Source organism: Ahaetulla prasina, chromosome 2 (assembly GCF_028640845.1).
Source record: "Ahaetulla prasina isolate Xishuangbanna chromosome 2, ASM2864084v1, whole genome shotgun sequence".
Classification (NCBI taxonomy): Eukaryota; Metazoa; Chordata; class Lepidosauria; order Squamata; family Colubridae; genus Ahaetulla; species Ahaetulla prasina.
The window spans coordinates 173,096,524-173,240,702 of NC_080540.1; the positions used below are offsets into that span (position 1 = coordinate 173,096,524).

The 144,179-nt window shown below is 41.1% G+C and overlaps 2 protein-coding genes and 1 long non-coding RNA gene across 3 annotated transcripts; 2 read left to right on the forward strand and 1 right to left on the reverse strand.

Moving 5' to 3' along the window:
* Positions 1 to 2,012: 2,012 nt before the first annotated feature.
* LOC131191641 (uncharacterized) lies at positions 2,013 to 7,221 on the forward strand. The gene is made up of 3 exons (XR_009153548.1): positions 2,013 to 2,204; positions 5,684 to 5,883; positions 7,097 to 7,221. It is a non-coding gene; the product is annotated as an uncharacterized LOC131191641 (long non-coding RNA).
* Positions 7,222 to 9,547: 2,326 nt separating this feature from the next.
* On the forward strand, positions 9,548 to 120,085 carry SYN1 (synapsin I). Its single transcript, XM_058171572.1, has 13 exons — positions 9,548 to 9,915; positions 46,294 to 46,355; positions 50,788 to 50,814; positions 51,895 to 51,904; positions 52,935 to 53,142; positions 54,097 to 54,186; positions 105,611 to 105,673; positions 110,417 to 110,559; positions 111,190 to 111,264; positions 111,476 to 111,578; positions 113,715 to 113,834; positions 116,240 to 116,406; positions 117,852 to 120,085. The coding sequence occupies exons 1-13, from the start codon at positions 9,554 to 9,556 to the stop codon at positions 117,985 to 117,987; spliced, it is 1,566 nt and encodes a 521-aa protein (XP_058027555.1). The 5' UTR covers positions 9,548 to 9,553; the 3' UTR covers positions 117,988 to 120,085.
* Positions 56,554 to 66,213, reverse strand: TIMP1 (TIMP metallopeptidase inhibitor 1). Its single transcript, XM_058171574.1, has 6 exons — positions 66,056 to 66,213; positions 65,249 to 65,417; positions 61,252 to 61,349; positions 60,494 to 60,611; positions 58,044 to 58,165; positions 56,554 to 56,858 (listed from the first exon to the last, which is right to left on the reverse strand). Exons 2-6 carry the CDS (start codon positions 65,373 to 65,375, stop codon positions 56,649 to 56,651), a joined length of 675 nt encoding a protein of 224 aa, XP_058027557.1. The 5' UTR covers positions 65,376 to 65,417; positions 66,056 to 66,213; the 3' UTR covers positions 56,554 to 56,648.
* Positions 120,086 to 144,179: the final 24,094 nt, after the last annotated feature.

Consider the following 144,179-nt stretch of genomic DNA (forward strand, 5'->3'; position numbering starts at 1 on the left):
ACCCTGACGAGAAGGCAACTGAACAATATTGATAGGTATATAATTATTGATATACGTTTCTACATAGTTTTTTGCAGTGGTGAAATGTAAAATTGGTTACTACCGGTTCTGTGGGCGTGGCTTAGTGGGGGGAGGTAATGTGACTGGGTGGGCGTGGCCAACTTTTTAAAAAAAACTTTTAAAGGCATTTTTTCTACAACTTCTTTGGCCGAAGAGGTTGCAGAAAAAATGTTTTTAAAAGGCTCTGCCGATTCCAGCTGAATTGCCTGATTGTCAGAGGCTTTTTTTTTTTAATTTTTAAAAGCATTTATTTGGCCGAAGAAAAAATGCTTTTAAAAGTTAAAAAAAAATCCCTCTGATGATCGCGTGGCTCAGCTGGGCATGGGGGGGAGGGTAGGGATTTTTGCTACTGGTTCTCCGAACCACCTGCCGCCATTGCTACCGGATTGGGCAATCCGTCCGAACCGGGAGCATTTCACCCCAGGTTGTTTGCCTTAAATTGAGGCCATCTAGCAATTAAGTAATCTCAAATTACTATATTGCGTATGAACATTCTTCTGCAAGTGTAATGCAGGGCAAACCTGTGGCGTGTATTTGTATTCATTCATGAATTCATTTTTCTGGGTGTGTGGAATAAAACTTCCCCGCAAGGGCCAGGTTTCCACAGCATGTTGAATTTAAAAAAAGCCTACTACCCATGAAAAGCATGAGCCAACATGCTGGCTGATCTGGTTTGCCTGGATGAAAAATGTGATGAGTCACATCAATGCCCATGCAAACCCTGTCTTTCTTGAATGATTATTTCTGGGTCCTGGACGAGTTGGTACTACATGTCAGGAAGGGGGCTGGAACTGCTAGAGGGCAGGGTGGAGGGTGGAGCACGTTTGGCCTTAGGAGTGGAGGGTTTTTGGATCCAACCTGCAGCCTTAATCTCACCAAGCACCCACATTTTGATACTGTGTGTCCTCTCTACTTGTCCCCCCCCATGTCTTCCATGCAATATTCATGAGTTTTTAATGACCAGTGGTGAAATCCAAATTTCTTTTACTACCGGTTCTATGGGCGTGGCTTGGCGGGCGTGGCAGGGAAAGATACTGCAAAATCTTCATTCCCACCCCACTCCAGGGAAAGGATACTGCAAAATCTCCATTCCCATCCCACTCCTGGGGGAAGGATATTGCAAAATCTCCAATCCCACCCCACTCTGGGGCCAGCCAGAGGTGGTATTTGCCAGTTCTCTGAACTACTCACAATTTCCACAACCGGTTCTTCAGAACCTGCTGGATTTCACCCCTGTTAATTAAACAATAACAACAAGAGGTTTAATAAGAGAAAGTTCCCCATTATACATCTCGGCTGAGAAGAGCTGCTTGATTTGTTTTCAGAAAAACTTGGGGACCGTTCAAGAAGATAGAATATTTGGGGAAAAGTGTATATTTTGGAATATCTTTGTTTGACCTTTTGAAGATGAGAAGGTCACACCTGATAGATTGCATACTCAGGTTCCCCAATGTGGTGCCTCCAGAGGTGAAGTTGGAACAAAATCAAGTCAGGAAAAGCTGCGTTTCAATATTTCATGTGGTTTCCCCAATGATTCTCCCAGTGGTTAAATATGGAGCTCCCAGAATTCCTGGAAACCGAAGTCCCAATACGCCTGGAGAGGATTGTTTTGGTGAAGAGCTGGTGCAAAAAGAGAGAGAGAGAGAGAGAGAGAGAGAGAGAGAGAGAGAAGATTTTGCCCTGTCCTTTGTTCAATCAGATGAAATTAGGACATCAGCGACATCTAGTGTCATCCATAAACAAGATTCGGCTTCTATTTATTATTAGGTTGTTGATGGAAAATGCGCTTGCCAGCTTTTCTCATCCATCCCTTGGGTAACAGAAGTCACCGGGAGCATTTAACTAGCCACGGCTTTTTTCTTATTTCCTTTCATCTGCCCCTTTCTCTCTCATGCCTTGAAAAGGAAAGGAGGCTTAGAGAATGGGATTTCCAGTTTCTTTCAGAATGGTTGCCATGGTGATGCCTGAGCAGACAATACTCCCTCCGTCTCCATTCCGCGCACTCATCCACCCGCCCACTGCAGTCTCAGCAACCTGTATGTTTGCTAAGGCGCCTGTCCTCTGACGCCATCGGATTAGAAAATATGAGCGGTCCCACAAAAAGAAGCAGAGCACCTTGTATGAATAACACCATTTCTACAGTGGTGAGCAATTTTCATATCTGTACAGATTTTTTTTAAAAAAAAATTCAGAAGCATACATAGAGATGCACCGTCACGCATACAAAGGCAATGGCTAGATGGCAAATGATGCTCAGCAGCTCAGATTTATTTAATTGAGACCACATTTCCATTTGAAATGCCCAAAGCAGCTGGGAATAAAATGAAAGCAAACACATAATACAAAACTAAAGCAGATCTCTGTATGGACCCATTTCTCCCTTTCCCTGGAACAATTCTGCTAATTGTAGCACTGATGTCTCTTTGATGTCTCTTAATAAACATGTTTCATACCAGATGTTTTGCATGAATTGCCTTGACTTGTCATAAAGTCATACAGACACCTCCACACACCACATCACAGACCATGCTCTGTATAAATATGGGGGGGGGAGGGGAATCTAGACATACCTATAGGAATTCCCTACTCTTCATGTCCCCTCCCTCTTAAACCAATCCAATCAATTCAGTAACAGTTCAGTAATCAGTTCTCTAACAGCATGATGAGGTGTAATTTAAAATACAGCCAGGGCTGGCAGACATGCAACCAGCTGTGGGTGTTATTAACACCTAAAGAACTCCTGGCAGGACTGGCATTGAGACATGCAATTACCACTTAGTATGGAGGGTGGAGACAAAGCAAGAACAGGAGACTATTCCCACAGGGCCTGTGGGCGAGGCAATTGAACTGACTGTCAACATTCACTTTTTAAAAACACAAAATCACAGCGGGTTCAGCTTCTTCGGGGCTTCAGCTTTCCAAACCCTGAGCTTTTTGAAAATATCCTATCAGATTCCCTACTATGAATGTAACACTGAATTATTGTTTTTACTAAAGGGCCCCACCTCCCAACAATGATCCCTAAAGTCATTTTGTGAGCCAGCCAAAAAAAGAATAATGATTGGAGTCTCTTTTTCCCCCCAGTATCTGCAGCATGAGTTGTTCCCAGGCTGTAACCTGGGGGTAGAAATTGGTGTGAAATGCATCTTTAGTTTGGGGAATATGGAGCACCATCTTCATAACCTCTAAGTAGCTTAAAAGTAAAGCACCGCCCCCTAGAGTCGGCAATGACTAGCATGTATGTGCGAGGGCAACCTTTACTTTTACCTTTAAAGGTTCCCCTCGCACATATGTGCTAGTCATTCCTGACTCTAGGTGGCGGTGTTCATCTCCGTTTCAAAGGCGAAGAGCCAGCGCTGTCCGAAGACGTCTCCGTGGTCATGGGACCGGCATGACTCAACGCCAAAGACGCATGGAACGCTGTTACCTTCCCACCAAAGGCAGTCCCTAATTTTCTACTTGCATTTTTACGTGGTTTCGAACTGCTAGGTTGACAGAAGCTGGGACAAGTAACGGGAGCTCACCCCGTTATGCAGCACTAGGGATTCAAACCACTGAATTGCCAACCTTTTGCTCAACAAGCTCAGCGTCTTAGCCACAGCCTGCTTAATAAGGAGCAAGCAAGTTGCAAAGAATGATTCTTCTGAATTAGCATGGGAGCCTCAAGGCAAATGTGGAAATGAGATTAAAATTGTTTTGACTAGAATAATGTATAGGTGTTTTTCATGATATCTAGCCCGCATCATCACCATCATTTTTCTTATAGCAAATGTTTTTGAAGATGACATAGACTGAGTGGCTTTATAGACTCTGATATTATCTATAGCTACATAACCTAAATGAATTCAAATGGAGTCGGAACAATCAAGGCTCCCATTTTCTCTCATACTTCATGTATTTGAAAAAGTAGAAATCAGAAAGATGCAGAAATGGGATTTTTCATTAATCAAATTTATATCTCACAAAAATGACTATGGGCAGTGTACAACAATCCAATAAAAAAGTAAAAAAAAAACCTCAATCATTACCTAACTAAAACCATGATATAATAATTATTTTAAAAAGCATTAAGAACTGTAAGTTCAGAACAAAAATAGGAAAAGAGAATAATAGATGGAGGGATGTTGATGATAACAGACCCATATCACAAGGACACCTGTTCTCTAGGGTCTCCAGCAGGGGTGAAATGTAAAATTTGTTACTACCGGTTTTGTGGGCGTGGCTTGGTGTTGGGGAGTAATGTGACTGGGTGGGCGTGGCCAACTTTTTTTTTTACTATTAAAATCATTTTTTCTACAACCTCCAGCTGAAGAGGTTGTTTAAAAATGCTTTTAAAAGGCTCTGACAATCAGGCAACTCAGCTGGGATCACCAGAGAAGCCTTTAAAAAACTTTTAAAGGGTTCTGACGATTCCAGCTGAGTTGCCTGATCTCCAGAACCCTTTAAAAGCTTTTTTACAGCCTCTTCGGCTAAGGAGGTTGAGAAAAAAATGCTTTTAAAGGGTTCTGACGATCCCAGCTGAGCCGTGCGATCATCAGAGGCTTTTTTTAATTTTTAAAAGCATTTTTTTGGCCAAAGAAAAAATTATTTTAGAAATTAAAAAAAATACCCTCTGATGATTGCACAGCTCAGCTGGGCATGTGGGGGGGGCAGGGATTTTTGCTACTGGCTCTCCAAACCACCCGCCTCTATCGCTACCAGATCGGGCGATCCGGTCCGAACCGGGAGCATTTCACCCCTGGTCTCCAGGCCTGCTGGCATAACCAGGTTTGAGGAAAGCTCAGGAGTTATGAGGCTGACCTCATCTCTGGGGAGAGAAATTCCACAATGTGATCACAATATCAGGCAAGGCCCATTGCCCAAGGCCTGCTAAATACAGTTTCCTAAACAACAGAATCCATAACATGTCCATTCTGTTGGAAGTGCTGGGATGGGCAAAGTGGGAAGAGGCAGCCACTCAAACAAGCAGATACTATGCCATGTAGGACTTTAAAGGTCAATACCAGCTCGAAGTGAACCTGGTAAACAAGCTGGTAACTAATGCAGTTTGCGTAGCACAGATGTGATGTGCATTCTGGCAATGTTGCATTTTGCAACAGCTGAAATTTCTGGATACCCTTCAGGAGCAGCCCCATATAGAGTGAATTGCAATAGTCCAACTGGAGGTGACTAAGGCATAACTCTTGGTTCATGAAGAAGCCTCATTATTAGTTTGCTAACCTGTTCTTTTGCAAAGATTAACACTCTGAATTTGCAGAGTATAAACTTCAGTCTAATGCATTCCTTTTGTTCGTATATATTCCTTTCACTATGTAAGCATCAATATGGGAATTAATGCAGACTAAAAGATTCATAGTTATTAAGTTCGAATCAGGGGTGAAATCCAGCAGATTCTACAGGTTCTGGAGAACTGGTAGCAGAAATTTTGAGCTGTTTGGAGAACCAGCAAATACCATGTCTGGCTGACCCCAGAGTGGGGTGGGAATGAAAATTTTGCAATATCCTTCCCTCAGGAGTGGCCACGCCCACAGAACAGGTAGTAAAAAAAATTGGATTTCACCACTGGTTCGAATGGTTTCATAAATGGTAATTTGTTTCTTGATCTGTCTATGTGATGACCCAGGGCGTGACACAAAGGCAACACAACCAGAGAACCGATATGAGTCCCTTTATTATCACCAACTGTGCCCTCAATGTCCCTTTCAACTCTCCGGCCTGGAGACAGCTCTTCCATCAACCTGTAATAGTCTTTGGCTGGCGATACTTCAGTCCCAAATGCTGTAAGCAGAAAACTTCTAACAAAAAATCCAAAGGCAAGACAAGGTAATTAATCCGGAAGGGCAAGCAAAATAAGGAAGTAGCACGGCAATAAATCAAGCCAGTTGGGAAGATGCCAGGATTCAAAGAAACACCAGATAAACTCAGCATTTGTTCCTGACAAATGCCCCTCCCATTTGCCTTTCCTTTTAAACTCCACCAGCAGCTGTGCCTTGTAAAGAGGATCGGGTCCCTTTCCTCCCTTGTAAACCACACAACCCACATTGCTCTCTTCTCTGTTCTTCCCTGCACTGCCTAGGATGAGGAGGGGGTCGGCCTTGGTCTTCATCTGAACCCCCCCTCCCTTGTTCTATCTCTCCCCTGCTCTGCCCAGCCTGACTTTGCTCTTCCCCAGTTTTTTCCACAGCCAATGGATCCACTCTCTCACTCTTTGTCAGCCGTTCCCCTTCCCCTTCGGATTTAGACTCTGACAGGGGCATGACAGTCTAGCAACTTATCAGATGGTGCTTGGGAAACTAGAAAGAGCATTTTAGAACAAGGTAGTGAAGCAGTAACCCCACTAGGCACGGCCAATTTACCATTCCTCTAATGGAGCTGTGGTGGCGCTGTGGTTACAATGCAGTACTGCAGGCTACTTCTGTGACTGCCAACTGCCAGCAGGTTGGCAGTTCGAGTCTCACTGGCTCATGGTTGACTCAGCCTTCCATCCTTCTGAGGTCAGTAAAATGAGGACCCAGACTGTTGAGGGCAATTAGCTTTCTCTGTAAACTGCTTAGAGAGGGCTGTAAAGCACCGTGAAGTGGTATATAAGTCTAAGTGCTATTGCTATTTCTTAGATCGCTCATCATTGGATGTGTTGGTTAAGACTTACAGGAGTTAAATTCACAACATTGTGAGGATCACAGATTTCCTACTTCTGAAGCACAGAGGATTAAGAGTTAATCCATGGACAAAGATACTAACATTTTCAGCACCATGGACAGCACTCCAACAATCCTGTATCTTGACCAGCTGCCTCAATTACTGTGCCATTAAAATGTTATAATGCAGCTTAAACTTTATGAACCAAATGAAAACCTATAGCTTTGTGTTTGGGGGTGAGAGGAAGGGAGGGAAGGATTGAGGGAAAGAGGGAAAGAGGAAGAGAATGTCAGAAGTGAGGAGGTTTATTTTATTTGCAGTTTCTGCCTTGGCTTACTGTTCTGCTTTTTAATGATGTCTCTGCCATGTTCAATCTGCAATAATATTTTTTTTACAGATATTGTCTGCTTCAGTTTTAAATCCCTTTTCCAGCAATATGAAGACAACCACAATGGATCAATACATTTCTTGAAACTTGGGTAAAATATAAAAACAGGAAAAGTAAGGATAATAAAATGCCCAATCATTTGAAAGATATGAAGTTACCGAAGCAATAAGTATAACATCACATATGATGCAGCTAAATTTGTTTTGCAAATATTAAAGCATGCAAATAAATTACAATAGAATTAGATATGCTTTAGCAAAGTATAAATATTATACCCAGATTGAATTATATTATGTATTGTGTTATTAACATATTAACATTGATGGGTATATAGTTTTAAATCAGTTTATGCTATATTATTGTAATGCAGTTTTGCTGTGCAAATCTTTTGTTGTTCCAATATAAAATACATTTGTGATAAGAAACCAGCTTTAAAAAGCTTTTTAATATTTTAAAATATTTGCAATGGACAGACATCTGGCTTTGCAGGTCTGGGTTTTTTAAACTGCTTTATGAAGATTTAATAACTAGAACCAAGTGATTTAGCAGCAAACTGAATAAAGAATATGACATTTAGCCCATTTGTTTCCAACCCCAAAAACGAGTTCTATATCTTCAAATAAAAAGCCACATCCAAATTTTCTCTTATCTTAACTTCAGCAGTCAGATTTGTCTTACATTTAAAATAAAATTTAAAGTGTGGCATAGCCAAAGAAATAGAACAGAATTACACCTTCTGACCCATTGCAAATCAAAGAGCCTTCGTCTGCCTATCTCTTAAAGCACAATAAAAATGTTGGAAGCAGTAGTGAATTACTTTCTGTTCCTGCCACCTATATAATTTAAATCGTCTTTTTATGTAAAAAGACAAACAATACATCTTGGGTTTTTTTTAAATAAAATCTTCAGTTTATGAGGAAAGAGAAAGCACGTGTAAATTTATTTATGCAACTATAAGCAACAGCAACAAAAAAGAAAGCTAAGGCATATGTTTTAATTTCTGCAGCACAGAAATTGTCTTCTCTCTAATAGAGTGGGTCTGTATATAGCTCAGCCCTCATACTTTCTTTTAGTCTATAGCGCAGATAATGACTCCTTATTCCTACTTTGTCCATCTTGGGTCCATTCTGGAAAATTACTGGCTGCTGCAGCTGCCTAATGCATATATCTGCACCATTTTGAAATTTGAAAAATCAAGAGAAGAAACTCTTTCTTTTTGCTACTTTGCATGCTTCATGCACTACATGAATACATAAACAATGGACATAGAACACAACATTTTTTAAATTTACTACGGACATTCACTATCTTCTTTTTCAGGTTTTTTTTTTGGGGTAAAGGTATTGCAACCAGGCTTCATTGGTTAGGATTTTGGTGTTTGGGGAGACTGTTCCTTGAGCCTCTGAATGTGGTGGGATGAAGTCAAAGCTGTTGATTTTCCTGAAGATGCTTCGTCTCTGAGGGCATCTGATTTTGAGGTTTGCACGCATTTGAACCAACCTTTCCTATGGAATGCAAAGCAGCATTGGAAACAGATTTCCAATTTGTCTCATGATACCATGAATCTTGGCAATCGGGATGGCAGCATCAGCATTATGGGTATTAGCATGACAAGCACCGTCTCCAGAGTGGAACACAGCATCATAAGCATCACCTTCTCTCCTTGTATTCTGCATCTGTGCTGTTGGGTACCAGACTATACCATTCTCACCTGCTGGGGAGGGGAGAGGGATGGGAGATAAATGTTGACTTTCCCCCTGATCTTACTGGTGAATGGTGTATCCCTACATTAGCTTTGCAAGGAGAGAGGTTGCTCCCATTGCTGCCAAGAGGGTCCAGAGGCGGACCCAATTGACTAGATAGAGCTGGTTGCTGAGGATTGCAGAAGACTCCAGGACTTGCGAGGAGCCGTATCAGGCTGTTGTTTCCCACCCCCTCCTATACATACCCCCCCACTCCTTCTCTCCAAAGCGCAGGAGCAGAAGGAATTCCTTTCCCCATAGAAGCTCCCTGCAGGAGGCAAGCAGGAGGGGAGAAAAACAGCGCTTTGAAAGGAAGCTAGTTAGAAAGATTCCCATCTGCGAATTCCATCTCCTTCGGAGCGAATGTCCTCCTCCTCCTTTTGAAACAGATCCCCGGTAGGCGAGCGATCTCTTTGCTATCCCCACAACAAGCTGCTCCCGGGAAATCAGTGCTAGAAACTTCGCCCAGCGATCGAAACCCCCGAGAGACCTTCTTCCCAAGGCTGACTGACCAGATCGCCTTTTCGGTGGTTCCTTTTTCTAGGGCAACTTGGCAAGCCTTTTCTCGAAGAGAGCTTCTGGTGGAGGTCGTTGGAATCCCTTCCAGTGATTATCCCGAGGAAGAGCCCCTCGTCTTTCCCTCCAGAGGTACCCCAATATATAGCGACCCCCCACCCATCTGTGGGACACCCATAACCCTTGAGACTTCAAACCGCTTGTCGAGATGAATTACCTCCGCAGGCGACTCTCTGACAGCAACTTCATGGCCAACCTGCCCAACGGCTACATGACCGACCTCCAGCGCCCTCAGCCACCGCCGCCGCCGCCCAGCGCCACCTCTCCATCGCCGGGCAGCATCTCCCCAGCTGAAAGGCCACCGGCGGCCCCCAGCCCTGGAGCCGGAGCCGGTGGTGGTGGTGGCGGCGGAGCCGGAGGTTTTTTCTCGTCGCTGTCCAACGCGGTGAAGCAGACGACCGCGGCGGCGGCAGCCACCTTCAGCGAGCAAGTCGGCGGGGTGGCTGGCTCTGCAACATCGTCGGGACGCAGCAAAGTACTACTGGTAGTCGATGAGCCAGGGACGGACTGGTAAGGTCCTGAGAAGGGGAGAAGGGCATTCATCCATCCATGCTTAGCCTTCCTTCCTTCCTTCCTTCCTTCCTTCCTTCCTTCCTTCCTTCCTTCCTTCCTTCCTTCCTTCCTTCCTTCCTTCCTTCCTTCCTTCCTTCCTTGTCATTTTCCCCATTCAGATTCAAATGAACTGTGAGTTATAGATGGGGGGAAGGGGCAAACTGGGATTTCCAAATTACTTCATATTGAACTTCTTCACATAAAGAAAGGTGGGGGTAGCGTAAGGGGGGAGAAATAGCCTCCTTTGTTTCACCCCCATCCAGTTATAGGGTCTCTTAGGCTCTTTTTGACGAGGGCCTGTTTCCTCACTAGTTACTTATATTTGCTTCTAGGATCACCCAGAGTTGTTGAAGCAATATGCAACATATCCCCATTACTATTGTCTCAGCAAAATAATGGCTCAGTGGTGCAGGAAGAAGCAATCAGTTGTAAGCAGATGAGATGATGTAGTCTTATATCCTAGCTCACAATCCCTTGATATCCTTTAGTAGGGCATCATCCACTGACATTCTTGCCTCCTTTTTCACTTTATCTTTGTGGACTTTCTCTCAGTTCTTTATTTGCTCCTTAATTTTAGTACCCACCTGTAATTTCCTCCATAGGGCTATTCTTCTGCTGAAGCTATATATTGGCAGAGCTTGATTTCTGTCTGTTCCATGTCTGAGCAAAGATTAAGTATCTGTAATCTTTTGGCATGATGGAGAGAAATACGAAGAACAGGACAAGAGGGTGTTAGGGTGAGATCTATTGGAGATACACTTGGGTGTTGCACTAGAGTCTAGTCCTATTCAAGGGCCACTGTTGTTCAGTTAGTCCCAATGAGGAAATGCACAGTGACAAGAAAGGGAGAGAACACTTCCTGTGAATTTTTTTTTGCAATGCAGTATTTACAAGATGTGAAAAAGGAAGTGCTGTTTCCAAGGGTGCGAAATAGCAGTTTGGGAATTCCAAAAATACCAAGTTTTGTATCATAGATCTACCCAGTTTGGGGCTGGATTGTGAAAACAATCAGCTGCCAGTTTGGTAGTTCTCCTACCTTGCACATTGAATTGTTGGTCTCTTTTTCCTTTCAGTTCAGCTTTAGGAGTTACGGTGGCTTTAATAATTAATTAGAAGATTCGGGGATGTGATCTGGGCAATCTCCTCACCACCACTTCATGAAAGATTAAGGAACAGCATCTTACATTTTTCTGCAGCTTATTGGTGGAGCCACTTGATTTGCTTCTTTTCAAAGATGTTTAAGGAGGATGGCAATTTGCCCAGCCTGTGATTAGAAATATTCAAACATTACACAGTGTGGTCTAATTTTAACTGAAACATATTCAGAGACTCTCAGATCTCCTAATAACAAGCACATTGATCTCTATCTGATATATATCTAACAGTCATGCTAGTCTCTTTCTCTTATCCTATCATGCCTTAAATTGGTTTTCCATCATCGGGTTTCAGATCTCCTGGTAATTCTTCCGGAGCCTACATTTTCTCTTTCCTTGCTTCCTTTTTTCAGCCTTCAGAGTTATTTAGCTGTGGACCCTTTTTGGCTTGAACATTCACTAGTTCATAGATCTTCACATCCCAAAAATAAACGCAGAGAATTTATGTGTATTTGTGGCCTGTTTACAGTAGAATTATGGTATACTAATGAGGAAATGCAGGCCTTGAGGTATCAGTCTATTTGTGATTCAAGATCTTTCACAAAGTGTAAATCCAGTCTGGATATAAAGTTAGAAGGGATGTGATCTATGACATGTAGTTTAATCAACTAAATGAATTAAATTTCTTCTTAGTGAGTCATCCTATGGAATTCTTCTTGAGTTTTCTATTTTGCTTCCTTGGTTTCTGGTATTTGGTGCAGTCTTTTTAGTACAGGAAATGAAGAAGCATGACTTCTCCAAAAGGGATATCAGTATAAGAATGGATTGTTAATTAAGTACAACAAAGGGTTTTGTGGCATCTTAAAGAGTGAAATATATACAGTAAAGGCAAAAATTAAGGGTTAATATAACATGACAATACTAATTTATATAATCCTATGATCTTTTTTCATGTACTGAGAATCAACATGAATAGATTAAGTGAGAAATGATAAACTCAGTCCCTATCAGACAATTCCCAAGATCCAGCAGGGAGACTGAAATCTCATGGCTTCCTGATGATGTATGGAGGCCAGTTTATATGACTGGAGTATGGATTGTGGGTGAATCAGCATTGAGAAGGAATGGGTCAATACCCTATTTCATCATTGCTGAATGATAGAGTTCTATAGGCTGGAAAGGCCAGGCATCCACCGAGGAAGAGTTTTGGGTTTTGTTTTGTTTTGGAGTTTTTTTGTTTTTTTTTTTAAAAAAAACTCTTACATTTTTCGAGAAATTTCTGATACTGACCACTGCCAGCAAGCAGATAGACAATTCTATCTACTATCTACTTGGGGAACATAAATACAGCATTCGTGATCCAAGTTGGAAGACCAACCAAGATTTCCTTTAATGCCTTTGGATAACTTGATACATGAACAAGGAGAATTTATGGAGGAAAAACACCTTTCCTGAACCTGAAGGGCTCACTCTGGCCTGTACCTTCTAGATCATGGGTCTCCAACCTTGGCAACTTTAAGACTTGCAAAGCTGGCTGAGAAATTCTGGGAGTTGAAGTCCACAAGTCTTAAAGTTGCCAAGGTTGGAGACCCCTGTTCTAGATTGCCCTGCCTTCCATTCTCATGGTAACCTCCAATGGCAGCACGTGCTCTGTTACTATTGGCAGACATGTTGCCTCTTCATAATGTTTATGGATCGTTCCTCTTTCAAGGGCTCTGAAGTAAGTAATCTGTTATGGATGGAGTTCTTCCATATTTCATATGCACAGAAGCTGACAAGGTTGCCCAGTCCTTCACTTTCAAGGTCTTCAAGAAAAAGAGGAACGTTGCCCAAAGCAAGAAAGTGCACAATCAGTTATGCTCTTGAATGAAATGTTGAAAAGGAGAGGCTGCTAGAGGCTGCTAGGTTAGCCTGACTAGGTGGCTCGGTGGCTAAGACACTGAGCTTGTTGATCAGAAAGGTTGGCAGTTCGGCGGTTCGAATCCCTAGTACAGGTCTCCTGTGTGAGCAGGGGGTTGGACTAGATGACCTCCAAGGTCCCTACCAACTCTGTTACTGTTAAATGCTTGGTAGGAATATTATGGGCATATCTCAAAGTAAAACTGCTGTGAAGTATATTAAGAGGCAGGATTAAACATTGGTCATTAGGAATCCATAATTTCTCTCTCTAACTAGAAGACTTAGTTTAAATAGTGTTTAGCAAGATGGAGAAATAGAATCATGGGCTGGATTTCATATATTCAGAAGAACTGGGTTATCAAGGATGGAGAGAAATTTGAGGCCAAAACAATGGTGTTCTTGCTTACTTGTGCTTTTCCAAATGGGAAATAACCTTGAATTTAAGATGACCTTTTCAATAGAAGCATATAGTGGAAAAATCTGTCGCCCTATATTTTTATATTCTTAGCAAACCTAAATGTCTCTCTATTTGAAAAGATAAATTATTTGAGGGGTTGGGAATTGAGATATCCTTTCAGATGAATTTAGTACTTGCATATCTACTTTATAGGAAAATGCAAGGCTAAACATGAGGACAATATGGTAGTCAAGGCAATATTTGTCCAACGTTTTTAACCTGGACAAATGCCTACCATAAATCTAAAGGCTGTTTGGGTGGTGTTGATAGGGAGCAATCATTAGCCTCCAAATACAGTCATAGGGATTGCAAGAGAGGAAGCATCTTCCAGATTTGGTGATCTTTCAGGAGTAGCTAAGCTTGCAAAGCCCCTCAACTTTCAAGAAGAATTTCAGCCAGCTCCTTGACATAGAAATGCCCTCATCTGATGAAATCCTGCCTCCCATGAAAGCTTCCAGCCTGGTGCTGGAACCAGCTTGTTTTCCAGATGGGTTTTTGCATAGTCATTGCTGGAGCCTGGTCTCCTGATAGCAAGAAGGCACTACTCTCTTGGGAAAAAAAAAAAAAAGAAGACCAGCAGTCTGTTGGCCAATCATACTGCTGGCTATTCCCATTATTATTAGTTTTTATGTAATGGGATTTGCAATAAAAAGTTACAGTCTGTATTTTCCATCCCATCTGGAATGCTCCCATTTAGCTGCCTTGCCACCAGCATCAATTTTCACCATCTTACTATGTTTCACCAAAGGAAGTGAAAAATCTTGTGCCTCCCCCCTTAATTAAAGAGAAATAGATAAACTCCAGTAGGCAGGAGGGTTCTGTATGCCCCCGAATGTTGCTAATTTCTATTGTAGCATTGATTTTTGGAGATTTAAACCAGCTATTAGGGTATTGGACAGCAATTTATCTTCATTCTCTAGACTATTAGCTCTGGAACGTCACTAAGCATGCTTAGTCCTCTAAAGGCTGTTTGGGTGATTGTCCAGTGGTGGGATTCAAGTAATTTAACAACCGGTTCTCTGCCCTAATGATTTCTTCCAACAACCAGTTTGCAAAACTGCTCAGAAAGTTAACAACCGGTTCTCCCGAAGTGGTGCGAACTGGCTGAATCCCACCACTGGGATTGTCTTCTTTTTATTTGTTAAATTCTTTTACTTACTATATTTTCCTTTATCTGAGGGACATAGTACAACATTTTATCCTCCTGAACATCCTGCTTGATCAGCCACTGAGCTTCGTGGCTGAGGGCTGATTGGAACCCTAGTTTCTAGGAGTCTGGTTCCATTGGATTCAATATGGCTGTAGTGCATCCACATTAATGTTGGTTTCCATAGAAAGGACATAGAGGCACCCTCCATCTATGTATAGATGAACTCCAGAGAAATAAGAGCCTTCTTAGGAAACTGGAAACCCTGGAAGGAGTGATGTGACCATGACTGCATCATTTTTCCCCCCAGTTCATGTTTTTTTAGGACAGTGTATTCACTTATTTTGGCGTATCCTCCATGGGACTCAAGCTGCTTCTTCTCTTTGATCCTCACAACAACCTTGTGACGTAAATTAGCCCGAGAGAATGACTGGTCACCAACTGGACGTCATTGCTTAATGGGAATTTAAATCTGCAGTGACCCAGACCAAGCACTAGGCAATGCATCATATTGATTCCACTTGTCCTGTTTGAGTGTTGAGCTTTTGTGCATCTTCCTTTGCTGTGTAATAGTCAGGAGACAAAGAAAAACCAGAGCTCAGCGTTCTCTGAAGAAACAAGCTGATCTTGAGTGTCAGCACTGCAGAATATAGACGTCTGACATGATTGAACATTTCTATGCTAAATATCAGAGAAGATAAATATAGCCTGGTCTTCTTCTAGGCCTCCTACTTTTTTTGTGAGGAAATATTCGTGGTTTTTTTTTTTTAATATTGCCTATAGGGAACATACAACATATATGCACGTAAAAAATGCAAGTAGAAAAATAGGGACCACCTTTGGTGGGAAGGTAACAGCATTCTGTGCACCTTTGGCATTTAGTCATGCTGGCCACATGACCACGGAGACGTCTTCGAATGGTGCTGGCTCTTCGGCTTTGAAATGGAGATGAGCATCGCCCCCTAGAGTCGGGAACGACTAGCACGCATGTGCGAGCGGAATCTTTTACCTTTACCTTTATAAGGAACATTGCATGAGCCTCCCATCTGTCTCAGCAATTTCTCACTCCTGAGAACAAGCTATCTTCATGTTAACTTTACCCACCTGTTTTTCAGTGCTTTGATAAAATATTGAGAAATGAAAGTTTTCTAGGTTGCAGTTCTGAGAGCTCAGTCTTATGGTTAGTATATGCTAAGGCGAACTGATCAATAGCGAGCAGCAAGGACCTCTATGTTTGGTTCCATGTAATGGTTATCTGGATACTTGTTTCCCTGCTTTTTAAAAATGTATATGCAGCTCATAGCAATAGGTACTCATTTTACTAATGTATGGGTCCACATATCACAATATAAAGTATAGGCTGTAAAATACTGTATGAACAGATCATTGTCTGAGCTCACAATGTGTTTTATAAACCTTAATTTATGGTGTTCTTCATTATGTGGTACGATTCAGTTATAGTCTAGTCTGTAAACCAAACAAACCTGGGCACAGCCCAGGACTATCAGAGCTAGGACTGCAAGAATGCAGACACCCACTTGATAAAAGATAAATAACAGTTAAAACAAAAGGGGGAGGGGGAAGAGTATATTGATAACCACTCATTAGTAAGAAGGGTGCAAGTCTTAACTCTATATCTTCTTTTCTTCTTTCTTATCTTTCCTTTGATTCTTTATATTTTTATTGCATTTCAAAAATCTAATACAAATACAATTTTAAAAAACATTGGAATTGCTCCTGGCCCCATGGAGTGGTGATTTAGATTTTTCCAATCCAGATCCAATAGGCTTAACGTTTGTTTTCCTCTTTGGTTGACGTGTAGGTTCTACCTTGGTACTTTATATTCAATGATAGTGTAAACCAAGGGTCTCCAACCTTGTCAACTTTAAGACTTGTGGACTTCAGCTCCCAGAGTTCCTCAGCCAGCAAAGCTGGCTGAGGTACTCTGGGAGTTGAAGTCCACAAGCCTTAAAGTTGACAAGGTTGGAGACCCCTGGTGTAAACCATGGTGGACCTTTTTCCCAAGCTGGTGCCCTCAAGATCAGTGGTGGTTTCAAAAATTTTTACTACCAGTTCTGTGAGTGTGGCTTAGTAGGTGTGGCTTGGTGGACATGGCAGGGGAAGGATACTATAAAATCTCCATTCCCACCCCATTCCAAGGGAAGGTTACTGCAAAATTCCCATTTCCTCCTGATCAGCTGGGACTTGGGAGGCAGAGAATAGATGGGGGTGGGGCCAGTCAGAATCTTTACTACCGGTTCTCCGAACTACTCAAAATTTCTGCTACCGGTTCTCCAGAACTGGCCAGAACCTGCTGAAACCCACCTCTGCTCAAGATATGGTGGACTTCTACTGCAATCATTCTTAGTCAGAAAGATCTTGGGGACTTAAGAGAACTGAGCTACATTTGGACAGCACAAGTGTTACAGTTGTGTATCATTTGAATATAGAGTCAGGTCAAAGTTAGGCAAGAAAATCTTGGGTTTAACTGGAGCTACTCAAACCTCAGTGTCTTTTTAACAAGTCTCTTAAAGGTGACACACCATTGCTGGTCATAACAGATGGAGAGGACAAGGGAGGAGATTTAACCAACTGCACTTAATATTTGGTTTTCTATCTAGATTTAATTTCTTTACAGTACTCCTTCCATGTTAACATATATCCATCTATAAAACTGCAATAAATTTGATTTCAATGATTGTGCTTTTAGATACGTATCTATCTGAGGGGCGATGTATGCTGCTCTACCTAGTCCTCCTCCTCTTTAATCTCATTATGATATAGACCCCTCCCCCTATTTTTTCTTTAGTTCCACCTCTGCACCTTCTGTTTTTATAGTTAGTTCAAGATCCAAAGCTTTGTCATCCAAGCACACCGTGTGCTTGGCACGGCAATTGCCATCCAGACAATCTGAGCACAGAGATGCCAAGGCCTGGGAAAGGAAAGTTCTTGAGATATGAAGTCCACCCCCGCCACCCCACCCCAAACGCCAGAGGAAACGTCTTCTTATGAGATCTGGGACATGGGACATGGAAAAACACAGACACATATGTAGGGCATATTATCCCATAATTTATAAGATATTATTTTTCTAGCATGCGTGTACAGTGTATGTGTGAATCCTGGAAAGTTCAGATAGTTACAGTAGGCTATATGAATTTGTAAATAAATAGCAACCTGCAACACCTACCTATGTATGGATAATCTTTTAAAAAAGGGAATGGATTTGGACCTGGTTTATACTTGAAAGGGAGGTTTTTAGAATAGATTAAAAAGTTTTTTTTTTTTGAAAAAGCAATGGTAAACCACTTTAATACTATTGCTAAGAAAACTAAGTGGACATGTCCACATAGTAACCAGAAGTTGAGTTCAGTTTTAGTGAGATTTTCTTTTTTCTTCTCTCTCCATAGTGACTCCAAAGTCAGATAGTTAACTGCTTTTGTCATATATTTTTTTAATGGCTTGGCAGTGCTTTGGTAATAATTTGAAAAAGGTTCTTTGGAGCCCTGCCATGAAACCTTAGGAAAAGTCACGGCTGCTTCGAAGAGTTGCAGACATGTGCTATGTTCGTGCCTCCATCTGCTTCACAGCACCCTTCTGGAATCAAATGACATAACCCCAATTTTTCTTCACCCACAGAATTCACCCTCTCGAAAGTGGAATCGTGAGGTTTCGCAGGGGTAGATTTTCATTAAAGAATGAGACCAAAGACAGTTTCCATCAACAGCAATGAAATATGATAATGAAATGGAACCTCTGTGTCAGAGTTTTCTGCTGCTAGATTCACAGTGTATTTATACACACACACACACACACAAAACACCCCCCCCCCAAGGTAATTTATTGTCTTTGAATCCCGTTTTTGAGGCTCCCCAAATAATATTCTTGGCTGCTATTGGGAGACAAAGACATTGGTCCAAATGGAGCTTTAGACTGAGACTGAGTATACCTAATATCCCAATGTTCTCAATCAATTCTAATAAGATACTAAATTAATTAAAAACACTGTATTAAATTGGGAGGGGTGACTACACAAATACTTTGTTAAAAAGTCCTTGGTAAAGTAATAGAGTGTATTTTTGTGAGGTGGCCTTTTCTTATAGGAGGTTTTTAAGCCACTGAGGCTAGCATGTGCCAGACTGATCCAGATGTTCCCAGATGCATCCCCATCCCAAACCTCCACATTTAGCTCCTGGTTAGATTGCAGATGATTGCAGATTGCAGCTACAAATGGATTCCCTTTCGAAAGGAACACGATCTGCTTGAAGCAGAGGACAGCGGAGATGAGAAAAGGGAGCTGAGCCATGGCACCCTCATGTCCTCCCGGGTTTTACTCAATACTTCTCCTTGATGTGCTGCTCATCCCCCCACCTGACTGCTCGCTGAGAAAGGGGAGGCTCTTCCGCAAAGAAGCCGGTGCTTTAGGAGGATTGAGCCACAGGGAGCAGAACTGCTGGCATTTCTCACTGGATCCCTGCTGGGGACGCTATGTTAGGATGCAGAGGTTGGTTGTTTCCCAGCAGGCCAAGATGGAGGGTGTCAATGCCTGGGAGGCCGCACAGCCCTAAGGAGGGGAAAGTGTGGCTCTGCTCTCCTGCTGTCTCTCCTTGGTATGTGATCCTGACTAAGGGATGATCAAAAGGCTGCCTTGTAGGCCTTGCCATCTCCCTCATCCTTCCCTCGCGTTGTCCCAAGCACAGCTTTCAGGCTTTGCTTGAACCATCTGATCCTATTTGCCCCCTCCTCTAATTCTTGTCTAAGGTATAGAGATTTGGGATACTACTTCTCGTTCTCCTTTATCCCTGGCTCCGCTGAAGGCTTCAACTGCTTTGAATGGCTAGATGGCCTTTGGCTTCTTGCTCACTTTTCTGGGAATTTCCCCTGCATGCTTAAATATTATTCTTTCAGCCTCTGGCTGGACAGGGTTATGGCCCTTGGAAGTGTTGTTGCAGCTGTACAGGTAGCCCTCAACTTACAGCAGTTCATTTAGTGACCAAAGTTACAACAGCACTGAAAACAGTGACTTACGACCATATTTCACACTTAAGATCATTGCAGTATCCCCATACTCATGTGATCAAAATCCGGATTCTTGGCCACTGACTCATATTTATGACAGTTGCAGTGTCAAGGTGTCACGGGATCACCTTTTGTGACTTTCTTACAAAACAAAGTCAACAGGGAAGCCAGATTCAATGAACAACCATATTACTAACCTACCGTATTTTTTAGAGTATAAGACACACTTTCCCCCCAAAAGCAGGACTGGCATAATGGTTTTAATAGTTTTAATTTTAAACTGGGGTTTTTATTGGGTTTTTAAAAATCTTTTATAATTTTAAATTTAAACTTTTAATTATCAGCCTTTTGTAATTTGCTAGGTTTTAATTGTTGGTTTTAATTGTATATGTATTGTGTTTTACCTTTGGTTGTACACCGCCCTGAGTCCTTCGGGAGAAGGGCGGTATACAAATTTAATAAATAATAATAATAATAATAATAATAATAATAATAATAATAATAATAATAATAATAGAGGGTGAAAATCTGGGTGCGTCTTATACTCTGAATGTAGCCCCACCCAATTTCTCAAACGGAGGTTTCAGAGGCTGAAAAAAGCATCAGAAATGGAGCTTCAGAAAAAAAGCCCCAAACGGAGCTTCAGAGGCTTTTTTTCTGAAGCTCTGTTTTCAGAGGCTTTCAGAGGCAGAAAAAAGTTTTTTTCTGAAACAGAGTTTCAGAGGCAGAAAAAAAAGCAAAAAAAGAGCAAGGCACAGAGTTCACAACCAAAGAAACTGTTGCTAAAATTCACCTCTGGAAACAGCTGACTGGGGGTATTCCGGGAGGCTGATCCACCTGCCAATCAGCTTTTTTCTTATTTTCCTCTCCAACAATTAAGGTATGTCTTATACTCCACTGCGTCTTATACCCTGAAAAATATGGTAACCACTGCAGTGATTCATGTAACAACTGTGGCACAAAAGGTCATAAAACGGGGCAAAATTCTACTTAAGAACAATTCAGCAACAAAAATTTGGGGCTCCGTTGTGGTCGTAAGTTGTGGTCGTAAGTACTTGTGTTCAGGCACATGACAAGCTGCAAGGTATCACAGGGAAGTCCAGAGACTACTTGACACATACTTCTTGTCTTCTGTGCTTATTAAAGACATTCCCTATTTTAGAGTGTCAGTCTTGGTTAAATTTCTCTCTCTAATTTCTCACTTGGCTGAACATTTGTAAGATTCGGTCACTCTGCAGCGGCTTTCCCTGGTCTTGTCACCACTCTATGTTTTGGACACAAAGCCCCATTGTTATGTACCATATAAAGAGTGAGCTATAGGCTTCACTCAGGTCCTCCAAAAAAGGCGGGAAAATACTTAAAGCTCATTGGTTAAGGCGTCTGGCAGCCCTCTATAAAAGAGGACGCTGCCAGACAAGCAGGTTGTTGGGTTGTACTGGTCTACTAATAAAGAGCTGTTGTTACTGAAAGAGCTGTGCCCGTCTCTTCCATCATCAAATCTAACACCCATAATGTAGTCCATGGGCTGTGTCGATGAGGTTCTAACTGTAGAGGCAGCAGCCCAGAACCTCTGGAGTTGCTCAAGCTCAGGAAAGCTGCTTTATAGCATTTCATTCCCTGTCCAAAGTGTCTCTCATCTGACACTAACAAAGCCATCCTATGCGTATCTACTCAGCTGATACTCCCTTTCAGATCTAGTAAGGCAGAAATAATACAGAATAGGCCAACGAACACTTTACCTGAGACTAAATATATCCTGAGAAAGAATGGAGCTGATTTAGGAGGATCTATTCTGGAAAGTTCTGTTGAAATGAGGAAGATGCCTTCTGTTTTTTGTGCACTGGCCTGCAAATAGTGCACGGAAAAAAAATAGAGGCTGTTTTTCTCACAACACCTGTATTAAGTCTATTTTGAACCGCTGACAACATATTGTGTAGGACACTTGTGCTTATCTCCTCCTAGAGCGGTGCCAAACTCTACTCCTTCCCCCATGGCTTTTAAATCATTTCAAGAGAAGCTATTCCAGACAAAATGAATACTGCAGGCAGAGTATTTGATAATAGGTATGTCAGGACTGGTAGTGGGACTGGGTGGCCAGAGAAAACATACCTGATTATGCAAATAGGTATCAATCAATCAATCTAGCTAGCTAGCTATTATTACAGACCAGAAACAAATAAAAGCACTCAGTATATATACACTTAAGAATTCTAGTATAAAATAATAAATGACAACTAAATCTATAATAAAATCCAGTGTCCATTATATTTGGTCTGACTATACGATAGTTGCAATCCCTAAACTGTGTGGCCCATTGTGGGTTCAACGGAGGGGTGAAATGTAAAATTTGTTACTACAAGTTCTGTGAGCGTGGCTTGGTGGTGGTGGGTAATGTGACTGGGTAGGCATGGCCAACTTTTTTTTTTACTTTTAAAAGCTTTTTTTTTGCCTTTAAAAGAAAAAAAAAGCCTCTGACAATCAGGCAACTCAGCTGGGATCATCAGAGGAGCCTTTTAAAAGAATTTTTTCTACAACCTCTTCGGCTGAAAAGGTTTTAAAAGCTTCTGACAATCCCAGAGGCTTTTTTTTTAACTTTTAAAAGCATTCTTTCGGCTGAAGAAAAAATGCTTTTAAAAGTAAAAAAACCCCACTTCTGATAATCGCGTGGCTCAGCTGGGCATGGGGGGGGGTAGGGATTTTTGCTACTGGTTCTCCGAATCACCTGCCACCATCGCTACCGGATCCCGTGATCCGGTGCAAACCGGGAGCATTTCACCCCTGGTTCAATGCTAAAAGGGGAATGACTAAGCAATGCAAGGGTTAGCCACAATTGTTATATACATCGCTAGGGTGAAGAAGACACATATTTGCGATGAATCCCCAGGATAACAAGCATATTTCTATTTCCATTTGCATGTTGTCAGATATTTTGGCAACTTTTTGGCATTCCTGTCAGCATATATGCTGATATACAGTATGCTGGATGTCTTTGCATCGGATACTGTATGTGAATGTTCTCCTGTTTTAGACTAACTAGGCTATATTCAAAGGTGATTTCACATGTAAAATCATTGCAATACTTCTCTATATTGACTCATTGTTCTTCCAACTCAATATCCTGGAAATGTTGAAGAAATCCTTTTGATCTGAGAACATAATCAGAAGGTCCCAAGACTCAAGGGCGAAGACATCTTTGGAGCTCATTCCCCATCTCATCTTCGCAAGTTCTGAACGGAGGTGCTTTTCTTTTTGGGTGGGTGGAGGGGAAACAGTCTAAAAGTCTATTTCCATTTTAGTGGCATGAAGGCTGCTTCCACAGCCTATCCCTCTGGGATTCCAGCTAGGGCTGACCCACAGTGGGAGTCTGTTGCAGTCTTTTGGTTTTGGTGCATACATTATTTCATGTCCAGCATTGCATCATGAAGTGCTTTAGAAATACTGCAATCCTACAGGTGTAGTACGTGGTGGATGGATTTATGATTGGTCTGCAGCAGGCAGGGAAGAATTAATCAGGATCAATTTTGAGCTTACCGGGGTATTTTTGAGAGCAGGTAGCAGTGGCACAAGAAAGACAGGAAAGGTATGGTTGGTGGAATTATCATTATATCCATCTATCCATCTATCCATCCCTCTCTCTCTCATCTATCTATCTATCTATCTATCTATCTATCTATCTATCTATCTATCTATCTATCTATCTATCTATCTATCTATCTATCTATCTAGGTCTTTGGTTATTTGGGTTTTCTCTCGCATAAAATTGGAAGTGTCTTGGCAACGTTTCGACGAAGTCTCATTAGTCATCTTCAGGCTTCAGCTTCGTGCTTCTGGGAGCAATGTGTGATCACAGCTGTTTCTTCCTTTTAACTGCTAGTGGGGTGCTCTGATTGGATGGATTTTTTGTGTGCTCTGATTGGCTGGGGGTGGGTCCTGTTTGGGTGGAGGCTTGGTTGTGCTCAGATTAATCTGAGTTGCAGGGGGATTTGAGCTGGTGAGCTGCATTGCTGTTGTTTGACTTCGTGGTCGTGGTCGTGTTACATCTTCATAGTGGGTGTCATGTATGGATTGGAGGGGTCTATCTATCTATCTATCTATCTATCTATCTATCTATCTATCTATCTATCTATCTCCATCCATCCATCCATCCATCCACCCTCTCTCCTATCTGTCTGTCTGTCTGTCTGTCTGTCTGTCTGTCTGTCTATCATCTATCTATCTATCTATCTATCTATCTATCTATCTATCTATCTATCTATCTATCTATCTATCTATCTATCTATCTATCTATCATTGTATTATGGTTAGTGGCAGAGGTGGGGAGTCTTCTAAAACTGCATTTCTCAGTTGCTTCTTCCAGATGTAGTGAGGCTACAGCTCAAATACTGGGGATTGTAGTTCCAAAAATTTTAGAGTAAGGTTGCATATGTATTAGCTTTGTTCCAAATCTATGATTAAATCCCATCCAGATAGACAACCACATTTGTATTTAAAAACTCCTAGTGTTTGTTTGGTTTCAGGAGGTGGAACCTAGGAGAACATTTGCAAAAATAGAAGAAAGAATTGAAGGTTATTTGGCTATGCTAGACTTCACCTCTGTCTGGACTTTGTGGCAGAGTGAAGGAGATGCACAGAACAGAGGAAGGAAAAACTAGCAATAATTCTCCAGTCATCCTATTGGTTTGCTATTAATCCAGCCTGCCTGTATTTATAAGGCCTTTGGGGGAGGATTGCCAGATGCAGGAAATAGCTGCCTTTGTATGTGATGTAGCCTAATGTCTGATGCAGCTGTGCATTAAATGGTACATTCAATAAAGTGGACTCTACCATAGAGAGATTAAAAGCAAGGGGAGGATCATTGTGGAGCAATGGAACATATGCTTCTCTCCCTGATGCACGCATATCTCCAGCCACAATTACTGGAATCAAATCAATTGCAATTTCATAAATGGGGATGAATGAATGTGAAAGGCCTATTGCAAATGGGTTAGATCAAGACAGGAGATCAAATGTTAAAAGAAGTGGGTCAAAACTCCCTTTACAGTCTTCTCCAAGTAGTATGACTAGAAACGGTGCCCCATATTTAAGAGACTTACTAAAGTGAAGTAATTAAAAAGACATTGAGCTTCAAGAAACTCCTGTTAAAACCAGGCACTAAAGTGAACGCTCTATTTAAAAAAGATTGAGACATTTATGCTCATTTTTCTTGATCCCAACTTCTCCAAATGTACAGACTTTGGTTCTCCTAAATCCCCTGAGAGCTGAGCCCTTTTCTGGTTAGGAATGATTGCAATAGAAGTCTACCAGACTGGGGAGAAGTTCATCAGGGCCTACAATATTTGTGAAAATAAAATACCAGGGAAGAACAAATATTAACGCTACTGGAGCTGGACTGCAAAAGTCTGGAGGATCACTAGATGCCAGTAACTGTGTCAACTTCCATATACTTTTTTGCAGTTATATAGTTATATACCGTATATACTCGAGTATAAGCCGAGTTTTTCAGCACGTTTTTTGTGCTGAAAAACGTCCCCTCGGCTTATACTCGAGTCCCCAGTTTACCCCAGTTTTTGGGGTAAAATTGGGACCTCGGCTTATACTCGAGTTTTTTTTCTTCTTTTTTCACATTATACCGGATGGTGCAAACTTGGCGGGCTTTTGCATTAGCGAAGCCCTGCGGTGCAGTGAGAGGCGGGCGGGGAGCCGCCAGCCTTCTCGGCTGAGGAGGAGGCTTTTCCTGACCGGTAGCTGCCTCATTTCCTCCTCGGCTTATACTCGAGTCCCCAGTTTACCCCAGTTTTTGGGGTAAAATTGGGACCTCGGCTCTCTCGGATCGGCTTATATTCAGTATATATACTTGTATATATATGTATAGTTATATACTTGCCTGCAGTATATATACTTGTATATATATGTGTGTATATATATATATATATATATATATATATATATATATATATATATGTATGTATGTATGTATGTATGTATGTATGTATGTATGTATGTATATATATGTATATGTATTTATATATGTATATATATATGTGTATATATATATATATATATATATATATATATATATATGTATATATATGTATGTATGTATGTATGTATATGTATATGTATATGTATATGTATATGTATATGTATATGTTTATGTATATGTATGGTATATATATGTATAGTTATATACTTGCCTGCAGAAGTTATGAATGCTCCAACACTGGAAATTTTTAAGAAAATGTTGGATAACCATCTGTCTGAGATGGTGTAGGGTTTCCTGCCTGGGCAGGGGGTTGGACTAAAAGGCCTCCAAGGTCCCTTCCAACTTTGTTGTTAATAATAATAATAATTTATTTATTTATTTTATTTTATTAATCAAACTTATATACCGCACCATCTCCCGTAGGACTCAGGGCGGTTCACAGGCATATTAAAACAGTATAATAAATAAACATTAAAACCCAATTAAAACTAAATATTATCATGGCCTGATCACTAAAACAGTAAAACCTATAAAAACCCCATTAAAATATGCTAAAACCTTCTATCTTAGGCTAGTCCTGCACGCTGAAACAATAGAGTCTTCAGTTCACGTCTGAAGGTCCGGAGGTCGGGTAGTTGTCGTAATCCTGGAGGAAGCTCGTTCCACAGAGCTGGTGCCGCCACAGAGAAGGCCCTCCCCCTGGGGGCCGCCAACCTACATTGTTTGGTCGACGGCACCCTGAGGAGGCCCACTCTGTGGGAGCGCACAGGTCGTTGGGAGGCAATCGGCGGCAGAAGGCGGTCTCGAAGGTATCCCGGTCCTAAGCCATGGAGCGCTTTAAAGGTGGTAACCAAGACCTTGAATTGCACCCGAAAGACTACCGGTAGCCAGTGCAGGCCGCGCAGGATAGGTGTTATATGGGAGCAACGCGGTGCTCCCTCTATCACCCGCGCGGCCGCATTCTGGACTAACTGGAGCCTCCGGGTGCTCTTCAAGGGGAGCCCCATGTAGAGAGCATTGCAATAGTCCAGGCGGGAAGTGACGAGGGCGTGAGTGACTGTGCGCAAGGCGTCACGGTCAAGGAATAATAATAATAATAATAATAATAATAATAATAATAATAATAATAATAATAATAATAATAATAATAATAATAATAATAATAATATAATTTGTATTCCGCCCTTCTCCCAAAGGACTCAGGGCAGTTAACAGCCAGATAAAATACAATACAATACAATATAATAAAACCAATTAAAAAACTTATTCAATATGGCCAGTACTTTAAATATAAAATACATAATATAAAACCCCATTTAAAATCCAATTTAAAAACCCGTTTTACGCCAGTCCTGCTCGGAAGAATAAATACGTCTTCAGCTCGCGGCGAAAGGTCCGGAGGTCAGGAAGTTGATGGAGTCCAGGAGGAAGCTCATTCCAGAGGGTAGGTGCCCCCACAGAGAAGGCTCTCCCCCTGGGGGTCGCCAGCCGACATTGTTTGGCTGACGGCACCCTGAGGGGACCCTCTCTATGGGAGCGCACCGGTCGGTGGGAGGCATAAGGTAACAGAAGGCGGTCCCGAAGATATCCGGGTCCTATTATTATTAATATTATTATTATTATAGTAGGAGCCTACATTTTTATACCTCCATTTCTGATAGCATAGTTCTATACTCAGGTTTATTTAACTGTGGTTTGTTCAACAATATGTACCGTATGACCAAGAATAGTTTACTAAACACTATGTGAGTTTATACTACGATCTGTTCCTACAGTACTTTATTAACAAATTAATAGAGTTGGAAGGAACCTTGTCGGTCATCTAGTCCAACCCCCCCCCCCGGCCCAAGCAGGAGACCCTACACCATTTCTGACCAATGGCAGTCCAGTTTCTTCTTGAAAGCTTCCAGTGATGAAGCTCCCACAACTTCTGAAGGCAAGTTGTTCCACTGGTTGATTGCTCTCACTGTCAGAAAATTTCTCCTTATTTCTAGGTTGAATCTCTCCTTGCTCAGTTTCCATCCATTATTCCTTGTCTAGCCTTCAGGTGCTTTGGAAAATAGCTTGACCCCCTCCTCTTTGTGGCAGCCCCTCAAATATTGGAACATTGCTATCATGTCTCCCCGGTCCTACTTTTCACTAGATTAGCCATGCCTGGTTCCTGCAACAACTGTTCATCATATGTTTTAGCCTCCAATCCCCTAATCATCTTAGTTGTCCTTCTCTGCACTCTTTCTAGAGTCTCAACATCTTTTTTTTATGGTGTGGTGACCAAAACTGGATGCAGTATTCTAGGTGTGGTCTTACTAAGGCTTTATAGAGTGGTATTAGTACCTCACTTGATCTTGATTGTATTAATGCAATTTAGGATTGCAGTGGCTTTTTTGGTTGCCATTGCACACGCTTAGCTCATATTTAATTGGTTGTCAAATTATAGCTTATTTATGATGAATAGACAGAGCCATGAGTTTACTGCTTCAAGCTGCTGGGGAAGGTGGTTTGCCATTTTGGAACACAACATCATATGAACAGCTATTTCCAAATAAAGCAAATGGCATGTTAAGGTCTAACTCAATCTGTACCCTCCTGACTTAACTTTCTACTTGCTGGTCATTACTTATTTAAAGGAATCTTAAAAATATGATCCATCATCCTTTGTAACATTAAATGATACGTTCCATTTTATGCTATCTTCAGGTTTTTGCCATCTCTGCAAGGTTACAGGGAAAGACTCGGTTTTTGCAAGTCGTGATTAAAATATGTACACCTATGAGCATTTTGCACATTTGGAGTCTGAAAATGTCTAAGACAGCAAGGTCACATTGTAAGGCTGATTTCTGAGACTTTCAGGAAATATTGGGATCTCTACTTTATGAAAGAAGAATACTTTGAAATGAGATGATTATTTTTAGCAGTATTCTCCTGAATGGAGATCCCAGCTGGAGCAACCCTTAAGAATTACATTAGGAAGGGATACTTGATGTTATCCTTGCACGCCTGCTCCCTTTGCAGATGTGGCAGAAGAAATTCAATACATACAGGTAGTCCTCGACTTACGACCACAATCGAGCTCCAAATTTCTGTTGCTAAGCAAGACAGTTGCTTAAGCGAGTCATGCTCCATTTTATGCTCCTTTCTTGCTACAGTTGTTAAGTGACTCTCTGCAGTTGTTTAAGTTAGTAACATGGTTGTTAACCGAATCTGGCTTCCCCACTAACTTTGCTTATCAGAAGGTCGCAAAAGGGGAACAACTGACCGCAGGACACTGCAAGCCTCATAAACATTAACCAGTCGCCAAGCATCCAAATTTTAATCCTGTGACCACAGGGATGCTGCAACGGTCGTTAAATGTAAAAAATAGTCACGAGTCGCTTTTTTCACTGTAACTTCAAGCGGTCACTAAATGAATGGTTGTAAATTGAGGACTAGCTGGAATTGCCCCAAGGGAGATGCTGTTTCTCTGGCAAGATCAGTCACCTGTTGGACTGTTGCTGGTTTTCAGGCTTCGAGAGTCACCTTGCATCTCTCCCTCATAACTGGAGAGAGGACAAAGAACGGTAGGTTAATGTTGGATGTAACATCTGGAGAAAGCTTTAATGTTGAGAAAGTTGGAAGGAAAGAGAGTGACCAGGATCAAGGCGATGGACTCAGTTCCAGTGGCAATGAGTGCACCATTGGAACACCTGAAAGACCAGGTTTGGGATAGATCGCCATGGAGAAAATTATTTATAGGTAGTCCTCGACTTACAACCACAACAGAGCCCCAAATTTTTGTTGCTAAGTGAAACATTTGTGAAGTGATTTTTGCTCCATTTTACAACCTTTCTTGTCGTTACGTGAGTCGTTGCAGTTGTTAAATTAGTAACATGGTTGTTAAGTGAATCTGGTTTTCTCAGATGGCTTTACGGATCAGAAGGTCAGAAAAAGAGATCACATGACCCCGGGACACTGCAACTGTCATAAATGTGAGTCAGTTCCCAAGCGTCTAAATTTTGATCACGTGCGTATGGAGATGCTACAATGGTCGTAAGTATGAAAACCAGTCATAAGCCATTTTTTCCAGTGCCGTTTACTTTTGAATGGTTACTAAGTGAACTGTTGTAAGTCCAGGACTACCTGTATAAGGTTGCTATGAATCAACAACAACTTGATGGCACATAATCAGTCTCATGTGTACTTTGTAAGATGAGGGTATTGAATGACACTAAAGGTACTAAAGGGATGCCCTTGGCTTTTGATTGGGGTGCCGGGAGTGCACCTCAAGAGAAACTCAGTCTGAGTAGTGAATGAGATCAAGAAAAGTCTACACTCGAGTTAATTACTTCCCCATTTAATTAAAAGTAAATTAACTAAACACAGCTAACATGATTACTGATTGCTCCCCAGTGTATTTAATGATTATACTGTATTAGTTATTAGATTAAAAATAAATATTTTCCTGGCAACATTTGGAAAGGCTGTGGGGACCATACTGAGCCTTAGGGCAGGGGCATATGCAGCCCTGAAACTGCCGGTTGTGTACCTATGATCCTAAACTTAGTCTCACATTTCCTTAATACCAAATGAGACGATGCACCTTAAGAGCACCTGGAAGGCAACCGCATCTTCTGATTCGTAACATATTCCTTCCTTCCCATTCTAAACGCTGAGTGCAAAGAGTAATGCGCTCTTCACATGCTCAGAGGCGCTTTGGTCAAGGTTGATTTAGAATGTTTAAAAAGACGCCAGGTCTGAGCCTTGGATGAGATGAGAAGGGTAGTCTGGGGTAGACTCTGTGGGAAGTGCAGAGAGGCCCAAGGCAGAGAAACGGAGCTGTGAGGGTGCTTGATGCAGCATAAGTCAAGGCGGCATGTGGCAATTCAGGATATGTTGATTGTTACTTTCTCCTTGGAGATGAAGCATGGCGGTTTCAGAATGTCGGGAGGTTATAAAAATACTGCTGCGAATGTTTGCACAGCTTTTCTGGGGGGCGGGCACCTGAATTGCTAAAACTTTAGCCTGCACTTCTGTCTTTAAAAGAAAAGAAAATCTTTCAAAAATCCTCAGGTTGTTGCTTTGTAATCTTTGCATTTCAAAGTGATTCAGTGAGAGATTTGAACGATTTAGTGACAGCACTAAAGGCAACCCGCTTGAGAGGACCTAATCATGTATCAAAAAGGACCTGACATATGTTTACCTCAGTTCTGTATTTGCCAGACATGGAATCTTCTCTGCAGCGAAGGCAGGCAAGACGGGCGCAGACTTGATGCACTGCGGAGTCTGTTGCTTGCTTGTCGGGCAGACAAATAACGCGGAGCCACGAAGTCCTTTTGCAAAGCCTGCAGGTTTGGCAGAACCAGTAAAGCTGCTTCTAGATGCTGCCCTTCAAGCTGTAGGAGGCTCACACGTTTGAATTCAGCCAGAATTAAAACAAAAACAAGCCTCTGCATGTAGAAAGCCCTTGACCCACCTCACGACATACTTACAGTATCTGGGACTTACTGACCAGAGTACAATGGACAAGGTTCACCTATTATGCTAATAGAATAGAATAGAATAGAATAGAATAGAATAGAATAGAATAGAATAGAATAGAATAGAATAGAATAGATTTCTTTATTGGCCAAGTGTGATTGGACACACAAGGAATTTGTCTTGGTGCATACGCTCTCAGTGTACATAAAAGAAAAGATACATTTGTCAAGATGGCTAATTCATAAGCCATGGTTTACAAAGCAGCCATGTTGACTGCTTCAGGCTTTCAGGTCACATTAAACAATGATCAAATAACTCGATACCTTGATGCGTGTTATGTGACACCGGGATCAACACCAAACCTTTTCCCCCTCAATTACTTTGGTTACAGTTGCTATTTGCAGGAAAATTCCTGAATGGGAAATCAACCCTTGCAACTTGTTACGATACAACCCAGAAAAGTTTTACAACAAATTCTACACAATGTAAAATAGGTTCTTGAACAACAGGGCATTACTCTTTTTGTTAGATCAAGGTCCATGTGTGGCTATAAAGGACATAGAATAGAATAACAGAGTTGGAAGGGACCCTGGAGGTCTTCTAGTCTAACCCCCTGCTTAGGCAGGAAACCCTATATCAGGGGTCAGCAACCCGTGGCTCTGGAGTCACATGTGGCTCTTTCATCCCTCTGCTGCGGCTCCCTGTTTCTGGTTGGCTCCACAATTGATAGGGCTTTTGGTTAGGACAGGTAGAGGAAAAAGGACGCCGAGCTAGGAGGAGACTATATGGTGGGGGAACCGGACTTCCGGTCAGCTCCAGAATTGAACAGGGGCTTCCGGTTAGGACCTTTGTGGCTCTTTTGAGTGTTTAAGGTTGCCGACCCCTGACCTATACCATTGTTGAAACTTTATACCATGTTGAGGGCCACCCTGTAAACCTGAATGGAAGCCTGGATTTTTATAATTTTTACAGTACTTTAAGCACGTAAGTAAGAGAGGTTAAGACTAGAGCTGCAGATTTTTTGAAAATCTGGAACAGGTTGGACCACACAGGAGCAGGAATCTCTTTAAAACAGCCATGTCTTTTTTCCCCCCAGACTTACAGTTAGCCTGGGGAAAAATGGCTACTGCTTTTATGCAACTCATGAATAAGCCATGTCTTTCACCCAGAAGCTTGAAATAGATGTGGCCACTTGAAGGAGGCGCTCATGTGCATCCAAGAACACTTATCCCAAAATATTTTAGAGGAACATGCAGTTCTAGTGGAGATGTCCTTAACTTGTGGTGACACTATACAATTTTCTTAACAACACAGAAATAGTTCCTAGCTAAACAAAGAAGTTTTCAAAATATTGTTTATTCTATCCCATTCGAGTTTATAAATTGTTTGTTTTACAATAAGTTATTTCTTTATATTCACAGAAATAATTTCCACTCCTGTTCAAGTTTCCATATAATTTAATGCAACAATTACAGCGACCATTATTTATGCTGTAGTCTGTAGCAGGATTCCTATTATCTGTAGCTTGTTCAACATCGTCTGATTAAAATTTAACCCAAATTCTTGAGTTAAGATACTTGAAATCAGTTCTCTGGCTCTTCAAATTTCTTCCCTATTCAGGAATTATTTATCCACATCGTGTTCTGAATAAAGAAAAAGAGATTCAGTTAATTACAGAATAGGTAACAATCAAAACCTATAAGCTGCCCTTTCCAGTTTGGGGGACTCGGAGAACCATAAAAGGGAGGCCACATCAAAGCCACATGCAGCCTCTCCCCTGCTCTTTATTCCTCCCCTCCCCAGCTTAGCGCAACCTATATGTATATTGTAAGTATGTGTACTACAGGGAGAACAGTTTGTTTAGAGCTAAATCTTCTCGAAGCACTTCCTAGCTTTTGCCATCCCCACAAATCCCATGTCATGTACAGAACTGGAGTCCAAAGGAAAATGTTGTCACCCCTCACACATATACACAACAGGGGTGGGTTCTACTTACCGTTACTACCGGTTCACAAAAGGAACATGCACAGATAGTCAATTATGACATCCGGGCGGGTGGATGGAGTCTCCCGCCGCTTTTACTACCGATTCTAAAGAACCAGACCAAACCGGGAGCAACCCCCCACTGATACACAAGGAGAAAGAGTTGCAGTGTCTCCTGATTGCTGAAAAACCTTTACCTGATAGAATCTCAAGAGACAGACAGCAGTGGTGTTGACAGACATTTTAGATCTCAGGGTTCTGCATTCTGGAGTCCCACCCTTCCTTCCTCCTCCTCCACTTTTCTTTGCAGGATGGTGAAGGAATAGAGCTGGAGGCAGTGGTGGGATTTCTTCCAACAACCAGTTCACCAAACTGCTCAAAAAGTTAACAACCGGTTGTCCCGAAGTGGTGCGAACTGGCTGAATTGCACCACTGCCTGGAGGAATATAATGGGCTACCAGGAATATGCATCTATGTGAGCCTCAAAAAACTTAATTCCACCCTTTAGCACTGCTAAAGATGAGGTGCTGAAACAGATCTCAGGGAGAAGTGTAAGTTGTGCCTCCTCCAATCAAACCAATTGACAGCTGCCCTCCTTAATTCTAGATTTCTCTCTTTTTGCTGAGGATCTCATGAAGGCTATATCTCCCCCCCCCAACCCGCCCTGCCACTTCCAGGGCAAAACTTAAAGCAGGGAACCCAAGCTTAGGGTGTTGATGGCGGAACAGATGTCATTGCATCACAAAAAGGCTGACCGAAGCATGGCAAATGCGAAAGAAATGATGCTTCCCCGTCAAAGGATAAGAGCTTCCCGCTACTAAGCTGAATGTTTAGTTACAGAGGATCATTGCAAGAAAAGCTGATGACATCCTCGTTCGCTATGGGATGAATGACTGGCCGGGGTGTGGAATCAGCAAAGCACCGAAATGTACTCTTCACTGTGTGGGTGGCAGGCACAGTAGCGCACGTCGAAGTAATCGAAAACGCAGCTCTGTAGCAGTGCAGAAACAGTCCAGTCCCCTGTTACAGCATGGGTTTTAGTTTGGTAGCGATAAAGGACTGCAGAGATAGCGAGCTGCAATGCGGAAACCACTGGTTGTTTTTTTTTTTTTTTTAACCTAGCTCAAGTCTTAATTTTTTTTTTTTTTGAAGTGCCATGGAAGTTGAGGGATAATGTTATAAAACTGCATGTCCTAGTCACGGTGGCTGCTTTTCAGTCTCTTTCCCCAAGGCTGCTTATGAATGGTTTCCAGTTTTGCTACGCAATTGCAGCAAGAAAGCAAATTGTGTAGCAAAGCAATCTCGCATGGAGCATGTTTCTCATTGAAAAGCACGCCTGTTAATGGTCAGGGCGGTGCTCTGCAGCATAAATTAGGTCTCACTGACAGATTCCTGCCAGTAATTTTTCTCTTGGCTCAGTTATAATTTTTTTCTTCTGGCCTGTTGCCAGAATATGACACCGTACACTTATTTATTTAATTTACATCCTGCCTTTCCTTCAAGGGAGCAAACATTGTTTTGTTTTATTGTTTTATTTTCATTTATATCCCGCCCTTCTCCGAAGACTCAGGGCGGCTTACACTGTGTTAAGCAATAGTCTTCATCCATTTGTATATTATATACAAAGTCAACTTATTGCCCCCAACAATCTGGGTCCTCATTTTACCTACCTTATAAAGGATGGAAGGCTGAGTCAACCTTGGGCCTGGTGGGACTTGAACCTGCAGTAATTGCAAGCAGCTGCTGTTAATAACAGGCTGTCTTAGCAGTCTGAGCCACCAGAGGCCCTCGACATAGCATTCCCTCCTTCCATTTTTCCCTTATCACCACCGTCTTGGGAAGTAGATAAAAGGAAAAATAAGGAAAAGATCAAGCATTTTCTTCCTCTACCTTTTACTATTAAAAGATACATAATCCATTTCAGTCAGGGCACTACTTTGCCCATATCTCTGGGAAACTGGAGCTTTTTTTTTTTTTTTTGACTCTTCAGCAGGGTGGGGAAGGCTTAGGATCCATCAAGTGATCAGTCACAAAAGCTTGCATTTAAAAAAAAAAAAAAGACTCAGAAAGAAGAGCTGCGCCATAATACATTGTGAAGATTGAAATGTACCGTAAGTGGCAAAGAAGCATAAAAACAGGCTCTCAACTCTGAATGCCAGGCCGGAGGAACGCTAAGGGTTAAATGGTGCACCAGCACCAAACAAGTAAACTACAGCATATAGCGGTGGATCCACTTGAGATTTTATCTTACAGTGGAAAACAGGATGGCTTCATGATAGCTCAGAACTGTGCAGATATATTTTGCAGAACGCATAAGGGAAGACTACCCAAAAGTGTTGCAGCCAATTCTGCAAAAATCTGAAAGATTTCAGGGTCTTGTATAAAGGTCACAAGTGAATGACACGATATGTAGTAGATGGCAAATGCATCCCCAGGATTGTCTTTGCAGGTTAAAATCCAGAAATGTAGCTGGACTTGCACAAACACAGGGTAGTTTAAGGGGCATGCATAAGCGCACAAACGTGCCTACCGTTCCTGTCCTATTGTTTTTCTTTTCTACTTCCTATATATATATGCTTATACCTCCTAATATTTACTCATATATATGTTTATATACTATATAATCTTTTTATATGATGTTGTGACAAAATAAATAAATAAATAAATAGTTCCCTTAGGAAGTGCATGTGAAAGGATTGTGCAGAGAACGGGAATACGTGCCTCCTTGATTTAGCTCCTGTTCCTGCAGCTAAAAAGGAAAATGCAAATTGACATCCCTGTTGGACAAATGGTAGTAGCTGTTTCTGGAGCAGCATTTTAGAGACAGGCTGCAAATTCTAGAAGGATCGCTGTATTGTAGTTGATTGTAGATATTATCTAGGGAAAAACAAGAGAACGGCTTTAGAAACGCAATTGCTGTTGCAGAGATAACCGCGAACAGGGAATATGGATATATTTAGCTATGACAGCTGCTCTGACTTGCAGCTTTCTCCCGTTCAGCGCCTTCCGGCAGCTTGGGAATCTAATTCCCTTTGGCCCATCTGACTGGGGATTATGGGAGTTGCGATCCTGCAAGGCTGCACGCGGATCTTGATACCAAGATGTCAGTGAAGCAAAACAGGGGCCGAGTCCTCTTGGGAAAAGTGGCCCTTTCGCGCGCGGGTGGCCCAGACCTGGGCTTAGCAATGCAGCAAATGAACGCAAAGGGAAGGATGTAGAGCTTTGCGCCAAAGCGGGATCTATACGCCGGGGCCCCGGGCACCGCAAGAGCGTTGACGTGGGAATCCCCATCGGTTGCTCTCGGGCTTTAGCTTGGTAGATTTTTTTCAGGCTAGCTGGAGAGGGCTGCGGGCTTGCTCCACGCGTGCCTGCGCGTGGGGAAGAATCCACGCGCAGCACAAGCATCTTGCGACCAGCAGATCCCCTCCTCCAAATTTGTCGCATGGCTAAAGCAGTTATTTTCCTTCTCTCTTCATCCCCCCACCCTCCGACTCGACTAATCCTAGTGAGTCAGAAAGCTGTGTGGGGGCGTCTTCGCGATGCTCCCAATCCGTTACGGAAATGGGAGGGGGGGCGGGGAGAAAGAGAGAGGAGGGATGGGGGAGGGAAAAAACCTATTCAGGATTGGGAGGGGTTGTGAAAGTGGTGGTGGGGGGAGAGGTAAATGCTCCGTCCTAGAGGGCGACACAGCTCCGCAATAAGAGGTTTGGTGGTACTACCGGTATTGTATACTAATCCCTGCCCTAAATGGTAAAGACGGCCGCGGTTACATAGAATAGAATAGAATAGAATAGAATAGAATAGAATAGAATAGAATAGAATTGAATTTTTTTATTGGCCAAGTGTGATTGGACACACAAGGAATTTGCCTTGGTGCATATGCTCTCAGTGTGCATAAAAGAAAAGATATCTTCATCAAGGTACAACATTTAATGATGGTCATAGGGTACAAATTTAACACTTAATGGTACAACACTTAATGGTAGTCATAGGCTACAAATACATGGCTGGAGTTTCATTTTTTCAAAAGAACGGGGCGCTGCATTTTTCGCTATATTTTCAGGAAGTCTACATTTGGCATAGGGAAGGGGGAAAAATCTCGATAGCCCGGAGAAAAGATGCCCAACAGGATGATCGCCCGTGAGTGGGCTGCGAAGCTAAATGGGCTGAGACTATTAGTATGGGAGACCACCGCGGCATCGGTCGTGAAACATCCCGGGAGCGTAAATGGAAACAGCTTGCCGGGAAAACATCAGAGGCTGGGCTCGATGGAAGAGGAAAATCTGGAGTGACCCCTTTCTTTTAAAACAAAAATAGGATTCAAGGCTCCCGGCAAGATTCCCGGTAAATTCTACCCGGTCCCTCGAGTTGAGCTGCGGAACTACAACTCCCAGCATGCCTCAAAACGCTGCGTGCTGGGCTGGTGCTGCTGGGAGTTGTAGTTGAGCAAGAGCAGTCGTGTTTCTTTTGTGGGAAGAATGGTGCAGTGTCCTCTGGCGCAGGGGTCTCCAACCTTGGCAACTTTAAGCCTGGAGGACTTCAACTCCCAGAATTCCCCAGCCAGCTTTGCTTTGCTTTGCTGGCTGGGGAATTCTGGGAGTTGAAGTCCTCCAGGCTTAAAGTTGCCAAGGTTGGACACCTCTACTCTGGCGGGAAAACGGCAGGCCAGCTGCAGGCCCTCTTTCCTTTATTTGTGTTTGGTAAATTACAGGGCTCGCTTTTGGCTGTGAAAACCGTCTCTTGTTTGTCTGTAGTACCAAAGGTGCTTTTTCAAGAGGCAACTGGACTTTTTGTCTTTTCTTTTTTTCCAAGAAGCTTCTTCAGCTCTGAGCAGAAGCTGATCTGATCAGAAGAAGCTTCTTGGATGAGAAGCAAAACGTCTTCAAGAAAGTCCAGTTGCCTTTTGGAAAAAGCATCTTTGGGACATAGGTGCTTGACATAGTGTAAGCCGCCCTGAGTCTTCGGAGAAGGGTGGGATATAAATGCAAATTAAAAAAAACCCTGTGAATTGGATGATTGAGAATCTCCATGGACTGTAGTATCAAAATTTAGAAGAACTGACATAAAAAGGAGGAGGTGATTTGTAGTGGAGAAGTAGAGGTTTATCAATTCCTTAACATGTCAGAAAGTAAAGAATACTAGTGGAGAATCAGGTCTGGAGATGGTCCAGTATTTGTTGATATTATAACTACATATAACTTACATATGTCTGAAATATAAGCACAGATTTCAAAGGTATTTGTGGGGAATGTGGACAGCCACTTCAGTCTCCAGGCTAGAAGCCAGGAGACTTAAGTTCTGGACCCACCCCAGGCATGAAAGCTAGCTGGGTAACCTTGCTCCCTCAGCTCAATTCACCAGCAGGGTGGGGAACTATGGGCCTTTCATGACTTGTGGACTTCAACTTCCAGAATTCCTGAGCCAGCATGGGAATCCTGGGAGTTGAAGTCCACAAGTCATAAACGGGACATAGTTCCCCAACTCTACCTTATAGGGTTGTTGAGGAGAATAGGACAGAGGAGTAACGTATGTGTTCATTGTCACAAATTATTTATAAAAAAAACAATAAAGGTGGGATATAAAACAAAAAATAAATAAATAAAGTGGTATTTATATGGCCAAATGGGCAATTTATGGACCATGGTCCATATGTAATAGACTTGCCCCTCATTTTCAGCCAGCTCTGACATGCTGGCATAGTTCTGCGGTTTCCTGCTGAAAACCATCAGGGTCCTACCATTTTTAGGTGGGAAATAATGAAATACTCATTTATTCCATGATAGATTGGACTGAATGAACCTATTTTATATACCAGAAAAGAGCCAGACATATCCTTCCTTGGGAAAATTTAGACAACCCTAGGCTTTGCTGTACAGTATGGTCTGAACCTGTGACTTGCTGCTTGCCCTGGTCTAGGGCAGGGGTCTCCAACCTTGGCAACTTTAAACCTGGCGGACTTCAACTCCCAGAATTTCTGAGAGTTGAAGTCTGCCAGGCTTAAAGTTGCCAAGGTTGGAGACCCCTGGTCTAGGGTGTTTCTCACAGCTACCAGCCTTGCGTTCAGTGGTTTGAATCTTCAGCATATTTGGTCTGTTTCTGACTGCAGCAGTCTCTGCTGACATTTGGTAAATGGAGGAACAGCTTGTGAAGTTGCGCTATTGTACTATGCAATGTTTTTTAACCTTGGCATTGCTGCCAGTATTGCTGGCTGGGGAATTCTGGAAATTGAGGTCCATATAGCTTAAAGATGCCAAGACTGAGAAACACTGGTACTATGTCTAGACTTGATAGAACAGGAAGCAAAGTCCTAACCTGCTTGTTTGACTTACTCGTCAGTAAGTCAATTCCAGTTTGTGACACTAGAGGGCACCATCTTACAAAGACTGGCATTGCTGTTAGACTAGAGATAGTTTTTAATAGAATAGAATAGAATTTATTGGCCAAGTGTGGTTGGACACACAAGGAATTTGTCTTGGTGCATATGCTCTCAGTGTACATAAAAGAAAAGATATCTTCATCAAGGTACAACATTTAACATTTACAACACAAATGATAGTCATAGGGTATAATTTAACACTTTATGATAAGCAACAAAAATTACAGTCATACAGTCATAAGTGGAAAGAGATGGGTGATGGAAACGATGAGAAGATTAATAGTAGTGTAGATTTAGTAAATAGTTTGACAGTGTTGAGGGAATTATTTGTTTAGCAGGATGATGGCCTTGTGTCTAGTTTTTCTGGTGTGCAGTGCTCTATAGCGTCGTTTTGAGGGTAGGAGTTGAAACAGTTTATGTCCAGGATGTGAGGGATCTGTAAATATTTTCACAGCCCTCTTCTTGATTCGTGCAGTATACAGGTCCTCAATGGAAGGCAGGTTGGTAGCAATTATTTTTTCTGCAGTTCTAATTATCCTCTGAAGTCTGTGTCTTTCTTGTTGGGTTGCAGAACCAAACCAGACAGTTATAGAGGTGCAAATGACAGACTCAACAATTCCTCTGTAGAACTGGATCACCAGCTCCTTGGGCAGTTTGAGCTTTCTGAGTTGGCGCAGAAAGAACATTCTTTGTTGTCCTTTTTTGATGATGTTTTTGATGTTAACTGTCCATTTTAGCTCTTGCGATATGATAGAACCTAGAAATTTGAAGGTTTCTGCTGTTGATACTGTGTTGTCTAGTATTGTGAGAGGTGGAAGTACGGGAGGGTTTCTCCTAAAGTCTACCACCATTTCTACGGTTTTGAGTGTGTTCAGTTCCAGATTGTTTCGGTCGCACCACAAGGCTAGTCATTCGACCTCTCGTCTATATGCAGATTCGTCATTGTCTCGAATGAGACCAATCACTGTTGTGTCATCTGCGAACTTCAGTAGTTTAACAGATGGATCGTTGGAGATGCAGTCATTGATATACAGAGGGAAGAGAAATGGGGAGAGCACACAACCTTGGGGGGCCCCTGTGCTAATTGTACAGGTATTTGATGTGATCCTGCTTAGCTTCACCTGCTGCTTCCTGTTTGTTAGGATCATTTATATCTTACACATTCTATGGTACAATAAAAATAGAAAGAAAAAGCCATTCCTTCCCAAAAAGACATTTATATATTTATAGCCACTTGGGTATTATATTTATCTTTTATGATAAATATAAACTTAATAGCATGTTTTTTGATGCGATCTCTCTGCTGTCCAATGTTGGCTCCACACCTCAGTACTGCCTAAAACAATACAAAGATTGCCCATATGAGGAACTTTTTCCCCATCCGTTGTGGCTGTGAAAGAGATACAGATGTTCTTGGTGCTCAGTGTCTGGGCAGAGAAGGGCATGCTCTTAACAGGCAGAAGACTTTCCAGCAGGGGTGAAATCCAATTTTTTTTACTACCGGTTCTGTGGGCATGGCTTGGTGTGGCTTGGTGGGTGTGGCAGGGGAAGGATATTGCAAAATCTCCATTCCCTCCCTACTCCTGGGGGAAGGATATTGCAAAATCTCCATTCCCACCTCACTCTGGGGCCAGCCAGAGGTGGCATTTGCCAGTTCTCCAAACTACTCAAAATTTCTGCTACTGATTTGCCAGAACCTGTCAGAACCTGCTGGATTTCACCCCTGGTTTCCAGGCAAGGGCCTTCTCATTCTTGAGCAGGCTGCTAAGAACTGAGCATTGGTTCATTATGTTGGCCTGGTGGCTGGGCAGAATCACAGATTTGGGACCAGGACACTTAAGAATACCCTAGGAAGCAGCATGAAAAGTCACAGTTAGATGCCCGTCAAAGTAGATCCAGGGAAATGTAGTGTCCGAAATGGCTCACTCCCTGCTGTTGGCTATTACAGCCAATGCTTCCCATTTTTACTGCAGAGTATCAGCTGTTCTTCATGTGACTGGTTATGTTCAGTTGGCCCATGTACCCCCCGGAGTTCACAATGGTTTTGATTCTGTACTTTATTTTTTCTTTGCAGGAGGGGCATCTTAAGAATCTCTTTTCCCTTGCAGTATGAAATGCCTCCGTCAGAAACTCTTACCCTTCATTCTGTTGCAGTTAGCAGGGTATGCCTGCATCTCACCTAAGTTCCAGGATACATGCACCACTGATTGTAAAACGCTGGTTCAGAGGGCATTGGGCAAAAAAAAATATATATAATAGAAGATGTTTTCTTATAGGGGTCCTTCTGTTTGCCATTTTGTAAAATATAAGAGAAGGAGCGTTTGTGTTGCTGGAAACAAGCTCAGGGACTTTTTTTTCCAAGCCACTGACCTTCATTTCTCCCCCACCCCTCTAAATTCCTTAGGGAATTTGGTTACTCCTAAGATTAAGGTAGGAAAAAAGCTTCTTTCACAAGGAGTAATGATTTTCATGAATGCTGGCACCTATTTTGGCCTGGCATTGGGACAAACAGCAGGGAATGGAATGCCCCTTGGTGTTTTTCCTTGCTTGTGAAACTTGCAAATGGGCTGTTTTCAACGAAGCCAGAATACTTCTGGCTTCGTTAAAAATTAAGGGGCGTGCATAAGAGCACAAAAGTGCCTACCGTTCCTGTCCTATTGTTCCCTTTCATTATATCAAATTAATATAGTTGTTGCATACCTTTGCTTATATATATATTTATATGATGTGTTGTTGTTTTATGTCAATGTTTGCGTATACTGTTGTGACAAAAAATAATAATACTGGATTAAATGGCAAGGCTGTCCTTAGGGAAGGGAAAGTTTCCCCCATGTTTTAAAGATGATTTTAATGCTACCCTAATAATGGGCAGTAAACAGGATGAGGGAATCTTAAGACAATAATTAGGGAGTTACAATTTTTCATTTTAATTAGAAAATCCCTTCCCAAATGATAAAGCCAGATGTTTAAATGTAAAACAAGTTTGCTTGAGAAAAGAGGTGTTGGAAGAAATATCCATCTGGGTTCAGTTCCAAGTGGGGACAAAGACACTGGAAACATGGAGGCTGCTTGGAAAGATGGTTTAATGGTGGCCAGGATCACATGGCTTGAGATCCTGAACAGAAAAGGGATGAGATCCTGTGCGCTCCCTGGCTTTATGCTTTTTCTGAGCTTTGAACTTTCTGGGGCACAGGAAGAGTATCCTGATTGGTTGTCAGACTACCAGGGGGTGGGGGTCTTAACTAGCCTTGCTGGCTGATATAATCTTCCCAGGTGTCATGTGGTGAGTTTCAGTTGCTAGATGGGTCCTATTGTGTTGCAGATGATGGTCCCATTGACAAAGGTGGGGAGAATGAGTTTCTGTCTCTGGCCCATTGACAAAGGTGGGGGGAGGCAGGAAGCTGCAGGGAGCTGCTTTGTCCTTAAAACGTGTTTCTCCATTTCTCATCCAGGGAAATATATTCTGCCTTTTAAATATTTTCTAAAATGTTTCATTCTTCTAGGAGGCAGGTGGGTGCTAACTTTCTACAGAGGAAAGCAGGAAAAATAAAGGAAGGCAGCAGTCCTGAAAGAGACTGGCTTTAAGTTACCTTCTCCACCCAGCTGATGATTGTGCTCAGAAAAACAGAAGAGATAAGAAGGGAGTTCCTAGTAATATAGAAGCAGAAGTCACCTTTTCTTCTTTTCTCTGAAGATGTACTGAACCTCAGTGTCTCGGGCAAAACAGATAGTAACTAGTTTAGCTAGAGTGACTATATTGTTTTTTAGGGCTGGGCATACTTTGAAAATGACTTGGAAGAAGAGCTTCTGACCATCAGTGCCATTTTGATACCTCTCCTCTATCCATTAAGATAGCCTGCCTTTTTCAGGCTATTGTTCTTTTAAGAGTCACATGGATATCTTGAAGCAATGGTGCCTTCAGTGGTGGGATTCAACCAGTTTGCACCACTTCAGGAGAACCGGTTGTTAACTTTCTGAGGAGTTTGGTGAACTGGTTGTTGGAAGAAATCATTAGGGCAGAGAACCAGTTAAATTATTTGAATCCCACCACTGGGTACCTCCCTCCCTCCTTCCCTTCCTCCCTGGAAGCCTTAAAAAAGGCTATTTTGGTGAGCAGTGTGTGTGTGTGATCCAAGTTCCAAAAGAATTCAGATGGGAGGCTCACCATATATTGCACCCATTTCTGCGTGAAAGCTCCAAAAGACTACAATCCCCTTGCATTTTATGCCACATAATAAGACTTGTTCAGTCCATGAAAACTTGGAAAGTTTCAAGTTTGTGTGTTTCTCATACCACCTGGTACTTTTCTACATGGGACCTATCGGTTGATTTAGAAACCATCTTTTCTTGTGAGAAATGGCAAACTTTTGTTTTCTTCAAAGTCTTAATTCTGGTGCATTTCACATGCCGAACAAACTGAAATCTTTATCTGAGCAACCTTTCTGCCTCTTTCACCTGGGTCTCATGTGTTACATCATTCCGACATGTTGATTCATAACAAATCATGGCATAAAACTACATGCCATTAATTTGTGTCATTGTATAATTATTGGCATTATTTAGCGGTGATAATACAATGGCATTAATGCATTTTTCCATTAATTAACTAATTAATGGGGGATAATGAATCATTAAGAATCCTCCAGCAGGCAGTATGAGAGTGTCTGAGGAACATCAGTTTGACTGAACATCAGTCTGTCCTAAATACCTTCTAGAGGGGAACTGTTCAAAAGGATTTGGCAATGATTTTTTAAATTAGTATCCTTGCAGCTTCTGACAGTGAGTTTCAGATGTTAGTGAGAGTTCTTTGTAGAGGGAAGAAGAGCAGGTTGAGGGAAGAAGAGCAGGTTGGCCTCCTGCTTAGATGTTAATTAGCTTTTTTTCCCATCTGTTTTTCTCTGTTTTAGAGCAATAAGCTCAGATTTATAGAAAATTAAATGAAAGCCAGCCACTTAGGGGGACACTGTTGTTTTTGCCCCGTCAAGCAAAATGCTCAGTCTCTCAGATCATGAGTTTAGTTAGGAATGTCGTGGCTAAACTTAACCTACTTAGTGATTTTACAGTTGAACCATAAAAGTACTGGCCAGCCCTAAAAACTTATGTTAGAAATGTCTGTTGGAAGAGTTTTGATATATTTAGGCCTCTCAGCATGGGGCCAACTACCAGATGCGGTGGGGGAGGGCAGTTGTCACAAGGAGAAGAAAGGCCCCTTGTGAACTTGTATTTTCTTCCTGGAATTGCTTTCTGGATTGGAGGGAAGTCTTGCTTGTTTAATTTGGCTTTTGCAATTAAACTGGATATAATTCGGACTGGAGGGAATGATAAAGTCACAAAACTTACTGCATGGCTGGGTGAGTTGTTCCATGGAAGTGAGGTATAGTACTTGCCTTTGATAGCTGCATTAAGTAACACTTAATTTATAAATAGCGCATTAATCACAATTCATTGCAACAATTGTCCCACGGAGTTTCCATTGAATAGCAGGCTCTTGTGAAGTCCAGTGAGGTTGGTTTGTGAAGAAAACCCTTAATTCAGTTGTCTAGCTGATATTAATGCAAACGTTGGCAGCCTTGACAGTGTTTCTAAAGCTCGGTGAAAGTCTCTATTTTAGTCCTTGGCAGGAGTGAATTATTTTTTTCTTAGCAACTTGATGGACAGGAAGGAAAGGGTGGGAAAAAAAAGAATATCATAAAAGGGGACATAGAAAGGAGTGGTCCAGTGGTGAAATCCAAATTTCTTTACTACCGGTTCTGTGGGCAAGGCTTGATGGGCGTGGTGTGGCTTGGTGGGCATGGCTTGGAGGGAGTGGCGGGGGAAGGATACTACAAAATCTCCATTCCTACCCCACTCCAGGGGAAGGATACTGCAAAATCCCCATTCCCACCCCACACTGGGGCCAGCCAGAGGTGGTATTTGCTGATTTTCTGAACTGCTCAAAATTTCCGCTACCAGTTCTTCAGAACCTGTTAGAACCTGCTGGATTTCACCCCTGGAATGGTCTGCCTCCTTAGTGATCTTTCCCATGGTCAGCAAGAAGCTTCTGAGAGATTTCTGTTCTGATTTGTGTGTGTGTAATTCTCCAATCCTGTGTAATTCTCCAATCCTGTCTTATTAATTTTAATTGGGACTATTAATAATTTTAAAATTTTAAATTGTTTTAAATTCTCGGCCATTTGTAATATGCTTGTTTTAGTTTTGTTTTTAATGTGTATATTGTGGGCTTTTTAATATTTGGCTGTACACCGCCCTGAGTCCTTCAGGAGAAGGGCGGTATAAAAATCTAATAAAATAAATAAATAAATAAATAAATTAAGCATGGCTTTGCCTCTCTAGGTAGAAGTGCTGTCTGGAGAAAAAATAATAATAATGACTTCTCCCTTAGAAGCGAACAAGTTATCATGGCACATTTACTACATCCAACCATATTTATATTCTAAAAGATTTTCCATTTTTTAAAAAAGGTTTGGAAAAACTCAGATGAGGCCACATCACTTATGAGTCCTTGGATGGGAACCAAATTGATGGATTGGCAGACATTTTGAATATAAGCGGGGATGTTTACTTGTATTTAGAGATGATGCTGGCTAATGGTGGAACATTCCTGAGCAAAAGATACCAGAAGAAAATCTGGTGAAACGTAGTTCAAAGCTGCCCTTTTCTTAGGTGTTTTGGGTTCCTCCAGATTTACCAAGGCAATAGAAAATGGTGGTTTAAAAGAGGTTAAAATGTGGCATCAGTTCAAACCGATACTTCTTGGCTTATCAGGCTCAGCTTAGATTCATCCCCTTTGTAGTACAGTATAGATGTTGCCTTCATGTGTTATTAGGAGTAAGTATGTATATTGGCTCAATCTGGACTCATACCTTGAAGAACAATCTGACTTGGGGGTAATTTAAACATTATGATGTCATTTCCTTTTTCCAGGGCAAAATATTTCAAGGGGAAGAAACTTCATGGAGAATTGGACATCAAGGTTGAACAGGTAAGTCTGGAAACAAGCATTAGGGACTGACTTCTGGAATACTTATCAGAGTTTCAACCATATAGTTTTCCAGGTATTGTTGGGCTGCAATTTCCAATTTCCAACTAGGGCTGGCCGTAACTGGAGTTAAGTAACACCAGTACATTCTGTTCTAAGAATATGCAGTTCTGTACTTGCTTGTTGTGCATTAACCCCTTTTATGGGATGCCTGACCTGAGCTTCAAAAGTAGCTTAAAGCCAACTTGCAGTTGTTATATTATTATATTATATTGACCTTGAAACAGTAATGGAGGATGTAAAGAAATTGTCGAGCCCAGGTGACACAACTGTGGCTGAGCGAGCCGAGAGAAATGCCATTCAATCAAATGCCAAATGACCTACCTACCTTTAGCCATGGCTGACCTCGGAGGAACCAAAATCTTTTTATTCCTGTTCTGCACAAAAGGAGAAACAAATAAATAACGAGTGTCTGTGTCCACAGTCTTAGTTTATGTTATGTGCCTCTGTCTGGTAGAACAGTATTACGACAGGGTGCTGCAAAGCCTCCAAACTACCTTTCACTTTAAAAGACCAGTGAAATAATTGCATGCAAGTGAAGCCCTAGAACTGTCGAGAGGGAGAAAATGGAGTTGTTTTCAATGGGAGAAGAAACTCCCTCTGCCTGCAAGTAGGTTGCAAATATTAGTTTTACTCCGGCTTCAGATATATTAAACTAGATTGCTTACCCACAGAGGTAATGTTGTGGAACTACATAGAACCATGGTTCTGCTGCAAGTTTTTTGTGGAGGGGAACAAACATTGCTTGATGCTGAAATTCATATTGCCTTATGAGGAATTTAGGGAGTGTTTTAGATGCACCTTTGGTTAAGGGTAAGTCTACATGGAATGTTTGCTTAGGTTTCAATGTTGTCTCATTTGAATGGCAGTTTATTGAACTTAAAATGTGGTCTTCAGACCTTTCGGTTTGAATTGAGAATACAACATAAAATACACACTGCTTGAGAAGGTTAGACATGATGAGCAAGATATATTTCAAGGAAGTTACCTCACCATTTAGATTATATTTTTCTGCTGAGAATCCATTGGATAAAGACCAAGGAGGAGTGGTGTTTAAATGTAGAGTCTATATTTCTGCCCTTAAAATGAAACCAAGAACGAATTCAAAGTAAGTAAGCCTGACGGGAATCCCATCCTGTTTTTCTACTCTAGGGAAGTTCCAAAATTAGTTTTTTCCAACCCTTACAGTCCTATCGTACATGATTTATGGGGTTGGTGAACTTCTGTCTACACTAGAGATTATTTTTAGTCTAGACTTTTAGATGATCTTCATGTGATCGTGACTCAAAACTGGATTGTAGTAGTTAAAATGTGGGATTAGAACTAGGGAGGCCTAGGTTCATTTTTAACCAAGGGCCAGTCATTGTCTCTCAGCCCAATTTATTGCACAGGTTGATTGTTTGAGGGGAAACAAAAAGAAAAAATGCAATGTATATTAAGTTGAGCTCTTGGCTTTGGAATGGAGTATACATCTAACAAATAAGTAGTTTAGTCTTATATGTGCAGCCAGACCATTTTTAACCATTTAATATAATCATGATTAAGGCAAACCATACAAATGGTTCAAGTGATAATAACAATGATATCACCAGTGCTCTGGGGACAGCTAGTTGGGAACTCTTTTCATATCCTCGTTAATGTGCCCACTAAAGTGGGCACACATATCTACTCGTGATTTCTATTTTTTCTATTGGCATCCTTCAGTCTCAAAAGACTAAGGTATTGTGCTCTGGAAACAGCATCTAGTGTGGCTAGAAAGGCCAATTCGAGAGTGACAATCCCTTCCACACTGAGGGAAGATACATTCTGTCTCCTGCCTAGCCCCCAGATTTCGCTGGTTCCGGGACTGCCTCTTTACCTCCAGCCTGCTGAACAAATGTCTCTTTGAATTGGAGAAGGCCATGCGTCTTTAGCCTCCAAGCTGAATGATCGGCAGTCAAGGTTTCCCAGTTGTTAATGTCCATTCCCAGGGCCTTTAGGTCCCTCTTGCAGATATTCTTATATCGCAGCTGTCTCCCTCTGAGGCACTTTCCCTGCACTAATTCTCCATACAGAAGATCTTTCAGAATCTGACCATCAGCCATTCTCACGACATGCCCAAGCCAGTGTAGACGTGACAATGGTTTGTGCAGCCGTGGCATCATCCACAGGAAGCTGCTGATATGCTTGTGCCATATCTAACTTAGCAAAGATAGACCCCTGGCCCAAAGAGTGGAGAAGGTGTTGGACTACAGGAACTGGATAAGGGTGTGCCTGCAAAGCACGGTTCAATGTGCATTTAAAATCACCACAGATGCGCATCAACCATCCGGCTTAATGGGGTGACAACAGGAGTCTCCCACTTAGAGTGGTCGGTGGGCTCCAGCACCCTTGCGCAATCAACTTATCCAGTTCCTTGTCCACCTTGGACGCAGCGCAAAAGGCACCCGTCGAGGCTTAAGCCTAATAGGAGACACCTGGGGATCAAGGTTTAGAGATATAGGGTTGCCCTTATATTGACCCAGGGAATCAGCAAATACCTCAGCAAACTCAGACATCAGGGCCTCGAACCCATCTGTGGTGGTAGAATGAATGCCTGTGATGTTAAGGCCCAATGCTGAGAACCAATCCAATCCCAATAAGCTGGGTAGGTCACCCTTAACTACAAGCAATGGGAGGCGACCGGAGAAAACACCTTTCGCCACCCGAAGGCGGGCACCTCCAAGAATGGGAATATCGTTCCCCTGATAGTCCTTCAGTCTGGTGGTACAGGCAGTCAACCGACTTTCAGTGAAGCTTGGAGCTATCTTCTGTAAGGTGTTCCAGGCAATAATAGATTTAGAAGAGCCTGTGTCCACCTCCATTTTACAGGGCACCCTCCATCTTGATAGTAAGAAAAATTTTCTTGTTGGAGCCAGTCGAAGCCTGGCTGATCGACACTGCAGGGTTGGTGTTTCCTCGGTTCACGGTGAAACAATCATCTTGGGACACAGGAGGACCTCTCTGGAACCGTCTAGCCGGACGAGGACCTGACGGAATATTGTCCAGTGGGGTAGAACGACAAACCCGAGCCAGATGTCCCGCTGCCGCATTTGCAGCAAACTGCAGTTTTGAAACGACACAACGAGCGAGGGTGATTCTCTCCGCATCCCAGGCACAGCGCCGTCTGTGGTTTCCGCTCTGTTGGTCGCTTGGCTCCCGGGGCTACTCGGAGGCGACCCACCTCGTCTTCCTCACCCTCGAATTCCTCGGAGAGAACATCATCATGGTGAATGGAAGCAGAGTGGGCCACCGTATGCATGGCCGGAACCCTATGCATCTCCGCCGATGACTTCTCTGACATTTCATAGGCACGTGCCTCATCCAAGGCAGACTGGAGGGTAATGTCCGTTCTAGATAAAAGACGGCGTTGCAATCTCAAACTCCTCACACCGCACACCAGCTGCTCAAGAAGGGAGTCATCCAAGTTAGGGAACTCACACTCTATAGCAGCGGTCCGGAGAGAAGCCATATACGAGTTGATGGACTCTTCGTCCATTTGGACCCTCTGGCGAAAGGCAAACCGTCTGGAAATGCGCGAAGGAGCTGGCGCATAATGAGCTCGCAATGTGCCCATCAAGGTGGCCCAAGGCACCGCAGAAACTGATTGAGGAGCCAACAGAGCTCTGGCCGTTGCAAACATTTGTGGGCCACAGGCATTCAGGAAATGGGCGCGTTTCCTATCTCCTGAGAGCTCGGTGAAATCGTTGGCTAGGAGATAACAGTCAAAACGCTCAACATACGCATCCCACGTCTCGTAGGCCGGGTCATAGGGAGCGAAAGATATCTTAGCCGCCATGGAGCAATGTGGATTGACAAGGATAGAGGATAAATAAACTCCCCTACCGTAACCAGTACTCAACCGTCGCCTCAGGAATCCCACCTTCGTCGCCAGTGCTTCATTCAAAGAATGAAGAAGGGAATGGAGGCTTGACGGTTAGCAATAATCCTTTATTAACAACAAACTAACAGCGAGTAAAAATAGGGCAATATTCCCGAACAAACCAACTTCACTCACAGCTGCTACTTATATAGCAGCTATCACCTGTTGGCCAATGATGGCCACTCATTTATAAGCCAATAGGCAACGATTCTCTAGCCTCATACGCTGCATCAGGCATAGCCAGGCAAAAGTCACTTAACAAATATTTCACTTAACAACAGAAATTTGAAGCTCGACTTGTGGTCTTAAGTCGAGGACTACCTGTGTTTATGTATTGATTGTTCATTAGGCTTTAATGTATTTAAGGAGAAATATCGAGTTTGATTTTGGCTACTGAAGAAACAATCTTTCATCTGGATGCTTAAGTAGTGTGTTAAAAATTGTGCACTGAGTTTATTCAAGTCTATTATAGAACTAGAAGTTGGGAACTTAAACGAAATTGCCAGTTACACAAGTCTTTCCTTTTTCTGTGTAATTTGCCCCTGTCGACCCAAGAGGAGAATATTATTCCATTGCCCAACATTTTTCTGATTAGTGAGATTGTGCAGTAGAGTGCAGTGTTAGTATCCAGTACACTACAGTATGCAGTTATCATCTCTAGAACTATAAAATATATATACACAGTGCCACCATTGAAAGGTCATTGAAGAATCCGACGTTTCGGTGGGATTATTTGACTTCCTAAATAATCTTATATATCCCTGCAGCTATTCTTCTATCTTTGGAGCTGTTTAAGCAGCATTTGAAAAATCAACACTCACAAATTTGAGTCTTCTTGTGTTCTGCTTTTCCCGAGTGCTCCCCTGCCTCCAAGCTATCATACAATGTGTCAGTGGTTCTCAACCTTTTCTTTACCACACACCCCTTTAAATACCTTTTGTGGCCAGGGACCCCCAAGACTTAACTCAAGATTTAAATTATAACATTTCTTCAAACCTTCATTACATCGTGGCATCCAGGGCCCCTGCAGTACGAGATAGATGTATTTCTCCAGATGTATTGCACTTAAATCCTTGTTATGTCTAACACATCTGGAAATTATCAGATTGGACAATGTTGAAGTAGATCGTTCATTAATAGTAATTTTAACGTATGATGAAAGCTTGCTATGTTCTCAAGTGGAAGTCTTTCCCAGCACTAATTGCCCAAAGTCTTTTAAAAAATGAAATGTCAGAGATGATGAAAATGGAACTTTCTTCTGTCTTTAAACAATTGCTGTACCAATTTACTGTGTGACCCTTTGTTCTTTTATATGCTGTGGGTCTTGGTGAACAATTAGATAAGCCACTAAATGAAGGATAACTGAAGTTGCAGGGTTAATTTTGCAAAATAAACTTCAGATGTGACCCCTTATTCAGGGCTATGGCATGGGAAATATGAAGCTTTTCACTTTTTTTCTCTCATCACATTCTTAATCTGAATTTTCTATCTGGACTGTCTCCCCTTCCCCATCCCCCGACACATCTGGTATTATTTGCATTGGGGAGTAAGCATGTTTATGCTGGCAGTTCTTTCCCCTAAGTAGACATGGATGGGTTTATAAAGTCATGGGGAAGCCGCTTCAACTTAAAGGGATTTTATTTAACTTTTAATCTGGAGCAAGACTACAGCGGGGACAAGTCTTCCCATCTTGAACTGGATTGGTTTGGCAGATTATACCTGCAGTTTTTAGCCTTGTGATTGATCTTTTCACAGAAAGTTTCCAAGTAACGTTTGTTTTCTTTAATGCAAGGGTTGCATTTTGAAGTACACGTACAAGTACAAGCACACACTCAGATAATGCTGTATTTTTGTACTTCTTTATTCAGACTTCAGGATGCATGGGATATCGGCAAATATGCCAAAGATGAAATCAGTAGATAAATTCTTCAGACCCAATGCATTTAATTCAATCAATTATTCTTTAAATCTATTCAAACGTCTGGATGAATAAAATGGTTTTAACTACTGGTTTCTAAATGTTGATGCCAGATCAACCTCTCTGAATACCGTTGGTGCATAACAAAGATACATCAATCTTTGTTATGTCAAATCTGACATAGCCTCAAATGGGACATGGCCCAGAGACTGCAGTGAAAGTGTTGGAAGAAGCCTTGAGCGTATATGCACTGATAATTGCTGGGAAATTTCTACTAGAGCTTGACCACCCATGAAGATTGAATTGTGATGGCAGAATAAACAATGTGCTGTCTGGAAATTAGTATAGTCTCTGAACACATAGTTATTGTTTATCCCTGAGCTTGGGAATGTGGCAGCCTAGGGTTTTAATGAGTAACCATTTCATTTTCCTCCAGCAACTGAGGAAATGAGACCAACTTGAATCAAGACTAATGGACTGCTTAAAACAAATTTTTGCAAATTGCACGGATACTTTAAAAAGCTGTGAATTTCCTGTGTTTTGTATCTTAATATGTTATTTTATCTAACCCTGCAGAGGTTCTATGGCTCTCTCAGTGGCAGTAGAAGACCAAAGGAAAGTGAAAACGTTGAGCGAGAGGGTTTGATTTGGGTACCTAAAATGGAAACTATAGATTAAAATGCAGGTTTTGTGGACAAATGCATTAGATTCTTTATCCTGCCTCTCCTTCCTTTTCATATTCACACCTTTTCTTCCAGGAGCCTAAAACCGGATTTTGTCCTGATCCGCCAGCATGCCTACAGCATGGCTCGTGGTGGAGATCATCGTGGCATTGTTATTGGCTTGCAGTATGCGGGCGTGCCCAGCGTCAACAGTTTGCATTCCGTGTACAACTTCTGTGACAAACCTTGGGTGGTGAGTGGCAGAAGATGATAATTGAGGGAAGAACCAGATCTATGGCACTGTAGAGTCTGCCTTAGAACTGAACATAGAAGTTTCAATATTTTAAGTTAAGGAACGTACAAGGTGGAGGACTTGGCCTCATTTCTTTATTTTGTACACAAGAGATATTCGGGAGGGGTTTATTACATTTCACTAATTTAGTTTTAAGCGGCTTTTGGATATTGTAAAATGTTCAAATTCAGTTATCGTTTATCATTCCTGCAGTTAAAGAAACAGTTAAACAACACCTTTCCAAGCAGAGAAGGTAGCAATTAAAAAAAACCACAGCAAGCAATGTCAACTAATTAAAATGTCTGAATAAACAAAAGTGCTGAAATAATTGCAGTGTTGTATTAGCTACATTCTCCACAGAGAAGTACTTTTCTCTTTGTCATCACCTAATCTATCCAAGATGCCAACTCTCTTAACTCATAGGTAAGCTAGCTTAGAAGAGATGATCCTAGAATTAACTGCTTCCCAAACTCTTTATGTATTTAAAAGAGTGGCACCGTATGTTGGACTTGGAAGGAAATGGGTAATACTATTTTTCTTGGTTGAGTGAGTTATCCCTTTGGATGCTGCATTCCACATTAGCAGAACCTTTTAGCTTGTCTTTGAGGAACAGGCCATGGACAGTGTATTACAAAAATGGCCAAGTCATGCATGTCTAGGCTGGCTGCGTAATATGCCAGCGCCTCCCTAGGAGTCAGCTAAGTGTTACCAATGATGGGAGATGTTGTGTAGGATTTCTGACATTTGCAACATGTTCTGCTAATAGAAACTTTCATGCTCAGGCTCGATTAGAGGGAAGGAAAAGGGCAGGAGTTGCAAAGGGAGGGGTCTATATAGTAAAGTTAACCTTAGAAGCTTGTGGAAATAGATTTAGAAATACCTTCCTTGTTTCTTACTGCACTGTCTCTCCAATAGTTTGCCCAGATGGTCCGCCTGCATCGCAAGCTCGGTCCGGAAGAATTCCCCCTCATTGACCAGACGTACTATCCCAATCATAAGGAGATGGTAAGTTGGACTTGCATGTGGAAGGCTGAGGATTTTTCTGATTATTTGCTGAGAGTAGCACATTCTGAATTCTCTGGCTCCTTTAATAATTAAAAGGACAAGTAGCCATTTCTGAGCAGGACCATCGAGGATGAACATGTTTATGTATATATCTATGCATATAGCTAGCATTAATGTAGTTTTCAGATATAAAACATCATAGTCATTCCTTCTTAGCCAGTATGTCTTCATTTTCCTGTTCAAGGATGAGTCATGCATGACAGGGTTTGACTTCAGAATGAAGTGGCCTTATTTGAATCTGCACCTAATTTGGGTTTTTAATCATCCGTTCCGGGTTAACATGAGTACAAAAAAGGACATAGACTGCATTTGGGCTTCATATTAGAGCTATTGTTGGAACTAAGAACCCAATGACAGTGGATACTACTCCCTAACCAAGAAGCCCACGAGATATACACACTCATATCCACAATTTTCTGATCTGTTTTGTTATAAACTTATTATTTACCAGCAAACGTTTTCTCATGCATTTTCTAAGGAAAGACTTCATCTAGTGAAGGCAGGGGTGAAATATTCCTATGTTGCCAATAATGCTTGCAAGAAGTATTTTTTCTCTTAAATGATAAAATTAGTTTTCCCTTAAAGGTGAAAACAAATCTTGATACTTACTTTAATAGTGTAACAGATAAAATATTAGTTTAATGAATCTAACATAATAAAGTAAAGTAATATATTGAACAATAAATATAATTCTGGGTATAAAAAGGCTCAGATTGTTTAGTTTGCACTTTGCTGGTAGACTGTTCCTAAATATGGATCCATTTAATTCAATAATTACTCTACCACCATACTACTTGTGTTTGCAAGTAGCACACCCCTTTTTTTTCCCTATGGAAAACTTGGAAAATGTATTATTATTCTCATTTATAATATTTGTGTTCTCTTTTTGCATCTTAGCATCTCCTGGAGATTAATTTACACTTGTGATCTAGCAATCCCTTCTCACAGCGGCATTCCTGCCTTCCATTCAATTCTTTCTATTGTGAGGTATAGGCAGAGACTGTAAAACCAATATAATCCTGGTATAATTTTAAAACACAGTGATGAAAAACCAAGTTGCAGAAAGTCAGCTTACAATTTCAGGGAATGTCCTTCTACTTGAAACTCTGCAGAACAGCCCTTGCCCGCATGGCCTGCCTCTGTCTGTGATCACTTTTGAACTGCCAAGAAGCCACATATTACTATAGTTATATCTTAAACCGGTTCGGAAGGGGACTAAGGTTCAAAATAGGCATCTATGTTCTCAGAAATAATATAATATCCAAACAAAGGAGAAGTTATTTAAAGAGTACTCCTTGTAGTTATTTTCAAAGTGCAAAATCATTGTGTGTGGTCTTGGGATGCAGAGGATGATTTGGCTAAATGACTAAATTTCCCTTTCTTATCCTCTTCCTTTCTATGGATAGCACTCTTGGCAGGAACTCAGTCATACTTTCCTGCTCTTTTCTTCTAAATCCTGTATGTGTGCATATCGCAATCCTGTGACCTTGCAGTTATTCAGTGATGGCTTAAAAATACTTTCCCTGTGCTTACGAGATATGCTGTTGTTAACGACAGTTTCATGTTTCCACATTGGATATCATCTGACTGAGCTGTGCAGCTTTGAAGGATGGTTTCTTTGCTCCTAATCCAGAATGTGGGCAGGAGAATAGTAAATTCAGGACACCCAGACAGGAAGAAAAACCGAGGACTAGAGTTATAGGGAAAAACTAAAAGGCCCTTTGGCAGCTGTTTTGCAGGCTACTGAAAGCTTCTTCTGTTCCTTTTGGGAAAATTATCTACATATATTCTATGGTTTCTCTCCCCCCACCCATTAAAAACATCTAAAAGGGTACCCCTGCATTTTCCTTAGAGGAACCGCTGTGTCCTACTGTAGAAGCAGTGGTGGGATCCAGCCAGTTTGCACCTATTCGGGAGAACCATTTGTTAACTTTCTAAGCAGTTTGGAGAACCGGTTGTTGGAAGAAATCTTATTTTGTTTTTTTCCCACTTTACAGGGCTAATCCTGTAAGGAAGGCAGGAAGGAAACATTCTGGTGTTGTTTCTAGCCTAATCTTTATTGCCCTAATTATAAAAACCACCTCTCTGGTTAACCCTTATTACATTGTAACAGCTAAGGCGAAGCACCCATCGATGTGGGTGAAGTTGAGTTGGCCACGCCCACACAGTCACATGACCACCGAACAACGCCTACCCAGCTGGTCATTAGGGCAGACAACCGGTTGTTAAATTATTTGAATCCCACCACTGTCTAGAGATTATTGCTATTGTCTTGCCAGAACCAGTACAGAACTTGAGCAAGCTTAATTGTTGGAATTGGCATTTATTTAAAAAGAGACAGCTCAGATAGAAACAGAGGGATTGTCAGGGAGAGGAGTACCACTCCAGAGTCCATATGATGTTTACTGCCTCAGGAGGCGAGACTTGCGAAGGGACCCAGGTCCTTGGGAACTCAGGGATTGCCAGGTGCAGAAGTTAGAGCTCTCAGATCGAGGCAGGCACGCCAGGCGTTTGGCCTGAAGACCATCCCATATCCGGGACATGATCCCATCTGTCCATAGGCACTGGTTGTCAGAAGAGATGAAACATGGCATGGAAAGGCAGGGCATGACCTGTTGAAAGAATGGCAGAAGAACATAAGGACAGTGTGGGAAATGTTCCTCTTGAATATCATATAATGCTCCATTACTCTCTTAATTTCTTAGTTCCAATTTGCTGTAATCTAGGACAAGCAATCAAATATGATGGGGCCAAAAATAACCCAAAGTTGTTGCAAATTGGATATTTATGTCTTATCAAGCATAAATCATTTGTTACATCTCCAATGTTGGAGAATTTATTCTAATTTTAATAGAATATACTGCATGCTTTGAATTGAGCAAGGACTGAAGGACAGATGATATTGGCCGGTTTCGATATTCCTTTACAACCAACACTTGGACAAAAGACCCTTTAATCCCGTCTTCTCAAGTTGCTTCATCATTATCAATCCCATAATTCATCATTTACCAGAGCAGAGTTGCTCATTCCCATTTACCCTGTGCGTCTATGTGGGTGGAGAATTGATTCTATATATGACAAGCTGCATCTTTGTAATCTTCTCTTCTCCCTTTTTTAAATTGCAAATACACCCACTATTATCCTGCTTTATCCTTCTAGCTTTCCAAGAGGTTAGAAGCTTTTGCTTTTTATTGGTTGTCAAGAAGGAAAAATTCTTTGGATCTAGAATGGAAATTCAGGATATTAATCTTTTTGTAGGTTAGGTTTTTTTTAAAAAAAATCTATCAAGAACTGAATGAGAGTTGTGGTAGGTCGCCTTCCTCTGGCACAAGCATGGAAAACAAAAATTTTGGAGGAGATTGGTCTCTTATCTTCCAGCTTAGTCATGTGTATGGAAATCTATGGAACTCTGTACCATCATCCATTCTACGCGGATTGCATCTGTGGGCTGACTAGATGAATTGCTAGATAAAGCTATAAATATGGATCGCCTTAACAGCCTGATACCCTCCAGATGTGTTTGACCTCAATCTGCATAATTTCCCAGCTAGCATAGCCAATGACCATTATACCCGGAGGTTTTCAGAATTGTAACTTTAACCAAATGGAGGGCTCTAGGCAGAGGAAAGTTGGATAATGAGCTATAATTTCAGCTTTCAGGACAAGAAAGAACCCTCTCTCTGTGTATGTGTGTCTGTGGGTAATGTTTTTTTGGCTAGGCTGCAAATCTGCCTGCAGGCATTTGCTTCTGCTGTTAGATCCCCGAGATAGATTATTTCCTAGACCCAGACACTCACTGTGCAGTTGCAGCCCTTGCTGTAGTCAAGACTCAAGCCTCTTTTCTGCGCAAGAGAAAGCTGAGACCATGGCTGGATGAAAGAACAGGCCGTGATCATGACGCGATTGCCATCTATCATCCCTGTTGGCCAAGAAAGAGAGAGAGAAATTAAAACAGGGAATGTAAACATTCTACCCAATGCATTAGTTGCAGAGGTTACTTTTATAATTAAGCGTTGGCTTGGTGAGTATCCTGCAAATATATTAATATTGTACATCTTCATCACCATAAGTGGAGTACTATGCATGCTATTTTTCCCTTGCAGGGATGAATAATGAAATTAAATGTGGCTTCCGTTGTAAGGCAAATTCTTCGACAAATTTTTTTAAACTTGGTCCCCTGAGTGAATAATGCATGTGGAGTTTTGGAATTGGTGGATGCATTTTTATTTATTTTTTTATTTGGACTTCTTCCTTTGTTGGTATTGCATAGACTTACTAAAAGGAGAACTATATAAAATATCTCTTCTGCTCACTCCAGATATTTTATTAAGGCTTTATTCTTTAATGTGCCAAAGGCAAAATTGAAGCTAAAGATTACCTTAGATTTTAGCTAAACATTGGGGAAAAAGATGCTTTAACAGCATGTGTTACTTGATAGTGCAAATAGGAGAGGAGTCACTGGAATGGTTTAAACAAAGACCAGACAGCTATGACCTAAAAATGAGATAGTTCTAATCTGTATTGCAGATTCTTTGTTAAACCAGAATATAGATTAAATCAAGGTTTCTTCCAAAACTTGAGACAATGTGACATCTTTTTCCAATTAACAAAATCTGATACACACTGTGAAATCAAATCCCATACTATTCATATGTGCACATATATTTCTGTGCCTTTAGTATAGGGTTAAAACATAGGTAATAAGGTTTTGTGCTCTGTATCTTGGGCAATTAATTCTGGATTTAAATTTCTCTTTCCCACAAAACAAACAACAGACTTCTGCTTTTCTTTTCTTTTTTTCCCACCGAGAGCAGAAACATATTGTTTGAGTTGTTTGTTATAAGCAGCTTTGAGATCAGGCTTGGCAGAACCACTCACTATGGGGTAAAACTGTTCCTGGACTGTGTCACTTCAGACTGCAGGTGGGGGCTTAGTTTTGAATGCTTGGTTGGAAAAAAAAATCACTGCACACAAAAAGTAGATGTTAGAGAGAAAAGCTTTGGCTTGGCCTAGATTTTTCCATGACGTGCTGGTTTTCTAAATGTAAGAGGTGATTGTTTTTCTTTTGGGAGTAACTCTCTAATACGTAGCTTCATACTTATAATTGCAACCAAAATACATTTTCTTGAGGTGATTGCCTAGATTAGAGTGAGATTATATGACAAATATTTTAAATAAATGGCATGAATGGAAACAGTCCATAATATAAAGAATGCCAACAAAATCAATTTGATGGGCAGAATTAAGAAAAGAGCTAAATTTTACAAAGAGCTGTGGATTTCCTATTATGTTCTCTGTCTTGGAGACATGTTGTGCTTCAATTTACCAGTTTAATATTGCAAATATAGTAAATTTGAAACAATATGACATCTTTTTCAATTAAATGAAGTCTGATATGCACTGCGAAATAGTTTTTTTAAAGACAAAAGTCTTTTTTCAGTTCTCTATGAAGCGTTGTTTTGCCATTGAATTATAGCTTCAAAAGATTGGCAAACATTAGGTACTACTAAAACGGAACCCAACTGTGAATAGTTGGGTCTTTCAGATACAGTAGTTTTAAATTATGTGTGTGTGTGTGTGTGTGTGTGTGTGGGGAGAAATTCACAATTCCCTCCTCTTCCTTTTATGCTAGGTATGACAGATTCCTTCAGTTTTTCCTCCCATTATTTATGTTCTTCATAAGAACATTTATAGCCTTGTTTTGAGATATTTCTAATCATGCTCAAATCTGTTTTTTATTAAGCATCCAAAAGTCCAAATTCTTTAGCTATGGGATATTTTACTAATTTTCAAACTAGGGCCCATGAAGGTGTATACCACGCTGTACCATAGTCCCTGGTAAAAACATAAATATAAACATATATTTTTAAAAACCAGCTTTTAGCTAGTTTAATAATCTTGGAAAAGTATCAAATCTCACAAAAGTTTGTTGTTGTCACAATCTTGTTAGCTTCTTGCTGTTCTTGCCTGAGATTTCATAAGATTTAAGCTGGAAATACCAAAATCTTATGAGATTTGGCAAGCTTAATGATATTTCACATATTAATATTATTAAAGAAATGTTGGAACCTTGTGACTCTTACCAATGGGATTCATTGTATTTGGTTCCTGCCTATGCTAGGTTACTGATCTTGACTGTATGTGTAAACCCTCAAAAATGTATGATATAGTGGCCTATGCAAAGATAAAAAATAAGTATGTCTGAATTTGTTTTCAGTTGTTCCTGGTCTTAGGGATCATTCTGTACCTGCAATGACATATTCTTCCCCTTTGAGTGGGCCCTTGTGTTCATAACCACAGAGGCTTTCCATAGCCGGAGTGTAGAGAAAGCGGACATCTTGCATCTCTTCTGGGCCCTTGTATACCTAGAGAAAGAGAAGAACAGGAATGTGTACAGAGATGGAGGAAAGAGGGAGAATTATTCAGACCAGGAAGGGACTACCATGAGGAAAAAAGGAAAGTCAAGGCTGCTACTTGATGTGAGGTTTTCATAGCCCTACCAGAAGACTTACATTGTACAGTATCTGCTATTCTAGGTTAGAATTCAAATCTCAGTTTCAGTATAAGCTGATTGAGCCAATAGATATCAACCAGTTTCTTATTTTCTTAAAAGTATGTGATGCATGCTTGAGTAACTTTAATTGGATACTGCAATCTTTTTTCAGACTTAAGCAATTATGGAAGAATGCGATAGCAATACAATAATCAGAATCCATGAAATTTATAATGAAAATTGAGGAGTTTCAGATAAGGATACCCAGTGAATTTTGTTTCATATTATTTTTTACAAAAATATTTGTGCCTTTGAACTTTTGGACAAGGCGTTATAAAAAGCATCTTCTTTTTGGGGGAAGCTATTAGTGGGTCTCTTGGTTTCTTTCAACCATGGAAACTCATGTGGTAATTTTGGACCAGTCAGAATAGGTTAGTTCACAGTCTTGTAGTGAGGTTGCAGAAAGAAAAGGAAATGCTTATCAAATACCATAACTAAGAGGAAGTGCTTACCTTAGTTGTTTTGATTTCATGGCGTATCCACCACACAGGTTCTCCCACAGAAATGTTCACATGCTGCTTGCTGACACTCACAAATTTGCCTCTGATCACTACAAAAAAGAGGTGGCAAGTAACATCTTATTTTCCTCAATTCTATCATTAACTATTAGTTATTTCTTTGGTTTTAGCTGAAGGATTGTTTGTGATCCTTTAAATTCCTGGGACCTCAGATACAACTTCTGGCTCAATTTAGTCAGCTTGAATGCCTTAAAGTTCAATTTCTCCCTGGTATCCCTGAATCCTGCTATAAAATGATACACAGTGCCTGGGTAGGGTCAGTGGCTTTCCTTCAGCTTTTTATTTTGGGTAATTTTGAAATGATTGTAGAATGCCGCCAAGGGGCTCTTATTAAGAAATCTCTGGATTCTTTTCAGGATTTAGAGATATCCACTACACAGATTCTCATACAGTGAACCTGGAGTTACACTATCAGCTATCTTTCTGGACCATTGAGAATTATTCTGTGACCATACAGTTGTTCTCAGAAAGGATGGGAAACGTGTCTATCTTTTTTCCTCACCATAAGTTTTGAGTACTATATCCTAAGTTTGTGTGGAGATGGTATATGACTGTGAAGGACTTGATTTTAGAATGAAAAGCCAATCTGAACTCTTCCCTGCAGACCACTCAAGGAGCTAGTACACAAATATCACTTTAGTAATTGGTAACAAAGGACATTAAATAGATTGCCCAAGGTTGACTCAGCCCTCCATCCTTTATAAGGTAGGTAAAATGGGGACCCAGATTGTTGGGGGCAATAAGTTGACTTTGTATATAAATATACAAATAGAATGAAGACTATTGCTAACAAAATGTAAGCTGCCCTGAGTCTTCGAGAAGGGCAGGATATAAATGTAAATAAATAAAAAAAAAGATGAAAACACATTTACATGTATCTCAGCTCTAACAACACAGCCACAAACATCTTTTCCACAATAGTATCTTTCAGTTAAGTGAATTTGAACTTTCAGTTATCTGTTGCTGAGTGTATAGTAATAAAGCCATGGGCGAATTGTCATCAGCTGAAAGAAAATTACAGGAGAGGAAAGATGTGAAAAAGTTATCTCTCTATCCCTCAACCCAGGCCTTTCCTGAAGTTCCTTTCTGTGAAATTTTCTATCTAGTTCTACAAGAATGTGGAGGAGCAAAATTGTGAGTTTCCTTTCTTTCTCTTCTCTCAACTCCTCTAAACCGTAGCTCATTATGTTTACGTGTGTTATGCTAACCACACTGTTGTGAATTCAGAATCAGAAAACCATGAACTGGTTATAGTGCTATATTGCTAGGATATTTTTGGGAGGAAGCAGAGCTCAGGTATAAAATACCTGCTTGGTATGCAGAAGATCCCAGGTTTAAAATTCAGTTATCTCTAGTTAAAAGAATCAAGACGGCAGGTAATGGGACTGACCTGAAGAATGTAAAGTTATGTTTGAACATCATACTAAGCTGATGGGAATGAGCAAATGTTTGTCATAGTGTCAAACTGAATGCACTCATTTCCATACATTGTTTTCCTCCCATCTCTACCACATGACAATATAGTCCGTTCTTATTTGTTTAGCTGTAAGGATGTCAAAAGGCTACTGTTTCAGGACATCTGTGAACCTGTGTTTTGTTTTAGAGTAGCTTTACTAACCGTGGTTTGATATGCCTTTCCTAAATGACTAATTCTTAGCTACAATGGGACACTACCTGAGGGTATACACACAATATTTTTCTAATGACAAAAACATGTGTGAGTGACCAGAACTGGTCAGAATAGTTAGTGTGGGGATCTAGTCTGACTCTGAACTATATTAAAACTATACATTTGTGTTATAATTTAATATCAGTTTGTTCTAATTTATTATCAATTAGACCATCTCTATAGTTCACTGCATGATTCTGAATATCATCTCAGCTCCCCTGTCAGAGTCACTGTCTATAGTTTTCAAGGGAAAACTATAGATGCTGCTTTGAGTTTATGAGGGGAGGGCAGGATCTGAATTAAGAGACAGATATACAAAGAACCAGAGATCACCTATCCTTGTGCTAAAGGCATTAAAACAGACTGTGTAGGTATTTCATTACCCAGAGGTGAATCTTTATACTCGTACTTTTTCTAGCTATTTCTCTTATTCTTGCCTGAATGTTATATAAAACCCAGGCATTTTTCAAACAATGAAAACAAAATAGAAAAATCTCAAAAGTTTTAAAAAATGGAGCCAAAACAGTTGAATAGAAAATATTTTATGCATTAGAATTGGACATACAGATTAAACTTGTCCATTTGCTTAACTTGTTTAAATTGAAAGTATTGAATTTTCTACTAAGAGATATTGCAATAATGAACTTCCAGAAATACGTGGATTGATTCCTTTAAATAAAGGAAAGGCAGCATAGATTGTATTTAGGGGAACCTTTAGGAACAGTTCTAAACATCTGTGATTTATATGTGCATAATAGCATAGTACTTAATAAGATTTCAAAGGGAATAAATTCCTATATTTAAATAGTTCCACAAACATGCAAGATGGATAAAACCTCAGCATTCCCTGATACACAAACAATTTTCCATTTAGACTGCCAACTTATTTAACAAGGTTGTGAGCCATCTCCTCTGCCTTTAACAGCTGCCTGATCTGTATATCCCAGATATAACAAAGGAAAGTTTTCTGGTATACATTAAATTTTGGGGTGGGGGGTGGGAGGAATAGCATAATATCTATACTAGACTGCTATGGAAAATTCATATGGAATGAATTTCTAGTATAGATTTTTCACATGGAAAAATCTATACTAGACTGCTATGGAAAATACAGAAATTCTGCCAGAAAGGGAGGGGTGGGGGGGAAAGTTGGCAATCTTATTTCAGTTGTAATAGGCTGAGGAGTTGATGGGTAAGAAATCTTCTCAGCCTTTATTCTTTGGTAATATTCCAGAATAATAAATTTATAGTGGTTCTAAAAGTCCTTCAACCTCCCCTTCCTATAAATGTGAACATGGCTACAAATCATGATCATTATGTATTATTTCCAGGACCAATGATAGCATGATTTTCAGCACCAGTTGCTGGGAAACAAGCAGCGAGATGCTTGTGGGTTTTTGGAGGCATCTAGTAAAATATTATAGGACTCAAAATGCTGGTTTTAATAGATGGTGGCAGACAGGTAGTTTATCCAGCGGAGCTCCTGTTCTGTCTTTCGTTTGCTAGAAATCACAAGTGTTTTGGGTAAGAGGAAGGAGATGAGACATCAGTTTTGCCAATTGCAATCCCATCTGTTTTTTTCCCCCACCTGATACTATTTACAGCTTTTTTTTTTACAACTTTATTCACCCCAGGAGCTATGAAGGTCACCAAGTCCAACCCTTTGCTGATGGAGAAAACTACTTGTCTGATAGGTAGTCATTAAGACCACGGGTCTCCAACCATGGCAAATTTAAGCCTGGAGGACTTCAACTCCCAGATTCTGGGAGGCTTAAAGTTGCCATGGTTAAAGTTACCTTCAGGCTTAAAGTTGCCATGGTTGGAGATCCCTGATTTAGACAACTGGGGGGAAAAATGAGAGTTCCCCCCAGGAAGAGTTTGCTTTTTCCAAGGGAAATTGTTCCACTATCAAGCAGTTTATGCCACCAGCTCCTTAGGAAGTTATTACTAATGATTAGTTAGCATAGCTTCTCTTGTAATGCGAAACCATCAATTTAATCTACTGTGCCCTTCAGGGTGGCTGAAGATAAAAGAACCTAATTATTGAGAAAATATTTCCTTATTTGGTACCACACACACACACACAAATGACTTTACAAACTTGTAAGTATATAGCAGATAACAGTGAACGAAATTTATGAGAGAGGGATAGACAGCAGATTGATGGCCTATAGCAAAAACTATAACTCGAGAGAATGAGATAAGCGACAGGAGAGAGAAGGATTGAATTTTTATTACTGTGTCTATGATCCAGGCACTCACCCATATCAGCATTGCAGTAGGCAGCCTGAGGATGTCTAGGGGCACAGGAACAGGCTGCTGTTGGATCTGCCTTCAGACTGAGGAGGAAAACGCTGACCACAAGGAATCTGCACATTTTAGAATCCATTTTGCAGGGAGGAGGCGAGGAGAGAAGTCACTCAGACGCAGCCTGTGAGACAGAGACAAAGTGTTATTCCAGGAGAAGAAGCGGCAGGAAATGAAGGGGTGTGAAAAGAAACATCAACTATGAAGTACCAGTAGAAACTCCTGGACTTGGGCAACCATTGGTTTCCCGCTTTACAATACAGCTGGGGACAAGGAGGGGAATTCCTTACTGCCTGGATGAACACAGCCCTTTGCGTTTTGTGGCATGGGCTGGGCAGGCAGGGCAGGACCTAAATTGAGGATTAGATGACTGAAGGAGTGAACCCAGTGTGAGGAAAGACTCCGGTTTCATTTTGCTCAATTCATTTACGGTGGCCTCTTCATACAGGAAACACCCTCTACCACCCACCACCCGGCACAGCCTGGGATATTTACTTGAAAGAAGAAAGCCTTAGCAGAGACCTGGCTGAACAACCATTTCTAACTTCAGAGGTTTCTGGGTGTCAAAGAAAAAAAATGGGTAAAGGAGAGGATGCCGGGTCTAAAAGAAAAGAGGAAGGTCTTCCTGGAAATGCTGAGTTTTACCAGAGAAATCAGCCGAAATTTCAAAAAGCGGGGAGGTTACAGAGGGATCCCCTTGAGGTGGGAAACAGAACCTAGGGAGGACTTGGTGTGCTGCAAAAGAATGGCCCTTCCTCTCACCTTTCTCTCTGTTGCAGTCTAGGCGTCTCCTGCCACTTGAAGGCTGCAGCTCCCAGCCCATCGGATTGGTATTTAAAGCTCACCCCGCTTCCCCCATGACTCCCCCTGCTTTTCCTGTCCTATCTGCCAAGGAGGCGTGACTGATCCAGCCTGCGGTTTTTAGCAGAGAGCCAACCATGCCAGGGTGGGGTGATCAGTGCCTTTAGAGACAGGGAGGAAGGAGCAGCATTAGCAACTTCTGAGGGAAGAATTTGTCAGGAAGTTTTGGATTACTCAACTGAAAGAGAGGGTGGTGATGGCTTAGTTAGAAGGCTGTCTTTGAAAGGGAGGCAGGCCAGTGAAAATTCAAAGGGAGTCCAGAGGGTGGCACTATAGAACTAGTTCCCTCTCAGAATGTCGGCCTTATTAAAGTACTGTAGATGATATGGTTTAGGATTCCAGCATGTTATTTCGCACTTGTTACCTGACTGCCCTTGCCCGTTTTCTGACCATTGTCTCTCCTTTGATAGCTGCATCCATGTAGTCAAACTGGGCATAGTCAGTCAGTGAGAGATTAATAAGCCAGTCTGATTTGAAGGAAGGACAAGCTTTTCAGACAAAATGAACATACTGAAATTATGGTATACAAGATGAATAAGACGGGACTGAAGAAATACTAACTTAGTAGAATGGACTGGACTGGACTGGACTGGACTAGACTTGACTAGACTAGACTAGACTAGGCAAATTATGCAACCTTATGAGGGCTCTGAATTTTCTATTTGTTAAATCATATAAAACTTGCACCTTCTATCAATGGTGGATTGTTTTAATGAAAATATCATCTCACCAGCTAAACTGGAAATTTTCGGTCATTCAGGTCATGTTTGTCCCAGAGGTACTTTTTCAAGAGGCAAGTGGACTTTCTTGTTTTTCTTTGAAGATGTTTTGCTTCTCATCCAAGAAGTTTCTTCAGCTCTGACTGAAGCTCCATTCCCCACCATCCAGTCCGAGCTGAAGAAGCTTCTTGGATGAGAAGCAAAACATCTTCAAAGAAAAACAAGGAAGTCCAGTTGCCTCTTGAAAAAAGCACCTTTGGGATCGCCAGTTAAACCTTTTCCTTCATGACAAGTTCTTTCCTCCTTTGTATCATACCTCTATGTTTCTCATTACAGGTAGCTCTTGACTGATCGAACATAATGGAGCTGCCCAATTATGGTCATAAGTCATGACGTCATAAAATGGGTCACTCATATGACCAGCCAACCTTTTTTTGCAGCAGTAGCTAAGTGAACCAATTGTTTGTTTTGCCAAAATGGGAAGTAAAAGCTGACTTTCAGCAAAAACGTTGAAAAAAATGGACACATGAGTGTGGGATGCTGCAAAAGGCTGTAAATGCATCAATAAGGTAACTCTGAGCAGTTACAAACAGTCAAAAGATAAACATAAAAACAATTAAACTTGTGTGTGTGTGTGTGTGTGTGTGTGTGTGTGTGTGTAAGGTTGAGAGTATCTTCAGCTGATGAGATCTCACTCATCATCTTCAGGCTGGTGCCAGCACCAGCCTGAAGATGATGAGTGAGACCTCATCGAAACATCGCCAGGATACTCTCAACCTTACACGGGAAAAGACCCGAATATGCCAAGACCTACATACCTATACCCGTGAAAACCTATATATATAAATATATATAAAACCATATATATATATGAAAAAGTAGAACCAAGGAGACAGACAATAGGAGGATGAGTGGCCCCCTCGAACCTCCAAAACAAGTAGCAAAACCAGATTTTGATGCCCTTCTAAAAGACCAAAAGGATGGGAACAGTTCTCAGTTCTGGTGGTCAAATATTCCATGGAAAATGTTCTCCTTGAGCCCGCCAGCCAGAGTTCCTTAGCAAATGGAGTCCAGGATAGGCCCCTTCTGCTGGAGTGAATGGGGTGGACTAGTCCCACTGGGGCAAGACAGGTCCTCAAATATCTCAGATACTCAAGGAGAGAAGCAAGCTAGAATTAAGAAGAAATGTCCTGACAATTAGAACAGTTAATCAGTGGAACGACCTGTCTTCAGAAGCTGTGGGTGCTCCAACACTGGAGGTTTTTAAGAAGAGATTGGGCAAACATTTGTCTGAACTGGTGTGTGGTGTCTTGCTTGAGCAGAGGATTAGACTAGAAGACCTCCAAGATCCGTTCCATCCCTGTTATTTTAATATCCTTTTATGCTGTCTTGGTGTCAATGTGCTTCACTCCTGAACTGCAGTAACAAACCATTTGTAAACAGTTTTTCCAAAATGTCAAATACTTATATTTGAAAGAGTTTTAGATTAGAAAAAAAGAATTTGAAAAATGAAAAACATCTGTGTTACATTTTTGCTGACTTTATATAATTTTTTACTGAAGAGTTAATCTTCAGAAATACTTTGGATTTAATCAGTTTTTACTGTCTTTTGTTGTTGTTGTCTATTTGAAGTATCTCTTCTGGTGGTATTGTACTTGGGTATCTATCTATCTATCTATCTAGGGAATGAGGTGGCTCAGGGGCTAGGACGTTGAGCTTGTCAATCGAAAAGTCAGCAGCTCAGTGGTTCGAATCCCTAGTGCTGCCATGTAACGGGGTGAGCTCCCGTTACTTGTCCCAGCTTCTGCCAACCTAGCAGTTTCGAAAGCATGTAAAAATGCAAGTAGAAAAAATAGGGACCACCTTGGTGGGAAGGTAACAGCGTTCCGTGCGCCTTTGGCATTGAGTCATGCTGGCCACATGACCACGGAGATGTCTTCGAACAGCGCTGGCTCTTCGGCTTTGAAAAGGAGATGAGCACCGCCCCCTAGACTCGGCAATGACTAGCACGTATATGCGAGGGGAACCTTTACCTTTATCTGTCTGTCTGTCTGTCTGTCTGTCTGTCTGTCTGTCTGTCTGTCTGTCTGTCTGTCTGTCTATCTATCTATCTATCTATCTATCTATCTATCTATCTATCTATCTATCTATCATCTATCTATCTATCTTAGTTTAACTCTGTGATGGAAAAATGAGCAATACTAATAAAATTAATACAATGTTCTGAACATTTTAGGAGATTTAACTGGCTATTCCCATAAAATTGAATATTATTTTATGTATTAATATAGAAAAATATCCTACACATTAATCTATATTGTCTATAAGTTAATTTACAGTCTATCAATCTACACTATTCCCTGTAGCCTTGTTTACTTTTCTTTGGGAAGGGGGTGGGGCGGTGTTGGCCACTCTCCTGGCCATGTTTTTTTTTTAAAGCGCTTTCAATTGCACATCACATACAGCTGAATGGAGGTCACAAATGAAAAAAACGATTGCCCATCCTGGCATATTGTGATCTGCCAGGGAGTTTGATAAAGCTTTTTTTACCAAAAGCTAAATAAATACCTTGAAACAAATAAGAGTGGGGGGGGATTGATTTGAACAATTTTAGCTATTTGTAAGTTTTTGGGAATCCTCTTTGCCTCAGAAGATGGCACAAGAGTGTGTACCCTTGAAGCTATGTGGCTACTTCCCTTTTTAGTCGCTCCTACGTACAGTTTGTGGGGCATGGTGAGTGCAACTAAGTGTCAGAACATAACTATTACAATTGTCTTCTACCGAATGACTCAGAAAAAGAGGTTCTAGATCCTTTCCTCATAACTGATTAGTAAAAGTCAGCATATGTCTTGCTGCAAAAGCAAAAATCCTGAATGTCATCCAGTCAGACGATAGTCAACGCTTGGCTACTTCTGCGTAAACAATAATCCTGGATGTCACTCATCCAGACTAATAGTCAGCACACAGCCAATTCTGCAGAAGCAAAAATGGCTAATGATGCTTTGTTTATATTGATAAGGATTATCCCAAACATTAATGTACTCCTTGTTCTGTTCCTTCTGGGAGTTGAGATGGCCAGACAAAGCTCCAAATTTGAATTTATAAGGAATAGTGTTGAGGGCCAAGCATCTCACCCAGCATAAAATTACCAAAAAAGAAAAAAAAATCTAAATAATACATCTAGTGCTTGTTTATTTATTTAAAACAATTGGGGTGTGCTTTTGCAAAATCACCTGAACTGAAGCACAGGATACAATGTAAGACCAGGGCTGTCTTGAATGGCAAGGTTAGGATTTTCTGGTTGTTGTTATCTTGGTGTTTACTTCATTTTTTAAAACTACGTAAGACCTATTGTAGGATTTATACTCTTTTCTTATTTCCTGAATGAAATTGTCCCCACTTTTTAACAACTATAATAAAAGGCACTACAGGGGTTATAGAAATGGGTACAAATATGGCCCTAGGGCCAGTAATGGGATTCAAATAATTTAACAACCGGTTCTCTGCCCTAATGATTTCTTCCAACAACCAGTTCAGCAAACTGCTCAGAAAGTTAACCACCGGTTCTTTTGAAGCGGTGCGAACTGGCTGAATCCCACCACTGCCTGGGGCTTAAATTGTGGTATCTCTGATATAAAGGATAGTGCTACTTTTTCTTACCATTTCATAAAAGCCCCCACTGTGCCCTTTCTCAGCCTTATTCTAAATTCTACCGTATGTAAGTGGTTATTGAGTCAGTTGAGTATATGGGATGCTATGTTACCATGTCAGAATAACAGAGTTGGGAGGGACTCAGGGAACTTGGAGGTCTTTTAGTCCAGCCCTCTGCTCAGGAGACCTCCTGCTCAGAAAACCTGCGGTCCCATTGCTAAGGAAACCCTACACCACTTCAGACAAATGGTTATCCAACTTCTTCTTAAAAAGTTCCAGTGTTGGAGCATTCACTACTTCTGGAGGCAAGTTGTTCCACTGATTAATTGTTCTAACTGTCAGGAAATTTCTCCTTAGTTCTAAGTTGCTTCTCTCCTTGATTAGTTTCCACCCATTGCTTCTTGTTCTCTCCGGTGCTTTGGAGAATAGTTTGACTCCCTCTTCTTTGTGGCAACCCCTGAGATATTGGAACACTGCTTTCACGTCATCCCTAATCCTTCTTTTCATTAAACTAGAAATACCCAGTTCCACCCCTTCATGGATTACTGCCTTGTTGTGGCGAAGGGGCTTGCGTAGCTCAATGAAGCTATGAGCTATGCCATGCAGGGATACCCAAGATTGACAGGTCATAGCAGAGAGTTCTGACAAAACGTGATCCACTGGAGAAGGAAATGGCAACCCCCAGTATCTTTGCCATGAAAACCCCATGGACAGTACAAAAAGGAAAAAAGATATGACGCTGGAAGATGAGCCCCTCAGGTCGGAAGGTGTCCAATATGCTACTGGGGAAGAGCAGAGGGTTAGTACTAGTAATGCCAGAAAGAATGAAGCGACTGGGCCAAAGCCGAAAGGACGCTCAGCTGTGGATGTATCTGGTGGTGAAAGGAAAATCCGATGCTGTAAAGATTTTTTCTCCATAGGAATCTGGAATGTAAGATCCATGAATCAAGGTAAGCTGGACGTGGTCAAACAAGAGATGACAAGACTGAACATCGACATTTTAGGAATCAGCGAACTAAAATGGACAGGAATGGGTGAATTTAATTCAGATGACCATCAGTTATACTACTGAGGGCAAGAATACCTCAGAAGAAATGGAGTAGCCTTCATAATTAACAAAAATGTAGGAAAAGCAATACTGGGATACAATCTCCAAAATGACAGAATGATCTCAGTTCGAATCCAAGGCAAACAATTCAATATCACAGTAGTCCAAGTCTATGCCCCAGCCACTGGTGCTGAAGAGGATGAAATTGACCGGTTCTATGAAGCTTTACAGCACCTTATAGAATTAACACCAAAAAATGATGTCCTTATCATCATGGGGGATTGGAATGCTAAAGTAGGAAGCCAAAAGATAACCAGAATAACAGGCAAGTTTGGCCTTGGAGTACAAAATGAAGCAGGGCACAGGCTGTCAAATTAATACGATGGTCATAGCAAACACTCTTTTCCAGCAATCCAAGACATGACTCTACACATGGACATCACCAGACCGTCAACACAGAAATCAGATTGACTATGTGCTCTGCAGCCAAAGATGGAAAAGTTCTATACAGTCAGTAAAAACAAGACCAGGAGCTGACTATGGCTCAGATCATGAGCTTCTCCTTGCAAAATTTAGGCTTAAATTGAGGAAAGTAGGGAAAAGCCCCAGGTCACTCAGGTATGAATTAAATCATATCCCTGATGAATATACAGTAGAGGTGACAAATAGATTTCAGGAATTAGATCTGATAGACAGAGTGCCTGAAGAACTATGGACGGAGGTTCGCAACATTGTACAAGAGGTAGCAACTAAAACCATCCCGAAGAAAAAGAAAGGCAAGAAAGCAAAATGGCTGTCCGAGGAAGCTTTGCAAATAGCTGAGGAAAAAAGGGAAGTGAAAGTCAAGGGAGAAAGAGAAAGATACACCCAGCTAAATGCAGAATTCCAGAGAATAGCTAGAAGAGATAAGAATACATTCTTAAATGAACAGTGTGAAGAAATAGAATAAAACAATAGAATAGGGAGGACCAGAGATTTCTTCAAGAAAATTAGAGATATGAAGGGAACGTTTCATGCAAAGATGGGCATGATAAAGGACCAAAGTGGCAGGGACCTAACAGAGGCAGAAGGGATTAAGAAGAGGTGGCAAAATTGCACAGAAGAACTATACAAGAATGAGCTTAACATCCCTGATAACCACGATGGGGTGGTCACTGACCTTGAGCCAGACATCCTAGAATGTGAAGTCAAATGGGCCTTAGGAAATCTGAGCAACAACAAAGCTAGTGGAGGAGACAGTATTCCAGCTGAGCTATTCAAAATCTTAAAAGACGATGCAGTAAAAGTGCTACACTCAATTTGTCAGCAAATTTGGAAAACTCAGCAGTGGCCACAGGATTGGAAAAGATCAGTTTACATTCCAATTCCAAAGAAAGGCAATGCCAAAGAATGTTCAAACTATCGCACTCATTTCAAACCATTGCACTCATTTCACATGCTAGTAAGGGTATGCTTAAAATCCTAGAAGCTAGGCTCCAGTAGTATGTGGATTGAGAACTACCAGAAGTACAGGCAGGATTCCGTAGAGGCAGAGGAACTAGAGATCAAATTGCCAATAGACGCTGGATCATGGAGAAAGCTAGGGAGTTCCAGAAAAACATCTACTTCTGGTTCATTGACTATGCTAAAGCCTTTGATTGTGTGGATCACAACAAATTGTGGCAAGTTCTTAAAAAGATAGGCGTAGCAGACCATCTTATTTGTCTCTTGAGAAACCTGTATGCAGGTCAAGAAGCAATAGTGAGAACTGGACAAAAAACCACTGATTGGTTCAAGATTGGGAAAGGAGTCGGGCAAGGCGGTGTACTATCACCCTGCCTATTTAACTTATATGCAGAGCACATCATGAGAAAGGTGAGGCTGGATGAATCAAAAGTTGGAATTAAGATTGCTGGGAGAAATATCAACAACCTCAGATATGCAGATGATACCACTCTAATGGCAGAAAGCGAAGAGGAACTAAAAAGCCTCTTGATGCTGGTAAAGGAGGAGAATGCAAAAGTTGGCTTGAAACTCAACATTAAGAAAACTAAGAACATGGCACCCGGCCCTCTCAATTCCTGGCAGATAGATGTGGAAGAAATGGAGGTAGTGACAGATTTTATTTTCCTGGGCTCCAAGATCACCACAGATGGGGACTGCAGCCAAGAAATTAAAAGATGCTTGCTCCTGGGGAGGAAAGCTATGGCAAATCTAGACAGCATACTAAAAAGCAGAGACATCACCCTGCCAACAAAAGTGCATATAATCAAGGGTATGGTTTTCCCAGTTGCAATGTATGGCTGTGAAGGCTGGACCATAAGAAAGGCTGAGCGCCAAAGATTTGAGGCCTTTGAACTCTCGTGCTGGAGAAGACTCCTGCGAGTCCCTTGGACTGCAAAGTGAACAAACAAGTCAGTCCTAGAGGAGATCAATCTTGGCTGCTCTTTAGAAGGCCAGATCCTGAAGATGAAAGTGAAATACTTTGGCCACCTAATGAGAAAGAAGGACTCACTGGAGAAGAGCCTAATGCTGGGAAAGATTGAGGGAAAAAGAAGACAGGGATGACAGAGAACGAGGTGGCTGGATGGAGTCACTGAAGCAGTAGGCGTGAGCTTAAATGGACTCCAGAGGATGGTAGAGGATAGGAAGGCCTGGAGGAACGTTGTCCATGAGTCACAATGGGTCGGACACGACTCCGCAACTAACAACAACAACCCAGTTCCAGCAACCATTCTTTATATGTTTTAGCCTCCAGTCCCCTAATCATCTGTGTTGCTCTTCTCTGCACTCTTTCTCAACATCTTTTTGCTACATCGTGGCAACCAAAACTGAATGCAGTATTCCAAGTCTGGTCTTGCCAAGGCTTTATGAAGTGGTATTAAGATGTCACGTGAGCTTGATTCTATCCCTCTGTTAATGCTGCCCAGAACTGTGTTGACTTTTTTGGCAGCTGCAGCACACTGCTGGCTCATATTTAAGTGGTTGTCCACTAGGACTCCAAGATCCCTCTCACAGTTACTACTATTGAGCCAGGTACCATCTCTACTATACCTGTGCATTTGGTTTTTCTTGCCTAAATGTAAAATCCTACTTCTTTCAACATTGACTTTCATTTTGTTAAATAGCGTCCAATGTTCAAGTCTGTCAAGATCCTTCTGTGTCTTAAACCTATATTCTGGAGTGTTGGCTATTCCTGCCAGCTTGGTATCGTCTCCAAATTTGATGAATTCTCCATGTATCACCTCATCCAAATAATTGATGAAGATGTTGAAGAGTACTGAGTCTAAGACAGAGCCTTGGGGTACCCCACTGCAAACTTCCCTTCATGTAGATGCAGTTACATTGAAAGCTACACGTTGGGTGTGGTTCGTCAGCCAGTTAGGAATCCATTTGGTGGTAATGTTGTCTAACCCACATTTTCTAACTTATCAAGTAATAAATTGTTGTCTACTTTATCAAATGCCTTATTGAAATCCATATAAATTATATCCATAGCATTCCTCTGGTCTACTAATGTTGTCACTTTGTCAATGGCACACATCCTTGCTGCTGCATACACTCTGTTTTCTAGTAAAGACACTGCATGTCTTCTGAAACATTATTTGAATATTTCTAATCAAGAATGCTAGCTATGAGATTATTGACACAAAGATCATAGTAAGAGAAAAGGCTTTTTTAAAGTGAAGAAACCTTTTTGGGCTGCTTCAAGCTTCTTGTGTTCTTCCTCCTAGTTCTCCTTCTTTGTAGAAAATGATAATGGTGTTTGGAGTTTTCTCACAAAATGGTCTAGAACAGGGGTGAAATGCTACTGGTTCAGACCAGATCGGGAGAACCGGTAGCAGAAATTGGAGATGGTTTGCCGTACCGGTAGCAATTGCTGGCTGGCTACACCCCAAAACAGGTCCATGGCCCGCACCCCTGCCATGCTTCCCTGCCTTCCACGCTGCCAAACTCATTGTTTGGAGCATCTAAGGAAACGTCTTCCAACTCTTCAAGATTGACTTTAAGAGCTCCGAGAAGGCAACAGCAAAACTAGCGGCAGCAGGGGCAACGGGTGTGCATGTGTGTCCCCCTCCTTGGTCCTCCTCTCCCAGCCAGGGCTTCGCAGCCTTCTCTTTTCCTAAGAGGGATGGTGTCAGCCTCCAAGTCCTTGCAGAGGGACACACACACACACACATACATACCCCTGTCGCCCTCACTGCCATTACTTTTGCTGTCGGCTTCTTAAAGTCGATCTTGAAGAGCTGGAAGACGTTTCCTTAGATCGCCAAATGTCAGCAATCTAAGGAAACGTCTTACACCTTCTCCTCCCCATTCCCCCCCACCTCCGTTTTTCCATTTCTTTGCCTGATTCTGCTTTTTACACCTTCTCCCCATCCCCCCCCCCATTTTCTCATTTCTGTGCCTGGATTCTGCTTCTGCAAGAGAAGGCTCCGATGTTCGCTTGGGTGGCAGAGGAAAACTCAAAGTGTTGGGGGCTTCAGACGGGCAGAATGTGTTTCAAAATGTGCAGCTCCCGGCTCTAACAGACCTCAAGTTGGTCACATGACCACCAACCCACACCCATCAAGCCATGCCGACAGAACCTTAGCAAACATTTTTACATTTTACCCTTGGTCTAGAAGTGTTGCTTTAACAAACAGCCCAGATTTCTGGACTTTGCAGAGGTACAGTTGTGCTCTGATCGAGAGACTTTTGCTGCTGAATCCTCAGAAACTGGCTGACATGTTTTCATGTGGAAGAGCAAATGAGAGGTTTAAAAATGTTGTTTATTGAAAATGAAACACCCGGGAAGAAAAGTGGTTATTTGCTGGATCCTTTGAAACGTCTCTGAATTTTTTAAATCACAAAATAATTTGGAGCTGGGCTTTATTTCTTTGCAGGAACGTAATCCTGTCAGAGTCCATGACATCAGTATCTTGGGTCAAAAAAAATAAAATAATCCTCTGATGCTGAGTGATTGCTAGAAACTGTAGTGTCCCAAAAAATGTAAGGAAGCCATGTGATTTTGCTTTATATCTTCAGATGCTGAGACATTGTTTAATCCTTTCATGGGTATTTCTTGTCAGGGATGACAAAAAAGAGGATACAATATAATGGTGAAGCCTGGCCTGCTGAAGAAAGTCTGGAGGAAATGAGAGCAAGGAAACATGCTCATCCATGCCATGCCCACATGACTCCCAATCTCTGCCCAGCTTTGTCATGCTCACCTGGGGTTAAATAGTCAGAATCTGGCCATTCAGGAGCTTCCTAAGTTCTGCCAATAGTCATTTTCATGTGTGTGTGAGAGAGAGAGAGGGAGGGAGAGGGGGGGGAAGAGCGGGAGAGAGAGAGGGGAGGAGAGGGGGGAGGGGAAAGGGGAGAGAGTGGGAAGGAGAGAGTGAAGGAGAGAGGGAGAGATAAGGAGAGGGAGAGGGGGAGAGAGGGAGGGAGAGAGGGGGAAAGGAGGGAGGGAGAGAGTGAAGGAGCGGGAGAGAGAGGAGGGAGGGAGAGAGGGAAAGAGAAGGGAGGGAGAGAGAGTGGGAGGGAGCGAGTGAAGAAGAGAGAGGGGTGGGAGAGGGAGAGAGAGGGAGAATTCTGTTCCACTGGAACATGAGTATCAAAAAGGGTGTTGCCAGAATTTCGTCACTTAGCTACCTCAGTTGTGTGCCTCATCCAAGACATGAATACATGGGAAGGGGAACATTTCAGGGTAAAGGGGTGTAGCAGCCGTACAAGAACGGATAATTATGTATTCTTTGTCAGTCCTTGCATCTGCCAAATAGGAAAATGGGAATGAGCAGCTGCACTAGATTATAAGTAGAGGTGTGTGCCAGATCGTTCGTTTGCTATAGAATTAAATGTATGGTTTAAACGGGTTTTTTTTACCATATCTTGGGCTATGGCAAATGCACAAAAGGCAAGGGCAACATTTCTGCACCTTTTAGTTTTACTCAATAAATTATGACTCAGTCAGGATCTTTGTAGTGCTGGGTCCTTTTTATAAGACATCTTTGAATAATACTTTTGTTAACTCTGCCATCATCACAATGTTAGCACAGAATATGCAACTTTCAGTTTATAATGTCTAGCTGTGTCTTTGCACTATTATGCATTTCCCCTCTTCTGTTTACTATAGACTGTAATAATTGTTGCTTGATATAAGAGCCCACAAAAGTAATTATTCTGCATATTTTAAAAATAATGTTGCTAAGAAAGTAGAGTTCTATATTTTTGAACTGACTGCAAGAGAATGGAATTCCCTTCATCTACAGCTATTATGGAAGTAGAGGATATGAACATAAATACTGTAAGATACTAAAAATAGTTCCCATCATGAGGTCTTGAAAAAAAGGGTGGATCTATAGTAAAAGAGTTTTCCCTTCTTTCTCAACCACATTCTCAAGCCAATGAATGGAAAGATAATGGAGAGATATGTTCTTCATCCAGCTACCTGCCCATTCACTCTCACAGAATTCTGTGCACTCACCTGTATGGAATTCTTAGGTTGCCCAGGTCAATTAGGCAATTGGCTGTATAAGGCTGATGGCAACGGTGAAATGCACTTACCTTTGCTACCGGTTTGAGAGTGTGAGCACTCGCGCGGTCGCTATGCTCACGTGCGCTTCTTCTGCACATGCACAGAGGGTAAAAAACGGGATGTAATGATGTCCCGGTGGGTGGGCGGAGCCTCCTGCTGCTGGTGCTACCGGTTCATGCAAGCCGGATAGATCCAGCCGGATTTCACCGCTGGCTGATGGATAGGACAAAGAAATCCATAAGTAGATGTTTTTTTCTACTGGATCATTTCCCAGTGTATAAAACGATAATCGGTTTTTAAGCTTTGGAGAATTTTTTGTGGGAGATTAATATTCAGTATATTATTTCTTTGTTGATCTTTTGCCAGGTGTTTGATTACTATTGCCAGATCTCTGTGACACAGCATCTCCTAGTGGCAAGATGCTTTGTACGCAACCACCTCAACTCAGATCTTTTTTTGCATAGCAGTTACTTGAGCTTGTGGTAGTATGAAATTGCGCAAGGAAAGTGTGACATAACAGCCAAACAGAGTCCCTACTGAAATGCGACTTAATCATATGAAATCTTTGGTCTTTCTACTTCAGCATAGAACAGAGGATAGAGCTTCCAAACAGAGTCCTTTTTAATTTGGTGTTGTCTTTGGGCCGCTCACACTTTCTTTCCTGTCTTTTCTTTTGTAACTTTTTAAATTAAAAGCATCCCAGAGCCACTGGGACTCAGGCAGTCTGGGAATAAATAAATGACTAGTATAAATAAATAAATGGTTATGTATAAATAAGCAAGCAAGCAGTTCTCTAGATTTTCAGGATAAGTCCGTCTCGGTTGAAATGCAAAGGAACCTTGGCATTTTCTGCAGCCAAAGAACTCAGGCATTTCCTTGCCTGGATATCAATTGTTTTTTCTTCACTCTTGTGTACGTCAAGACTTCAAATCTTTAATGCTGGGTGTCACTTTTGTGCAAAATTTGTTTGACACCTTATTATCAATGGAAGGTCTGTAGTTCTTCGTGACACAAGAATTAAACATGCATGTTAATTGCCTGAACCTCCCTGGCAGCAAGTGACACACGATACTTGCAATGGTTTTGCTTCTCTTTCTCCTATTTGTAAACATAGGCATAGAAACTTCCTAAGATAGAAATATAGGGAAAGTAGAAATTCTGTAGGCTTTATATATTCTCCCTCCCTCCTTTTTCTCTCTTTGAGAGGATTCTTTACAGAAAAAAGGACCAACACAATCTCAGGAAGTGTATCATGGACATTTATATAATGGTGCTTGGTGGACAATCTCTGAAGAAGCCACGTGGCATTAACTATGTCTAAAACTGGAACAGGAGAATTCAAATCTTATTCTATCGTAGTGGTTAAGGCATTAAGCTAGAAACCAGGAGACTGTGAATTCAAGTCCTGTCTTAGCCATGAAAGCCAACTGAGTGACTTTAGGACCGTCACTATCTCTCAGCCCAATCCACGTCACAGGGTTGCTGTGAATGAAATAGGAGGAGAAAAATGTGTTGGATATGTTCATCCCTTTGGGTTGTAAAATTAAAGATAGGATGGATGGATGGATGGATAAACAAACGAACAATTTCTTACCCACTACATGTTGCTATAGCTATGTATGCCTTCAATAAAACAGTCTTAACAGAATAAATCATAGTATACATTATTATAATTAATATGAAATAGTAATAAAATATCACTTTTTTATTTCTTTAAACAACTTTATGAACAACATAGACATTTTACATTTGGTTTTCTTTGGCTGTTGTATGGAAGTGATTTGCCATTGATTTTTCAAGGGTGTTTGTTTTTTTCAATTTCCCAATTTAGCCCAGAGATCTAGGATTTTCTACTAGTTTCCTATCCGAGTATTAATCAGATCCAATTTTCACAGAATCTGATAATTCCTGAATTAGATCATTTAGTCCAACCCTCTGCAATAAACAGCAAAAAACTGTGCAGCAATTGGTTGAAAGCTTCTAGAGATACAAACCTATAATCTCGTTAGATAGACAATTTTCTCTTACACTTAAACAAAATCTGGGTCATCTGCAATTTACAGTTGTTATTACTAGTCCATGGACTAGTGGCCATGGAAAATAGTTCTTAAGCATTATCCCTATGACACACTTTTATATACCTGGCATACATCCTGAAGCTTGATTTGAGATCACCCAAATTTGTATGACAGAACTACAATAAATATAAGCCAAAGCCTTCAGACAATAGGCAGGTCATAATTTGGCCATAAAATAAAGTTAGTATTGGCTCCAGTTGGGCCTTGATGGTTACAGTCGGGAAGAACATTCATAACCTGGAAGAACAAAGCCAAAAAAGCTTTCTCTTGTATGTACAGATTATGTATATGAGATCGCAGAACCACTGAACTATATCTTTCAAAGATCCTGGAGTACAGGGGAACTGCCAGAGGACTGGAAAAGAGTTGATGTAGTTCCCATCTTCAAAAAAGGAAAGAAAAAAAAAACAGATCCAGGAAACTACAGACTTATCAGCCTGACCTCAATACCAGGGAAGATTCTGGAAAAAATAATCAAGCAATGAATCATTGAACGCCTAGAAGCAAACAAAGTAATAACTAAAAGCCAGCATGGCTTTGTCAAAAACAGATCATGCCAGACTAATCTCATTGCATTCTTTGACAAAGCGACAAAATTAGTGGACCAGAAGAATACTGTCGATATAATTTACTTGGACTTCAGTAAAGCATTTGATAAAGTAGACCATAACCTACTACTAGATAAAGTAGAAAAATGTGGGTTAGACAGCACCACCATCAGATGGATTCGTAACTGGCTGACCAACCGCACTCAACATGTAGTCCTCAACGGAACTGCATCTACATGGAGGGAAGTTTGCAATGGAGTACCCCAAGGCTCTGTCTTAGACCCAGTACTCTTCAACATCTTCATCAACGACTTGGACAAGGGGATAAATGGGGACCTTATCAAGTTTGCAGATGACACCAAGCTGGCAGGAATAGCCAACACTCCAGAAGATAGGTTTAAGATACAGGAGGATCTTGACAGACTTGAACATTGGGCACTATCTAACAAAATGAAATTCAACAGTGAAAAAAGTAAGGTTTTACATTTAGGCAAGAAAAACAAAATGCACAGTTACTGTATATGTGGTATCTTGCTCAATAGTAGTAACTGTGAGAGGGATCTTGGAGTCCTGCTGGACAACTATTTAGATATGAGCCAGCAGTGTGCAGCAGCTGCCAAAAGAGTCAACGCAGTTCTGGGCTGCATAAACAGAGGGATAGAATCAAGATCACATGAAGTGTTAATACAACTTTATAATGTCTTGGTAAGGCCACACTTGGAATATTGCATTCAGTTTTTGTCGCCATGATGTAAAAAAGATGTTGAGACTCTAGAAAGAGTGCAGAGAAGAGCAACACAGATGATTAGGGGACTGGAGGCTAAAACATGAAGTACAGTTGTAGGAACTGGGTATGTCTAGCTTAATGAAAAGAAGGACAAGGGAAGACATGATAGCAGTGTTCCAATATCTCAGGGGCTGCCACAAAGGAGTCAGACTACTCTCCAAAGCATCTGAGGGTAGAACAAAAAGCAATGGATGGAAACTAATCAAGGAGAGAAGCAACTTAGAACTAAGGAGAAATTTCCTGACAGTTAGAACAATTAATCAATGGAACAATTTGTCTCCAGAAGTTGTGAATGCTCCAACACTGGAAATTTTTAAGTAGAGGTTGGATAACCATTTGTCTGAAATGGTGTAGGGTTTCCTGCTGGGCAGGGAGTTGGAGTAGAAGACCTCCAAGGTCCCTTCCAACTCTGTTATTCTATTCTATTCTATTCTATTCTATTCTATTCTATTCTATTCTATTCTATTCTATTCTATTCTATAGTTCCAAGTTCCTGACAATAGCTTTTTTGGCAGTGTGTGTATATAGCGGAACAGAAATTAAATACATTTTTATTTATTTAAAATTCTCAGGAAGGATGCTGATTTCTGGATATTTTTGAGGCATACTTTGTATACTTTGTGGTTTGATGTAATTCTTTTGAAACATATCTTGGAAAAAACTCTTCTGGGTTTGTTTTTTGAGCTGTTGAAGCATAAAGTTACATAATAAATATAGAAAAAAAATATTGTTTAGACTATGCCATTGGGAAATGGAGACCAGGGGTCACACATATATGATTCATTCTTTGTTTGTAAATTCTGAACATAGTATAAATTCTGCCAGTCCTTCTGAACTGTATAATCCCAGAAATGAAAGTATCTCATTTTTGTTTTTGAATATGTATAACTTTTGTTTGTAGATAGATCAAATGAGATGCATGGGGCAGTTGTTAAGGGTTAGAAACTTTTGTGTGACTACTCCCTAAATTCAAATTTGAATTAAATTAAAAGCAGAAAATATTGCTTTGTTTAGCCAAATAACAGGTTAGATCAGTAGTCTGGCCACTGTTTCATAAACCATAGATTATAAAGCCATTAGCAAATTAGCTGTTATTGCACACTTTATGTTCTGATACCTGCTTTCCAACATGGGCTGGCAGCAGTGCAAAGATTTTGGCTGCTATAGAGTGACATGCATAAGCTTGCCAGCTGCATTCATACTGGGGTCTATTATGTTATCAGGAAAACAAATTAAAATGGTTGCTGGCTTATTTTGGTTTATTACCTTAAAACACATTTTATATCAGGTTGAACATGGAACTTTGATTTTACTCAAACCAGAATCTGTGCATCAAAGCAAGCTAAGGAGAGAAGAATATATAATAGTAGTATCGTGAGCTGTGGTGGTGCAATGGTTAGAATGCCGTATTGCAGGTTAACTCTGCCCACAGTTAGGAGTTCGATCCTGACCGGCTCAAGATTGACTCAGCCTTCCATCCTTCCAAGGTTGGTAAAATGAGGACCCAGAATGTTGGGGGCAATATGCTGATATTTGTAAACCACTCAGGGAATGCTGTAAAGCACTATGAAGCAATGTATACGTCTAAGTGCTATTGCTATTGCTATTATTAGATCAGGGCCAAAATGATTTATGAAGCTATGAATGAACTTCTCAAGAGTACCCCAGATATTGTATTTGAAACTACTTGATCTGGCCAAGTGTCCTTTTTTCTACATATTTCAACAAAACAACTTCTATGCAATACATTAACTTATTTTGGGATGCATTGTGTAGGACCTTTGCATTGATTAAATGTGCAAGTAGAATTGTTACTGGGAGAGTGGAAGACTTTGAAACTCTTTTCACATATGCTTCTGGATGATCAGTTAAATTGGAAATGCAAATTTCATCATAATTTTCTTTTCCAACCCAGTTGGGTGATGGATTTGTACTGTGTGCATTTCAAGAAGTACTGCTGTAGCATCAGATAATAATAACTATGCTGCAAGTTGGTATTTAAAATCTGACAATACAATTTCACAATTTCATCTCTAAGACAATGCCTTTCACAGTTAGTTAATAATTCAGCAGCTGCCCCTGAGGGCATTTCCACGTGCTACTGTTTCCATTCCCCAATCCTTGAAAATCATTTTGACATCAAGCATGTATTTTCATGTGTTTGTTTTGGTATTACAACATGCTACTTGGCAATACATTCAGTGGGAAGGATGTGATGATTGTAAAGTATCATGGTTTCACATCTAGATGCTTTTCCCAACATTTCCCACCCTATTTGTAGGTTGTTATGGAGATCTAATTCCTTCCCAACTTGGGAGGGAGGGGGGAAACACTGAAAGAAGACAGAAGAACCTACGAAATGTCCCCTTTTCTACTTTCCCCCTTTATTTCAGCTGTATTTTAAATCATCAAGTTTATGTCTGTTGTGCTAAAACTCTGCCACGAGTTCACAATGAAAGAAAAGTCATTGTTAGTATTGTACCGATGATGTTTAATTTTGATGTGGCCATTTAACTAAGTTTTTGAGACTGTGGTTCAGCATTAGTTCATCTACTTGAATGCAGAATATCCCTGTCCAAGTCTTAGCATTTCTAGCTAGGTAGGCTTGGGCATCAAATGACGAGGTCTCTTTCTCTTTGAGACATTGGAGAATCAATGCCAGTTCTGACAAACTACTGCAGTGGATGATGTAAACAGCTGAACTTGATATAAGGCTCTTGCTGTGTGATTAGAGACACTATTGCTGTTTGATTTTTCATAATGAATGCTCTAAAGTCCTGTGGCTTTTCTGCTAAGTATTAAACAAAATGGAAATGAAGCTTCCACCACAAAACAAAGTCCAGTTGCCCTTTGAAAAAGCATCTTTGGGACTTCCACTACTTAGCTCTACGATGTCTCCTCCTCCTATTTCACTCTTTCAACCAATGAAAGAAGCACCAGATTATAAAAAAAATAAACATATTAAAGAATAAAGTTCATGAAAGGAAGGAAGGAAGGAAATTTATTTAGATTAGAATAAAGCATAGTACTAAGTGTGCCTGTTTGCTTAAGTGATTTCAGTTACTTATTCTGAACTTTCTAGTGGTGGTTTCCTGTCATTTTTAATTGTGCAATATTAGGTACATCTCAAGCTCCCTAAATACAATCCTGTGGATTCTAGTCCAGGAAATGTGTGCCAAAATAGTTGTGAGTCTTCAGAGTGCAAAGTTTATGAGAGGTGAGGTAAGTGATGAGAGCAACTTTCCATTCACCAACATTACCGATGTTGGTAATTCACCAATTTGCCAACATTAACATTGCGGTATATAGACTCAGGGTGTCCCATGATATACATCCAAGCTGCTTTGTAAGGTGAGGAGAAGAAACCCAGGAAGCTGCCGAGTTTAAGTGAGTTCATTCTTTGGAAGAGAAGACACGGAATAGAATGACTCAGGCATGATGGCTTGGTGGGCAAAGAGAAAATGCTATTTTAGGAGAAGGAGTTGCCTTATGGAGGAGAGAGGACAATTTTCAACAGGGATGCTGGAGCTGTCAGAGTAAAGACAGCAGAATTGTATATGAGAACTGGATGACAGAGGCATCTACAGGATAATTAATACGTTGGGCTTCTTCTATCAGATCCTGCTTCACTTGACTTAGTTGCATTATTCCTACAGTATTTCCTTGTGCTTTTTCCGCCTTGCTAAGATATGCTGGACACACCTCTAGTTTTAAACTAGCCACCTTTGAATGATCAAGAAACAAATATAGCCCGTAATATATGGATCATAGATTCTACTCTCACTTTGGTGGGTCACAAGGAGGTCATGCTGCCACAAGCAAATTCAGACATTGTCAATTATAGCATTATTAGTTAATATTTTAGTTATTTTCAATTTTAGGAACAGGATATTTCAGTTTACTTTATTCATTCAATTTATATGCTGCCCATCTCATCATTGTTGCCGCTGGGGTGGGGTAGGGCGGGGGTTATTATATTACTTTATTCATTTTTCTCTTTTATTAGTTTCATTGTTTTTATATGAGGTTTTATAGTCTTGTAAGCCACCTTGAGTCGCCGTATGCGAATAGGCGCCAGTATAAATTTCCAAATAAATAAATAAATAAAAGTAAAACCATCCAAAGCAACTCTGGGCAGAATATTGTGACAGATCGTTAAAAAGATGGTCATTACATTGCCGTCCCTTCTCTCGATCTGACCTCAGGGATGGTGCAAGATCGTGTATCACAGAAAAATATGCTGCTGCTATTGCTCGTCTCATTTCTTCCTGATACTGGGTTCATGGCTCATGTAAAAAGTTATATAGTAGCTTTTAAAATTGCGCATTAGTATATGACTCAGAAGACTAGTTTCTGGTCTTTTCTTCAGGACTGCTCACAAAATCTAGCTCACCAGAGGTGAGGAACAATCTAGCACAAACTGAAGCCGTGGTTTTGTGCAGGAGAAAATCATGAAAGCTCAATCACAGGATTGTATCAATGGTGCAAACCTCCCAGCCTCACCTTCTTTCTAAGATTAGACTGGAACATCCAGTTCAAAGAAGAAGGCATATAGTCAGGGCTGGGCAGAAAGGCTTAACTGACACTGGTCTTGACAGAATAGATGTTGCAACTGTGAACATTAAGAAACAGGGCAACTGCAAGACTATTTTCTAACCATGTTATGGAATTTGGGGTCAACCCAGTGGCTTGTAAAGTGTGTCCCTTTGTAAATGATTCTCTGCTTTTCATTTCATTTTCGGACATCATAAGGACAAGGTTATGCCTACTTTGATGCTGTCGATGATCATAGTTCCAAATTATAATTCATAACTTTACTACGTGACATACTAAGTGAGATAGCTTGCTTCTTGTATGGTAGTGCAGATACAGCATTACAGGAAAAGTGAAATTTGTATGCAAATGGAAGGGAGAAAGAACATAATCATCTCTTTGAATACCCTAATTATAGTTTAGGAGATTGGGCAGGATTACATTTGTTCACAGATGATTAATTAGATGGCTATTGGAGACAGTCACAGGAAAATATGTGTTCTGGATGTACATGTCCAGACAGGACTATTTACACATATTTTGTACAATCTGCCAGTGTTATCTGCTTGTAGTGTAAAGAGACTATCAGCAACATTCATCAGAGAAACTATTCTGGATACACTCCGAGAGTCCTGGAGAAATGTGGCACAATGATCTATTCTTTCAAAGTAACCTTTGGTACTTCCAAATGAAGCTTATATCACACAATTTATGTAATTTTGCTGGGCGTTCAAAATTATTATTTTTCATTTATTCTGGGATTATTCCATGGTTTTCCATGACTTCTTGACCTATGTTAAAGTGGAAAGGATTGCCCCACTCTGTAATGCTCTTTAATTCAGTACTACTGACAAACAGCTATCCATTTGAAAGCCAATTCTGATCACTATAAGGCATTATTAGCACAGAAGGTGACTTAAACTATTTTAGCTCTTGGTAATAACCCTCTTTGAGTTGCATTTCTATTTACAGTCTCTTCCTTTCCCCCCAGGAATAATAAATACTAGTTGCTCTTTGACAAAGACCGAGTGCTCTGTAGAACCATGCTAAATATCTGATTGTAATACTGGGTGCAGAAGTTCAGGTTTTCCAAACAGCTACATACCAAGAATAGCAGATTAGCAAATTAACAGAATTGGAAGGGACATTGGAGGTACAGATACAGATTAACAGAGTTGGAAGGGACCTTTTAGGTCATCTAGTCCAACCTCCTGCCCAAGCAGACCCTACACAATTTCTGACAGATGGCAGTTCAGTCTGTTCTTGAAAGCTTCCAACGATGAAGCTCCCACAACTTCTGAAGGCAACTTCTGTTCCATTGGTTAATTGTTCTTACTGTCAGAAAAAATCTCCTTATTTCCAGGTTGAATCTCTCCTTGTTCAGTTTCCATCCATTATTCCTTGTCTGCCCTTCTGGTGTTTTGGAAAATAGCTTGACCCCCTCCTCTCTGTGGCAGCCCCTCAAAAATTAGCACATGGTTATCAAGTCTCCCCTGGTCCTTCTCTTCAGACTAGCCATGCCCAGTTCCTGCAACCGTTCATCTTAGGTTTTAGCCTCCAGGTTTTCTAGTCCAACCCCCTGCTCAGGCAGGAAATCCTATACAAGTCATGTATAGTTTTAAAAAGCACATTTATGTAGGTGATTTACTTTTGAATAAAAAACAATTTCAGAGCATTCCTTAATCAGTACATGTTTTGATTGGCCCACTATTTGTTCGCACTGAAAATCCTCCCCATCTGGTTCAAAGTCATGTTTATTATATTTATTATAAATTTTGAGAATAAGAAATATGAAGGGGGGATTATACTTGCTGTGCTGAGTAGAATTTACACAAGGAGATAATCTTGTAGACATCTGACATCTCATCTCTACATACATTCCAACTGGAATTTGAGCAATCTCTCAGAAACAGAAGATCTGTAATTGTCGACTGCATTACTCTGGCTGATAATTGGTGTGATGGGCTGTATCCTCTTCCTGGTGATTGAGTATCCCTTTCCCAGTTATTCCTCTTCTTCTTCCTTCTTATCATTGAATATGGCCAAAAACTCTCTTTTCGTATAATTGAGGAAATCAGTGTAGTATTTCTTTATGCAGGTATTTGCTATTTATGGAGTGGCCCAATTTCCATCCTAGATTAGATTAGATTAGATTAGATTAGACTAGACTAGATTAGCTAGCTTAGATTAGGCCTCTTAAAGGAGAATCCACAGAGAGAATTAAGTTACTTTGTTGATGTGCCAATAGCCAGAGAAATGTGTGAATCATTTTCCTCTGTCTTGCAAACAGATTCTTGTACTTTCTAGAACAGTGGCCCCCAATGGGCATTGGGGACTGGTTCCATGACATGGTTCCATGTGTTGCCTGTATCCTGTTTGCGCAGCCCAATTTCTGACATGACGCGGCCCGGTGCCAGTCCACTGACTGGGGGTTGGGAACCCCTGTTCTAGAACAATCTGTTACTAGAAGATGAAAGGAATAGATTTTCTTTGTGCATTTGCATTTCTATTAACCGCTCTTTGAACTTTTTTGAACCACACAAACAGAATGCAATCAGGCATCTGTGATGGAATGGAAATCTGACTGGCTGAGATGCAAAGTGATGAGCCATTTCATTGATAGCAGATTTCTTGTCATAAATTATCCAGCAGAGCTGGGGTTAGGAAAAAGAACACCTGTGGTTACTGGATGTGTGGCTGAGAAAAAACAGGCTGAGGAAATGGTTGTTGAAAAGGGAAAATAGATTTTTCCATTCATCATTGGCGGGAAATTAGGAGTTTTTATTTACTTTTTTTTTTTTAGGTGGTGGTGTCCAAGATGAGTAAAGTCATTATGAAAATAATAGAGAGGCCCCAGGAATGGAGAGTACTCAGCATTATGTATTCCCTCATGTTTCTGTCTGTTAAGATTCTTCCGGTCACAAGGATTTGCAACTCTATTTTACAATTATCTGAAGATCAGGAAAAAGCAGGCAACAATGCTAGCATTGGAAGAGGAATCAAAAATAAAAATCAGGGGAATATATATACTTAATGAAAGGCAAAAGCTGAGGAGATAGATAAATATGTTACTCAATAAAACTGTATGTTTTAACAATGTTCAGATCTACCTTATTTCTCTGTCACCTATTAAAAAGGCCCTGATAAATCCTTGATATAACTGGTCTGTATAGACCAAACTAAAATCCTGTGTAATGCATCAGAATTGCAATGACAGTTTAGAGAAAAATATATTACCTAAGATCAAGGTGAAATTTGAAAAGGTACTTAGCAGTGTTTCTCAACCTCAGCAATTTAAGATGGGTGGATTTCAACTCCCAGAATTCCCCAGCCAGCATAACTGGGAGTTGGTCCACCCATCTTAAAGTTATTGAGGTTGAGAAACACTGGTATATAGTTTATAATTACAGACGTGAACACTAGCCTCACTGCAGAGTAAGTTGCTTTTTAAACACAATGTAATTTGTAAAATAGATTATAACATGACATGTGGACTGAGAGTTCATATATATCAATCTGAATCAAGTATCTCACTAAAAGTGCAGAAAGCTTTGCATAAATCTGCTCTCTAGAGCAGTAATGAAATCTGTTAGATTTCTGCTTACTCCAAAGTCTGAACAAGATTAGACAGAAGTTTCATCAGCTTAAATATTGTTCTTCTTTCTTTTCAGTGACTCAGTGAAACATACTATAAAGTAGCATTTATTTTGCTTTCAACTTGTCATTAAAGATTCAAGAAGGATGGAGGGAAGAAAGAAGTAACTTTTTTACAATGTCTTCCAAACATAGCTTTTTAAGTTTCAACTAAAATTATAGGAGAACTTGGGGGTCTGTTTATTAGAATTATATCCTGCCTTTCCTTCAGGAGGTCAACACAGCATGCCCAGTGGTGGGATTCAGCCAGTTCGCACCACTTCGGGAGAACCGGTTGTTAAGTTTCTGAGCAGTTCGGCAACCTGGTTGTTGGAAGAAATCATCATGGCAGAAAACCGGTTGTTAAATTACTTGAATCCCACCACTGAGTATACCCCATGCTCCCCCCTCTTATTTCTTTCCCACAATAACCATCCTGTGAAGTCAGAGGGACTGGGGAAAAAATTGGCTGGAAAAATTACTCCGCGAGCTTTCCTGACTGGGGCGGAACATAGCAACCTCATCATCAACCTATTACATGTGCTCAAATCCCTATCCTGGCTTCCAGGTGCAATTGCTGGTTCTCACCTACATAGCTCCAAGTTACTTGCCAGACTCTCTCCTCCAGCCACCCTCCCAACCCAGGAGAAATTGGCTATTCCTTGTTTCTATGAAGTAGAGGCCCACAGGCACTGCTTCTCAGGAGCAGCATCTCTCATACAAAACCTCTTCTCTGAGAAATTAGGTTGTCTCCCACTGTTCTGACCTTTGGAAACTCTTAAAAATTGAGTGGCTCCAAAGAATGCATGATAAGTTATGGAATGCCAAGCTGGATTTTTTAAAAAAAATGTTTTGGGATTCAAGATTTCACAATGTTACATATTTTAGTTCCAACTCTAGTACTAAAATGCTTGTCATTTATATACCTGTCTTGCTATACTTACTGTAAACTGCTTTTGTGGAGGGTATACATATGATAAATAACTAAAATAAATTGTGCTATTTTTGCAATTGTATTATAATTTATTTTTGAAAGTTAAACTATGCTTCAAATCTTGCAGTGAATCATGTCTAATTCTTCTGTGCTGAAGTATGTTCCCCCAATATTTCCTGTGGCGAAATTTTATTTTATTTTTCCTATGCTGGCATTCTTTTGTGTTCCTCATTTTTAACAGTTTGGGGAACTAAAGTCTGGCTTTAGTTTGGCTGTTTTAGTTGTGTGTGTGGTTTTTTTTTTTTTAAAAAGTCCCTAACAGATCTCAACTATAAAAAAAGTAATCCAATCACTTCTATCAAAATCTCCTGAATTCTTATAATGTAGTTAATTCTGTGGTGTAGAAATTGATTGATACCGCTACCTGGGGTCTTTTTAAATGATAATCCAGAATGGATGAAGTTTTACTCATCAAATAGTGTAGCCTTAATTAGGTAGTATGTACTCAGTTACTGTTGCTAAAGACCAACTCAATTTCCTACTCAATAAACTCTTAAGTGGTTTTTTCCTCTAACCAGATTTCCCTAACCTCCAATTTTCCTAAATCCAATACAAAGTTCCCCCCCATCCTTTCTTCAGTTATTCCTTGGGGTTTTGGCTTCTGGGGCAATTCATTTTCCAGGTTTATTTGCCAAAAGTTCCCTCCAGCCAAATCTCTTCATTAAACTCTTCAGATGTATACTCTTGCCTTCATAACTGGCTCTCAGCAGACCTTGATCCCACTTCTACTGTACCACAAATATTGGCCTCTTGGTAGTTTGCTAGCAGGATTCCTTCAGATTAAAAGATTATCTTGTTCCCAGATCTTTGCTCAGCCTCAGCAGTCTGTTATTCTAAGTCATTTTCCGATTGTTAAACTTTTTTAAACTTAGAACTGTGACCAATTTCTGGAGCAGACAGTTGCTTCTCATCTTCAATCCAAATAAGTTGATCTACTTTCACTTTCAAACAACTTGAACTCTTGGTTCCATAGCAACCACCCATCAGTGTGATGCAGAATGTCAAAGGTAGGCTTTTGACTTACAGAGTTACAGAAGGCACCTAGAGGACACAAATATTGCACTATGTAAACAGATAGGAATAAATTTTATACACTTTTGTACACGTCCATATTAATTTTTCCTCCTGTCATTAATGTTCTCTACCTTTAAAAATATATGTCCAGGAGTTGCATTTCAGTGTAAGCCACATATTTTAATGATGCATATCCTCATTTGCAGTTAATTTTACTAATTAACAGCAGTGTAATGACAATCTGCTTGGTATGAAATAGCAAGTTGATACCATTTTGATATCAGGAAAATAATGCACTGGCAGCTAGCTGGAATTACTGAAATGTTATAATTGTTAATAATTATTTTTTTATTTGTATGCTGCCTGACTCCCAATGATTTTGGGCAACTTATAATTCAAGACATGTCGTATGATTCACCAGTGTAATGCAATGGAACAGGTAGTCCTTGACTTGTGGTCACAACTAAGCTCCAAATTTTTCTTGTTAAATGAGACATTTGTTAAGTGAATTTTGCCCCATTTTATGACCTTCCTTGCCATATTTGTTAAGTGAATCATTGCAGTTGTTAAATTAGTAACACAGTTGTCAAAGGGCATCTGGCTTCCCCATTGACTTTGTCAGAAAGTCGCAAAAGGGATCACATGACCCTGGGACACTGCAACCGTCATAAATAGGAACCTGTTGCCAAGCATCTGAATTTTGATCACTTGACTCTGGGGACGCTGCAACGATCGTGTGAAAAATGGTCATAAGTCACTTTTTTCAATACCATTGTAACTTTGAACAGTCACTAAATGAACTGCTGTAAATTGAGGACTACCTTTATATTGCAATCTGGTTGCCTTTCCTTGCTGACCTTCCCTCATCCTGAGTAAAATGTCAAAGAAATCCAAGTAAGTAGCCTCATAACCTTTCCCTTGTTCAAAAAACCCCAAAGTCCTTAGATCTGCATTATCAATCAAGCAACACTACAAAATACACTGGAAGTCTGTGCAAATCAAACAGCCAATGAAAACAGAAGTTTTCAAATGCTTGAGTGATTTTACTTAGGTTGTTTCCCATTGTTCTGGCCTTTGGAAACATCATCATTCACTATTTGGGTTACAAAACTTGTTTGGTAGGAGGTAAATGTATGGAGGACCCTGCTTGGAAGATGATGAATGGACAGAACCCATGAGAATTTAGGATTCAGCTAAAGATGTGCAGGGTTAGAAGATTGGGGCCATCTGAAATTCCTGAATGACCATGGAAAAGTTACTTCAGCCTCAATTGTTCTTAACCATGTCCATCATACTATCATACAACCTAATCGAGCTATTATGAAGGCAAATTAGAGCATTGCTGTGAGAGTGAGAACAATATAGTAAGGTGAATACCATAAGTGGGAGTGCAGAGAGAGAACAATCTCTTTTGAGCTAGGCATAGATGTAGCATTTCTGAGCAAACTTCTTCCCGCCACCTTTCCTGCATGCAAAAAAATAGCATATTGGCAAGAGAGCTAGGCTGATTCTTTCTCCTTAAGTTAATTGTGTCCTTAGTGACAAACATTCAAAGTTGCAATATCCTTTAGCCTGAAGAGGGAAAAATCTGTCTAATTTACCATGCATTCACTACTGACTGCACACACTATATTTCTCTTTGGTACTCTGAATTAGGAATTGGAATTTAGAATGAATAAACTAATGAGGTTCTTTGAGTTGAAAGTTGGTGAAAGAGAAATTGTTCTGGGCTGGAGGAGAAATAATACCAAAATGTTAACATAAAAATGGTAGCTCTTTTGACAAGCACTGGCTTGGGAATAAATTCAATTAATTCTCATTCGTTGAATAAATATGGTATAGTTTTTTGTTTTTGTTTTTGTTTACATTTATATCCCGCCCTTCTCCGAAGACTCAGGGCGGCTTACAGTGTATAAGGCAATAGTCTCATTCTATTTGTATATTTACAAAGTCAACTTATTGCCCCCCCAATAATCTGGGTCTTCATTTTACCTACCTTATAAAGGATGGAAGGCTGAGTCAACCTCAGTGATAGGAAATCTATCGATATGTTGGCAGAAAACTATGTTTAAAGTTTCCCCCCCACTACATTTAAAAAATGATGAGACAGATCTTTCCCCTCATCTGTTAAAGTGAAGCCAAGCAGATTCAGTAAGAAATTTTCCATATTCAAAGTGTGTGTCGTAAACACCACTTTGGGCGTAAATTTGTTTAAAAGCTTTCTGGGCTAGAGTTTTAAAAGTAGGATTTTTGTGTCAACGACATCAAATGAACTTTTGGTCACTTAGCATGTAATCGGGATCCAAGACTTAAAAGTTCTATTCTTATTTTCTCTGTGGTTAGACTTGGTTGAGTTTGAAACCAGGAACCATAAATTCTAATCTTGGCTCTGAGTGGGCAGTGAGGTTAGTGAGAAGAAAGTAGATATGGTTATTTGGAGCACGGCTGTGTCCTCTCAGACAAACCCATTGCACTGCTGTTGCTGCTAAGGATGGAGTGTAACAGTTTGTGTATTTAGTTATATGGGGGTGGTTTACTTTCCCTGAATAATCCATTGTTCCTGGAACTGGTGTAGGGCTGAATAGCCAGGCATTTGTCTGAAAAGGAAACTCAAGCTGGGCTGAGAGCCAGGCCTCAGTTGGAAACAGCTGCTCTCGCCTCTCGGAGCAAAAACGGGTGGGAAGCCTGACAATATTTTTGTGTGGGGGCAAAGTGCTGGTAGTAATCGCAATTGGGATTGCAACAGAATGAGCCCCAAAGAGGAAACCGTGAGCAGGCATTTTGAGTTGAGGGGATGCATCTTGTCAGGTTGCAAGTGGCAACCTGTCAAACTGGGAATATTGGAGGGATAATCTGCAGAACTTTCCCCCCCCCCTTCTATGCCTTCATATGCTCTTCTCTAATCTGGCACTCTATCAGAGTACTGGGCTCTTGAGACACGCACAGCCACCAACGCTTTCCCATGCACATTTATCCTTCACTTCAGAACGCTGACTGCCCTGGCAGTGAACTTCTATCTGTTAGAACAGGGGTCTCCAACCTTGGCAACTTTAAGCCTGGAGGACGTCAACTTCCAGAATTCCTCAGCCAGCTTTGCTGGCTGGGGGGTTCTGGGAGTTGAAGTCCGCCAGGCTTAAAAGTTGCCAAGGTTGGAGACCCCTGTGTTAGAAGACTGCCATCATTCTGCTTATTTCCTTCTGAGAAAGAAGGCTGGGGACCATCGCCTCCTCCTCATCAGCTGAGCATATGTGGCAGAAGTCGGACTAGCTCTATCCATGCAGGCTCTGTGCAGTGTTATGGATTCAAATAAAAGGGTTTGGGAGAGTATCAAATGGTACCTTGCTTAGTAAAATAATATTAGCACATAAATCTTGTAAAATGTTGGTACTCTTATACAGTATAATCTTACAAGGTTCTGCTGAGGTTTTGCTGAGTGTATATGTGTGTGTATGTGTAAAATAGGGTCACCCAGTCATTGCTTAAAACTGTGCAGTGATATTTAAAGCCTGAAAGGGAAAGGGAATATCAGGGGGGAAAGAGCAAAATAATGTGCAACACAATACAGCAAAGTGATGTTTATTCACAGAATGAAGCGAACTGGCTAGAAAAATCATCACAGTTCAGGGATCCAAAAACATCAACAGTGAGGTTGCTCACTGTTTCCTGGCCCATTTTTCAAACTAAGTCATGAGATCATACAGCTCAGATCAATTGCAGCATTTGTGCAATGTACTTAATTTGGCAGGGACTGACTAAAATCAAAGGTGAGAAAAACAATATGTCAGAGATCTGGGCCTCTTGGAGCCCTGGCAGGACTGATGAATCCACAGCAACATGATAGGGAAAATGACAGAAGAATTTAATGTCACAGTATTCCGTAAAACAATAGGTGGTGTAATTGTGAGGCGGGGGGCCAAGAGTGGGGAAGCCCACAGCCTTCTGCAAAATGATGCTCTGACCAAGTGGATGTGTGTGGGGGTACCGCTGAGATCATGTCTTCCCTCATTTCTGCTCCCATGATGATTCTGGTGACTGGAATTGCTCCAGTAATTACCACTTGAAAAAGTTATATGTAATGCGGGTACAGCATCACTTCATAAGTTTCCTGTTAGGACTGCATTTTTAGTGGGAATCAGAGTAGGAGTTTTAAGTATTCGGAGAATACAGATCTTGTGAAATGAAAGTCCAGACTATGCTTGACATTATGCGTGTTTATTATTCACTGTCTTCTTCACTAAAGGTGGCGAGGAGGAATGACTGATTAAGCTTGGAACTGATCAAAGGAGGAAGGATTTTAAACCTCTTTCTTCTGTGTGGCCTCCTAAGAATTATTCCATCTTTCAAATAATAATATCTCAAGAGATTGCGCTATTGGTAGTGGGGATTTTTGTCTATATAGTTGAAAGGTTTAAAACTATATAGTTGAAAGGTTTAAAAAACTGCTTTTTTTTCTTGGTCCTTTCCATTTTCCCATCAAGTAAAGTAGGTGCTATTTAAAATAAGGTAAACGTGAAAAATCAAGCAATTAACCACACAATACAGATCACCCTCAACTTGCGACCATAATTGAGTCCACAATTAGAGTTGTAAGTGGTGATGCTCTTTAAATAATTCACCACATGAGCATGCCCAATTTTACAACTTTTCTTGCAGCGGTCATTAAGTGAACGTGACCATCATAAAGTGAACACATGGTTGCTAAGCAAATGCCGTGTTATTAAATGAACCTATTGTTCGCTATGGGGCGTTTTTGCCAGAAACTGGAATTAAACAACTAACTAAGAGTATTGAATGCTGGTAAGGATAAAATACTGATTGTGTCAATAAATAGGATGTAAGTATATACAACAATTTTGTATACAAGAATGCTTAATATGGTTATACAAGAATAAAAGGATGATTAGGAAAATTTAATTTAATAGCAAAGATAATTGTTGATGCGGAAAATTGTAAAATATTATATAATGTTGTTACTTAAGTTTCATATTTCGCAGATACATTTTGGTATATGTGTATGTTTTTTTATCTTCTTTTTTTGTTTTGTTTTTTCTATTAAGTTTTTTGTTTTAAAATGTAAAATATTCAATAAAAACTATTTTTTTAAAAAAACAAAACACCAGTTTTCAGAAGAAAAAAAAGTCTAAATCACAATCAGGTGACCACAGGATTCGGCAAATGGCCATAAATGCAAGCTAATTGCCAAGTGCCCAAAATGTGATCACATGAACACAGGTGGGGTGGTGGTGGGGTCTTCAGAATTTCACACCTGTCTTATAAGTAGCTTTCTTGGAGTCCATTAAGTCTCTGGTCATAAATTGAGCATTACTTGTATCATTCATGTTAATTTAACAGTAAATCTCAGATCTGTTCATCTGCCTAGGAAGGACTATCATTAACAAATACATTGCACAGGTGACTTACAACAGTGATTTATGACCATTTTTCATACTTATGACCATTGCAGTATCCCCATGGTCACGTGATTTACATTCAGATGCTTGTGCCAGGGTCATGTGATCACATTTTGTGACCTTCTGATGAACAGAGTCAATGGGGAAGCCAGATTCACTTAATAACTGTGTTATTAATTTAACAACTGCAATGATTCACTTAACAAACGCGGCAAGAAAAGTTGTAAAATGGGGCCAAAGCGCACTTAACAAATGTCAAACTTGGCAACATAAATTCTGGGCTTAATTGTGGTCCTAAGTGGAAGACTACCTGTACTGCATTCTTCTGTATGTCTGATGATTGCAGTTGGAAATACAATGCTAAACGAGGCAGCGTATGTGATGGAAATTGCATACATAGTTAGAAAGTACCATTTATGAGTTCCTTAGAGAACTACAAGTCCCAGCATTGTTTGCAGTCCAAAATTATTTGAGGACAAATATTACTTTAAACTTGAAGGGTAGATTTCCAGAACATGGGGAATCATTGGCATACCCCCTGGCCTAAAAAATAACGTAATAGTGATTTTTGGTGCCCTTACTACACCAGTATACAAATAATGTGGTATAAAGTGGCATGTGGTTCCTTAAATTTGTTTATTTTTTTTTCTTTTGGAAATGAAACTATAATTAAATTACCCCTTCTCTGGCTATTTAAAGGTGATGTTGACATTTTCAAGGAACCAAAGTTCCTTTCCAGGGTCTCTAAACTATTTTGTAGATTAGTGAAGACCAGCTAAATGCGGCCACCTGTTACGTTGCTTATCTGACTACAGCTAGTTGTGTTTTTATGCCAAAATATGTAAAATCTTTGTTCTTGCTGTTCAAAGTTTAAGCAGTTTATCAAAGTTTTTGACAGATTTATCAAAACCCCTGTTACTGCCTGATACCTTGACAGACCTTCTAGCTTCCCAGGACTGCTCACTAATTCCTTGTTTTTTACCCTTCACTCTGTTTTCTGGATGCATTGATGACAAGGATTTGCCTTGAACATTAATATTAAGTTGACATGTGGTTTTCAAAATTGCAACCTTTTGAAAGAATGTCTGGTCTTGATGAGAAATTCCTTGTTTCCCTGAGTAGCCTTGTTTCTCTGTGGATTAATCCCTCTACTTGCTAAGAACTGGAGATCAGTTGGAATTTGTGTCCTGCTTTAACCCTGAAGATTAACTCTTCTGTTAAGAAGTGTTATGGTAGTATAAAGAAAGGAAGCCATTAAATGGGGGAAGTAAATAAAACATTTCCTGTTACAGAAGTTCTGAAAAGAGTCACAGTAACGTTTTTCTCACAAAACTATACTTGATATTTAGCTGGCTAATATAGGTGCTACGTGCTTAACAACCACCCGTTCAGCGATCATTTGAATTTGTGACAGTGCTGAACGAGTGGTATTTATGACCAATCCTCGAACTTCTGTCCATTGGAACATCCCTGCATTCATATAGACACCATTTGCAATCTTTGTTGGCTTCAAATCAATGGGGAAGCCAGAAGTAAGTTGCAAATGGTGACTATCTGAGATCCTTGTTTAATGACACAGTGGGATTCCCTTAATGATGGCAACCAAGAAGTGCTGGAATTGCCATTACTAAGTGAGGCCATCATGTTGCACTGCACTTTCCAACCACATCACTTAGTGATGGGAATTCCATTCCCAGTTGATATTGTTCACCAAGGGCTACCTGTATTTTATATTCAGCACTAACATTTGAGGACATCAAAATCCAATTTTTAATTGTTAAGTAATGCTCTACAATAATGTTCAATGTGAAGGGTTGTTTTGCATTCACTGTGAACAAATTCTATATGATTTCCATTATTTTGTCATTTTGCTAATCCTAGTAGATATCTAAATAAGAAATATGCTCTTTTAGAAAACATTAAAAAAATGAATATGCATGCTTTTGTATCATTATAAATATTAAAAGTCAGATTTCAGAATCAAAGTTTTGAATTTGAAAAATCTGAAAATCCTACCTGTATTTCCAAAATGTATTCCAATACTACAGTCATGTGAAACTATCTTTTCTGCTAGAGGCCACAATCACTTGACCTTTCATGGTATTGATTCCTCCTACGTTATATATGGGTTATAGGGAGGAGACTGATATTCTTGTTTGTTTTTATATAATTTTTATTAAACTTTCAAACAAGAAGGTAAAAAGTAACATAAACTAATACAGAGAAGAAGAAGAAACATCACAGAAAATGTAAAAAGTGCAAGAAAAGGAAAAAAGTTGAAGAAAAATAGAAAAGAAAGAAATAAGATAAAAAATGGCTTCTGATATTCTTCACAGCAGTTATAAGTACCAATCTATTTTTAACTTCTCTCTCTGAAGTTTTAAATCATAATTGTTCTTCTTTCTATAATCTATCCTGTCTCTGCACTACATCCTACAACATCTTGAGTCTCCAAAGACCTATGCAAGGGTCCTTTTTGTAGACTTTAGTTCAGCATTCAATACCATCATTCCAGACATTCTTCTAACTAAGCTAAACCAGCTACAGATACCGGAACAGACTTGTAAGTGGATCACAAGCTTCCTAACAAACAGGAAGCAGCAGGTGAAGCTAAGCAAGATCACATCAAATACCTGTACAATTAGCACAGGGGCCCCCCAAGGCTGTGTGCTCTCCCCACTTCTCTTCTCTCTGTATACCAATGACTGCATCTCCAATGATCCATTTGTTAAGCTACTGAAGTTCGCAGATGACACAACAGTGATTGGTCTCATTCGAGACAATGACGAATCCGCATATAGACGAGAGGTCGAACGACTAGCCTTGTGGTGCAACCAAAACAATCTGGAACTGAACACACTCAAAACCGTAGAAATGGTGGTAGACTTTAGGAAAAACCCTTCCATACTTCCACCTCTCACAATACTTGACAACACAGTATCAACAGTAGAAACCTTCAAATTTCTGGGTTCTATCATATCGCAAGATCTCAAATGGACAGCTAACATCAAAACATCATTAAAAAGGACAACAAAGAATGTTCTTTCTGCGCCAACTCAGTAAGCTCAAACTGCCCAAGGAGCTGCTGATCCAATTCTACAGAGGAATTATTGAGTCTGTCATTTGCACCTCTATAACTGTCTGGTTCGGTTCTGCAACCCAACAAGAAAAACACAGACTTCAGAGGATAATTAGAACTGCAGAAAAAATAATTGCTACCAACTTGCCTTCCATTGAGGACCTGTATACTGCACGAATCAAGAAGAGGGCCGTGAAAATATTTGCAGATCTCTCGCATCCTGGACATAAACTGTTTCAACTCCTACCCTCAAAACGACGTTATAGAGCACTGCACACCAGAACAACTAGACACAAGAACAGTTTTTTCCCGAAGGCCATCACTCTGCTAAACAAATAATTCCCTCAACACTGTCAGACTATTTACTGAATCTGCACTACTATTAATCGTTTCATAGTTCCCATCACCAATCTCTTTCCACTTATGACTGTATGACTATAACTTGTTGCTGGCAATCCTTATGATTTATATTGATATATTGATCATCAATTGTGTTGTAAATGTTGTACCTTGATGAACGTATCTTTTCTTTTATGTACACTGAGAGCATATGCACCAAGACAAATTCCTTGTGTGTCCAATCACACTTGGCCAATAAAAATTCTATTCTATTCTATTCTATTCTATTCTATTCTATTCTAACCATGTCTCACAAATTCATTTTTAATTTTTTTTTTGCAAAATGTCCATAAGAAGCTTCCAGTCACCAATAAATGCAAACAACATTTTTTCTCTAATGAAAAAAGTCTACCCATTTCAGCAAAATCTATCCAGTGTGTTTAGAGGATATAATTTTTTTGTTATTTTGCGGTCACCTCACTTCATTTACCAGTTGTTTAGTCAATTCAAAGAGCATATGGACCAAAACAAATTCCTTGTGTGCCCAATCACACTTGGCCAATAAAAATTCTATTCTATTCTATTCTATTCTATTCTATTCTATTCTATTCTATTCTATTCTATTCTATTCTATTCTATTCTATTCAGATACCATCTTTTTAAACCTGCATTCTTGCATTTTCCCATTACTTCCTCCATGTTTGCTTTCTTTCCATAAAAATCAATCAAGAAGGAATAATTGCATAATATCTTTGAATGTGGTGCCAGCACGCAGAATGTTGCTCAATTACCCCATTTGTAAAAGTTGAAATCCCCATTACTTACTCTCAATCTATTTCTTCCTTTTTTTAAAACAAATCTGAATTGTCTGAGTAATGTTTATTCACTGTTCCTAAAACATAATACCAGGACATGCGTATTGGTAGCAATCTTCCAATGGAATCGTTCGAATTCCAGCTGAATCTTCCTGCCAGGAAGTTATTATTTTTCCATTCTTAATGTTGTGTAAGGAATGTTGTGTAAGGTTGTGTAAGGAAAAAGCAAAGGATAGGGAAGCACAGGAATATTACAAATGAAAAGCGTTGTTTAAACATCCTCCAAATATTGTAAAATTCTATGAATGAGGCAGAGTGATGTTTTAAAAAATGTCTTGAAGCATCACAAGTATCCACTGAAGCTGATTTTGGTATAATGAGGCATTTTTGGTACACCATTTAGATTTTAGTGAATATTAGTAATAAAGCATTGAACATGTATTTGGATGCATAGGTATCTCGCAGTAAACCAATCAGAGGTTTAGAAACACACTGAGATATTTTTACATCTCCACCTATGACCTGAACGTACATTGGCACAAGTGTAACTTCTGAAGTTGGCTCTGTGAGAGCATTGCATATCCCACATTTGATTTTGGTGGTGCTTCATATATTACAAAATTCCTACGTAGGAAGATGAACTTTAGACAGTCATAACTGGTGACTGTACAGTGGTTGGGTAACAGGCAAAATCATTTGCATGCTGATTCCATGCTGATAATGAGAGTTGAGGGATTTTGTGATGAATCAAATCTCTGGACCGCCTTTCCTCAACTTGATATCCTCCAATAAGTTGGACACTTGTGTAATTCCCAGCCAGTGTGACTTTAAGTAAATTCCCCTGAGTTCCCATATGATCTTCTTTAAAAGGGTAAGAAAGTATGTTATTTCTTGGTGATAAGAACGCAGGTGAAATTGGAGTTCTGTTTCTTTCTTTTACAGAAAGAAATAGAAAAATTACAGAATTTGGGGGAAAGGGGAAAAATACATTTAAAAATCCTATAAAAACAAAACAAGCAAATAATAAAAATGGTGAAAACTATATCTGTCAATCAAAACAGATTTCTAAAGTTATCTTGGGAAAAATGTTATCTAATATTACAAAATGTCACAAAATCTGTGCCCCAGGAAATTGCATCGAGTCTCTTTTGATTAAGAGATAAAATTACCTTTTTGAAGTGGATGTCACATATCTCTTGAATCCAATCCTTACTACCAGAAATATTACTACTTTTCTAATTCCTCAAAATAATTTTCTTAGCATCACCCCAGGCTAGAAACAACCATAACTCCTCAAAAATAGTCAAATTCCAGGGTTTTAGGATTTAGCATCTTTAACACTAAAATTTTCCCCTTTAAATCTATTTATCTACTGTACCTTTAAATATTATTCCGAAATGATAGTAAATCACAGGACAAAATCGTATTAATCAATGAGCCCTCAATTATTTTACATCATCACTAGAGAAAGTCATTGTGCAAGTATTCTTCCGCAATGTATTGTTTTTATGGTAAGAGAAATTATGGATGAAATGTTGGTAAGACAAAGAGAGTTACAAATAGAAGACAACATCATCTGAACGGGTCTCTGGCAGAATTCCATGAATGCGGCTAGACAATTGCACACTAAAAATCATTTTAATTATATATCAAGGTCCAAAGTCATGGGAAGGCAGCATTGCAAGATTTCTGCTTTCCTACCTGTGCCTTCCTCAAAACGCCTACGAAGATGTTAAAATCACATGTGACCTTTTGCACAACATCTGAAGTGGGATGCTCAAAATTTTGTGAGATATCGGAGCCTTATGAGATTTTGGACAATTTAATGAACAACAAGGTTGCGTGGAGGGAACCCTGCATATTATAAGGTCGCATTTAGCAACTGAAAAAGTTAGTGAAACCTGTCCTAAGATAAATAGGGCTTTATATAATGCATAGTTCAATTTAGTTCAGTAGTAAATTGGCAACCCAAGCAGTTAACTTCCAAATAGGTGCAATAAAATCCTGATAAATTGCCCCCTTTGGCAACCCAGCCATATTTTACATTATCTGCACTTTCAGATCCAAGCTCAAAAGCATCCTCTGGGGGACTACATTACAATAACTTAACCATCGCCATGACTTAGGACTGTAATTCCAGCCTCAATTATAGTCGTAAATTGAAGACTACTTGCAAGGATGTCATCATTATTTTGTATTCCTCATTTCCCAGAAGAACATATTTTGAGAAAAGCTTTATTCTGTGCTTGGTATACTGGCAGCATCTGCCTCATCTTGCTGGGACACAGTGAAGCAGGGTCAGATATGGATAGTACCTTTTTCATTTATTTACCCTAGGTATTTAAAAGGTTTGCCCAGGTGCTTATTTTAAAATACAGCTCTGGGTGGCTCCCAAACTAATAAAAACATAAAACTGACACCTTAGTCATCTTCTTGGGATGCCCCAGCCCCAAAGATCCTCACTCAACCCCAATGCCTGGGTAAAAAGGCAGTTTTTTTGAGTTCCCAAAAGGCTAAAAGGCTTGGTACCTTCTCTCCCTCTCCCTCCCTCTCCCTCCTCTCCCCACAGTATGAATATATTCCATTAGATGACCTGGTAGGCTAGGCAGATATCCTCAGGGAATAGAATAGAATAGAATAGAATAGAATAGAATAGAATAGAATAGAATAGAATTCTTTATTGGCCAAGTGTGATGGGACACACAAGGAATTTGTCTTAGTGCATACACTCTCAGTGTGCATGAAAGATAAGATACATTAGTCAAGAATCATATGGTACAACACTTAATGATAGTCATAGGGAAACAGTCAATATAATTCTATATTGTAGGAGAAGACCTACAAAGAATCCACAGTCTCATGCCGTGTAGGACTGATATATACTATAGGTATAGTATGAAATAATGAAAGCTAATAACAAGGAACAAAACAGGAGAGTAAATTCAGTTGCAATCAAAATTAAAGCCAATATCATTTACATCACTTGATGTTGCTTCAATTTTCATTGGCCATTGTTTCAATAATGTGCTTATGTGTCCCCCAGGAATACCTTCTGGTCTGTGGTCACATATTAAATACCAGGAGGGGGGATAATTTAAACCTTCACTGGAAGACCTCTTTCCCCTAATATTTCCCAGTAAAAGGTATGTACTACAGGCTGTTTCCAGTAAAGCTGGATTTCGTGACATACCAAGATAGTCTGTCCATCACAACCAGGAAGTTCTTGGCTGTTTTATCAAGGACTTCTGCCTTCAGCTCAGCTATAGGAAAAATTAGGAAGATTTATAGCAAACTTAGGCATGTAGCCATTCAGTTACATTAAAACCCCACTCGGTAACAGGAAAATATTATAATACAGAAATAAAAATACAACAGCTTCTTCATATCCCATATACTTTGGTTCAAACAAAGAGAATACCACTTACATGCATGGTACTGGTATCTTATGCAAATCTTGGCGACATCTTGATGTTCTCTTTTCTAGTAATATATTTCAGCCTTTCAGAATCCATGATTCCTGTGTAAATGTAGTCTGCAGCAATTACATGCACAATTACCAATAAGAATAGCATATGTGTGTCATATGAAATACGTTGCAATTGTCTGGAAAAGTAATTCATAAATCAATAGATGGAGCAAGTATATTCTTTTTGGATGGATTTTATGTCTTATATTTATGTCTTATAAATTTAGGCTTATATAAATTCAAGCTGATACATACAGGTTTGTTTAACACTGGAGACTTGCAACATTACAGATTAAATGTCGCTGGTGGAATTTTATACCATTCAGTGTATTCATGCATTCAACTTGCAAATCACCAAGTATTAAGGAACAATTGGGTTGTAACAAAACAATCAGTTTGTCTGCCTGCCCTGCCTTCCATTAACTCTAACTTGCTTACAAACCCCCCCCCCCCGTTTCATACTAAGATGGAAAACAATTCATACTTATACTTGTTTATTTATATATTGAGTTTTTTTATTTATTTGTGCATGGACATTTGGATTATTTTCCTCTGTAAATAAATGGAACAGTACAACATTTTTGGCTTATTTTAATTGGGCTCTCTTTATCTAGCTTTAGGACTTGGGTGGGGAATAGATGATGTTTTAGGTCGTATTTATTCAGAAATATTGAAAATTCAAAAGGGTTCATAAACTTTTAAGCACCACTGTACATGGCTCCCTGTTTTGCAGTAATGTAATTTCTTTTAATGCAGTGACTTTTTAATGTAGTGACCATGGTGCCTAATGGCAGTGATTGTCAACATTTGGTGATTCTTCCTTCTTCTTCCTTTTCCAGCTGACAACCTCCAAATACCCAGTGGTGGTAAAGATGGGACATGCTCATTCTGGAATGGGAAAGGTGAGGTATAAAAGTTCTCAAAAAAACTGAGCCAGAGTACTCTTGAGCGTACTCGCAAACCACCATCCTGCAATAAAATTCACTCAGATATTCCTTAGAGATAAGTTAATGTAACCCTTTCACTAAAGGTCTTTTCCCACTTGCATTTAACTATGGCATAGAGATCTTGTGGTGGCAACAATCTTTTTTGTCCTACCATGTTTCATGATCTTGCCTTCCTATAGTCCCCAGCTTTCTGAAGTGGGCTTTCTCAGCCATCCTTAACCATATTAGAACTGAAGTCCCTACTCTTTTGTCACCATCCAAGAGTAGCCCCAAAGTATTAACTTCTGTAGGATCACCCATTACCTCAGAGTATGATTATCAGTTGTTCAGCAAAAGGAGGCTCTTTTGTTTTGATGTCCTTTTTCTGGCAGGCATAGCCTTAACATCAAAAATTGTTCAGCTTTTTGGGTATTTGTTCTCAAGCAGTTTTTCACTGTAGCATAGCATTTCCCCAATAAGGGTTAACCCCAAGTTTACAAGCTCTGTGACCTTAATTAGTACCCTCACACCAGTGTGATAGCTGCCTGAAATTGACCCGACCTCAATTAGAAGTTGAAGCCTTTTGCCTCAAAGGCTAAAGGTAAAGGTAAAGGTTCCCACTGCACATACATGCTAGTCATTTCTGGCTCTAGGGGGCAGTGCTCTTCTCCGTTTCTAATCAGAAGAGCCAGCGCTGTCTGAAGATGTCTCCATGGTCATGTGGCTGATATGACTAAATGCCGAAGGCGCATGGAGAGCTGTTACCTTCCCACCAAAGTGGTCCCTATTTTTCTACTTGCATTTTTTACATGCTTTCAAACTGCTAGGTTGGCAGAAGCTGGAACAAGTAATGGGAGCTCACTCATTTACGTGACGCTAGGGATTCGAACCACTGAACTGCCGACCTTCTGATCTATAAGCTCAGCGTCTTAGCCACTGAGCCACTGCATCCCATCTCTTAAGAGCTAGTCCTTTCTCAATGTTTATTTATTCCCCACTTTACTGTGTGCCTCTTTAGTCACTTGTAATCCCTTTCTCTCCAATGAATAAAAATTCAAATACCATATAGGTAGTGTATCCATTATCTTCTTTTCCAGTTGTCCCTGCTTTCCTTTCCCTGTTCAGCTCTCTGGTAACCCTACCTTGGAGGGGAGTCATGGGATTGGCAGTGATCTGAAACTGAGGCAAAGAGCCAGGCACAGGGACGCTCAGTGGGGTCAACCATTTTCACTGTTAAAATGTTCTGCTCACTCAAAGCAGTTTGACTCAGCAGCGGGGAGAGGGCCTGCAAGGCAACTCAAAGGTTTCTCTTTTAAATGATCTAGATTAATTAGTTTGCCTTCGTCTTTGTTTATCTCGGTATCTGTTACATGCTGATCGCTTAGATCCCTGCTCTGCCTGGAATGCAAAGTTTATTACCTAGGCCACAGAGCTGCTAAGCTCCTGCTTTGTGTCTCTTTGCAAGTAACAGTATGTTCTTTTCCTCTTTCCTAGGTTATTTTCATTGTTGAGACAGAAACCCATTAGATTGTAGAGCATTCCCGTTTTGGCTCTGAGGTCCCCATTTCCTTTCTTTTTCAGGGGGCAATTGTGGGAAGAATAATCTTTCCTCCCAATAACATCTGTCCCAATTAGCCACAAATAGATCTTCAGTGTTAAAATATTTCCCAGCAACTCCAGCTGCAATTTATAATGGATTCCTCTTTTGTTTAGGAATAAGTATAGAAATTGATTTTGTTTGTTTCTTTATTTAACTGTACTTGTGACCTAGCCCGGTCCTGGAGGCCTTGGGCAGCATAAAACCACAAATAAAGGCCAAAACAAAAAGAACCCACAGTATAACAAAAACACCATGAGAAAGCAAAATTAAACTCAAGATAGCTACCCACAACCATTCAACTGGGACCAAAGACTTGTTAGAATTGAGCTTTTGAGCTGTTTCCAAAACATCTGTAAAGTGGTGGCTGAAAAATTCTGAAGGGAGGGTATTTCCACCAAGAAGGCCTGCTGTCTGATCCATACCTGCTTTACCTCACAAAATGAGGGTGCGGGTGGCAGATCCTCTCTGGAAGACCAGACTGGATGAGTAAATTTGGCTGGAGAGCTGTTGCCTGATGTTTGTGAAAACAACGAGAAACACAAATAAAGGAAGAAAAGTTGACACGAACAGAAGAGAAACAAACCCACACAATCCAGGCAATTTCACTCATTGTTGATAAAGGCCTGGGGGAAGCCAAGTCTTTAAGGCCCTTCAAAACACCAGCAGGGTGGGAGCCATCTGGATCGCAGGGAGAGCTTCATTCCAGTGAGCAAATTATACTATAGAGAATGGGCATTTCTGGCACCCCGATAGAGGGCTCAAAGGAACTCAGAGAACGCCAACCCTGCCAGATTAAATCAGGCAGGTTGATACTATGGGGAGATATGTGGTTCCTTAGATAATCAGGCCCTGTGCCATGAAAGGCTTTAAAAGTATTATCCAGTACCTTGAACCACGAAGGTACATCGGCATACCAAGGCATGCCCATCACCGCCATCACTGCTGCATTCTGGACCAATTGAAAATTCTGAGTGGTCTTCAAGGGTAGCACTGTGTAGAACATGCTACAGTAGTTAGGCCATGAGGTGACCAGGGCATCAGTGACTATCAGAAAAGCCTCCCATTCTAAGAAAGGATAGAACTGGGGCATCAGATGAAGCTGTGCAAAGGTCTTCCTGACTAAGGCTACAACTTGCTCCTCAAGCAGGATCCATGAGCCTAGGAAGACTGCCAGATTGCACACTCTTAAATGGAGAAATGTAATCCCACCCAGTCAGAGGTGGAATATCTCCAGATCTGATAGACCAAATACCAACAGCCACTTGATTTTGGTGGGATTGAGTCAGAGAGAATCCCACCCTTTCCAAATCTGCATAGCTTTCAGACACAGGGATAGAACATCTTACTTAACCAATCCAGAGTCATCAGAGTATCAAATCCCAAACCAATGGATGACCTCACACAGTAACTGAAAAGGAGATGAGAAGAATGGAGCATGTGAGTTCCCACAAAAGAGGGACCAAGATAATGATTTATCTCTCCTCTTCCACCAACAATATCAACAGGAATTGGCCCAGAGAAAGGAAGAGAACCACTGTATATGTGTGTCTCCATTCCCCAGCCCTTACCCCTTCTAAGTCAGGATACTGTTTATTTTTTATTTATTTATTTATCAAACACAACAATATATATAAGTATAAGCATGAAATAACCATACGAATTGGATACAACCAAAGGGAACATTAGGACAGGAACGGTAGGCACACTGGTGCTCTTATGCATGCCCCTTACAGACCTCTTAGGAATGGGATGAAGATAGTCTTTGGTTAAAGCTTTGGGGATTTTGGGAAGAGACCACAGAGTCAGGTAGTGCATTCCAGGCATTAACAACTCTGTTACTAAAGTCATATTTTCTACAATCAAGATTGGAGTGGTTCACTGTGGTTGACAATATTGATAGCCACTAAAACAAGGGAGTCAAATTTGCACCCCGCAGGCTGGATGCGTAACACACTGGCCACACCTGTTAGTGAAGGGGGGAAAAGTCGTGATATGACAGATGAAGATGTGACGCCGCAAGTTTGACACCCCTGCACTATAAGATCAAGAGCACAAAGGATGGATGCACCATCTTCATCCTGGCTCTGCCATAAGTCGTCTACATCAATGGCCAAAGCTGTCTCAGTCCTAAATCCCAGTCTGAAGCCTGACAGAAATGGGCTTGGATCATCCATTTCCTCCAGGTTTTCACCAACTGCAGACTGATCACTGTGTCAACAACTTTTCCCAAAAAGGGAAGGTTGGAGATTGGATGATAGATATCAGAAACCAGGGGTGAAATGCTACCAGTTTGGACCAGTTCAAGTGAACCGATAGTAAAAATTGCTACCGGTTCAGGCGAACTTGTATTTTCCAATGATCAGCTGGGCAACAATCAGCTGTGATGCGTGATTTATATTAGCTAGAATTGTTGGATTTCCTGCTTTCTAGCTAGTCTAAATCATGTGGCACAGCGGATTCCCCCCCTCGCTGTTCTACTTACCTTTGGAGACTTGGAAAGCTTCAAAATGTTCCTTTTTTAGTGCTGCGCGGGTGTGCCTCAGGTGTGCATGTGTGTGCGAAGCGTGTGCTTAGTAGCAGACTCACAGAACCAATAGCAGACTTCAGAGGATTTCACTGCTGTCAAAAACCCATTGGGTCCGAAGATGGCTGGCATCATTCACTCTTCCAAGGCTAGAGGCATCATCTCCTTTGTCAAAGAGGCTGATGCTACAGAATGGACCCAACCATTAGATAAGGAATTCTGCTAGTTTTTTTATGGCAGGCTGAATCCATGAGAAAATTATGTTAGTAGGTGTTCCCAAATAAAAAGCTTCTAGCACTATCTGTTTAAATTATTATGTGGTGTGTTTTTTGTATTTTCATACTTAACATTTTGGGGAAAATAAATAAAAATAATGGGCTACAGGTAGAAGGCACTATTATATTCCTGTATGATGTGATCAAATGAGGAAGAGAATTTCACACAATAAACCTCACCAGGAAATATATAAAACATGCAATTTGGGAGAGTAAATCAGATTTTAAAGAGGTCAAAATTCAGTTGATGAAATGTGGATGATGTAGGCTTATTTGCTTATATTTGATATAGTAAATGCAAAGGCTTCTGTTTGTTACAGGTCAAGGTGGAGAACCAGTATGATTTCCAGGATATAGCCAGTGTAGTAGCACTCACCAAGACCTATGCCACCTCAGAACCTTTTATTGATGCCAAGTATGATATCCGTATACAGAAGATTGGCAATAACTACAAAGCCTATATGTGAGTCTGGTAAAAATTCCCCATGTTTACATCTCCTTACTCTTAGCAAATGTTTCAACTTCCCCCTAGAAGCTTCTTGACCTGCACTTGATCCCACCATTACTTAAATCAACTTCCTTTCTACTTTGCCTCCTCCGGTCAGCAGAATGATCTCTTCCATGAAGCTTTATTGAACCTGGTCAGCATTTTCAAGTCACTTTCTAGAAACAATTCTGGAAGAGGTGACCATGTGCAAAAGTTTGGGTCTCGCATCTTTAATAAGTGGGAATACATGGGAATTTTGGCAAACGCACATTGTCATATAAAATTAAAATATCTACACTTGCTGAAATTCTCTCTCTCTCTTTTTTTTTTTACAAATTATGAGAGATACGTACCACCCCCTCCCCCCACCCTTTTGGACTGTGTATGTGCTATCTCTGAGTGAAAGTTTAGAGTGTACCTCCTTTGAGGACTCAGTTTCTCGAAACACCATATTTAATATACCCTTTATCTGACAAGCCCCACTTGAATTCCCCCTTCTCAATCTCTATCAGTCTCTTTCCTGATTTTATTGACCTCCTTTTTCGAGAAAATGTTTGCTCTTTGTTTGATCTTTTAATACCCATAATGTCCTCTTTCCCCTGGCAGGAGGACCTCTGTTTCAGGCAACTGGAAAACCAATACTGGCTCTGCCATGTTGGAGCAAATAGCTATGTCAGATAGGTGAGTGGCATGGATGGGGAAATATGATTGGGTAGATAGAAGGGATTATAAATAAATGCTTCGAATAAGAGCACTCTTCCTCTCTATGGCATCCCAAGCTCTTCTCCTGGCTAAATAGATCTGAGTGAAAGTGATAAAATTAGGAGGGCTCTGTACTTGTGCTACATTTATAATTTTGTCTCTGTTCTTGATCTTTTCCATTCTGCGGTAGGTACAAACTATGGGTGGACACTTGTTCAGAGATTTTTGGTGGTTTGGACATCTGTGCGGTAGAAGCTCTACATGGCAAGGATGGACGTGACCACATTATTGAGGTGGGGTGCTGGGAATGCTTATATTTTAACGAATGTACCAGGGAACACAAACCTTTTAAAAAATTGCTAAAAGAAGGGAAGATTAGAATGTCAGAGCCAGGTTAAAAGTTTCTTTTTAAATTAAAGATTTTTAAGCAAATCAGCTTTTTTAAACAAGTTTGTTCTGGAAATAATGAAACCTTGACATAAGTGTGTTTTTAGGGAACTGGGACAGTATTGTATTCTCTCAGGCCAAAGAGATTTGAGTTGAAATCCATTTTCAGCTGCAATGCTCACTAGATAACATCAGGCCAATCACTTTCTCTCTCCCCTTTTACTCAAAAAATCCAGCATTAATTTAGTCTGTCAGGGAACCTCTGTCATTGCTAAGAAAACCTTATGGATATTTACTGAAATGATTTGGAGAATGGTTTGACCCACATTAAAAATCAATGTTTTTACTAATATCCAGAATATATAGTTCATTGTGTCTTGGAAAGCTCAACCATGATAAAACAACTGGTAGTTAAAGTTAGGGTCCTTTGAGAGATAAATAGATAGATAGATAGATAGATAGATAGATAGATAGATAGATAGATAGATAGATAGATAGATAGATAGATATCACTCTGCTTCTACTGCATTTTCCTATGTTTTTGGTGAATGTATATTTTGTCTATTGATGATGACATGCAATTGGTTTTCCATGTTACAGGCAGTGGAACAAGCTGGCTTAGTTCCAGTTACTTCCTGGCTACATGGATCAGACTGTATTCTTTGAGTCACCACCCATTGCACCATGTGGTTTTGTTAACACTATTGCTTAGTGTTTATACACACAGCACACGTAATCCTTCCAACAAATATCCTGTAACGGTGGTCATCTGTTATTATCTCCATTCTGCAGATGATTATCTTCTGTAGGGAGTGGGGTTGTCAGAGCAAAGATATTTTCTGGATGTTATCCATATTTCTTGTTGCCTATTTGTTTTCATCCCAAGTTGAAACTTCTGCTATTAATTTACTAGTGCCATTAATGTTTACTATTAATTTACTAGTGCCATTAATGTTTCTGGATGGGGAGAAACAGGCTCAGGCTCAATCCCTCCAAGACAGAGTGGCTGTGGATGCCGGCATCCCGGTACAGTCAGCTGCAGCCGCGGCTGACTGTTGGGGGCGAGTCATTGGCCCCAATGGAGAGGGTGTGCAACTTGGGCGTCCTCCTGGATGAACGGCTGTCCTTTGAAGATCATTTGGCGGCCGTCTCCAGGAGAGCTTTTTACCAGGTTCGCCTGGTGCGCCAGTTGCGCCCCTTTCTAGACCGGGATGCCCTGTGCACGGTCACTCACGCCCTCGTGACATCTCGCCTAGATTACTGCAATGCTCTCTACATGGGGCTCCCCTTGAAGGGCATCCGGAGACTGCAGTTAGTCAGAATGCGGCTGCGGGTGATAGAAGGAGCCTCGTGGCTCCCGGGTGACACCTATCCTGCGCAGACTGCACTGGCTACCTGTGGCCTTCGGGTGCGCTTCAAGGTGTTGGTGATCACCTTTAAAGCGCTCCATGGCATAGGGCCGGGCTATTCTGGGACCGCCTTCTGCTACGAATACCTCTCACCGACCGTGCGCTCTCACAGAGGGACTCCTCAGGGTGCCGTCAGCTAGGCAGTGTCGTCTGGCGACACCCAGGGGAAGGGCCTTCTCTGCGGGGGCTCCCGCCCTCTGGAACGGGCTCCCCCCAGGACTTCGCCAACTCTCGGACCTTAGAACCTTCCGTCGTGAACTTAAAACACACTTATTCAGGTGCGCAGGACTGGATTAGATTTTTAGCTTTTAAATTTTAAATTTTAAATTTTATACTGATTTTAATTGGTTTTATTATTTTTAGTTCAATTGGCCGGCTAAATATTTCATTTTAAAATTTATTTTAAATTCATTGTCTATCTATGTATTTTAATATGGCTGTACACCGCCCTGAGTCCTTCGGGAGAAGGGCGGTCTAGAAATTTGATTAATAAATAAATAATTAATAATGTTTAAAGTAGGCACTTAAAAAACAACAATAATGTCATTTCCTGCAGAAGGTCTTGGACTAATCCACACATGTTCTACTTAAGGGAAACAGCTCACTTCCTGTTTGTTCTTGATCTTTCCTCAGGTAGTGGGATCATCCATGCCTCTGATTGGAGACCATCAAGAGGAAGATAAGCAGCTGATTGTGGAGCTGGTACTGTCACGCATGGCCCAGATCATTCCTCGCACTCCTGTGCCCTCCCCTGTGCGCTCTGCCTCAGGACAGCATGCCCAGGTATTATGACTTTGTTTTTCATCCTAAACACAACAATAGTCATTCCTGGTTTTTTTTTCCCCCTGTAGTTTATGTTTAGTCACTGCTTACTAGAAATTGAAGGAAAGGAGTCAGAAGAAGGAGGAAATGCTGGCTCAGAGCAGTAAACGGTCATAGTGAAGTTTACAGTAGAGTTCAGATTATGGCAACAGTAATGGGGAACCAAGCACAGGTTGCCTGCATTAGGACCAGGCTTAGTATCTGAAATTTCTAATTAAAAGTCGGTGGGTCAGAAAGATGCAGAAGATTTCAGCATGAGGGACTCCTTGATTTTGATAATTTTGATAACAAAAACTCTTTTGTTTTTGATAAGTTAGGGTTAGGACAGTTAGGGTTAGATGGCTTAAAGGTAAAGGTTCCCCTCACACATATGTGCTAGTCGTTCCCGACTCTAGGGGGCAGTGCTAATCTCCGTTTCAAAGCTGAAGAGCCAGCGCTGTCCAAAGACGTTTCCGGGGTCATGTGGCTGGCATGACTAAATGCCAAAGACGCACGGAACACTGTTACCTTCCCTCCAAAGGTGGTCCCTATTTTTCTACTTGCATTTTTTTTACGTGCTTTCGAACTGCTAGGTTGGCAGAAGCTGGGACAAGTAACGGGAGCTCACTTCATTATGCGGCACTAGGGATTCGAATCGCTGAACTGCTGACCTTTCGATCGACAAGCTCAGCATCTTAGCCACTGAGCCACCCTGTGTCCCTGGTTAGATGGCTTAGGAAAGCGATGAAGTCAAAGTCAGCATTTCTTTCTAACTATTTGATCTCAAGTACCTGGTGTTCTTCTATAATACTGTAGAGATTTCATTTAAATGCCATGGATAATTTTTTATTATTATTTGCATTTATATCCCGCCCTTCTCTGAAGACTCAGGACGGCTTACACTATGTCAAGCAATAAATAATAAATAATAAACATTGGTAGATTGGTCTACTTTGAATTTGTCCAATCTCACTTTCAAGATCTTAAGAGCAACTCTCCTGGATGTAATCCAGCGTTCTGTTTCCCACAGTAATTGCCAGCTAGAGGCCACTGTGAAATTCACAAATGCCACCAGGTCCTCCCATTCATGCTTCTTAGCAATAGGCATGCAGAGGCATACTGCCTCTAATTCTAGAAGTATATAACTGTCTCAAGTAAAATGGCTGTTATTTGTCTAATGTTCCCTAAAAGCCATTGAAGTTGGCTGCCATAACAGTTTGTGTTATGAAGAAGAATGCTTCTCTCATGCTTTGAAGCTTTTCTTTGGCTAAATTGCTATCATCACATCTGTCAAAACAAATTTCAGCAGTTTAGAGACAGTTCCCCCTCCCCACCCCCATGTATTGCCAAGCATCTGGGAAAAAGGAAGGGCAAGGAAAACTCCCTGTTTGTCGATCCATTTCTCATGTTTTGCGAAGCGTTTACAAGATTCCCAGTATTTGATGGCTCCAGTGGAGAAAGATTCCTCCATGTGTTCATTTTTTTTGGATCGAATGTCTGAATGGGCAGCCCACTAGGGAAAGATTTAGAGACGTTTTTGTATTGCATGGCCGATGCTACAGGGAAGATAGAATATCACAGAAATAGGAACACTATAGCTGGGCAGGATGGGATCAAAGGAAAGAAGGATAAGTTTTGATGCATGTGCCTGCTTTTGTTTCTTTTCGTTCATAGGCTCAGTCGGCTCAAGCTGGACAGAGACAAGGCCCTCCAGCCCAACAGAGACCTCCACCCCAAGGTGAATTATGCTTTGGGGGAAATTGGGGCTCAGGCGGGGGAGGCATCAGAACTCTTCGTTGAAAGGGAATTTTAGCAGATTAAGAAGGCTAAAACAGTCTTCACTCTGTCTTTCAGGAGGACCTCAGCAGCCACCTCCAGGCTCCCAGCGCCCTCCGTCTCAGCAACGCCCCCCTCCCCAAGGCCAGCAACTCTCTGGCCTTACCCCACAGCCCAGTGGTCCTGCAATGGGTCAGCGTCTGCCCAGCCCCACCACCCAGCAGCCCCCACCACAGGCTCAGCAACGTCCCGCAGGGCAGCGCCAGCCTGGGCCTGGAGTCCAACAGTCTCGCCAGCAGGGGCCACCCTCTGCTCCACAATCCCCCCAGCCTCAGAGAGGGCCAAGCCCCAGTGGCGGAGGACAGCAGCAATGGCAGCAAGGTTCTCCCCCGCAGCAGCAGCAGCGGCCCGCAGGGGCTGGCCTGCCCAAGACAGCATCTGGGGGCCTCCCAGGGCAACAGCAGCAGGCCCAGCAGGCCCAGCGCCCTCCAGCGGCTGGCGGTCAACCACGGCAGCATCCACGGCAGGGCAGTCAAGGGGGCTTAACCCAGCAGCGCCCACCGGGAGCAGGAGCACAGCAGCAGCGCCCAGCACCACCCACTACCCAGCAGCCGAGGCCCAGTACTCAGGGGCAGGGTCCTGGTGGCCCAGGGCAACAAGGGAACCGCCCTCCACCAAGCCAAGGAAAGCCACAAGTTGCCCAGAAACCCAGTCAGGATCTGCCGCCTCCACCCCAGCCCCAGCTGAAGTAAGCGTTGGACTCTTGGGTTCTCTGTGAAGGGAACAGGGTTAGGCAGGCTCCAAGACTTACCGTAATTTTTCATTTTTCGCAATGTGGGGATTTTGTTCCTAGCTAAACAGGGGTTTGGTAGGTTGCCATGGTGATCTGGTAACCTCAGGGCACAAGCTGTGCTACATGCACTTTCCCTTAACACCAATTCAGGATCACTTTTGCAAAATCAGTGTGTTATCATTTTGTGTCCTTTTCACCTTTCTCAAAGTTCACTAAGGGGCTAGGGGGAGAATATTAAATGAGAAATGATGAGGTGCAGTAGGATGACAAGGAAGGGAAGAGAATGAAAAGTCACTTGCTTATAAGAAATTCTTCACTGACATCATCATAGCTGTCTTGCTTTTTTTTAATGTTCGCTTTTGTTTGCCACTGTGAGGACTAGACACTACTTTTTATACAAAAAAAATAACTCCTCCTGAAACAAAAAAGAGTTATTTGATTCTCCAGGTATGCAAGCTCATCATTCGAAAGAATGCACATCCCACCCGCATGCTTTAAGATGTCACGTTCCTGAGTTGAAATTTGGGGGGGGGAAATGATTTTTTAAAAAGTACACTTAAAACCCCCTAGCTACAGTATATAAATCAAGCCTTGCAGGATAAATTTGAAGCTGAGGAGTTAGCATAAATTTAGGAAAGATATATTTCATCATCATTTATGCTGCCTGTGACAAGTGTTTCCTATGGCCGTCTACATCAGGGATGGCGTGGAAACAGGGATAAAATTGTTTCACCAGTATTACCCTCACTTTCAATTGGCTTCGTGAGTTATGCCAGTTATAGGAGGTCAGTTTTGCTGAGATCCAACAAGAAGATTTTTTTTTTTAAACAGAGAAGCAGTTACATACAAGGGCAGCAGCACTTAGGGCTTCAGAAAAGCACTTCTTGCTGAATAACTTCTTCAGATATTTGCTGCCGCTCTTCGTTATCCCTAGCTTGCCAAAATCACACAGGGAGTTCATGCTCCTCTGCTCTCAATTCAACAGGATCTATCCATAATGAAAAGAATTGGAATGGGGTGGCCGGGGGTGGGGGAGTGGTTTCAATTAGAAGGAAATGCCTGAGAATTTCCCTCTTCCCTCATGTTTTCCTGCTGCAGGATCATTTCTCTAGTCTTTCCCTACTGGACGCACCCTCCTTTGAAGTATTAAATTAGGGCTGGAGGGGGGCAATGAGGCCTCTCAATGGCCTTGCCCCCTTTGCAGCTCTGTGCTTGCTTCTTACCCTACTCTAGAGAAGGAGGGCAATGCTTCCTCAAACTCCCCTTTCTTCTCTCCCAGCATTTCAGACAAAGCAAGTTCTGTTGCCTGACCTGATTTTAATAGTGTGTTTCTCATTTCTCCTCTCCGTCTACCCCTCCCTTCTTTCCTGCCCCCCCATTCCTCCCTCACTGTTCCTTAGCAAATCCCAGTCTCTGACCAATACCTTCCCCCTTGCAGAGGCACCGGTGCCGCGGGGCAGCCTTAGTCAGGATGAAGTGCGTGCTGAGAGCATCCGCAGCCTCCGACAGAGCTTCGCCAGCCTCTTCTCCGACTGAGAAACTTCCCCTCTGTACTGCGACCCTTCACTTTCCTGGGCCTAGATCCCTTTCCCTGTCTTCTGAGACTCTGAACCCCGTGTCCCTTCACTGCTTCGACCCACCCCCATGGGAATGCTCTTCCAAAAGGAATCTGTTCGTTTGTTTATTTTTAATCCCACCTTTTTTATTTTGAAGAATTTCGTCTGCCCTCCCCTCCATTAAGGGGCAATCCCATGGAAAGGGGGAAGCAACACATATCCCTGGAGATCCCTGGTGAAAGGAATGGCGCCTGCTGGAAATGGTCAGAGCTAGAAAGTGGGTTGATATTAAATCCCCAGGAATCCTCGGGCTTTTGAGGCCGGTCATTCTGAATGTAAAGATGGATGGTTGGTTTAAAATTAATTTGTAATTATTTATTGGATTTATACAGCCGCTCATCTCACATATGTGACTCTGGGTGGCTTATAATGAATGAATTATCTGTACAGAGCAATTATCTGTAGAGAGGGAGAGAGACAGATGGACAGATGTGTGTGTTTGTGTGTTTGTGTGTGTATGCACACAACAAAACACAACCTTCTCTCTACCCTAAATGAAACAAGAACTACACAGTCTTCTGGGCAGAAGAATCTTTTCATGTTCCTTTAAAATCCTAAATCTTCCCTCTGCCACTATCCTTTGTTCTGAGAACCTATTTTTTGCTCTGTTTTCTATGACTAATTCTGTATCCATTTCTGCAGAATGTACTATTCCCATGCAAATTAAACCTGCTGGTTGTCAGAGAGCTTCCTTCCTTCCTTCTTTCCTTCCTTCCTTCCATCAGGATCTCTCTTTTTCATCCGGAGGCTGCAGATTTCTCAAGTCCACATCTCTTCTATATAAATATGCAAACTTCATGCCTGGTTCTCTTCTCCCAGCCTAGGGGCCCCCAGGCTTGGGAAAAAGGGAGAGGAGAGGGGTCTCCAGGGATCTCTATACATAGCATGAGGGAGGGGACTTCTCCTGGGGCCAATGTCTGTGTTTGTGGCCACAAAGATGTCTATGTTGCTATTTGTGAATAAGCCAGTCAATTGCCACTTGCCCTTTGCACAATCCTGTTGTCCCCACTCCTTAGCCGCCAGCTTCCAACTCTTGTTGCCTTGGCTGCAGGTTCCGCCCCCACTTCAGCAATGTGCAACTTTCTTCCCATGCGTTTTGGTAACCGTATACTCGGCAAGCCTTAATCTAGACACACACCTCCTTTCCATCCTACCTCACAATTGTTGTTTTCCCCCCACCCTCCTAATAGCACTGCAGAAAACTCCCAGTCTGTCACTCCACTGTAAGCTTTAGCATCTTCCTGATCATCAGGAGGGTGCTGGGCAGGGCCAATGAGGTACTTTATCCTCAAACCTTTTGCTAAGCTGGTTTCGAAGTCAGTCGTCATGGAGGAGAGACAATTGGCCAATAGTTTGAGTTTGTGGTGGAGAATGCAGTTGTTTCTGTTAAGCCCATTTCCTGTTCTTCCTCCCACTTGGCCAATCAAATCTATCTGCTCTTCTCCCAAAACAGCCATAGTACTGCCACTATAGCCAAGGGATGCTTTTGCTATTTTGATGACTGAAGAAATAAAACTTCATCCCCGATGGACACACAAGGGGTTCACATCCAAAAGCAGAACTTGGTCCCCTCCCTCTCCCCCTTGTATATAACTCAAGAGAGAAACTCCCCACTCTATTTTTGTGATTCTCCTTTATCCCTAAAGCTGTGTCAATTACTCTTGTCCCCTTCTTTGAAAGATCATGGGGACAGTGCCACTTAACGCGTGATGGTCTGATAGCTGCAAAGTCACGTGTTGTAGCTGTGTTGTGACATGACGCTTTGAGCTGTGTTTGCAACTTAATTGTCAGGTTGGGGAGGGGGATGCAGCAGAGGCTCAATTCCTGTGTATTACACCCCCTTTCCATTCTTCAGCCTCTTCTCCCCAGAGATCTGTTCCTTTGCCACCAAGAGATCTGGGAAGGACAATTTAAAGTGCTAACTTGGTATCTTTGTTATTTATTCTTGTCTGGAAAGTGCATCCCCCTCGCACACTATTTTTGTGGGAATAGAGGCCTTTCCTATTGCTGTGATTCTGTCTCTGTGAATAAAAATTTCAATGGATCAGTGATGTAAAAAACATAAATAAATAAATAAATATATCTATATTAAAAATCCGAATGCTTGCTGGAAAAATGCATGTTCTGTCACTGGAATGAAATCAGTGCACACATACAGACACTACATATGAAGAGGTATGAAGAGAAAGGGGTATGATGACATCAAAATGGAGAAGTGAATAGATGAAAGCAAGCATATGTAGTATGGGAAGAAAGGGATGTGGATTTTCTTATGTTTTTGTGGCCTCAAGGAGTCGACAACAGTTGATGTAATCTGTCCCTGCTAGTGAGCTTCTCAATGCACATGTGGGTCCTGTTGAGACACAAAATGTTGGGTTACATGGATAGTTATCTTGATTTGGCAAGTTTCTTACTCTGTTTTGTTAACTTTGTTGATGTATCCTAGCAGTGAAAATATTTTTTTTGCAATGTCCTACATTCTTAAGGGCCTTTCTTCACATTGAAACCTGTGAGACCAGTATGAGACATTTTTTTAAAAAACAGCATTTATTGTTGTATTACTTCTATTTTTATAAACAAAATTCCAATGTAAAAAAAGTAATGGCATACTGGATACACACAAACCATTTAAAGCAGTTGCTTGTTCATTATCATGGTAAAATGTGGCTAGGCAGCCATTTTGAAAAGGGCAGCAGTCCCATTTGCTGCCATGGATCATGTGGTCTACATTTTTTGGGGGGGGGAGAATTTAAAGTCATTTAAAGTCGAGGGGAATTTATGCTTAGGCTGTATAGTGCCTTGAACATAATCATTTTGAGGAAGAGATTTAAATGCTGCTTTATAGTACAATAAAGCTACAGTATTAACGTTGTGGCAACATCGTACTGGATCCTAAAAATTAGCTTGCATGGTTACTACATTTCCCAACATTGAGAGGGAAGAAACGCAGAGCTGACTCAGACAAGCATATACAAAAGTTAACTATTTATTTTGTTTATATACTGGTCTAATTAAAGACTCCTGGAGTAGGTCCATCCTGCTTTGTTAATTGGCCTGGACAAGTGGGTTTCTTTGGAAAACGTATATGTCGGGGGGAAATGTAAAATTTGTTAACTACCAGTTCTGTGGGCATGGCTTGGTGTGGGGGGGGGTGTAATGTGACTGGGTGGGCGTGGCCACCTTTTTTGTTTTTTTACTTTTAAAAGCATTTTTTCTACAACCTCTTCAGCTGAAGAAGTTGTAGAAAAAATGCTTTTAAAAGGTTCTGACGATCCCAACTGAGCCGCACGATGATCAGAGGCTTTTTTTTACTTTTAAAAGCATTTTTTCAGCTGAAGAAAAAATGCTTTTAAAAGTTTAAAAAAACAACCTCTGATGATCGCGTGGCTCAGCTGGGCATGGGGGGCGGGCAGGGATTTTTGCTACCGGTTATCCGAACCACCTGCTGCCATTGCTACCGGATCGGGCGATCCAGTCCGAACTGAGAGCATTTCATCCCTGGTATATGTGGAAAAAGAATGAACTCTGGCCATTGTCAGTGCCGTTCAAATTGATTAGAAATTACTACAATCCTAATGCTTAGAATAGTTTTAACCAAAACAAATGGTGGACTGAGGTAATCCTCTCTGTGATGCCAGGATACACTTGGGGCTCTCTTGGCAAAAAAAGGGGCACATGATAGAATGAGAGTGAGAGGCATGTATCAAGTATGTATCTCACATATATGTCACGTATGTATCTCATGAGAGAGAAGCATGTATCAAAAAATACATTTTTATGGAAGAAAATGGACAGAGACCAATTTTTGTTAAAGAGTCTTAAATACAGATGCTCCTCACAGAGTGACCACAATCGAGACCGGCAATTTTGTTGTTAAGTGAAGGGGTCACTAAGAGAAACCATAACTGCTTATGATCTTACTGCAGCTTATCTCTGTTGAAGTAAGGCCCTAAATGTGAAGATTGGCTGTAAAGTTACTTTTTCATCACTCATAATTGCAAATGATCACTAAATGCAGTTGCCAAATAAAGGTTACCTATATACAACTATTGCCACTGGCATTACAGCAGCAATAGTCGGTGCTTGCACTGTATTATCTGGTATGCAAAAAATAATAATGCCTATGGTGTCATGCTAGTTCTTCCTGAGGCGAAGGAGAGAGATCCATTTTAGAGTTCTTTCTAAGGATGGGGAATGCTGAAAGTCCAAAATCTAGGTAAGTCTACTCTAGCCTCCCATCACGCATAGGCTGTCATTTGATGACAACTCTGATTGGGACTCCTTGCTAGCAAAATAGGGAGAAAAAGCTGCAAAATGGGTTTAGTTTCATCAGAGCCAAAATATTTCCAAATTCTAGTTACAAATGACAGACCTCTATGGTGCATTTCTTTACAGATCCTCCTTGACTTACAACCATTTGTTTAGCAACTATTTGAAGTTATAACGGCACTGAAAAAAGTGACTACAGGCAGTCCCCGTACTTACGACACTTGCAGCATCCTTGCGATCACCTGTTCAAATTTCAAGTACTTGGCAATCAACATGTATTTATGGGGGTTACAGCATCCCAGGTTCATTGATTGCCATGTGTGACCTTTCTAGCCAGCTTCAGACAAGTAAATTCAACCAGGGAAGCTGGATGTGCTTAACAACCATGTGATTCACTTAACTACAGAGATTCGCTTAACAACCATGGCAAAAAATGGTTCTAAAATTGGGCATTACTCAGCAATAGCAATAGCTCTTAGACTTATATATTGCTTCATAGCATTTTACATCCCTCTCTAAGTGGTTTACAAAGTCAGCATATTGCCCCCAACAATCTGGGTCCTCATTTTACCCACCTCGGAAAGACGGGAGGTTGAGTCAACCTTGAGCTGGTCAGAATCGAACTGCTGGCAGTCAGCAGAATTAGCTTGCAATACTGCATTCTAACCACTGTGCCACCATGGCTCTTACCATAGAACACAGATAATGTCTCTAAGTTAAAACTAGAGTATAGATCATAGGCTCTAGTTAACAACTGCCTTGCTTAGCAATGGAAATTCTGATCCCAGTTATGGTCGTAAATCAAATACTAACTGTTTGGAACCAATTTGTATGCCACCCAACTCCTAATGACTCTTACTTATTGTTACCTGTTTATAGGGTTTCTGGTGACAGGTTTGGCCGATGTAAAAAACAATCGGGTGCACTAACTAGACCTTTGGCTTGATTCAACGAACTTTCTGGATTGCCAGCGCTCCTTCTTTAGGAACGGCATAAAGAATATCACGTCTTTCCCTACTTCGGTCCGTGTGTCACATCAGTTATGGTTTCAGGACTTCCTGCTATTTTCTCAGACTGTTTATCGTGCTGACCGCCACCATAACTGCCCTGGCCCCAATTGCTGCTGCTCTCACTAAGTCTAATCTGCTTTTCTTCTGCTTCCACCCAGTCTTCCTGATTTTTTTTCCAATTTTTATTATCCACTTTCTCCAAGACCTGCTCATTCTTTATTTATTTATTTATTTTATCTAGTTTTATCTTTATCTATTTATTTCTCCAACCCATCAAAAGAGCAGAAAAGAAGAGCAGGTGTTTCCTTAATCAGTAGAGAGTGCTAGAATACTGGGACTTTTATCAACTCATTAAAAAAAATGCTCTGTTCTCTTACTTCCTTTCAAGGAAAGAGGCTATGAAACTGAGTCTGTAGCACCTCCAGCTGGTGAAGGAAATAGCAAGGTTATTTTGTTTGATCTAAGTTCCATCACATGATAAAGTAAAACAAAACAAAACAAAACAAAATGTAAACATAAAAAATATAAATTTAAACAAATTGTTTTAAATTAAATATATTCACCACCAGATTTATAATTAAAATCAATATAAAATAAATAAAAAATGAACCCAGCTTTTGGAATATGGTACTTGACATGCGGTGGCTCAGGGACTCAGGTGACTCAGGGATTCAGGGACTCAGGGACGCGGTGGCTCAGGGGCTAGGACATTGAGCTTGTTGATCGAAAGGTCGGCAGCTCAGCGGTTCCGAATCTCTAGTGCTGCCATGTAACGCCGGCCGCATGACCAAGGAGATGTCTTCGGACAGCACTGGCTCTTCGGCTTTGAAACAGAGATGAGCACCGCCCCCTAGAGTCGGCAGCAACTAACACTAGTACGTACGTGCGAGGAGAACCTTTACTTTTACCTTACTTGACATGCTATTCAAAGCCTGGCATGGCCCAGAAACCAAACTCTTTCCTGTTTTTGTTTTAGGCCAGTAATTGGTCAATCTATGTCTAGATTAAATCTAAATTAATCTAGAATAGAATAGAATAGAATAGATTTTTTTTTTTATTGGCCAAGTGTGATTGGACACAGAAGGAATTTGTCTTGGTGCATACGCTCTCAGTGTACATAAAAGAAAAGATACCTTCATCAAGGTACAGCACTTACAACACTTAATGATAGTCATAGAGTACAAATGTAACAATGATACAACACTTAATGATAGTCATAGGCTACAATTAAGCAATCAGGAAACAATCTAGATTAAAGCCTTCTAGACGTTCAGCGGTTGACGAAGGAAAAAAATCTGAAGGCAGAATTACTGTAGGAACATGGACTATAAGCAGAAAAATTCAACATATTGAAAGATGAGATGAACTGATTTTACAATTGAGCATTAATGAATCGAAATGGACTAGAATAGTTACTTGGGGTTTTTTTACTACTCAGGACATAAAAACCAAAGGAATGGTGCTGCTTTAATACTAAGAACAGTTCTTGGATACAATATAATCAGTGACTGAGTAACATCAATTAGAATTCACAGGTGGGCCTTTAATATGATAATTATTCATGTTTATGTTCAACTACCAATGGAGAACAGGAAGTTAACAAGCTTTATGGACGAGTTCAAGCTAATGACAGAACATGCAGGCAAGTTGTGCTGCTTATATTTTGAATACGGAATGTCAATGTAGGACGCAGTAGGAAGGAAAACACAATTGAACGATACGATCCAGTAAATAAAAATAAAGCAGAAGAATGCCTTATCATAATGTGGCTGGTGTATTACCTAACATGCTTGCAAAAGATTATGTGACCACCACTTAACAAAAAGAAGGAAATAAATGTTTTTCTCCCCTTTCATAACTTGTTGCAGTAGCAGAACCCTGTCAGATTAATTAATTAACTAGCTTTTAGGCTCAGGAAGAATTGGCATCAAACTTTGTAAATTCTGGGTTGGAGACAAGACAAAGTGATATCATATGACTGAATGGACTATGGGAGTTGTTCTTGTGCTGATGTGGACTGCAACTGAAGAAAAAACTGTTGACCAAACAACCTAAGTTTTTGCATTTTTCAAAATGAATTTTCTACTCATAGAAAAAAAATTAAATGGTTGCCAGGAATCAAAAACAATTTGAGGGCACATAACCAATCCACCAATCCTGTAACTTTGGTGTTTTAGTGGGGATAAACAACTTTCAAACATCATGCATGGACTGGGAAAACCAGCACTTGAGTAATGAAAAAAAGATAAGAAAAGCCAAACAGAAAAGCAGAGATGGGGAAGAGATACGGATAAAGGCACAGAAAGCCAAGAAAGAAAAAGCAGGAAGCAAGTAGGAGAGTAGGAGAGTAGAGTCGGGCAGGGGAAGAAATGCAGTATTTGAGATGACAAAATGACAGAAAAGCTGAGAGCAGAAAAAAAAAGTGACCAAGAAACATTTTATGGAATGGATGGAAAGTTCAGCAGTGGAAAGGGACATTAAAAAAAGAAAGAAAAAACTTTGAGGTGTGTGAGAGTGCTGAGCATAACTGAGAACGAACATGGCCCCTCACTTCTTTTTCAATGTTGTATTCCCATCTTATTATTTATTGATTTGTTTATTTTCTTCAACTTGGATGCTGCGTCACTCCAACTGACTCTGGGTGACACAGAGCATAAAAAGAAACAACAAAGATACAAAAACTTATAACAATAGCAATAACCAGATAAGAGAAGAACTAGCTAAGGAGACAAACCTATCATATAGCCGCCAGGGTCTCAAATCACGCTAGCTCAGGGCTGTCAAACCCATGGCATCACGTTTTGGTCACGTGACATATTAGGGCTTTTCCCACTTTGCTAAACCAGGGGTAGGTGTGACCAGCATGTGACACCTGCTCTAGCTGAACACCTGGTGCAAGGTATTTAAGGCCTTCGGGAATAACCTTTAAAGTCCTTATTTTACAGATGAGGCTTGGTGAAACCAAGAGAGCCTGTCATCTCTCATGAACATTAAACCTGAGATTCCAGTGATTCTGAATTGGTCCCACACCCAACCTTGTCAAGGAATTGTACAGCAGCAGTCCAAATGAAGTCAAAGACATTGACACAAACTTGTGAGTTTATATAAATAAATATATTTTATTATTTATATTTACAGCAGACAAGATAGTCAGGAACATAAGAACGTCATGAGGTAAATCGGGCAGCACACAGAACACAGAGAAGAAAGGTGGGGGGGGGGAAAAGGGAAACTCATCCTTTAACCGTCCGCAGCAACCAAACATAGTGTAGATTGCCTCATGCATGAGCCAGCACTTTCCAACCAATCAACTACAACTGTGCGTTCTGGCCAATTGTGTATTTTACTGTTCCAGCTACTAAATTCAATATCTTAATAAACACTATTATACACTCCATTGCCTTACTTACATTGCTGAACAAGGAGGCACGCCTTGTTGAGTCCGTTTGGGATGAGTTTGACCCTGTGGCTCCCGAGGACATGGACAGGTTGTTGGGGAGGCTTCACGCCACTACATGTTTACTGGACCCGTGTCCTTCCTGGCTGGTACTGGCCACTCAGGAGGTGACACGAGGCTGGCTCCAGAGGATTATCAACGCTTCTTTGTTGGAAGGGGTTTTCCCTGCCGCCTTGAAGGAGGCGGTGGTGAGACCCCTCCTCAAGAAGCCCTCTTTGGATCCAGCTATTTTGGGTAATTATCGTCCAGTCTCCAACCTTCGCTTTGTTGCGAAGGTTGTAGAGAGTGCTGTGGCGCGACAGCTCCCCCGTTACCTGGATGAAGCCGTCTATCTGGACCCGTTCCAGTCCGGCTTCCGACCTGGATACAGCACGGAGACAGCTTTGGTCGCATTGGTGGATGATCTCTGGAGGGCCAGGGACAGGGGTTATTCCTCTGCCCTGGTCCTATTAGATCTCTCAGCGGCTTTTGATACCATCGACCATGGTATCTTGCTGCGCCGGTTGGGGGGATTGGGAGTGGGGGGCACCGTGTATCGGTGGTTCTCCTCCTATCTCTCCGACCAGTCGCAGACGGTGTTGACAGGGGGGCAGAGGTCGACCGCGAGGTGCCTCACTTGTGGGGTGCCGCAGGGGTCGATCCTCTCGCCCCTTCTGTTCAACATCTATATGAAGCCATTGGGCGAGATCATCAGTGGCTTCGGGGTGAGATACCAGCAGTACGCTGATGACACCCAGCTGTACTTTTCCACCCCGGGCCACCCCGATGAAGTTGTTGAAGTGCTGTCCCGGTGTTTGGAGGCCGTACGGGTCTGGATGGGGAGAAACAGGCTCAAGCTTAATCCCTCCAAGACGGAGTGGCTGTGGATGCCGGCATCCCGATTCAGTCAGCTGCAGCCGCGGCTGACTGTTGGAGGCGAGTTACTGGCCCCAAAGGATAGGGTGCGCAACTTAGGTGTCCTCCTGGATGAACGGCTGTCGTTTGAAGATCATTTGACGGCTGTCTCCAGGAGGGCCTTCCACCAGGTTCGCCTGGTTCGGCAGTTGCGCCCCTTCCTTGATCGGGATGCCTTGTGCACAGTCACTCATGCGCCTGCTACCTCTCGCTGATTATTGTAATGCTCTCTACATGGGGCTCCTTGAGGTGCACTCGGAGGCTTCAGTTAGTCCAGAATGCAGCTGCGGGTGATAGAGGAGCTACGCGAGCTCCCACGTAACACCGCTCCTGCGCAGACTGCACTGGCTACCTGTGGCCTTTCGAGTGCACTTTAAGGTTTTGGTTACTACCTTTAAAGCGCTCCATGGCTTAGGGCCTGGGTACTTACGGGACCGCCTGCTGTTACCGCATGCCTCCCACCGACCCGTACGCTCTCACAGAGAGGGACTTCTCAGGGTGCCGTCCGCCAAACAATGTCGGCTGGCGGCCCCCAGGGGAAGGTCCTTCTCTGTGGGGGCTCCCACACTCTGGAATGAGCTTCCCCCGGGTTTACGCCAAATACCGGACCTTCAGACCTTTCGCCGCGAACTGAAGACACATCTTTTTATTCGCGCAGGGCTGGCTTAAGTTTTATCGATTTTAAATTTCTTATTATTAATTTTAAATTGGGGTTTTAGTTTTTTATATATTTTAAAGTCTTAGGCTGATTATAATAAGTTTTTTACTTGCATTTTAAATTGTATATTGTATCGTTCTTTTTTACTTTTGCCTGTACACCGCCCTGAGTCCTTTGGGAGAAGGGCGGTATAAAAATCAAATCAAATAAATAAATAAATAAATAAATAAAATAAATACTAATAGTGAGACAAGCTGATCACTTTTTCCTGGCCATTGCAGAACCAAGAGAGCCATTAATTTGAGTTGCGTTCTTATAGCTCACTTAGAAATGCTGAATAGGTTTTGCAAGGCTAATGAACTGTCTCTAGACTGGCTCTACATGTTCCACCTCCTTATGCAGTTACATCCACCCATCCATCCATCTATCCATCCATCCATCCATTTAAGAACATAGCAATATAAAAGGAATGCAGGTGCATCAGAACAATCACCTACTTCCTGAGATCTTTCAGGAAGTCCAGCATGCACCTTTCTTTTATCTGTCCTGAATCTGCTACTGATCAATTTCACATGAGGATCCCAAGACACGCCTATTATGATCAAGGGAGCATGCAGTGTCCCTCCACGTTTCCTCTCTCACATCCTGTACCAAGCACATTGGGTTACAAGAATACTCCACAGTTCTTGGTCCACAGCTACAGTCTCTGCATCCTTCCATTTAAAGTTGATGTTTTTCAGATCTTCCTGAAATATTTGACCCAGGTTTTCTTTGGCCTTCCTCTTTTTCACCACTTCATCCAATTGATTGTGATCTTTGCTGGGCATTGTTCGCCCACGCAGAGCCCATTTCACATCCTGATTATTTGAGTAAACTTTTATATCTACTTCGAAATCACTCACAATCTTGTCTGCTTGGATGGTAATGGAGAAAACTGGGCTGTTAAAGCTGAATGTACAAATAGAAGAGATTATTTGTAGCTCAGTGTTGTGGTCCATGGTGCTCTCGGAGCTTGGGTGTTTTTCTTACAGATGTTTCATTACCAAACTAACATCTTGAGTCATAAAGGTTGTGGGGCTTGTTCTTATTTTTATAAACTGGTAGATTGCCCTGTCAGTGTTGGGGCGGAAGTGGTCTTGGGGGTTCCTTCTTTAGGCTGTTGTTTACAGTTAGTTAGTTTGTCTTAATCGATAGTTCCTTGCTTAGGGTGTTGGAAGAAATGTCCATCTGGTTCAGTTCCAAGTGGGGAGAAAGACACTGGAAACATCGAGGCTGATTGGGATGGTGGTTTATTGGTGAACAGGACCACATGGGTTTTAGGTCCTGGGCAGCTGAGCACATGGAAGAGATCAAGAGAGGCATTTATACCCTCTCTTGGGCCTTGCCCTTGAGCTTCCTGTTCCTGAGGAAGAAAAGTATTTTGTTGGTTGTCAGACTCTCAGGGAGCTATGCAGGGATCATAGCTAACTTTTTAGGTTGTCTGAATTAAGTTTGATTGAATCTTGCTGGGTGATGCAATAAAGGAGCTTGTTTGTGCCATGTGGTGATCTCTGCTGATAGATAATCCTATTATGTCCTGGAGGGTCATGTCTTAATCCCATCACCCTGGAGCTGGAGGTCTAATTGTCTTGTAGATAGGCTGGCCCAGTCCTGCTCAATGGCCCAGATATCTACTGAGAGCAGGGAGCTGATTCTACATATTTTGTAGAATATAAACATGTTTGAATATTAGCTCCAGTCACAGTAGGTTGCTTTTGAGACTGGAATTTGCAAAATAAGGCCTGGAAGTTGGATGGTTGTCTCTATTTGAAGAGGGAAGAGAAACGAAAGGTGACTTAGCATGTTTAAAGCTTTGCTTTGTGTTGTTCTCTGTGGGATTTAATTTAGGGCTTTGGCAAAGCTTGTAAGAAACATTCTGCATTCTTAGTGTAAATATGGTACCTCCCTGCCTGCCCGTTATTGAGTTAGCAAGTCATTACATCATATAATAAAACTCCATTCCATTTTTAAGGGTGTTACTAAAAAAGTTTCAGTAACATAATTTAAGGAAAAGGAAAGACAAAAACAATGTTATTTATTATTCTTTAGTCTGCTTAACAGTTACTTTAAAGTAAATGTAAGGCAATCTTGCGTTGCTCAAACGAGATTTGGAAAATAGCTTCAGCTGAGGCCTTAGGTAACATGCGCCATGAATTGTAATTCACTCTGCAATGCTATCTCAAGGACTCAGGTGTTTCAAAAAGGGAATACAGATTGAAGCTTCCTGGGCATGTTTTGCTGATCTCAGAGGTTCCATTCTCTGTATTCAGACTTGGAAGATCAAGATATGCAGGTATAAACTGGGAAGCTTGTAAGCAAACTGAATTTGTGATATTAAGTAAGATTCCTTCTGAATATGACTATACATACTGTATTGATTAGCAGAAGAAATCTATTGCTACCCATCTTCGTATTTAGTTCCCTCTCCATAGAAGCCTAGGCGCACAGGTTCCATAGATGCCTCCGAAAGCACCAGACTTCCCAGTCTGGTGACTCAGTATTTGCAATGGATTACCCTGCTGAATTTTCACTGTAACTTGGATCATCTTGTAGATATTTTTCAAATGTTCCATACTGGATACAGAAGAGGGAAATCTCCTTTCTTTGTGCCAGTAGTGTAAATGATTTTAATAGAATACAGAATAACAGAGTTGGAAGGGATCTTCTAGTCCAACCCCGTGCCTAGGCAGGAAACCCTACAGCACTTCAGACAAATTCTTATCCAATATCTTCTTAAAAAGTGCCAGTGTTGGAGCATTCACAACTCCTGGAGGCAGGTTAAACTAGGCATACCCAGTTCCTGCAACCGTTCTTCATGTTTTAGCCTCCAGTCCCCTAATTATCTTTGTTGCTCTTCTCTGCACTCTTTCTAGAATCTCCACAACTTTTTTACATCGTGGCAAACAAAACTGGGATATGATGAGAAGAGATTGGGGTAATTTGGAAATAGGTTGCGGTCACAGAGTCTCTTAAATTATACCCCTACCTACATCTGGCCCATTTGAAGACCACGCCATCTTAAGCCTTCCTTTCTGGGAGAAGGTAGTGGCAAGGCAATTGCAAAGCACTGTAGAAACAGCATGTTTTTGGCAGGGTCCCTTTCAGTCAGGATTGAAACCCAGGCCTGAGAGAGAAACAACACTGGTTGTATAGTTGATATTATTTGCCAGGACTTTGTTTGGGGTAGTTCCCATCTGCTGGTACTGTTCAGTAGTTTGTATACTATTAATCCTGTTATTCTTTAGATCATCTGCAAAATTTGGGGACTGTTTTACGGTAGTTTAACTCCTTTTTTAGGCAGTTGCAGTCAGAGGGGAATATGACCAAATGCCCTGCACAGGTTACCTGTAATTTTCTGAGTGGAAATCCAAGGGCTGGTTTTGTCTAATAGAGACCCATGTAGCTGGCACTACAGTATCTTCAGAACCATCTTCTCCAGCCCAGATTGACATCTCCAATGCATAGATCATAATCAGAGTAATCCCAGATTTCTATGAAATAAATGGGACTGAAGGGAGATTAGGAGATTATTCCATCACAGCACCAATCCTAGGGAAATCCCAATCCCTTTGGCTTCCCCTATCTAGCTCATCCTTTCAGAAAGTGGTAAAACTGAGCTTTTCCATTCTAGAATGGCACCTTGATATTAAATGAATTTGTGAGTTGTTGGGGTATTATCATAGAATTGCTGTTTTTCAGGAAACTGTTTTTAAGATACTGAATTGTACAGTGTTTCTTTGTTTACCATGGTTTATAAATGATATTTATTGTGGATGGTTTTTTCCTTTTGTGCATAGCAAGGGGGAATGATATGGAGAACATACACATCTGGAAAAAAAATGACACTCTTACATCACATTTTATTTTATTTCATTTATTAGATTTATTTGCTGGTCATCTTCTTTTGAACATTTGCTTTCTTCTAATAAGCATTCAGGTACATCTAGTTTATTTGTCATTCTCTAAGCAGTAGCATATTGACAGCGAAGGCCATGATTTTTATCCACGTGCACAAATGGTACTGCAATCCCTACCAGCGAGACCATCCAGGTTCATTTTGTCTACAAGAGATACTTCACTCCATGGTTTTGCTAAGTGGCACTTAGTGATTTCAGGACCAAGGTTATCAATCAACCCTTTTGAAATAGAATAGATACATAACAATGGTGTCAATATGTAACTGACAAGATTTCTTCACAGTAACTTGTCAAAAGTCCTTGACAATTTTCTTTCATTTGCCCCACCTTTTAAGTAGGGAATGATGTCAGTTCCAAACAAGCCAACTTTGTCCTTTTCTCAACATTTATTATTTATTTAGTGTACTGCATACAATGTCAGAGAAATCTACACTTATTACACCCAATGCAGTCTTGACAGCCTAGATTGCTACTGGTAGTTCATTCTGTTCAATGTTATGAATACAATTTTCCCACTGAAGTGGTACCCGTTTATCTACTTACAATATTGTCCGCTTTCGAACTACTGGGTGGACAGGAGCTAGGCATCTAGTGATGGGATCTCACCCCATCTGATGGAGCTCAGCTGAAACCACTGGAGTACAGACAATTTCTGGACAGCAGTTCCAGTGTCATTAAGTCACTGCACCACCGCATCCCCTTTCCTCAACAAATCAATAATCTTTTAAAGCAAGCTTCATAACTCTACAGGAACTGACAATGCCTCACTGACACTGGCTCATCCCTCCAAAAATGGGATGAAAAGTGACCAAGAAATAATATAGACTAGATTAGGAATAATGATAATGTTGGAAATATTGGTATGCAGTGTGTCATCCTCTTTAATTTATATATGTATTAATTATTCTGTTACTAGATAATTGGCGTTCAGTACCTGAAATTAGGTAGTCATCTCTTCTGAAAGGGCCTTGGTGATGATATCCACAGTAATCCTCGGCTCCTGGGCTGTAGAGACTCTGTGTATTTCTTAAGTACTTTGGACCTTTGAATACCTTCAGAAAAAATAATAATTCTGGGATAAGGACAAGAGCAGGTCAGGAGAATTGGTCATGAGAGGAACAATATCCCTTCACAAAAGACTGAATATCTGTCCACTTACACTTCATCATAAGTTTCAGGAAGATGAGAGGCTTACCCGGATGGACTGAATAGTATATCTATTTAGAGGTATAGAAAATTCAGGTTCTCGCCTGACATTCATAAATTGAACCCTCATCACTGCAGAGAGAGAGAAAGAAGAGGGGGGAGGGAGGGAAGGAAGCGTGAGAGAGTTTTTCCAGTAAGAGGTGCTAGATGGTTCTGGATTCTGCACAAAGGCTTCTGAAATAAACTCACTGAAGAACTCAAAACTCACCGAAGTCATGTGTGCAACATGCATCCCGGAGAGATATTTCCGGACATGAGGTGCAGGCCTCTGTGAGATCTCCCAAGAACATGAGGACAAGGAAGCTGGCTAGGAAGAATCCATGTGATTTTCTAGTATCCATTTTTTGCTGTTTATGAAGCCACTTGCTTAGGGCGGAGGAGGTGTTTTCTTTGAGTAGCAGTCTTTATGGAAGAACGTTGAGGGAGGAACACCAGCTGCAGATTAAAGACAAAGTGGTGTTTGAAATGGTCCTAGAATTGGTCTTAGATCAGGCCGATTCAAGTCCTGAAATATTAGGATAGATGATGGGCGCTTCATCCCGTGGGACAAAGTGAGATTTAAAGCTTTGTCCCTGTGGGAATCACTCTTCACAGGACCAAAGCCTTAGCAGAACCAGAACACCATATCTGAGTTGTAGGGAAGAAAGGTGTGGCAAGTTAGGCTCAAAGACACATCAACTCTCAACAAAACCCGAGGTTTCTATGAGAGCTCAGGAAAGAGAGTCCGCTTCTAAGGGGAGAAGGGTATGAGGCATGAAGGAATACCTTTAGGATAAGAATTATGGTCTTGATGCAGGTGTTTTATTCTTGTAAATTTCAAATCAGGCATCCCTTAAGTTCTCTGTATGTTCAATTCCCTGCATTTTCTTGATAATCTTTTCCAGAAATGTTTTGCTATTGACTTCTTCCTAGAGCTTTCTTTCTTTCTTTCTTTCTTTCTCTCTCTCTCTCTCTTTCTTTTTCTTTTTTCTTTCTCTCTCTTTCTCTCTCTCTCTCTCTTTCTTTCCTTCTCTCTCTCTCTCCTTCCTTCCTTCCTTCCTTCCTTCCTTCCTTCCTTCCTTCTCTCTCTTTCTCTCTCTTTCCTTCCTTCCTTCCTTCCTTCCTTCCTTCCTTCCTTCCTTCCTTCCTTCCTTCCTTCCTTCCTTCCTTCCTTCTGTTTTATTGTTGGCCAGAAACAAATCATTTTTGGTGCACTCTATTGGTAGAAATCAACAGCAACAAGTGGGCCAGGCTCTCATCTTCCAACATTCGCACTGTGTGTTGTTACCCAGCAGCAACCCCCACTTGAGGATATTGGCCTCATATTTAGGCCCTCCCACCCTCTGCATATTCAATGTCCTCCAAGTAACATAGGGGAGATCAAATCCCTCAGCCACGTTCTCTTCTGGAGTCATTTCTTGTTCTGTAAATTCTCTCCTCCATCTTCTAATTCGTTTTTGGTCCTGCGGTCCTTCTTTGTGCCATAAAACTCTTCCTGGATCTAAGTTGATGAGTTTGGGGCACCTGTCCATTCAGAAAATGCCAGGGATCATTCTGTTGTTTGGTTCTCTCGACAACTGCTGCTACTACTCTCTTAATCCTAGGTAGAGCAATACCAACAAGAGGATACACTTTCTCAATTGGTGTGGGTTTAAGGCATCTTGTCATGATGCACACTGCTTCATTGACAGCAATGTCAACTTGCTCTCTGTGTGTGGATCAGGGGTGGGTTCGACTTACCTTTACTACCGGTTCACAATGGGACCACGCACGGAAGAGTCCTGACAATGTCCAGGTCGGTGGGCAGAGCCTCCCATTGGTTTTACTACCAGTTCTTGCGAACCGGTCTGAACTGGGGGCAACCCACCAGTGGTGTGGATGCACTCCATAGGAGAACCAATTTGGTGCCGTGGGGAAGGCACTGGGTTAAAAGTGCCTTACCCACCATCACACCTCCACTGCTGAAATAAGGTAAAAGGTAAAGGTTCCCCTCGCACATACATGCTAATCATTGCCAACTCTAGGGGGCGGTGCTCATCTCCGTTTCAAAGCCGAAGAGCCAGTGCTGTCCAAAGACATCTCCATGGTCATGTGGCCGGCATGACTCAGCGCGAAAGGCGGACGGAACGCTGTTACCTTCCCACCAAAGTGGTCCCTATTTTTTCTACTTGCATTTTTATGTGCTTTCGAAACTGCTAGGTTGGCAGAAGCTGGGACAAGTAATGGGAGCTCACCCCGTTATGCGGCAGCACTAGGGATTCAAACCACTGAGCTGCCGACTTTTGATCGACAAGCTCAACATCCTAGCCCCTGAGCCACCACGTCCCTAAATAAACAGGGCCAAAACCAATGTCTGCAGAGTGGGTAGCTGAGCACCACATACTGTATATAATTTGTCAGTTTCCTGATAATGTTATTCCTAACGCTAACTTTAGCCTTAGTATTCAGGCAATGTTGTTGAAATGAAAGTGTCCTATCAAGACATACTGAGTTACTTGGGTGTAGTCCAATGCTGTATGCGATTCTCTTGCCATGCAGCTCGACCCCTGCACCTCAATTTCAGGGATGAAAAGCACACACTTGGGTGTTGCGTGGATTGGGCTGCAGATGATTGACGGTATATAACACCATCCTAATTTTTCAACGGCTACAATGAGTCTTCCAACTAACTCATTGAAACCTGTTCCTTCTGTGGCCAATGCTATATCATTGGCATAAATAAATAATCATGTATTGTCAGAGACCTATTGATCATTTGTATATACTGTATGTAATACAACATCAGAAACAATACATTTCCTTTCCTATGCTGAACTAGAAGTTTTTAACTATTGCCTTGCCCACTATACCAAACTGTCCCTCCTAGAGAGTTGGCTTCAAAAGAAATGGCTCTTTTTTCCTCACCGTATTCTCTGTTACTCCTGGGTTCTTCTCCAGAGGCAAATTTTGTTCCCCAGGATATTGTGCTGGTATTTAAAGCTTCCCCTCACTCCTTCCCCAAAATTTTCTCTTGCCTTTATGTTCATAGTTGTCATTCAAACTAGCCACACTTGATTTCTCAAAAAACTGGCAGCATAATATGTTCCCATTTGGTTGGCTGAATAGATGAGATTTCTGGAAGACAGGTTTGGACGCAGCTTATCTTATGTTGATGTTATGTTAACACTGACCATAAAAACCACCCATTTGTGTTTCATGGTCTAATGGGGGGGGGGGGTGAGGAATAAATTCCTCTGCTGGAGAGAAGCTCCCCAAGTCTGAAAGCTGTGAAGGCTAAACCTCTGGCCCCGGTGACTGACCCAGATTGGACATTGAAACATTATCATGGGACAGATGTATTCTCCTTCATTCAAAGAAGTAACTGCCTAAGACTTTAGCAAACTTTAGGACATAGAGATCGTGTCAGCTAAACCTCTTTGTATATTAATAGATGAGCAGTTACACTTTAATCCCAAATCGTATGAGAAATGGAAGTTGTGGAATAAGCATATTTGAAAATGAAAGATGGCTGGCTAGAAATCTTGGGTTAAGTAGGAGATCAAAATCAGTTGATTTCAAAAGTTTTAACGCTTTTTGAGATTCTGTGTTGAATATTATCTACAATCTTTGCTTGGCTATATATGCAGTTGAAACATATGCATTGAACAGTATGGCCCAGAACTTCTAACAGCCTCCTGCAACGTTAGGAGCCTGAAGAAATGCAGTGCTTGAACCAAGCATTCATTTTTATAAAAAATTAAAAAGTAAAATGGAAGTATTAATTATCTGAATTTGGTTAATGAGGAATTGGAATACCTAGTTTTGGAAAGTCAATGTTTTCAGTGTTAAGAACTATCAAATATATGCATGACCTCAACAAAACTAACTCTTCAGAAAATATTATTTTTTGCTTATTGGTTCCTGTGAAAGAAAATTTTAAAAGAGATGGACAATCCATTTTTTTACACAGATATAATAAATTAGGTAATTAATTCACTCTGGTTTCCTAAAAACAGAAAAAAAGACTGCAGAGAGGAGAACTCGCTGTGGGTACCAGGTGGAGAGCTGGGTAAGTGGATGAGCGAGCAAGTGGGCTATCAGGAGTGGAGAGTGGTGGGAATGGGCAGGGAGCTGGATGGAGAGCTAGGCAGGAGAGCGAGTGAGCTGGCTGTCAGAGGGCGGCCTTGGTAGGTTGGCTCTGGCCCAAAGGCTGAACTGGCTAAAGCAAGGGATGGGGCGGAGGGCAGGGAGCAGTGGTGAGTTTTAATTTTTTTTATTACTGGTTCTGTGGGCATGGTTTGTTTGGTTGTTGTGGCTTGGTGGTCATGTGATTGTGTGGTCAATTGACTGGGTGGGCGTGGCTTGGTCATGTGACTGGGTGGGCGTGACCTACTTGACATCACTAACATAAAGGGGTTGGGTTAGGGTTAGGTTGCCTGGCCTCTCCTCGCCTCAAAGGCCTCAACGAGATGCAATTTCCCTGTCTATTTATTTACTGAACATCCAAAATATACAATTTAATCCTATGTATATATGCCATATGTGCACATACATGGGGTTGGGATTCTACTAGTTTGCACCGGTTCTCTAGAAATCTCCTTTTGTTTTTTTCCACTTTACAGGGTTAATCCTGTAAAGGCCCACTCTCAGGGCGGCACAGTCCAGAAAACAACCCAGCCTCCACAGCGCACAAGCACAGCCAAATAAACTCGGGAAGGGAGCAGGTGTGCTAAGGGCTCTCATCAGGGGTGGGTTCTAATTTTTTTTATTACCGGTCCTGTGGGCGTGGCTTATTTTGTGGTTTGGTGGTCATGTGACACTGGGCGTGGTTTGGTGGTCATGTGACTGGGTGAGAGTAGCTTGGCCATCATGTGGCTGGGTGGGCATGGCCAATAACAATAAAAAATAATAAACAAAGTATACAAAACAATAAGAGGTACCAAAAACCAAGTTTCACACTTTACACATACACAACACAACACAACGCAACTGACTCATACACAATATAAAAGCAACTGCACTTCACCCAAAAGGGCCCTTGCAATAAGCAGGAACCTCACAAAGCCACAAAAAGCTCAAAAAACAAGTTTCACACTTTACACACACACACAACACAACAAAACAGACTCACACACACAAAATGCCACATACAGCTTTGTGAGATTCTGTGTGTTTGTGTAGTTAGAGTGAAACACTACACTCTAACTGTAGTTAGAGTGAAACACTACAGAAACACACCAAATCTCAGAAAGCTGCACAAATATTTTGTTTTTTTATTTAAATTTTCTTAGATCTAGGTCTCCAACCTTATAACTTTAAAATTTGTGGACTTCAACTCCCAGAGTTCCTGGGGGACTCCAAAATCAATTACATTAACTGCCTTCCGGACAATGTAACTGATTGGAGAAAAGAGGCTTTTAAAAGTAAAAAAAACAACCTCTGATGATCGGAGAACCGGTTTGGGGCATGGCCAGCCAGCCATTACCACCGGTTCTCTGAACGCCAGTAGAGTTTTACTACCGGCTCTACAGAACCGGAGCGAACCGGGGGCAACCCACCACTGGCTCCCATGACAAATTGCCGGACCCTGTCAAGAGAAGGAAGGACAGGCAGGGGTGCTCGGTGGAGGCACTGTCTGGCCAGGTCAAGCATAGGACCAGGTTTTTGTTCTGAAGTTGAAAGGAGGAACCATTTGGGCCTGGAAGGGGATTGCGAGTAGGGGACCAAGTCCCACCCCACCCCGCTTCCCTTTTACCTTTCTTTAACATACCCCGCTTCCCTCCCCAAACCTTGGGAGGCGGCTGCTGCCATCCTCCGCACCGCAAAGTGCCTCCAAGCAGCGGCAGGAGGGAGAAAAGAAAAAAAATGGTTGGCCTCTGAAGCCTCTTGAAGGAGATGTCCGTGTGAGTATGTGTGTGTGTGTGTGTGTGTGTGTGTGTGTGTGTGTGTGTGTGTGTGTGAGATGGCCCTGTGAGGAGAGCCAGGTGAAGAGAGTGAATGGTGACTGGGGGACTGGTTCGGGGGCATGGCCAGCCAGTGGTCAGTACCGATTTGGTGACCCAGGCCAAATTACTGCTACTGGTTCATGTGAACCGGTGCAAACTGGTAGAAACCCATCACTGGCAGGGAGGCAGCGTCAGGCAGGGGCTTCCTATTTTGACACCCCCCCCACTGTTGCCCCCGTGCCTTGGGCTGCATCAGATGGAAAGGGAGCGAGCAGGCTGTCAGAGGGGGAGCAGCGGCAGCACCAGGCGGCACCAGGTGGTTTCCCATCTTCACCCTTTCACTGCCAATATTGCTACTCTGGGCCTAACACAGAACGGGCAGTTGGGCTGCGGTGGTATCCAGGGCAAGTTTTTTTAAAAACACCCCCTCTGTAGCTTTGCAAGATTATTTTGTGTAATTTCTTTTTAAAGTGCCATGGCCTGCAAGTTGTTGTTTTTTTAAGCTTCGCGGCTCTGCAATTTTTTTTAAAAAGTGCCGTGGCTCTGCAAGCCTTTTTTAAAGCCCAACAATTGCATTGCAAGGTAAAACTTGCAGAGTCGCTCAGCCAGTTCTCCATGTGGTGTTTGCAGCGAGTTATTCCCCGCAGCAACTGTCCGGGGTTCAGAGGTCCGGCAAAGAAATAGTGGCAGCGAGTTGGCAGAGGGAACTTGATGGTGGCAAGAAGGCTGCTGCCCCCAGCTGGCTGCATCAAGTTAGTGGTGTCAAGTTGTCCAATTCCGACCCAAGAAGAGACAGCTACAAAAGAAGGATAGTATTAAATTCGAGGTTCTGGTGGATTATATTCTTAGTGTGAAAGTAAGGTTCCTTAAAAAAGGCTCTGTATCCAAGACTGGACAGCTGCAAGAGAAGGATACTCTTAGATCTGTGGTCCCGGTGGATTATATTCTCAGCGTGAAAGTAACTGGGGAAAAAAGACGAGTTATGAGTATCTTTTCTTTACATAATCATTCATAAGTGCATCTCCCATTTCTCTGTATCGTTGTGCTACATGGACATTGGGCATACATTATATGGAGTAAGCTATTCCTGTTTTTCCTTAATTTTTCTGATTTATGCATCTCCACCATTCACCGCAGGGCGATGTTGCATCAAATCCATTTCTCAGAGCTCAACCCCATGAACATAGACGTCGTTCTCAGGTTATGACCCTTCACTCAGCAAATGTTTAAACTTATGGCAGCACTGGACAAAGGTGATGGGTCCTCAGCATTCCAGCCATTGCAATGTCCCAGCGATCATGTGATTGCAAGTGAGATTCTTTCTGATTACAACCTTACATATCAGCAGAAGAATCCTATTACTCCCTATTCTTGTATTCTGTTCTCTCTCCTTAGAAGACCAGGTGTTCAGGTTCCATATATCCTTCAGAAAGCCCCAGGCTGCTCAATCTGTTTATTGAATGTTTGCAGTAAGTTGCCCTGCCGAATTTTCATTGTACTTTGGATCACTTTGTACACATTCTTCAGATGTTTCCATTTTAGAGGAGATCTCCCTTTCTTTGCACGTTCTTTCAATCAGGTTTTAGTCCCAGTCCAGGGACAGAAACAACTCTCCATGTATAGTTGATGACCTTTGACATGACTTTGCTTCGGATAATTCCCCCCTTCTAGTACTGATTCAATAGCTTTGGATACTATCCATCATTGTTACTCTTTGGATCACCTGCAAAATTTGGGGACTGTTCTTTTTTTTTTTTTATAAAAAAGTTTTATTTTTACATTTATATCCAACAACTCATCCAGTGTACAGTCATATACAATTAGTCGGGCTTGCCCAGTCACCACTCCCTCCTTTTAACTCTCTTCCCTCTTCTACCTTCTTCTACCTTCTTCTACTTTCCAAACCTTCCTCCCCTTCTCTTATCTACATCCTCTCTTCTCTCCACCCTCCACCTTCCTTCTCCCTCTTCTACCCCTCTTCTCCTCTTTCCTACCTCCTACTCTCTCCTCCTTTCTCCCTCCCCACCATTCTAAAATGGTAGCTGGGCAGATCCGACCCTACATTAATTATATTTATATATCTTCAATTATCCCTGTACATTAACCATCATTACATCCTCTTCCCTCATCCCCCACCCAGTTCCCCTCCCCCTAACCCCCCCCCGACTTCCCAGAACAAAATGCAGGGTATCAAAACTAACAATCATAATCCAAAATAAATCTTAAATTATAATCTCTAGTCACTCCATACATAATCACACTCTCAATTCCCCTCTCCTTCAAAAATATATCTAATACAAAATATTACCTAAATTTATTTTTTTTTATCTGATACTTATTTTGAATATAATCAATCCACATTTTCCATTCTAAAATATATTTTCCTTGTGTATAGTCTTTCAAATAAGCAGAAATTTTTGCCATTACTGCCAGATTTGATACTTTAAGTATCTTCAATTGTAGGTAATTCTTCTTTCTTCCAATATTGAGCAATCAAAAGTCTTGCGGCTGTTATTAAGTTCAAAATCAATTTAGTCTCTATAGCTGTACAATCCATAATTATTCCTAGTAGAAAGAACTACTGGGGACTGTTCTACAGGAGTTTTACTCTTTTCTTAGGCAGTTGCAGTCAGAGGGGAATGTGATCAATGCCCTGTCGGGTTACCTGTAATTTTCTGAGTGGAAATCCAAGGGCTGGTTTTGTCTGATAGAGACCCATGTGGTTGGCACTACAGTATCTTCAGAACCACCTTCTCCAACCGGGATTGACGTCTCCAATGCATAGATCATAATCAGAGTAATCCCAGATTTCTATGAAATAAATGGGACTGAAGGGAGATTAGGAGATTATGTCTTTCCATCACAGCACCAATCCTAGGGAAATCCCAATCACTTTGGAGAGAAGATGGCTTCCCCTATCTAGCTCATCCTTTCAGAAAGTGGTAAAACTGAGCTTTTCCATTCTAGAATGGCACCTTGCTATTAAACGAATTTGTGAGTTGTTGGGGAATTATCATAGAATTGCTGTTTTTCAGGAAACTGTTTTTAAGATAGTGAATTGTACAGTGTTTGTGGATGTTTTATCCTTTTGTACATAACAAGATGGAATGACATGGAGAACATACACATCTGAAAAATAAATGATACTCTTACATCACATTTTATTTTATTTCATTTATTAGATTTATTTGCTGGTCATCTTCTTTTGAACATTTGCTTTCTTCTAATAAGCATTCAGGTACATCTAGTTTATTTGTCATTCTCCAAGCAGTAGCATATTGACAGCGAAGGCCATGATTTTTATCCACGTGCACAAATGGTACTGCAATCCCTACCAGCGAGACCATCCAGGTTCATTTTGTCTACAAGAGATACTTCACTCCATGGTTTTGCTAAGTGGCACTTAGTGAGTTGAGGACCAAGGTCATCAATCAACCCTTTTGAAATAGAATAGATACATAACAATGGTGTCAATATGTAACTGATAAGATTTCTTCACAGTAACTTGTCAAAAGTCCGTGACAATTTTCTTTTATTTGCCCCACCTTTTAAGTAGGGAATGATGTCAGTTCCAAACAAGCCAACTTTGTCCTTTTCTCAACATTTATTATTTATTTAGTGTACTGCATACAATGTCATGGAAATCTATACTTACTAGACCCAGTGCAGCCCTGATAGCCTAGATTGCTAATGGTAATTCATTCTGTTCAATGCTATGAATGCAGCTTTCCCGCTGAAGTGGTTCCCATTTACCTACTTACAATATTGTCCACTTTCAAACTACTGGGTGGACAGGAGCTAGGGATCTAGTGATGAAACCATTGGAGTACAGACCATTTCTGGACAGCAGTTCTAGTGTTATTAAGCCACTGCGCCCTTTCCTCAACAAATCTATAGTCTTTTAAACCAAGCTTCATATCTCTGTGGGAACTGACAATGCCTCACTGACACTAGCTCATCCCTCCAAAAATGGGATGAAAAGTGACCAAGAAATAATATAGACTAGATTAGGAATAATGATAATGTTGGAAATATTGGTATGCAATGTCCCATCCTCTTTAATTTATATATGTATTAATTATTCTGTTACTAGATAATTGGCGTTCAGTACCTGAAATTAGGTAGTCATCTCTTCTGAAAGGGCCTTGGTGATGATATCCACAGTAATCCTCAGCTTCTGGGCTGTAGAGAATCTGTGTATTTCTTAAGTACTTTGGACCTTTGAATACCTTCAGAAAAAATAATAATTCTGTATATGATAAGGACAAGAGCAGGTCAGAAGAATTGGTTATGAGAGGAACAATATCCCTTCACAAAAGACTGAATATCTGTCCACTTACACTTCATCATAAGTTTCAGGAAGATGAGTGGCTTACCCGGATGGACTGAATAGTAAACATATTTAGATGTATAGGAAATTCAGGATCTCGCCTGACATTCATAAATTGAACCCTCATCACTGCAGAGAGAGAGAAAAAGGAGAGGAGGGAGGGAGGGAAAGAGTGAGAGAGTTTTTCCAGTAAGAGGTGCTAGATGGTGCTGGATTCTGCACAAAGGCTTCTGAAATAAATAACTCACCGAATAACTCAAAACTCACCGAAGTCATGTGTGCAACATGCATCCCGGAGAGATATTTCCGGACATGAGGTGCAGGCCTCTGTGAGATCTCCCAAGAACATGAGGACAAGGAAGCTGGCTAGGAAGAATCCATATGATTTTCTAGTATCCATTTTTTGCTGTTTTTGAAGCCACTTGCTTA

Excerpts from the sequence above, each read along its gene's own strand:
- SYN1 (XM_058171572.1), top strand. The coding sequence starts at position 9,554 with ATGAATTACCTCCGCAGGCGACTCTCTGACAGCAACTTCATGGCCAAC. Across the intron at positions 9,916-46,293 it reads GATGAGCCAGGGACGGACTG|GGCAAAATATTTCAAGGGGA; the intron begins GTAAGGTCCTGA and ends TCCTTTTTCCAG. Across the intron at positions 111,265-111,475 it reads CAAATAGCTATGTCAGATAG|GTACAAACTATGGGTGGACA; the intron begins GTGAGTGGCATG and ends ATTCTGCGGTAG.
- TIMP1 (XM_058171574.1), bottom strand. The coding sequence starts at position 65,375 with ATGGATTCTAAAATGTGCAGATTCCTTGTGGTCAGCGTTTTCCTCCTC. Across the intron at positions 61,350-65,248 it reads CTACTGCAATGCTGATATGG|TGATCAGAGGCAAATTTGTG; the intron begins GTGAGTGCCTGG and ends TCTTTTTTGTAG. Across the intron at positions 60,612-61,251 it reads ATGAAATCAAAACAACTAAG|GTATACAAGGGCCCAGAAGA; the intron begins GTAAGCACTTCC and ends CTCTTTCTCTAG.